A 132,790-nucleotide genomic window follows, 5' to 3' on the forward strand; every position below is an offset into this window, starting at 1 on the left:
TATATCTGTTCCTTCTCAATCTTAGTTTCCTTCCAGTTACTTCTTGCATCTTATTTTCTCTAAATCTGTTGACATGACACGATCTTAAAATGTTTAGTCTTCCTTATTGATGGAATGGATTACATGGGTGTAATACCCAGGACAGAGACGAGAAATATATGCAGATAAAGCTTCCTGTTTGGGTCTGGAAGGTCTGGAATTCCTTTCTCTCGCATAAGTGATGGACACGTGGTAATTTGAGGAGAATTGTAAGCATGATAGAAGTATGGGCTAGGAAGATGTCATGACATCTCTTTCTCTCTCTCTCTCTCTCTCTCTCTCTCTCTCTCTCAAGCAGACTTTAAAATTCATCAAATAATAATCAGCTAGTGGTATAAATGTTTACAAGAAACTATACATTACAAATAAATAGTTATCATTCTGAGTGTATTAAGCTTTTAGATTTTTTTAAAAAACCATTTAGTGATGATGTCTAATACCGTAGCTCTAAAGAACGGAATACTTGATATCCAGAGTGGCTTCCTCTGCTTTACAGACATTTGACATGACACAGCCATCGGATTTTATCCTCCGTCTCCAAACTATTGTGGCCACATGTTCACATTTCCCCCCAATCATTCCAGATTCATACAAAATGATTAACAACCCTTCTTCTGAAGGAAATTGCATTTTCTCTATGGAAAAAGGCAGTCAAGTTTAAACTCAGACAGTGAAAGCCTATTGTGGATCCCAACTCTCTGACTGGGAAGCTCAGTTCTACATGACTAATGTAAATCTGGATTCCAGTGGAAATCAACTGTCCCAGTTCTCAGTAAGCCTTTAGGCCTTGGTTCTAGACAAATTAACTGGAAGTGAACAGTGCAGTAACTACAGTCTAGGCGATCTATTTCAGTACTCACCACTAGGAAAGGACCTCTGTGCCTGCGTGATAGTGAGGCTCATGAGTATGTTTATATTCATATAAATATAAAAATATTCAAACATATGAACATGTTTACACTTGTGACTGCACATTTTTCGCCAACTAAAGAGCAGGCACGCTTGATAATTAAGGAACGTGCTTCTTGTGTGAAAGTTCTCATCATGCCTCTTCTGTCTTATGCTGTAACTTCCTGAGTACAATTGTCAAATCATATTTGGCACATGGATATTACTCATATCCCCACTTTGGGAAATTGAAAATATGTACATGCCATTGCAGACAACTATTAATTGGTCATGTTTGTTCTTCCTCTATCAAAAGAAGCAGTTAAGGATGCTATCATCTTTTTACTTGGAGTTTTTGCTATTTCAGACCCTGTAAAAATATTTGAAGCTGACAGTAGTCCTCCTTTTCATGAATTTTGCCAATTTCATGTTGTATCCCACATTATAGGCATTCCATATAACCTGCAGGGTCAATCTTTTGGTGAAAGAGTCAATGGACAACTTAAATGTTATTTAGAAATAAAGAAGCAGGAGAAAGGTAGTATAGCTACTCCTCATAATATTTATTTTCTATTTTATATACATGAAAATTTTTAAATTTAGGGAAGGGTGGCCTTACTGCCACAGAATATTATTAGTCCCCTTCAAGGAAATTTAGGATCAGGGCTCTTTGGAAAGGTGTTATGTCTGATCAATGGAATAGCTCAGATCCAATAATTCACTGGAGCCAAGCCTACATTTGTGTTTTCTTCAGAGGACTGAAAAGCCACTGTGGATGCCTTGAAGACTGACCTAAACTGTGGAAGATTGATGAAGAGGTTGCAAATCTTCTGCAGAAGTTTTAGATTAAGAGAAGAAAGTCGAAGAGCTACCAGGGCAACCTGGACCTGATTCTTAGGTCTACAGGGTCCCTATTCAAGTTGGCCTTTTTGCCAACCCCGACTCAAATCAGCAGGAGACACATAGGATGTCCCCCAGACTCTTGGGTCTGTGGGGGCCCCATTCATGCAGGATCCTCGAACCCTATCTATGGCCTGAATGGGTAATGGCCACAACACAGTGGAGCAGGGCATGGGATTCTAACTCTGGCCTGCAGTGATACTCCAGCCAAGACCCCGCAAAAATGCAGCAAGCAGGAGCCCATCCTTATGGTGTTAGGCTGTGGGGCACTATAAGAATCTCCTAGTAATGAGGATTCGTGGATCAGTCTTGCATTACAGTGATCTGAGTGGTACAGGGAGACCCACCATCAGGCCTGGGGCTGCCCATTCCAGGATCCAAAAAGAAAAAATGGACCCATCTGGTATCTTACAGTATCAGCCAGAAGGCCACTATTAGAGTTAGCAGTGGTATGGTATTGCATCTTATAGGAGAGAGAATGGTTCAGTGATGTGGGTTTCCCCTCTGTATACCATTGGTTAATAAAGAAGCTTCTTTGACCTGTGATAGGGTAGAATAGAGCTAAGTGGAAAAACTAAACTCAATACTGGGAGAAAAGAGACAGAGGAGAAAGACACCATGTAACCGAGGAGGAGACAGATGCTGGAAGCTTTTTAGTAAGCCATGACCTCGTAATGATGCACAAATTAATAAAGATGGATTAATTTAAGATGTAAGAGCTAGCTAGAAATACTCACAAGCTAATAGGCCAAGCAGTGATTTAATTTATACAGTTTCTGTGTAATTATTTCATGTCTGGGCAGCTGGGAATAAATGAACAGCCTCTGTCAACAGATCAGGTCTTATGGACAGAGGCAAATCTGAAGAGATGTGAGAGGAAGGGCGTGGGTTGAGATGGTGAGGGAGCTCAACCCCTTACCCGGGGCAACAACACACAGGAAAGGGAGCCCTGCACTTTTGTCTGAGCAGCACACCAGAGATGATCTTGTAGATGAGAGTACAGATGAGCCAACTCTGAGGACTGGATCACAGAAGACCTAGCCTCACCCCTCATGTGCAGCATAGCAACATGGGCTGGCAGGGGATGACCCTCCCCTGCCCGTCAACACTGAAGCAGGTGGGAGAGTTGGCCCTGTGGTCCTAAGAGAGGAAAGCCATCCCTGACACATACCAGCTGCACCACTCAGGAGAGCAAGCCCTGTGCCTCATCAGGGCAGCACAATCGATCCAACACTGTTGGAGCAAGTGTGGGAGAATGAGTGTTATAAGAATAAACCACCCCTTTCTCGTTCGTTTTGTTACCCTCTCCACAGAAATAAAATACATTCCAAGTTCTTATAAACTACTTATTTTACATTTCTACCCATTTGTGTAGATGTGTTTGAGTGTAAATGAGTGTGTGTTTGTGTGTGTGTGTGTTTGTGTGTGTGTGTGTGAGAGTGTGTGTTTGTGCATGTCTCCAAAGGCAAGAGTCATGCTTGCCCAGGAAAAGGAATTACATTAGTGTCACTCACCAGTGTGGGTGGTTGGGAATGAACTTGGGTGTTCTAGAAGACATCCAAGTGCTTTTAGCTCCTTAGTCCTCATTCTAGATCTTTTCAACTTGGTTCAGAGACTGTGACTGGAAAGCTATGTAGATGACAAAGAAACTTGTAACCGCCCAAACTGCCATGCAGATGGAGGGTTGGTTTGGTTAGAAATAGGTCAGTCATATCCTCCACTCCAAGCTTCAAGGAACATCTAAGAAAAAGGGTAGAGATTCTAAGGTCCAGAACATGAGAAGAGCTACCAAGGTCTTTTCAGCATATGATATAGTCACTGCACACAAAAACTCTCTGTACATGTGGCTATGTTCAAAAGCTACATGGAATTGGGCTTGTGGGTGTATTATCTTGGGAAAACAAGGGGCAAAACTACTGAACTATAGCACTCAGGGAGTATTTCCAATGAATGATTACTGAGTACAGAGGAGTTGTGTTCCTCAATTAATAAGTTGCTATCCAGGCTTCAGCCAAATTAAATTTGGTTGACCACAAAAAGATGCAAAAAAGGGGAGAATGTGCTGAGAAGTAATTGTTGAGGAATAGAAAGAATGGATTAAAACAGGTAATTGAAAATTTGAAAAACTAAACTTTATTATACAATTACATGAAACTGTTTAAAGATTAAAGGGTCAGTAAAAATTGAAAAATAAAACACTGCAAATGTTTATTTGAAGAACACCAATGAGTATAAAACAGAATTTATATAAATACAGGGATAGAACTAGTACAAAGATTAAAAATACTTACTGCTCTCCCAGAGTACTGGAGTTTGTTTCCTTGTATCATGTTCACAACTCCTTCTAGATCTAGGGCATCCTACACTATAGGAGAAAATGCAGGTATGATCCAGTGGCCATCCTACTTGGCATACCCTTCTAAAGAAGAAGCATGGCTCATCATGCTCCTGAGTATTCCCAGAAGTCAGAACACTGAATTCTGAAGTACCATGAGTAGATGGTAGCTGGCCTGCAAATGAGTCTGCACTCTTCATGTGTCTAATGTGCTTCTGTATAGAGACCCTGGTGGTACGAGTCCTCACTGACCAACCTGAGCTAATGTGCTAACCTGTCAGAGTGGAAAGGCTTCCAGTAGAAGCAGTTGTTCATGCACAATGGAGCAGATGGTGCTCCCTGAAAGTGTTTATAGAGTGGTATATCTCTCTACTCTTTCATGAGTCACAGGCATTACTGTCTTGTGGAGGGACACCCTGGTGTGTATACACACACACACACACACACCAAATAATTATTATCTGCGTGGAGAAATAACATATATATGTGTGTGTGTGTGTGTGTGTGTGTGTGTGTGTGTGTGTGTGTGTGTATTAGTGGCACAATTATTTCTATGGGTTCTTTAGCAGTAGGGGATTAAATGATTTTACTAACACCATTTTTAATAAGACAATAGCCACCTTAGCTTCAGGTCGTACATGTTTTGTAGAATTTAACTAAAGTCTCCAGAAAGCAATTTAAAGAGCAGAGCCAAATCCTTAGTAGTGATAAGCAGGTAAGAGTGTATCCAACTGACCTAAGTCAAAATTATAAATTTTGCTATTTCAGTTTGCTTACTGTGGAAGCTAAGCATTCATTTACATATTAATTATACACGAAGGAGAGAATGACATCATATCCCAAATGACCAAGAACTCTGGAAATTTTATCTGTGTTGGTTCAAGTGCTTAATGAATTGTAATTGTTTCTCTAGGAGAGGTTGGGTTTTTTAGACCTTTCCTCATGAAGGGACCATTAACAGCCTGTATTTATTATTTCCACTATGACGAAAAAGCAAACAAACAAAAACAAAAATAAATAAACTAAGAGAAATCAATAATCCAAGCAATCAATCAAGCAAGCAAAGAAACAACTGCTACAGTATGAAATAACTCAGGTCCGGGGCAGTTAAACCAGCTCACAGTGCAGGCCGCGGACTCCCAGCAGCCATTTCTTGGAATTAAGATATTGTAGTGGCCTATCTTGGCATATTTGTGGCAAAAAAAGGCCAAGAGTCAGAGAGCTTTGATCTCCATTCAGATTGCTTGGGAGGGTCTGGCTGCAGAAAACATTTATTCACCCTGCCCAGAGTAACTGAAATGTGGCCAGCAGAAAACCATCCATCTTCCCTTCTTCCCCCGTCACATCTCAATTTAAGAAAATAATGTTATGAATTTTAACTCGGCTTTCATGGTCTCTCTTTATATTAGTTCCCCTGCATATAAAGTTTAAAAGAAAACAGTTGATCTGAGTATTTTGTTTTTTTACATCTTAATATTTCAATGATTTACAAAATGCATTGTCTCAAAGGACTCATATCAATTTATCTGGCCTACAGATGGTAGAAACCAGCCAAGGTGCTCTGGAATAGACATCTGCGGTATCACCTGCTGAGTCGTATACCCGCCTCTGATTCACATTAAGATTTTAACAGAAACAAACAGTAACATTCACCAATACTTTCTTCAGATGGCTACGCTGGGGTGTTGAGATAATTCAGCCATTAAAACCTAGGCTCGAGTCTGTCAGCTGCCCTGGGAGTCTTGGGCCCTTGGCTGCTGTCACTCAGGCCTCTCGGGAACTCCGTCTGCCTGCTCAGGCCGCCCGAACGTCTGCGCCTCTACCCGCGCTACCTCTGAGCCCTCAGCGTAGGCCCGATGGCCCACATGAGCGGGGACCATCTCCACAACGACCCCAGATTGAAGCGGATTTCCAATAGAATGATTCTCATAAACACAAAGATAGACACAAAAAGGGAGAACGCCGGCATAAAGAGCGCAAGAAGGATAAGGAAAAGGACAGGGAAAACTCTAAGCACAACAGCAGTGAACATAAAGATTCTGAAAAGAAACATAAAGAGAAAGAGAAAACCAAACACAAAGATGGAAGTTCAGAAAAAACACAAAGTCAAACATAAAGACAGAGACAAGGAAAAACGAAAGAAGGAAAAGATTAGAGCAGCTGGGAATGCAAAAATAAAGGAGAAGGAAAATGGTTTCTCTAGTTCACCACGAATTAAAGATGAACCTGAAGATGATGGCTATTTTGCTCCTCCAAAAGAGGATATAAAACTCCTGAAGAGACCTCGAGACAAGGATGATGCTGATTATAAACCTAAGAAAATTAAGACAGAAGATATCAAGGAGAAGAAAAAAAATTAGAAGAAGAGGATGGCAAATTGAAAGTTATGAAGCTGAGTCCCAAAGCAGAAGTAGCTACATTCTTTGCAAAAATGCTTGATCATGAATATACTACTAAGGAAATATTCAGAAAAAAATTTCTTCAAAGATTGGAGAAAGGAAATGACTAATGACGAGAAAAATACGATTACCAACCTAAGCAAATGTGACTTCACACAGATGAGCCAATATTTTAAAGCCCAGTCTGAGGTTCGGAAGCAGACAAACAAGGAAGAAAAATTGAAAATCAAAGAAGAAAATGAAAAATTATTGAAAGAATATGGCTTTTGTGTTATGAATAATCATAAGAGAGTGGATTGCAAACTTCAAGTTAGAGCCTCCAGGACTTTTTCGTGGCCGAGGTAACCATCCCAAGATGGGCATGCTGAAGAGAAGGATCATGTCTGAGGACATCATTGTCAACTGTAGCAAAGATGCCAAGGCTCCTTCTCCTCCTCCAGGACATAAATGGAAAGAAGTCCGACATGATAACAAGGTTACTTGGCTGGTCTCCTGGACAGAGAATATTCAGGCTTCTATCAAATACATCATGCTGAATCCCAGTTCCCGAATCAAGGGCAGAAATATGAGACTGCTCAGCGGCTGAAGAAGTGTGTGGACAATATCCGAAATCAGTGTCGGGAAGACTGGAAGCCCAAAGAGATGAAAGTTCGGCAGAGAGCTGTAGCACTGTACTTCATTGAGAAGGTTTTTAAGAACTTACAACTATTTATGGAGAAAAAGCAGCCCGAGGATGGCCTTTTTGATCGACTTAATACTGGTATTCTAAATAAGCATCTTCAGGATCTCATGGAAGCTTTGACTGCTAAGGTTTTCCGTATGTACATTGCCTCTATCACGCTACAACAGCAGCTTAAAGAGCTCGCAGCCCCTGATGAGAACGCACCAGCAGATTCTTAAAACCTTGCCAATCGAGCTATTGCGATTCTTTGTACCACCAGAGGGCGCCAAGAAAGACCTTTGAGAAGTCAATGATGAACTTGCAGTCTAAAATTGCTGCCAATAAACCCCAGATAGCAGATGCTCGAAGGGACCTGAAAAGTGCTAAGGCTGATGCCAAAGTCATGAAGGATGCAAAGACCAAGAAGGTTGTAGAGTCAAAAAAGAAGGCTGTCCAGAGACAAGAAGGGCAGCTGATGACGCTGGAAGTTCAAGCCACAGATGGAAGGGAGAATAAACAAATTGCCTTGGGAACTTCAGAACTCAATTATATGGACCCTAGGAACAAAGTGGCTTGGTGTAACAAGAGGGGAGGGGGTCCCTATTGAGAAGATTTACAACAAAATCCAGAGGGAGAAGTTTGCTTGGGCTATTGATAAGACCAATGAGAACTACGAGTTATGACCAATCTTGCCAGGGGTTCTATGAAAAGGGACAGTGTGATTTGGGAAAGATGCATAAACTGAGCCTCACTAGACCACAGACCCGAGGGAGAGGCTGTAAGTCTTAACAAACCAACATCTTTGCAAAAAGATAGACCTGGATATTATAAGGAACAACGGAGCCAGTTGTCCTATGGACAACTTATTTAAAAATATTTCAGATTTCAAAATTCTAGCTGTTTGGTTTGTTTTGAATTTTATTTTCATTTTCAAGACAGCAAGTGAATGGGGATTTGTCAGCATCCTGCCAGGCAAATTCAGTTTTGCTGCAATGTTTGGACTCTCTCAGCTACTGTATGTGAAGCCTGATTATACTGGTGCGTTTTTATAGTTAGGGTTTTGCAATAACTTCTACATTTTAATAGAAACAAAATCCTAAGCTACCTCCTCTCCCCTATTTAAGGATTTTAAAATTAAGTAGAACAAATAAAAAACCCAGCACATTTATTGGAGTTGTCACTGTATCGTCATGGGAATCAGATTTCATTAAACTTGAAGCAGTTGTGACAGTGGCTGTGTTTTGGTTCAGGCACCTATTCACAGAAAAGCACAATGGGAAAATATTTCCTGACTTGAGTGCTCCTTTTTAAATGTGAATTTTTATTTCTTTTTTAATTATTTTAAAATATTTAAGCCTTCTTGATCTTAAAGATCGTGTAGCTTGGGGTGAGGAGAGATGAAGGGCAAGTGAGTCTGAGGATAATGAAATAATCAGTGACTTAAACCATTTCCCCGTCATTTTTGGTTTGGAGAATTCTTGATACCCTTTAAGAGATCCATCTTTTTCGTTGGAGATCCCAGACTTTCATTTGAAAGATTTTATTGTCTAAAAACTTCTACAGGTCAATAAATATAGAGGAAAATGAGCATTTGATTCAAGAAAAAAAATAACAAAAAGAAAAAAAAAACAAAAAAAAAAACAAAAAGAAAAGTAATAAAGATTTTAACACTTTTATTTTTTCTTTTGTAATTGTGTAAAAAAATGGGGGAAAAACATAAAAAGCAAAATTTTTAATGTGAAGACTTTTTTGCTACAATAATAAGTTTTAAAGGCATTGTTAGCTTAGTGTGTGAGCAGAGGCCATTCCCTCATTTTTCCTCAAGTATCTTCTATTTTTATCATGAATTCCTTTTTAATCAACTGTAGGTTATTGAAAACAAACTCCTATAACTTAATGGGGAAAAAAGCTAGGCTCACGAAATTTTAACTAAATTGCATCTCTGAACATGACCATCACAGATGTTCTTCATATGACAGTGACTGTTTTAACTAATCTTAGTCATGATGTGACTGACTGTCCTCACAGCTAAATAACCCCCACATTGGTGAGTTCAAAAATGTTCTCTTGAAATAGATGATCACATCTGGGCTTATTGACCATGTATAGCACATATGGAGGGATGGAGGAAGGCAGAAACTTCTCAGCTTCTCACCATGTGTCAGTCCACAGATGAATATCTGCTGAGAAAGTCTGTCTCCCAAGAGAGCCTGTTGCCAGGAGCCATGTGACTTCTTCAGGGAACAAGGCCTGAGAATGACATGAACAAGCTCTCCTTTTGGTAAGGCCTGGGAGAATTTAACCCATTTTTAGCAAGGGTGATGGATAGTTTGTTGTATATTTGGGGCATGACCCAGGAGCACCTGTGCTACCTGCTCACCTTGCTTTCCTTACGCAAACCATACTGCTGGCTGCCTCTAGATTCACTTTCTTAGAGCCCAATAGATGAGATGGCTGTTGCTTTTGGAAACACTTTCCCCTGATGACTCTCTGGATGAGACAGAGGGGACGCTGTTAAAAATGTACACTGGACCTGACACAGGTGCTGAAGACTTTGATGTTTCAGGTGTGACTATGAATTCAGGATTCTCAGGAACAGGATGTTGCCTGTCCAGTATACCTCTTGACTAGTTTGAAGAGTAACAATAGTTCAAGAAATAATAAATTTGCATAATTGTCCTGAAAGAATGATCCTAACCACAAGAGTCTAAGAGAAATGCAAATAAATAGATGATATCAGAAGTTAATGAGAACAGTCTAGGAATAGGGAATAATGAAGCAAAATTATAGAAACCCAAATGCCTTAATTTCGAATAACTATGCCCATAATGTAGGACTCAACACTGTAGGAAGCTGAGAAGACAGGGACTGGAGAACAAGAGATAAGCAATGTCAACTTAAAATTAAGTTTCTAAGATATGTAATCTACAGGATGATAGGGAAAGCCTGGTATATTCTCCAAAGGAGATACAGAAGTATAGAATATGGAACAAAGTGATTCAGCCTTGGCTGATGAGTTGATTGTGAGAGTTTGAATTTCACTACAGCTAAATATTAACTGCCAAAGCTAAACTTCTTTTTCACTTTTCATAACACTGTAACTGCGAAGACAGCCGACTGGGCACACTGTTCTACCTGTAGATGTGCCTCGTTAGAAAACGTCGTTTGTTACTTGCTTTACTGCTTATGCTTGTGATATTAAAGTTACAAATCAAGTAGGCAATGATTATCAGTGGGGAAGTTCAGGGATGGAAAGGATAGGAAGTAAGGGGACAAACTGGCAATTATTTTAATTATTATTAGAAACTTAAGGAAACAAATATGAGTGAAACTGTTCACAAAACTATTGAAACTATGAATATAGTTTCATGCTATCCATGAAATGACTCACGCTATTCAGGGCCACAGCCACTTGTTTGAAACAGGTGGTCAGAGTTTTCCTTCTTTCACCAAATTCACACATCCATCCCAGGTCATGGAACCCATTACGAGCAAGGCTCCTAGCAACCTATCTCTCTTGGGCAAATGATTTCCAAAAGGAGAGACTGCATAGCAGGGTTTAGTGTAAGAACTTGGTGTGATGTCTTCTTTCCAAAGTCTGCCCCCACCAGCCCTGTGAAGAGTCTCTGGTAGCTTTCTCCCATTGCACACCTTCCCTGCATAGCAGCAAAGTAGGTACCACTTGATAATGAGCTGTTTGTCTTCTGAGGTCAGACTCCGGTCTCTTTCCTGCTTTTTTTTTCTTCTGTGCTATGAAATCTAATATTAATGAAAATGTTAATTCCTGATTAAATATTTCTTCAAGCAATTTCTTCAACTTGGAGAAGCCGAGAGCAAAACAAGCAAGCAACAACGCAATACCAAGCCCTTGCTCCACTCTCAAAGAACAAGCCTGGGAACGCTTTTCAAATACCTCAGTTTTGCCCCAGAATTAGTCAGTGAAAAGATGTCTGATTTAAAATTTTCTTCCTCCATGACTGGGAATTGTGACAATTGTGACACACTCTTATAGAGTAAACCATTTGACCCTTGCATATGATTAATGTCATTTCCCTCCATCTTGACTCCCCTCCACTGTGTAAAATGTACACTGCTTAGTTCCAGCCACTGAGTCTTCCTTCTCATGGCCTCTCTGATCTACAGAGCAGGAGACTACCAGAGTCAGAGATATTTCACTGTGTCCTGTAATCCCATGAAGCTCAGTTAACCTGGAGATAGGACCCAAAATATTATTCTTCTGTCCACACTGGTTCAGGTTCCCAAACATGAGTCTTGAACATAACAATGGATATGTGATATAGCATTAAGAAAATCCTGCTTAGAAATGTAGCTGTTGAGGCTACAGTGAGGTGCAGTGCTTAAGAATCCTTATTGCTCTTACAAAGGACATGGATTTTATATCCTGAAACTACTTGGTGGCTCCTAATCATCTATAAACTAAATTCCAAATGATCTGGTTCCCTTTTCTGACTTCCACAGCAAACAATCATGATGATTATACAAACATGCAGACAAAACATTCTGACATACAAAATGAGATTCATTCATCTAAGGATTTTAAAATTTTTAACTGAATATTATTTATTTATTTGCTTGTTTATCGCTGTTCTACAAAGCTTTATGTTTAATTAGTCCCAGGCTTTGCAGGGACTCCAGAGCGGTTATAAAGCTGTCTAATGGCACCAAAAATGCCATACAACAAAATTAAGACTTATTATTTTTGTTATGCATGACAATCACCACAAAGGAAATCAAGTTATTATTTTCTGTAAATAGATTATCATTAACATCTCTGTACAAAAGTTAGCTCTATGACTTCATTGAAAGTTATTTTTTAGTCAAAATAAATATTATTTTAAAGAAATAAATGGCAATTTAACATGTTATCAAACATTTAATGGAGCCCTAAATATTTCATTTAGATATTTTAATAGTTGCTGTGGCAGGGAATTAAATTCTCTTTATTTGATAGCAGGTAAACTTATGTGTCTCTGAGGCTGAGTATTTGAAATGCACTCCATATACTGTAGATATTTCACTGCTCAGTTCCAGTTAATTTGCCCACAACGAAGGCCTAAATATTTATAGACAATTGGGTAGCATGATTTCCGCTCAAATACATATTCACATTAGTCACCCAGGACCAGGGTTTCCAAGTCTGAGAGTTGGGACCTGCGTTACCTCAGTTTAACCTTAACTTTTTCCCCAGAAAAATATGTAGTTTGCTCAAGAGGATGGGCTATTAATTTTCAAATCTGGAATGTTGTGGAAAATGTAAACTTTTTGCCACTATGTAGTTGAGACAGAGGTGAACTAAATTCCCTTTATAATCCCATGGTTTGTTATGCAAAATGTCTCTAACACAAAAGAACCAGCACAAAAGAACTCTAACACAAAAGACAGTGACTGGCCACTGTCACGGTTCAGCACTAAGAAAACCCACGGCAGGAAGACAAGCAGAAACCATGGAAGACCTTGATTAGTGGCTCCACTGTAGACTGGATCATGAACAGATAACTTTCTTATACAGGACCACCTGCCATGTGATAGTGGTGCCAAATATGTACTAGTCCCCAGCCACCAATCAAAAGAATCCCTCATAGACATGGGTGATCACAGGCTGTTCTGATCAATACAATATCTAAAGTGAAGTTCACTCTTCCAAGAGAACTTGGAATAAAATTGCAATAAAATTCATCAGTACACTATGACACCAAACATTCATTTTCTGAAGTCTAATTTTCCAATACAAACTGAGTTTGCAACAAAATACCTTGAAACCATAGAGATGACAATGTTAACAAATTCAGTACTCATTTGCACCACAGTGTCATTATCAGAGACTAGTCTACAGTACAGGTCTGCCTGTTGTCCTGTGACCGCCATATGTATGTTATGGGACATATATGCCTAAATTTACATTGACACTCTTTTGCTTCATCTCCCACTCTCTCTCCTTCCCTTCACCTCTCACAATATGAAAAGAAAGGCATGAATTGTTCCTATAGTTGGCTCACTGAAGGAGTTAGAGTCTCTTGATCATTTCCCCTCATACATGATCATTTGACTCTCTGCCAGGGACTATGCAACACAAAGGATATCAGTAGAAGTAAAGCAATGGGACTTTCTAACACAAATAAATCATAGGAATTAGACTGCATTCTTTTTAAATATTTATGTGTGTGTGTGTGTGTGTGTGTGTGTGTGTGTGTGTCTGTGTGCCACTCAACATGGCTGCTGGGAAAAGAACTCTGTTCATCCACGAGAACACAGAAGCTCTATACTGATGACACATCTCCACACTTATGTTCTTAGTAAGTTCCTCCTCTGTGGTATCTTCATACATGAAATTCTTAGACAAAGTGAAAATTATCATTTCCACCTGACTGCGAATAGGCATTTCTGCCATCTTAGCATTCGGGAGGCTGAAGCAAGGGGCATCTTCAAGGGAAGCCTTAGCTAAATAGCAAGTCAATAACAAAAATCTTCAAAATTTAATTTACTATTGGTATTGAAGATATTTATGGACCTACCCATCAAAATAAATGGAAATTGAGCAAGACAAAACATGACTAGAGATTAATTTCTAAGAGGTAGAATAAGGTAATAAATTAGAATAGTCAAAAGAGATAGCATAGAGGGATGATTAAGTTCCCAGACTAGACACATATATGTATGTGCACTTCTAACAAGCCACCATAGTGACATTCATCATCAGTTAGGCAACACACAGCCCTTGCAGATGGTGTCTGGTGGTCAAATATGTATGGAAATCATTAGGACATTGGGTGGTTTGAAAATCTATTCTGCTTAAAATCCTCTGTTTGTCCAAAGCACACACAGATGATTATCTATGTGTATAATATCCTAGTGTCTATACTGGATGCAAAGTTGAAACTTTGTCAGTCTTGTGAGAGAAATGTTTTGTGATACCAGCACACATACTGACAAATATTTTCTGAGGAGGCACAGATGTCACACTGCTAATTAGTTTCCCTCTCTCGTCCTGTGATATTTTTAATTTTTTTTGTAGAGCATGCCCCCAAAGTAATAGATTATAGAACATTATGTGACTGTTTACTACCCAAATTCCTTTTGATTTATAATTATAAATTCTTATAGAAACATAATCAGCATTGTTATTACCACCCCCAAACAGGGAGTACTAGTTTGTCTCAGATAACTCTCGAACACGTTGTGCTTTTTCTAATGCATACTAACAGGATAATAACAAAGGCACATCTTCCAGTTTTCAACAGTTCTTACTAAAATTTGAATGTGTAGTAATGTTATCCTCATTTTTTTTTTCAGAACACAGGTGTGAGAAATACTATGTGTAGATACTGAAAATGTGGTAAATATATACAGTGAAAAAATTTTTACATGGTTATAAGCATTTAAGTTATTGAATTTGAGGGCAGTTGGATGGGATTTGGAAAATATCATGGGTGAGTGAACCTGACACGGAAGGAAAAATGCTTAGGTTTTTTTTTCTTGTATGAAGATTCTAGCTACCACATTTCCATGCATATTTAACCATGTGTGTAGGAAAGACCATAAAGATGGGGGCAATTAGAGGGAAGAAGAGTTTGTTAGAACACATCACATAAAAGAGTGGCAGAGAGTTTAACAGTGGGTTAAAAGGTACAAGCAAAGAGAGCAGTTGTAATATTTGAAGAATAGGGTGTATGTGTATGTGGTAAAAAATCACAACATCCATGTTACAGAGAAAGCTAGTTTGAAACCATAGTTAAAAATATAGATGACTCAATGGATATTTCTCCATTGATGATCACTGCTGCCCCAGGTGCCATCAGTTATTAATGAGAAATTAGTGCCAAGGTTGGGACACTTTCCTTCTATTTCTGGCCCAGGAGTAACTAAGGTCTCCTTCAAACTGCAGGTTATTGTCAATATTCACTGTTGCCCACCACAAAGCTTTTACTAAAGGAAACATATGGTTTGTAAGCAGTACATGGAGAAATCAAGTTGTAACTTAGCTAAAATTTTTCTTTTTGATAAGTAGCTCCAAAGTAAAAGCCCTTGTTTTATTACCTGGTAGAAAAAACACTTAATTATTACCAGCAAACCACAACAATAACTGGCCAAGAAAAATATGTATTTTCAAACACTAGAATGAATAATAGAAGAATAAATCACCCCTCTCTATATAGATTTGTGAAGACCTCCAAGGAGAAAACACATATGCACAGTTCTTAAACTTCTCATTTTTACATAGTGTAAGAGCTGTCTGTTTCATGTATGTGTATGTGTGCTTGTTTGTCATGTGAATGCACATGACTCCTGGAGCAAGAAAAGAATCGTAAGTCGTGTGCACGATGTGCAAAATTACAGTGTAACTCACCAAATGTGGGCTGGAAGTAAAAGGGTATTTTGGAGGACACGTAAGTGTTTTTAGGTAATTTGTGATCTCTGTAGTCCTCTCACCAGGTACCTTCAACCTGGTCTACAAGCTGTGGGTGTGGAGGACATTGTGCAGAGGGCAGAACATAGTACTATGTTATATATAGTATTCCACAATGCCTAGAGGACGTTTATGAGGAATGGAAGGGGAGGGTGGTAGATGGGAAGCAGAGGGGTACCAGCAAAAGAGGAGGAAGAATAAACTGTGGTTGGTATGTACAATAAATGCAACATTTGTATTTCAATGAAAATATAAGCATAAATATGATAAATACTTGACTGATACCTCAGACTTATTTCTGACTAGCTCTTACAACTTAAACTAAGCCAATTCTATTTAATCTTATGTATTGCTAAGTGGCCCAAGGCTTTGTCTGTCCATGAGCTTGTCTTACTCCCTCTGAGTTTCCTAGTGACCCCACCAACTCTGCCCTTCTTCCCAGTGTCCTTAGTCTGGTTCTCCAGCCTATACTTCCTGCCTGGCTATCAGTCAATTAGCTTTCCATAAAATCAGTCTGAGTGACGGATCTTCACAGTGTACAAAAGTATTATTCCACATCAATATAATACATTATATAATATTAGATATGATATATACATTAACAACAATACTTTTTGGTATTTACACAATAACCACTTCTCAACCATTATCAAGCAACACTGGTATTTCCCCCCCCCCTACTTCTCTGGTATAGAATGTCTCATTTCATCACTAATTAGAAATTTTTTTTCAGTTTTCACACACACACACCCAAATCTGTCCAGCAGCTTACTCTAGCCTCTTCCCCACTTGCCTATGGAAAACTATTCAGTTACAAAAAAATCTTATTACAGAACATGGTTTGGTAGATAGAATCAACTAGAAAACAAGTGTGCTAGCACAGACTCAGAAAGGAAACTCTTCTCTCTCATTAAGTTTCCTTATTCCAAATCGTCACATGTAAGAAGACAACCTGGAGTAACCACAGAACCCACATCTTACTTTCCTAATAAAAACATAAAGGAAAGTAAATCTTTTGCACAGGAATGGGCCAAGAATAAAAATTCCCAAAATTTGAATGAGTTTCCCTCAAGATATTCATTTCTAAAAATTTTGGAATGATTTTCAGATAGTATTAAAATTTATTTCTGATATGAGAATCAAGTATATCAAAAGCGTCACAACATTAATATAATATAAAATGAAAACAGCCTTTTCATAGTTTTTCAATAAGACTTTTGATTACATTTGGTTCTTTTTAAAGATCGAAAACAATTATCTGAGTTCTTTTGTGTATCTGTGACACATCACAATTAGTAAAGCATCTTTGAAAGGGAAGTGTTGTATTGGGATTGGAGATGCAGCAGGTTGGAGTCTGTGGTGGAGGAGCAAAGCCATGGCAGCAGCAACAACTGGGAGCTCACATGAAAATCTACAATCAAGAAGCAGAGACAATACACTAGGAGAATACACTAGAAGTCTCAAAATGTAGCGAGAGTGGCAGATATTCACCAAGAGCCCATAGCTTTTAATTATCTTCACATAAATCTACCAATGAGAACAAAGTTTCAAAAAACCTACTGGGCCATTTTCAAGTGAACCTCTACTGCAATTGTTTTCAAAGCTACTGCACTAATCATAATTTGAAAAAAAAGGAAAAACAAAAAATGACAGGAATTATTGCACTTACTATAAGTTGTTTTCATTTTATATATACTAAATATTAGGAGTTAAATTACAAATTTACACATTTCATAATCTCTTTTGTTCCACCTTAAAAATTTGTATTTGTTAATTGTATCTCCACCTCTATGAATGTTATTTTTTACACATTTGTGTCTCTCTCTTACTCTGTTTGTGTGTGTGCACATGTATGTCTACATGTGTGTGTATGTGTGCGTGTGTTCATTAGGAAGTGTACATGTGATTGTTAGAAGACAGCTTCAGAATATGATACACTATTTCCACCACATAAGATCCAGGGAGGCAATGCAGATAATTATATTTACTGGGAAGAATCATGACCAGCTGATGTAAAACACAGAAATTCCGGAACACACTACCAAAGAGGACAAACACTTTTGAGTTTTATTCATTCTAAACCCTTTGACTATTTTCCCACATTTATTCTAAACATAAAGGTTTTCAAAAGTGAAAAAATTTGTTGAGTATAGTAGGAACTGTGGATGATAAAAGATTTTCCACATGGTTATACATGTAAAGTCTGTCTCCAGAGTGAATTCTTTAGAATGGCAGCAGGAACTCTAAAGGCTTTGAACAATACTTAAATGGATATATGGATTAGAATTCTTTCCATTGTAAACCTGTGCATGCGGGTTACAGAAACTGGATGTGCTGAAGACTTTCCCACATTACAGATATTGTGTGAGATCTTTATGCTTGTTAAAATGAAAACAACAACAACAACAACAACAACAAGAAACAGTTTATATACAATGTTTACATACGAAAGGTTTCTATCCAGTGAAATGGTTCTACTCTTATACCAAGTGAATCTCCTAACGACTTTCTGATAATGGTTACACGCATTAGGTTACTGACTACTGTGAAGAGTTTCAGGTCTGTTATGATCACAAGAGCAGCTGAAGGCTTTTCCACAGTTCTTACGTGCATAAGGCTTTAATTTCAAGTGAACTATTTTATGTCTGTTAAGATAAATAGAATGAACAGCTTCCACATCTTTTACACACACAGGGTTTTTCTCAATTTTGATTTTTTTTCATGCAAATCAGGACAAGTTGAAGTGTTCCAAGTTTTACTGTAATGTATACGTGCAAAAGCCTTCTCTCCAATTTGAACCCTTTCAAGGATGTTCAGCTGACTGGAGCGGGTAAATGATTTTCCACACTGCTTAAATGTATAAGACTTCTCTTTAGTGAATTCTTTTCATGAGTCTTACAGGAAGTGAAAATGGTGAAGGCTTTTCCACAAGAGCTATATGAATAAGGTTTCTTGGCAGTGTGACTCCTGCCATGTCTGTTATAACTACTGGGGTTGTTGAATGACTTTCCACAATGCTTACATACATAAGGCTTTTTCTCCAGTATGAATTATTTCATGGATGTTCAGGTGACTGCTCCAGAAAAAGGTTTTCCCACAATGCATGCATATATAAGTCTAAAGCTTCTCTGTAGTGTGGCTCCTTTCATGTCTGCTACGACTACTGGGGTGGTTAAAGGCTTTTCCACAATGCTTGCATGCATAAGGCTTTTTTCCAGTGTGAATTATTTCATGAATATTAAGAAGACTGAGACAAGAAAAGGCTTTTCCACAATGCGTGCATGTATATTGACTCTCAACCCCGTGCATTCTTTCATGAATTCTACAAGCATTGGAACTGGTGAATGCTTTCCCACAATGCTTACATGCATAAGGTTTCTCTCCAGTGTGAATTCTTTCATGAATGTTTCGATAAGTAGAACTGGTGAACTTTTTTCCACAATGCTTGCAGGCATAAGGTTTCTCTGCAGTGTGGCTCCTTTCGTGTCTGTTACGACTACTGGGGTTGTTGAAGGCTATTCCACAATGCTTACATGCATAAGGCTTTTCTCCAGTGTGAATTATTTCATGTGTATTCAGAAGACTGGGACAAGAAAAGGCTTTCCCACAATACTTGCATGTATAATGCCTCTCTGCCGTGTGCATTCTTTCATGAATACTACAAGTATTGGAATTGGTGAATGCTTTCCCACAATGCTTACATGCATAAGGTTTCTCTCCAGTGTGAATTCTTTCATGAATGTTTTGATAAGTAGAACTGGTGAACTTTTTTCCACAATGCTTGCAGGCATAAATTTTCTCTGCAGTGTGGCTCCTTTCATGTCTGTTACGACTACTGGGGTGGTTGAAAGCTTTTCCACAATGCTTACATGTATAAGGCTTTTTTCCAGTGTGAATTATCTCATGGGAATTCAGAAGACTGGGACAGGAAAAAGCTTTTCCACAATACTTGCATGTATAATGCCTCTCTGCCGTGTGTATTCTTTCATGAATACTACAAGCATTGGAATTGGTGAATGCTTTCCCACAATGCTTACATGCATAAGGTTTCTCTACTGTGTGCATTCTTTCATGAATGTTTCGATAAGTAGAACTGGTAAACTTTTTTCCACAATGATTGCAGGCATAAGGTTTCTCTGCAATGTGGCTCCTTTCGTGTCTGTTACGACTACTGGGGTGGTTAAAGGCTTTTCCACAATGCTTACAGGCATAAGATTTCTCTCCAGTGTGAATTCTTTCATGAATGTTTCGATAAGAAGAACTGGTGAAATTTTTTCCACAATGCTTGCAGGCATAAGGCTTTTGTCCAATGTAACTGCTTTCATGACTGTTAGGATGATTGAATTGGGTGAAGGCTTTTCCATAATGTATAGAAGCATATGGCTTCTCTCCTATGTGAGTTACTTTATGTTTCTCAAAACATGCTGCATATTTAAATGTTTTGCCACATTCCCTACAAATGTACCATTTCTTTTCAATATGACTTTTTTCATGGTTGGTAAGATCGCTAGAATCAATGAAAGATTCTTCACAGAGATTACATACGAATTGTTTCACTTCTTTTTGGGTTCCTTCATCATTCTGATCATATGTGCATCTCATTAAGACATCCTCATTGAGTTTATCTCCAGTATGAGTTCTCTCTTGAGGCTGATCAAAACAGAGACTCCTAAAGGCTTCATTACATTGTTGAATTTTACCGGGTTTCTCTTCAGGAGAAGTTTCAAGTACTTGAAGTGATTCAGAATAACTGTTATCTTTCCAATGTTTCTGAGGTGTAAAAGCTTTTGCCACAGCTCCCTTAAACAGTAGTAGTTTCCCTCTAGTATTTTCTCTGAGATACCCATGTGAGGATAAATGACCAATAATGTTTCTTACATAAAATGAAGTCTCATCAGCTTTTACTCTGGATGGCATGTCTTTATTGATCATACTCTCTAGATAAGATTGCTGGTTTTTATCACATTCAGTATAACATTCATATTCATGGTCTTTCTCAATCCCCTGAATTCTGCAAACAAAAAAAAATGAGAAAAGCAATACTGTAGCCAAGAGAAATATTGGAGTCTGGCCTGTGTGGAACACAACTATATTATCTCAGAGGGAATAGAATAATGGTATCAATGTCAAGGACATTATGTAGACATGGAAAGACCCTGCCATGTGTGAAGAAGTAGAGTATTGATTTTACTTCTCTAAGAATTATGAAGGAGCTGGATCACAGGCTTGGAACTTAAGAATAATTCTTAATCTTTAAGAAAACTAGATTTAATGACAGGGATTCATGACAAGAGTTGTGGGGTTTTTTTTGTCACAGCAAAAGAAAGCAGACAAAGCACAATACTGATGCTCAAAACCTCATAAGTATGAACAGAAAGCAAAACCTTTTGCATATAATGGGATGTTTTGTGTAATAATCCACTGGAAACACTTATTCTGCCCTCAGTCCCACTTGACATATTTGTAATATTAATAGATTAAAGACATGAAATACACAAATATTGAATATCACAATACAATGCTCCATTACAGGAATTTGTGTAGAATCATGTTTCACTTAGGTATATTTGGAGCGCTTGACAAATTCTCAATTGTCCTTTGAGTCCTAAATGTGTACTATAAATTATTTTCTACTGAATAAAAAATTACCCCATATTCCTGCTGAGATCTTTAGAGTCCTCTTCAATATTTCCCTCTAGTGCTTGTTCTAGAAAAAAATCCAGAGAATACATAATGACACATTCATGTTCAACATAAAAATTACTGCAATCTAATTCTTATGATATGGGTATGCATACTAAATTCACCACATTTTCACTTCAAGAATTCAATACCAACATGACACGCATAAGCATGACACAGTTCTTCACTGACTGCATAAGCCATGGGTATATGTAGTACTTTTTACCTAGGGAGATCAGGTTCAAATATGTTTCCTTCATCACATCTCTGTAGAGCTTCTTTTGATGAGAATCCAGCACCGCCCACTCTTCTGAGGTGAAGTTCACTGCCACATCCTCAAAGTTTACTGGCCCCTATGAGTACATATATTAATTAGAATGATTTATTTTCACTGAAAGACCAATAAGATATATAATCATCTTGTATATATATTTCTGAAGAAACCTCTAAATTATTATATAAATAGGATTTACTGAAGAATATCCATGGGATGCTATCTTGATTACTTGATGACCCACTATCTCATTTACTATTCTTTAGTTGTGTCACTCACTAGCAGCTTCACACTTCTGAATTTTATGAACTGGACACTTCAATTGTGATATGAAATAAACTGTTTGTGCCTTATGTCACTTTTCTCAGAATAATCTGTGACAGCCAGAGGAAAAGCCTGACATAAGGTATAGCAATGCGGAAATCCAAGCAGCAATAGAGGAAGGAAGAAGGTGGAGTCAAGATGATGCCATGAAGCTGCTGAAGGAGAAAAACACCAAAACTCTTCCAGTAAACCACACCTTCATGCTGACTCATAGATTAATAGAAATGGGTTAATTTAAGATGTAGAGTTAGTTAATAAGAAGGCTTATCTAATAGGTCAAAGAGTAGATAATCAATATTAATGCAGCTGTGGGCGCTAGTGATTAGGACCCAGTGGGTGGAGAGAAACTGGTCCAGGGCAATCAGAGGAATGGAGAATATCTGTAACTACATAATGGTGCCCAATGTTTGGAAACATACATCTACATAAAGCCTAAAAAAGCTTTAATAAAGGGTTTCTAGACCCACAAAAAGAGGAGTCGAATTGGAGCTTCCTGGTAGCTGTATTTTTTCCAGACAGCCTCTGTTTGCTGGTGGGTAGGAGAGACACTGCTCCTTTAAGACCTGCCATCTGCTGATCATGCTGTGTCTGGGATGATTCTGGCTCTTTCATGAGGTCCTGCTGTGGAGCATTCATGGGGTTTGTGAGCAATATGTAGCAATCAGTTTGCTGGAGCTGGGGTGACGAACATGGTTTGCAGAGCTAGTGATAATTGTACTCCACCATATTGAAAGGCTGAGAGAGGCAGAGTCAGCATCCAGGGACTCAGAAACCATACTGCTTACCATGTAAATAAACTAAACAAAGCAAAAATCTCCTTGTTAGAAAAGGATTTCAGATACATAATAGGACAGTTTTAGACATAAAACCCCTCTAACGGAGACATAGTGTGTTTCAAAAATGTGCACAGACTTTGGTGAGAGAGGACAAATATAGATAGGTATAAAAGGAAAGTTTTGAAAAATAAAGAATTTGAAGAGAAAGTAAAAATAATATAAAACAAATAAGTCACATAAAGATGGAAAATACACAGAGAACCTAGATTGTGCATATTATTGTGTTTTCTTTGAATTTTTCACTGCAGAGAGTCATTTGATTCTAGGGACTGATAAGCTAAACCAACAAATATATGTTAAAGGTATCTTGACTTCAAAATTTGAGTTTAAGGATATGTTACTTTGATAAAGATGTTCTGCTTTTGTTTTCACAGATGAAGAGCACCCGTAGATTCCTTCCAGGCCAATGTGGTTTGATAGAACAAGAACCACCAAAAAAGGTCTCCATGAACCCTAAAAATACTTCACCCAACAACAGCAGAAAGCACTTTGGAAAAACCAATGCACAAAAACTCGAAATGTTTGCTTATAATTGTTTGCTTTCATTTAAAGTGAGTTGATTAGAAGTGGTTAACAGTCACAGTCAATCTCCTTTTTTAAAAGAGGGTGGGATGGAATATGATATAGAAATGAATACTTTACATTGGTATGGACTTTGATTTCTCGGCAAAAATTTTAGGTCAATTTTGTTATATGTATATTTCTAGTCTTGTTTAAAGTATTAGATTTATATAGTTCATTTAAAAATGTAATGCATAATTAAAAATTACAGAGAGTCATTAACAATAGTCAAACTTGTAATCATGTAAGTTATGTTTCCTAGATATACAGAGATATTTTTTAGTTAGATAATCTTCAACACTTCAAAGTCCTAGAGAATATGGCATTTAAAAGGCTTTAAGAACTTAAGACTTTTTCAAAAGTAAGACATGTCTGCTCTGGCAGTACCAATTACTTGGAGAGGTTGATAGGCACTGAAGTAATTCATTACAGAATTTGCCTTCAATGAGAAAGGCACTAGCCATTTGAGCAAGAAAATGCTCTTCCCTGGACTGATTCACAGTATTCTGTATAAACTGGACATGCAGGACCCACAGCTGGCAAGGAGACTACCTCCCCCTGAACCCAGCTTCAGGCATTGCCTGAATTCCCAACAAGTCAGGATACCTTTCTCATCAAAGTTGTAGGTATCCTGAATACCTTCCCTTCACAGTTGTAGGTAGGTATTGCCAGACTTTCAGATAAGTCAGGGTACCTTTCTCTTCATAGCTGTAGATATTCAGCATACTGTCCCTAAACAGTCATAGGTATAGTCTGGCTTCCTGATAAGTCAGTATACTTTTCTCTCCAGAGCTGTAACACTTGCAGGTATAACCTGACTTCCCAACAGTCAGGATACATTTTCGTCCAGAGATGTAATACTTGCAACTAATACACAACTCTCACTGAACAATGAACCTAGCAACTTTTGGGTATCCTTCTTGGAACAATGAACTTTATAGGCTGTATCAATATCTTATTAACAAATTGCAACAATGGCCATCCAGATAGAAATTACACAGAGAAATAAAGAAACAGATGTTATGACTTAAAAAGATGTAGCAGATATCTATAAATACACAAACACAGAATTTACCTTCTTATAACCCTTCTACAAAACTGACTATGGAACTGACTATGGAACCGTTTCCAAAACTGACTATGTAATTGGCCATAAAGCAAGTCTCAACAGATATAAAAAATTGAAATAAACCACCAAGGATTAAAGCTGGATTTCAACAACACCAGAAAGCCTACAAACTCATGGAAACTCAGCAACTTTCAACTGAGTTACCACTTGATCAAGGAAGAAAAAAAGACAGAAAGAAGTTAAAGAATTCCTAGAATTCAATGAAAATAAATGGTCAACATAGCTAAATTATGGGACACAATGAAAGCTGTACTAAGAATAAAGTTCATAACACTAAGTTGCTTATGCAAAATTTGGAGAGATCTCATACTCATGACTTAACACATACAAAGCTGTAGGGCAAAAGGAAGCATAGAGTAGACGGCACAAAATAACCAAACTGAGAACTGAAATCAATAAAACACAAAGAGAACAATGCAAAGAACCAATGTATCAAGAAAATCAGCAAAATAGATAAACCCTTATCAAAAGTAAAGGCAGAGAGCAAATATTCAAAATAACAAAATCAGAAACAAAAAAAAAGATACATAATAACAGACTCTGAAGAATTCCATAGGATCATTAGGTCACATTCAACAACCTTTACTACATAAAATTGAAAAAAGGAATGGACAAGTTTCTTGATAGATACCACTTATCAAAGTTTAAACAATATCAGATAAAAAGTCTAAAGAGACCAATCCCTCCTAAAGAAATAGAAGTAGTCAATATCTTATTTTTGATTTTTTTATTGCTTTATAAATAATATCATTCAAAATTTCCACTTCCTCCCCTCCTACCATTTCCCTCCCACTCTCACACTCACTCTCCCCCCTTCCCTTCCAGTCTTAAGAGAGGGCAGGGTACCCTGCCCTGTGGGAAGTCCAAGGCCCTCCCCCCTCCATCCAGGCTTAGGAAGGTGTGCATCCAAATAGACTAGGATCCCAAAAAGCCAGTACATGCAGTAGAGACATATCCCAGTGTCATTATCATTGGCTTCTCAGTCGTTCCCAATTGTCAGCCATATTCAGAGTGTCCAGTTTGATCATATGTTCATTCAGTCCCAGTCCAGCTGGCTTTGGTGAACTCCCATTAGCTCAGGCACACTGTCTCAGTGGGTGGACCAACCCCTCGCAGTCCTGACTTCCTTGCTCATATTCTCCCTCCTTTTCTTCTTCAACTGGACCTTGGGAGCTCAGTCCAGTGCTGCAATGTGAGTCTCTGTCTCTATCTCGGTCTGTCACCAGACAAAGGTTCTATGGTGATATTCAAGATAGTCTGCCGAAAAAGGTACCGAGCCATGTGGCTAACATAGATAAGAATAATGGGGTAGTATAAGTTACAAGAGTTAGCAAGAAGCCTGAGCTAATGAGCCAATCAGTTTATCACTAACATAGACCTCTGTGTGATTTTTTTTGGGGACTTAATGGCTGAGGGAACTGGGCAGAACAAGGATTGAGCAGGACAAAAACCTCAATCAACACTCCTACAGCTGCTAAACACCTTTATTGAGGTGGTTGGATAAAAGAGTAACAAAAAAAGTTGCTCTCCTATATATAACTGACAAACAGGCTGAGAAAGAGATCTGAGAATCAGCACTCTTTACAACAACATCAAGTAATCATGGTATAACTCTAACCAAGCAAGTGAAAGACCTGTATGACAACAACTCCATGTCTTTATAGAAAGAAATCGCAGAAGATATCAGAAGATGGCAAGATCTCCCATGCTTTTGAATCAGTAGGATTAACAGAGTAAAAATGGCCACCTTACCAAAAGCAATCTATAGATTCAAAGTAACACCCATTAAAGTCCCAACACAATTCTTTACATACTTTGAAAGAAACATACGCAATTTCCTTTGAATATAAAACCAACAAAAAACTCCAGCACTATACAAATAATCCCATATAATAAAAAACTTCTTGAGACATTTTCCTTTATCCAAGTTAGCCTTCTCATCTTCTATGTAATTATTTTAACTATTATTAGCCAGAATGATCTCAAATGCTGTTAATATTTCCTTCAATTTGAGGAGACAAATCAGAAAGTAAAGGGGAAGTTGCGACCTGTATGGATCCTAGCAGATAAGAGATGCCAACACCATGGATGACTGCCAAGGACAGAAGCAGGTGTGGACTTGATGTAGTCTGAGTCAAGGAGTCAAGTGATGTGTGCTGTGAACAGTAGGACAGAAAAGTTGTGTCCCCTAAGCCCTTTGGAGACTAGACTGTCATAAGTGAAGGCCAGATGAAGGACACTGAGTTACAGATTGTGATTAACATTGATGAATTTGGAATTTGCTTTGAGCTAATGGTACCTGTTCTCTGCTTCTTTCCTTTTGAAATAAGAAGTGCATATCTTATACTTGATTTTATAGGAGCCCACAGAGGAGACATTTTGGATTTAAGAGACACTAAATATTTAAAGTGTATATTTTTTTTTAAGACCGTGGAGATTCCTAAATTTATACTCTGATTTATATTGTGATAATAATGTGAGATCATGGGGACAAATAGGAAAGGAAAAGTTATGCTATAATAGTGGTGAATCTGTATGTCAAGATCACAAGGAGTCAATTGTGCTGGCTAGGTTTTTGTCCCCTTGACACAAGCCACAGTCATCTGAGAAGAAGGAACACCAACTAGGAAACTGTTCCATCAGATTTGCCTGTATGCAATCTCTGGGGGTATTTTTTTGATTTGTAATTGATGTGTGAGGACCTAATCTGTTCTGGATACCACATTGATGCGGGAGAATTGTCTGTATTCTGTCAATCATATTTTAATAAAACGCTGATTGGCCAGGCAGGCAGTATAGGCGGGTCAACCAGACAGGAAGTAGAGGCGGGGCAATGAGAATAGAATAAGGCTACGGAGGAGGAAGGTCCCTCAGCTATTCCTGCGCAGACCACTGAAGAGGCAACATGTAAGCTGGCACACTGAGAAAGGTACTGAGCCCATGTGGCTAACATAGATGAGAATAATGGGTTAATATAAGTTATAAGAGTTAACAAGAAGCCTGACCTAATGAGCCAATCAGCTTTATAGCTTATAGAGATCTCTGTGTGATTGATTTTCCTTGGGGCTTGCTGGCTTGTTGGGGTACCGGGCGGGACAGAAACCCCAACAAGCCGGCCCCCACATGTTACACTACATATTATCATATGGGCCTGAGTTCAGTGAGAAATGAAGCTGAGCAAGTGTTGAAGAGCAACCCAGTAAGCAGTGTTCTTTTCTAATTCCTGTTTCAGTCCTAGTGTATATCTCAGCAATAAAAAGCAAATTAAAAATAGCTCTTCTGCAACAGTGAATAAATGGGACCTCCTGAAACTGAGAAGCTTCTGTAAAGCAAAGGACACTGTCATTAAGACAAAAAGGCATCCTACTGAATGGGAGAAGATCTTCACCAACCCTGCATCAGACAAAGGTCTGATCGCCAAAATATATAAAGAACTCACGAAACTAAACATTAAAATTCTAATTAACCCAATTAAAAAATGGAGTACTGAACTGAATAGAGAATTCTCAACTGAAAAAGTTCAAATGGCCAAAAGATCTTGTTCAACCTCCTCAGAGATCAGGGAAATGCGAATCAAAACAACTTTGAGATACCATCTTACACCTATCAGAATGGCTAAAATCAAAAACACCAATGATAGCCTATGCTGGAGAGGATGTGGGGTAACAGGAACACTCCTCCATTCCTGGTGGGGATGCAAACTTGTGCAACCACTTTGGAGATCAGTATGGCGTTTTCTCAGAAAATTGGGAATCAGTCTACCTCAGGATCCAGCAATACCACTCTTGGGAACATACTCAAGAGATGCCCAATCATACTACAAAAGCATTTGTTCAACTATGTTCACAGCAGCATTATTTGTAATAGCCAGAACCTGGAAACAACCTAGATGCCCCTCAATGGAAGAATGAATAAAGAAAGTATGGAACATATACACACTAGATTACTACTCAGAGGTAAAAAACCATGACATCTTGAATTTTGCATGGATGGAAATAGAAAACACTATCCTGAGTGAGATAACCCAGACCCAAAAAGATGAATATGGTACATACTCACTCATTAGTGGACTCTAGCCAAAAACAAAGGACATTAAGACTATAGTTTGCAAGCCTAGAGAAGTCAAATAACAAGGTGAACCAAAAGAGAAACATATAGATCCTCCTGGAAATTAGAAGGAAACAAGATTGCTGGGAAAAAGTTGGGAGCATGGAGGTGGGGTTAGGGGTGGGGGTGGTGGAAGGGGAGAGGGGAAGAGAGAAGGGACAAAGGAAAGACTGGAGAGAGCTAGGGGGAAGTGGGAGGGTGGAAATGGAGGAAGGGCGGATATAGGAGCAGGGAAGAAGATATCTACATTAAGGGAGCCATTTTAGGGTTGGCAGGAGACTTGGCTCTAGAGGGGATCCCAGGTGTTCATGGGGATGTCCCCAGCTAGGTCCTTGGGCAGCAGAGGAGAGGGTGCCTGAACTGGCCTTGTCCCACTATCACACTGATCTCGAATATCACCATAGAATCTTCGTCTAGCTACGGATGGAGACAGAGACAGAGACCCTCATCAGAGCAATGGACTGAGCTCCAAAGGTCCAGTTGAATAGCAGAAGGAGGGAGAAGATGAGCAAGGAAGTTTGGACCACGAGGGGTTGGTCCACCCACTGAGACAGTGTGAGCTCTAATGGAAGCTCACCAAATCCAGCTGGATCGGGACTGAATGAGCATGAGCATGCAATCAAACCAAACTCTCTGAATGTGGCTGACAATGGGGGATGACTGAGAAGCCATTGATAAAGGCACTGGAACTTGTTTCTACTGCATGTACTGGCTTATTGGGACCCTAGTCTCTATGGATGCAAGGCTTACTAGGCTTGGATGTAGGGTGAAGGGCCTTGGACTTCCCACAGGGCAGAGTTCCCTGCCTTCCCTTAAGGAGGGAGGGTGAGGGAGGAGGGTGAGTGGGAGAGCAGGAGGGGATTGATATGAGAGGAGGAAGTGTAAATTTTTGAAGGGAAAAAAATAAAAAAAAACAAAACAAAAAAATAAAATAAAACATACATACATTATACACACATACACATATGGTCTCTACGGTCTTGAGAATATAAAGAAACCAACATTACTGTTTAGGTTGTCTCACAAAAACATGTAACCTTCAGAGAAAGGAACATAAATAAAACCCATGTGACATTAAAAAAAAAATTAGAAAAAAAAATAGCTCTTCTGAGGTTAATGAGGTAACTCAGAAGTTTAGGGAACTGACGGCTTTTCCAGAGAGACCATGCTTGATTCCCAGCACCCCGGGTGGCAAACAACTGTCTGTAACTGCAACCCCAGGGGATGGGGATTTTATACACTCTTTTTTCCCTTCCTTCCTTCCTTCCTTCCTTCCTTCCTTCCTTCCTTCCTTCCTTCCTTCCTTCCTTTCCTTCTTTTTTTTTAAATATCCAACTAAAAGAATTTATTTCAGCCAGCTGAGACTACACTCAATTATTCAAGACCTAAATGTAGCCCCAAGCATTTAGATCAAATCCCACATCCTGTAATCTTACTCAACAGTGTAGGGGGAGCTTTTGTCCCAGCAGGCAGTTTAACAGTAGCCAAGATAAGCAGTAGCTGGAGGGGGAGGTCTTATACCCTCTTTTGGCCTTCAAAAGAGGTCAAAATGTATCCATGTACTATATGAAAATGGAACACAGATATACATGCAAATAAAGCATGCATGAAGAATGAATAATTCTAAAAACCAAGATAACAACAACAAACATCTATTATACATAGAGCCCTGAGAAAACATCATAAACATACATCAAATACTTCTGAGTATGAGGAAGTTTTTATGTAATGAACCACTGAAAAATCTCTTACATAGTTAAATGTTGCATCACATTTTGGTGACATTCAGAAATTACAGAGATGGGATATTCAAATTCTGAATGGTCATATCCAATTGTAATTTTATAAACATCCATGTTCGAATTAATTTATACTGAGATATATTTGAATAATATACTAGGTTCTCAGGTGTCTTATCATCCCCAATGTTTGATGGAAAGTCCTCTCTCTTGAGTATAAGTTACCCCAGATTTTCTCCTGAGACTCTGGTAGTCCTCTTCAATATTTTCTTCATGTGCTTTCTCTAGAAGTAAACCCAAAGAAATCATGACTTAGTCAACATTACAAAAATTTATTGCATTCTAAATTTTATGATGTGACCAGGCACATTAAATTCACTACATCTTCCTTTTCGATATTTCAAACCAGAAATCACTATACACGTAAGCAGGAAACAGTTGTCTGAATGAATAAGCTAAGGAATCATAGTGTGTTTTACCTATGGAGATCAGGTTCATAGTTTTCCTTCACAACATCTCTGTAGAGCTTCCTTTGACTAGAATCCAATAAAGTCCACTTGCCTGAGGTGAAGTTCACAGCCACATTCTCAAAAGTCACAGGATCCTAAAACAGTGCACATATTAGGATGGGTGGTTTTACCTGACAGGTTGACAGGTTGCAGAGCCATTTAGAACATGTGCTTTGCAAGACACTTCTAAGTGGTTATGCAGATAAAGGTTAACATGAGAAATTATAGGGATTACATGCGTTAATGTGAGAAAACCCATGCACAGTGTGTGGAGGCAGTCCCTGACTTGTATGCAGGATTATAATAGAGGAAGAAGGGAACTGACGAACATACAGCCACACATTCTTGATTGTGGTTATGATTTTGTAGACAGAACACTGGTCCTGCACTGTTAAGTCCCAAAGAAACACACAGAGGCTTATAGTAATTATAAACTGTTTGGTCTATTAACTCAGGCTTATTATTACCTAGCTCTTACAACTCAAATTAACCATAATTCTTGTCTATGCTAAGGCACGTGGTTTGGTATCTTCTCTCAGTGAGGTATTCTCATCTTACTTCCTCTGTGCCTGGATGGTGTTTGACTCTCTGCCTTACCTCTTCCCAGAATTCTCTTAGTCTGATGGCCCCACCTACACTTCCTGCCTGGCTACTGACCAATCAGCATTTTATTAAACAAAATTAGTGACAAATCTTTACAGTATACAAAAGGATTATCCCACAGCATGATTTGACCATCTGTTTCAGACTTGCTTTAAGGTTTCTATCACGATTTACTGAACCCTTCAACTATGAGAAGAAATAAACTTTCACTGCCTTAAGTAATTTTTGTCAGCTAGTTTATCACAGTCATAGAAAAAGCCTAATATAGGAACAGACACAAAGAAGACGAGCCATTGTTGAAAATAAGCCTGATCAGGTTCTCTAGGCATTTTAAACTTGTGTGTGTGTGTGTGTGTGTGTGTGTGTGTGTGTATGTGTGTGTGTGTGTTGGAAAAATAGCTTTTTCTTAAAGCAAAAAGAAAGAGTGAGCAAGAGCAAGATCAGCATAGTAGACAAAGCAAATCTGAGCAGATCATTTGGTAGATGCTGTCTAGACAAAAATGATGAAAGTAATGCTTACAGAAGACACACAGATCAGGAAGACTCAGAGCAGAACAAGGATTCAGTTTTGAAGCAAGATGGAGGCCTTTACTTTGCTCTTTTCTTCAGGAACATAGCTTCATTCTACCCTGGGACCAGGAACGTAAAGGAACTTAAGTTTTAAAACAATGAAGTCCTTCAGTAAGTGAAAAGAGTATAAGCAAGCTTAAAATTTTAAGACATGAGGTCATGAGAAAACAGCTGTAATTGGTATGAAATTAATTCTAATTAATTTCATAATAATTAATATTATATTATAATATTAATATAATTAATTGTTCCCGGGAGAATAGTGAGACAGAACAAGAGAAACAACCTGAGACTTTACTTGGGTTTTGCATGCAAACACCCCATGAGTAATTTTAAACAATCATCTGTACATAACCTTGGACCACATCTGCTATCAGGTTTCAGGTTTTAAAAAAATGGCAGTACGATAGCCCCTCAGACACCTTATTAATTCCTCATTATCTATTTAATTGCATTTTGAAACACATCTGGGAACAATGGAAAATGGCCTGAAAGTAAGGTGCCACTTTGGGGCACATGTACCATAAGTCAAACTGTGTTTTCAAAATTAGCAACTAAGGAAAGTGTTTTTTACCACTTTGCCTCTGAATAAGGCATATGATTAAAATCAGAGGCATGATGGGAAAGGGCATATGCTGGGAGCAAGGCTTTTCAAATGTCTCCCTTCCCGTCAAAATGCAGAACCCGCTGTACATTCTTTGACACCAAATCTATCTTTAAAAGTTTCAGGCAATAATTGGTGACCGAACCCTGTTCATATCCACAGTTTGGATATTTTAGGAAGATTATTGAAAAGAGTTTCTGTGGGAGCACATTCTGCTCCTTCAGCCAACAGCCTTTAGGATACCAGCCCACTTGGGCATGGTCTCTTATACTGTAAAAGCAGTGGTAAACATGAGCCCATTTTCCTGCTTCTGGCTCCTGCTTCCAGCTGCTAGACTCTGTTCCTGCTTGCACACAGGACTGTTGTCGAGGACAGTGATCTGTAAGTTTTCCTCTTAAATAAATAACCCTTTTATTATTCATAATTCTGTACTGGTGTGGGATTGTTTTGTGACTTACGTCATCATCCTGTGCCTAAATATTTGGTTTTAGAACGCCCTGGCTCTATTGTCTGTCGCCAGCTCGGAGTGCACCTGACTAGGCATGAGGCTTCCCTCAGCTGACCGTGGTCTGTGCATGGAGCCAGGATATAGATTTGGATATAGAATGTTCATAAAGCAGTGGTTTTTCTTGCTGCTGACCGACTGATCAGGGCCTACCGCGGTACACGCAGGTTGTGATTTCTATTAATAACTATTTTTTGATCTAAGCATCTTTCCATATTTCACACTAAAATCAGATTCATACCAGTCACGTGACTCCAAGTGCATCACTGGGCCCAGCTGGGTTGGTTTTGTAGGTGTCCCACAACACCTACTGGTAGGTAATGGTTATTGCACCTGACCCAGCTAATTAAACCACAGGTAAGATTTAACATCCTAAACATAGATCATAAGCTGCCAATTTAAAAGGGCAATATGTCAGACAACCTAATTGTCCAAGGTTTCAATAGCCTCTTTACTTACACCATGTGTGAGGCTTTTCAAGAGTTATAAAATGTCCCTTCTACATCATTATTTTTGATTCTGGGGATTAGTTTGTCCTCAATATTTTTTTTCTTAAAAATATGGTTTGACAATAGGACAAAGAATGAGGTGTTTTTAGAAATGGTAAAGTCTTTACAGACTGATACCAAACTTCTCAAGAAAGAGTTTGGAAATCTGAAGAAGGATACTTTAACTAACAAAACTCAGTCAACTGAGATACTTTTAGAAATGGTACAGACTGGTACCAAGCTTCTCAAACAAGAGGTCGGGAATCTGAAGGAGGATACAAACAATTAGCTAACAAAACTCAGTAAACTGAGGTACTTTTGGATATGGTACAGACTGATAGTAATTTATTTAAAGGAAGAATCAGCACTCTGGAGTGGAAAATGACCAATTTGGCACATAAAACCCAATCAAGGATACTTCCCACTTTCTCTTCTATAAGGTTCATTGTGCTGGCTTTATGGTGAAGACTTTGATCCATTATTTAGACTTGAGTTTTGTGCATGGTGATAGATATGGGTCAATTTTCATTCTTTTGCATGTTGATATCCAGTTATGCCAGCATCATTTGTTAAATAAGCATTCTTTATTCCATTTGATATTTTTTGCTTCTTTGTCAAAAATCAGGTGTTCGAAGGAGTGTGGATTAATATCTGGGTCTTCTATTCGGTTCCATTGGTCCTCATGTCTGTTCTTATGCCAATATCAGGCTGTTTTCAGAATTGTAGCTCTGTAGTAGAGTTTGAAGTCAGGGATTGTGATGCCGTCAGAAGTTCTTTTGTTTTACAGGATTCTTTTGACTATCTTGGGTTTTTGATTTTCCATATGAAGTTGAGTTCTGTTCTTTTGAAATCTGTGAAAATTTTTTGCTGGTATTTTGATGGGCATTGCATTGAATCTATAGATTGCTTTTGGTAAGACTGCTAATTTTTACTATGTTAATTCCGCCTACCCAAGAGCATGGGAGATCTTTAACTTTCTGGTGTCTTCTTCAATTTCTTTCTTTAAAGATTTAAAGTTCTTGTCATACTTCTTTGGTTAAAATTACTTTGAGATATTTTATGCTAGTTGTGGCTATTGTGAATGGTGTTGTTTCTCTGAATTTGTTTTGGGTCCTTTTATCATCTATGTACAGGAGGGTTACTGGTTTTTTTTTTTTTTTTTGAGTTAATCTTGTATGTTGCTATATTACTGAAAGTGTTTATAAGTCCTAGGAGATCACTTCCTAAATATAACCCCAGCAGCACAGACACTGAGAAAAACAATTAATAAATGGAACCTCCTGAAACTTAAAAGCTTCTGTAAAGCAAAGGATATGGTCAACAAGACAAAAGAACAGCCTACAGAATGGAAAAAGATCTTCACTAAGTCCACATCAGACAGAGGTCTAATATCCAAAATATACAAAGAATTGAAGAAATTGGTCATCAAAAGAACACATAATCCAATAAAAAAAAATGGAGTACAGACCTAAACAGAGAACTCTAGACAGAGGAATCTAAAATGGCTGAAAGACACTTAATGAATGTTCAACATCATTAGTCATCAGAGAAATGCAAATCAAAATAACTTTGAGATTCCACCTTAGACCTGTAAGAATGGCCAAGATCAAAAACACTGATGACAACTTAAGCTGGAGAGGTTGTGGTGAAAAGGGGACACTTCTGCATTGCTGGTATGAATACAAGCTGGTACAGCCCCTTTGGATATCAATGTGGCGATTTCTCAGAAAATTAGGAAACAACATTCATCAAGACCCAGTAATACCACTTTTGTATATATATCTAAGGGATGCTCAACCATGCCACAAGATTATGTGCTCAACTATGTTCATAGCAGCATTGTCTGTCATAGCCAGAACCTAGAAACAACCTAAATGCCCTGGACTGAAGAATGGATAAGGAAAATGTGGTACATTTACACAATGGAGTTCTACACAGCAGAAAAAATAACAACATCTTGAATTTTGCAGGAAAATGGATGGAGCTAGAAAATATTGTTTTGAGTGAGGTAATCCAGACACAGAAAGACAATTATCACATGTACTCACTCATAGGTGGTTTTTAGACATAAAGCAAAGAAAACCAGCCTACAAATCACAATCCCAGACAACTTAGACAACAATGAGGACAGTAAAAGAGACTTACATAGACTTAATCTACATGAGAAGTAGAAAAAGACAAGATCTTCTGAGTAAATTGAGAGCATGAGGACCTTGGGGGAGGGTTGAAGGGGGAAGTGGAGTCGCAGGAAGGGGAGCAGAGAAAAATGTAGAGCTCAATAAAAGCCATAAAAAAACCCAAACAAGGACAGTGTGTGCTGAAACATTATTTGAGAGAATTTACACCATTGAATGTATTGATCAAACACTGTCAAAGGGGTACGACAGATTGACTGATAAAATGTCTCTCCTGGAAGGTAATATACATGCTACAAAGATTATGTCCAAGATTGAGACATTATCTCTACTGGACAGACTTCATACCTTGGAATCCTCAATGAGGGCATTAAAGCAGAATACTGGACAGGAAATAGAGACATTACAAAAGGCATTGGTAAGCAGATTTGAAAGGATTGAGCAAATTATCGAATTTGATGACCAGGAACAAAAGGTGAAAAGGCACAATTTAAACTCGTTGACACATAAAAATCTCCGGGATAACTTCCCCACAGTTCTGCCTGCCTTTCCATTAATAACACCAGAAAAAGTACCTGGCCTAAAGTACCCTAAGGTTGTCAAAGAAAGTACATGGGAGCCCATACGTTTGACTAATATAAGGAAATTAAACCAGAAATTGTAGCTTAAAGAATACATTTGTCCTTTGATAGGGAAATGGTCAAAACGTGGGCTTTCAGTAGCAAAGCAATGCCTCAATATTGAACTCAGTTAATCTCAGCAGTCCTAGAAAGTGGACTGCAAATACTTTGAAAGGACTTTTTTAAAGAGGAGGCAAAAATTTTACAGCAACAAGAAAAAGCAAAAGGACTTGAGATTTCCCTAGATCAAATTCAAGGTGAAGGACTTTACTCTGATCCTCAGGATCAAGCTCTTTATGGTGACCACACCTTTTCACTACATAGCACAGCAGCTTTAAAGGCTTTGGACAGGATTCAGGGACCAAGAAATATATTTGAATTATATCTTAAGGTTAAACAGGGTCAGAGAGAACCTTTTAATGACTTTTTACAAAGACTAACTAGGGCTGTATAAATAGGGGTAACTGACCCAAAAGCTAAACATTTAATAATTGAATCTTCGCCTATGAGAATGTCAAAACAGAGTGCAAAAAGATCCTTGGGCCTTTAAAGATCAGATCAGCACCCATGGATGCATGGGTCTTGCATACAATAAATGTCAAGACACTTGACTATGGTATGGAAGCTTGGGTAGAAGAAACAATTTCCAGTGGTAAGAGAAGTCATCAAAATATCAAATGTTTTAATTGTGATAGAATGGAACATCTGAGAAAGGACTGTAGACAAGGGATTCCTAGGAATAATGTCTCCTCTGGGAATGGCAGAAATAGTAGGTGTGGCAAAGGCCGACATTGGACCAATTAATGTAGGTCAACGAAAGATAGACAAGGCAACCTGATAACATCGGGCAACGCAAGGAGGGGCCTCTCGCAGGCCCCCATGTCGAATGTGGTCCAATCATTCCCAGTTACTGTGGAAAATGTGTCTCACCAGGAATATTAAAAAATCCAATGCTTGCTATAAAAAGCAATACAGGTCTGAATGATGGATTAAATGTGGAGGATGAGTCAAAAACTTCAGTAGGAGAGAGGAATCATATATTATGGCAGACTTCTATAAATGACCAAAGACCAAAGCTAAGAGTATGTATAAATGGCATTTTTATTGCAAGCTTACTAGACATGGGTGCAGAGGAATCATTACTCCAGAATCTTGGCATCCAAATTGGCCTCTTCAAGAGGTAGATGTTCAGTTTCTGGGAATTAGAACCCTATCTTGGGTAAAATAAAGCACAAGATGGGTTAAATGCATAGGACCATATGGGCAAATAGGAAGACTAAGGCTATATATAGTCAATACTGCAGTGAATTTGTGGCCGTGACCTATTGCAGCAATGGAATACCCAGATTAGCATTCCAATAGCCCCCCAAACTTATGTTTCTGAGGAAAGTCTTAGAAGATATTACAGACAACAGACACAAGCCATTCAGGCCGTACAAGAACACAAAGCAATCGATAAACCTTCAGAGGTACCAACAGCCATATTTTTAAAATGGTTAGCTGAGAAACCAATATGGGTTAAGCAGTGGCCTGTAGTTGAGGAAAAGTTACAGGCTTTAGAACAGCTTGTACAAGAGCAACTAGATGCTGGACATATAGAAGAATCTACCAGCCCTTGGAATTCTCCTGTATTTGCTGTTGAAAAGAAATTTGGAAAATGAAGAATGGTGACAGATCTAAGGGCTATCAACAAGGCTATTCAACCTATGGACCCTCTACAGTCTGGAATTCCTCTGCCTTCTCTGTTACCAAAAGGATGGCCTCTCACAGTCATTGATTTACAGGATTGTTTCTTCACCATACCTTTACAAGAAACGGATAAGAGAAAAGTTTGCCTTCACAATGCCTACTTATAATAACTCTCAGCCTACTAGGAGATATCAATGGTTCGTCCTCCCACAGGAATGCTCAATATCCCCACCCTGTGCCAATACTTTGTCAGCCAGTCACTGGAAGTACTATATAAGCAATTTCCTAAGTCTATAATCTACCATTACATGGATGACATTTTGTGATCTGATTCTAATACAGATACTTTAGTAAAGGATGTTTGCTTAAATGGGGATTACAAATTGATCCTGAAAAGATTCAAAAAGGAGATTCTGTTAATTACCTATGTTACAGAATAGGTTTACAGAAAATTAGAACACAAAAGGCACAAATTAGGAGAGACTGGTTGCGTACTCTTAATGACTTTCAAAGATTATTAGGAGACATTTCCAGTCTACGAATGGCTGTTGGGATAACACCTGATCTAACAATTCATTTAAACAAAACCTTAGATGATGATAAAAACTTGAACAGTCCCAGAAAATTAACAGCTGAAGTGGAAAAGGAATTGATGATTGTTGAGAAGAAATTACAGGAGGCACATGTGGATAGGGTGAATCCAAATCTTAATTGTATTCTTGTCATATTTCCTTCCAGAATTTCTCCTACAGGAATTTTAATGCAGAGAGATGTTATTATCGTAGAATGGATTTTTTTAACCACATAAACCAAGAAAAAAAATTAAAAACTTGTGTAGAAAAGGTCTCTGAATTAATTATAAAAGGTAAACTGAGACTTTGACAATTAGCAGGTTCGGACCCAGAAGAGATTATAGTGCCTTTTACTGCTTTAGAAATAAAAAGGTTATTGGAAGACAATGAACCCTAACTAATGGCTTGTACTAATTTTTGCATGAAAGACCAGTTTAAATTTCTTCTACCCTAAAATGGTATCCATTACCGACAGTAAGGTAGGAATTAAGATTTTTTTCCCCCGAGACACAGTTTCTCTGTGTATAACTAACTCTGCTGGAACTCACTATGTAGATAAAGCTGGTTTTAAACCCAAAGATCTGCTTGTCTCTGTCTCCCAGAGCTGGGATTAAAGGACTTTGCTACTACTGCTCGGCAGGAATTAAGACATTAAAATTAAGGGCTATAAATAATCAGATATGATGGTGCATGTCTTTAATCCTAGCAGTAGGAGGTAGAGGCAGGTAGATCGAGGCCATACTGTATAGCATAATGATTAGCAGAACAGTAAAAGCTACACAGTGAGACACTGTCTCAAAAAGAGAAATATTTCCAGACAGACTCTCAAACCAGCTGAGCTGCCTGGAAGAGGTTCAGACCAGCACTGTTATGGGATCTGCTCGGATGCAACATAATTCAAACACCAAGTAAATGCAGAAAACTAGTATGTATTGTAATCAAGCTGCTGCTGATCCATCCGGGGTGCAGAACAGATTCGGGAGCAGAACTGTGACCCTGAAGCAGAATGTTGCGGAGCTTTGAAAGCATAAAACACACAAACATCTGTGCCAAGTTACAGTTCCATTTTCCACCAATCAGTATTCAGGGAACAGGAGCTTTCCTGGGGATATTTCTTCTCATTGGTTGTCTTATTCCTGTGGCTGGGCAGTTTGCCCAGCATTCATGCCTCAACTTGCCAACCAGGATCTGGGTCACCCAGGAAGGTCTTGGAAAGTTAAACTTCATTTGACCTTTATTCAAAATGGAAGTTCTATTCAAACTGACTTTAGTTTGGTTCCTTCTTACAAGCAGAGCAGCCTGGAAAAAGCAGAGACCAGCCAACCTGCTGGGTAAAGGGTCAGACCAGTTGATCTATCAGCAAAGAGCGGGGCCCAACCTGCTGAACTGCTCACAGGCTTGCAAGGCTCTCTGGCTGACCAGCATTCCTGAGCTGTCACCCATGCTACAGTTGGCTTTGGTGATACAGCTGTCTTTAATTCATTTCTGACCCTGTAAGTACATCCTCACTTATATTTCTGTAATTGCCCCAATGAAACTCACTGGTTCACCAAGCTGGACTTTGGTAGTAGTCATACTTTTGCCTATTGTTGGTTTCCTGTCTGGCTTGAAAAGATGATTGGTCACATCTCAAATAGAATGTCACTACAAAACAACTACATATAAAGTAACAGATTAATTCAAATTCAGTAATGCTCAGTGACTTCAATACCCAACTCACCAGTCAACTAATGAACTAGACAAGAAATAAACAGAAAAAATCTGTAATTAAATGACACAATGAAGTCAGTTGTGGTGGGGTATGCTCTAATCCCAGCACTCAGAAGCCAGATACGGGTAGATCTCCATGAATTTCACGTCACCGTAGCCTATATAGCAAGTTTGAGGCCAGTTGGAGCTACATAATTGGGACTGAGTCTCAAAAGGACAATAAACAAACAAGCAAACAGAACGAATGACACCATAAAACAGATTGACTAGCTAAACACACAAAGAATATTCTACTCAAAAAGAAGAGAATACACACACTTCTAAGCAAATAAAAGAAAGTCTTTATAAGAGGATACAAAGCAAGTTTCAACAAATAGAGGAAACCTAAAATGACGTCTTGTATTCTATCTCATCACAATGCAATAGGACTGAAAGCCAATAGTAACAGAAATTACAGAAAATCTACAAGTTCATAAATTAAATAACACCCTACTGAATGATGAATGTGTCAATGAAGAAATAAAGGAGATCAAGTATTTCCTTATATTAAATGAAAATGAAGGCATGATGTGAGAAAACAGATAAAATACAATGAAGACAGCACTAAGAGGTTCATTTAAAACTCATTTTCCTATCCTAAAAAAGTTATATAAGAGAGGTTGGATGGTGGTGGTGTACACCTTTAATCTCAGCACTGGGGAGGCAGAGGTCAGCCTGGTCTAGAGCTGAGTTGCAGGGCAGCCAGGTGTACGCAGAGAAACCATGTCATAGAAAAAAACCAACCAACAAAACAAACAAACCAAAGACAATAACAACAACAGCAAAATCACACAAGAGGGATTCCCTCCCTCCCCTCCAAGGACTTTCTGTAGAGGTCTCAGAGCATGGTCCACTGAAAACATCCTATTTGATACTGATATTTTCTGTACTGATCAGGAAAGTCTTCATAACACTAGCTTTGAAATACATACACACACACACACACACACACACACACACACACACGTGAACACAATAAACAAAATATACTTGGTAGTGTTCGCTTAATATGCAGAGACTCCCACCTTCTGTTTCCTCCCCAGCACCACATTAAACCAAGTGTGGTGACTCAGTTTTTGCAACCCCAAAACTTGGGAGATGAACCGAGGATCACACCTTCAAGGTCATCGACAGCTACTATGGAGCTCCAGGACAGAAAAACCGAAAAATAAAAAAAAAATAAAAAAAAAAAACTCACATAAGGTCCCTTCTGCTTTGAGAAGCAGCCTCGAGCAAAACCAATACAACACCAAAGAGATTACATAAAACGATAAAGCAGGTCGGAAACCACTGTGCCAGGGCAGACAGGCAGCAACGCTCACCATCTTCCCTGCACAGTCCGAACTCCGCGTCTCCAGCCCTGCAGGCTTCATCGTCTGCAGAGGCGGAGGTTCGTCGCGAATTTCCCACGACAGGCTGGGGACTGGGATGAAGCAGTTTCACAGCAGCCACAGGACAGGAGCGGACTCTCGACTGCCGGCTCCGCCTGTGCCAGACTCCACCCCGGAGTCTGCAGCACACCGCCAGGGTTCGTCGGTCGGCGGCGCCAGGCTGCACCAGCGACTCCAGGAGCCACCGCGCACTCACCATGTCCTGCTCCGGACGCAAGCAGAGGTCGTCTCGGAGGGGCCTGCCGACAGAATAGGTGACACCGACAGAAACCAGCTGTCACACACTTCACAAAAGCAACACGGGATTCAAAAATGGAGCCAGGGGCGGAAACCGCTGAACATTCTTGTTCCTCATTCGACATTTCCAGCAAGGAAGTAATAGCGTCCCTGATTGACGAAAACTGCTGGACCCGCCTTCTTATTCAAGAGTAGCAGGACCAACATCCTTTCGCAACGGGGGCGGGGGGGGGGAGGTGATAAAATGAAATTAACATCCGATCATAACCCAGGCTTTCCCCTTGGAATAAGCCTGACGGATAATTGCACTTAAGGGGAACACCGTTTGAGATTTTAGCGCACAGACTCGCTTCCCCGTGTACTCAGTGGGATCCTACTTTTATTCCACATAAAATAGTGCACAGATTGGCTCCGGACAGCCGATAGTCAGTGCCATTAAAGAAAACCCGTGACCATAATAGGAAGGGACCCGGGTCAGTGAAAGCAGAGTAAGAATGAGGGCCCAATGTGCCAATTAAAGAATTTGTCACGAATGCACTTCCTGACTGAGTAAAATAGAATTAACCGGAAGCGATGGTACACAAAGGATAGCCAGTGAGGCACAGGAACAGATCTTGAATTGGAGACAGACCTTACTTTGCCCAGGTCAAGAAGATAACCCACAGTATCAAGTGTAAATGTATTCTCAGTCCTCAGGACCGCACACTCTGCTGAACAGAAAGCCTTACAGAGGAACGTTTCCTAATGATGGAGGACAGATACCAAATAAGTTAACTCCGGGAGCTTCCTATGAAGCTCCTTCTACTGTGAAATCTCTCCTTCAGCACTTTAACATTCATAAGATGGGCAAAGGCGTCCTCAATCATATTAACGTTTTAACCAATGTAAACTATCAAATTCGCAAATTCTTCTCTAGGGCTCTATCCACTAAAGCGTGTCGTTAAACATGATTGGTTTGCATTGCAATGAGAATCTGAAAAAAATCTAAACAAACAAACAAAAAAACAGTAGTTAAATAGCATCATAAACCAAATGGACATAATAGACATCTTCCGAACAATCCACTCAAACGGAAAAGAATATATATTCTTCTCAGTCGCCCATGGGATGTTTTCATAAAATCAACTACATATTAAGACATAAGTCTCAACAAATACAAAGAAATTGTAGTAACAATCAACATCTGACCACAAAGGGTTAAATCTGGATATCTTCAGAAATAGAAACTACAGAAAGTAAATAATCTCATTGAAATTAACACAATACTGAGTGATAATAACAAGAAATAAAAAAATGAAAAACTAAAATTGCATGAAAGTAAAAATACTATACATATATAATATATATGTGTATGTATGTGTGTGTACACACACATACATACACATATGTTAGCGCTAGCAACTGAACTAAGATCCCATGGAACACAATGGACATAGTCCTAAGAAGAAAGTTTATAGAATTAAGTACCTACACCAAAACATTTGAGATATCTCAAATTAATAATTAATAATGGACCTGAAGGCCTAAGAAAAGCAAGCATAAGTAAGACCTGAAAGTGACAGGCTGGAAGGCATGATCAAAATCAAGGCTGAAATTGATGACATAGGAGCCACAACAATACCAAAAACAACACAAAGAACCAATAGAATTGGGGCTGGAGAGATGGCTCAGTGGTTAAGAGCATTGCCTGCTCTTCCCAAAGTCCTGAGTTCATTTCCCGGCAACCCCATGATGGCTCACAACCATCTGTAAAGAGGTCTGGTGCCCTCTTCTGGCCTGCAGACACACACACAGACAGAATATTGTATATATAATAAAATAAGTATTAAAAAAGAAGAATCAATAAAATGAGGATTTCGGTCTTTGAAATCATCAACAAGTTTGACAAGTTGAACTGTTTAGTTGTTTTTTGTTAAGTTTTGTTTTTGTTTTTTGGGTTTTTTCTAGACAGGGTCTCTCTTGTAGCACTGGTTGTTCTAAAACTCACTCTGTAGAACAAGCTGGCCTCAAACAAAGGGTGATCTGACTCTGCCTCCTACGTACTCGGATTACTGGTATGGGCCATGGCTGTCCAGATGAACTGCTTAGGGCTTTTTTCTTTTGTGTACTTGATACAACCTAGATCATCTGGGAAGGGAAAACCTGAAAAGATTTGTTTGTATGTAAATATATGTGTCATATTTTTATTAATGTTTAATATGGGAGTTCCCAGTCTGTGTGTGTAGGTGACATTAATAACATTAATCTCACAGCAAGCCAGTGAGAAGCATTCATTCATTTATTAGCTTTGCTTCAGGTTCGGCTTCCAGGTTCTGCTTTGAGTTCTTATTTTCCTTTATGCTGTCTTACTTTCCTTTAGGATGGACTATATAAGCTGTAATTGAATTAAACCCTTTTCTCCAAAAACAAAAATAACTATGAAAATGACAAATTTGGAACTCAAATCTTACCTCAGAGTTGAGGCTCATCAAGAGAATGCAAGATATAATAGAAAGAATCCTATCCATTGAAGACACAATAGAAGAAATTGATATGTAGGTCAAAGAAAATGTTAAATCTAAACTTTCTTGGCACAGAACATCCCTGGGACCACACGGAAAACCAGGATAATAAGAGAAAAAAACAAAATCAAAGGCACAGGAATAATTTTAAGACACTCAAAGAAGAATTTCTACCCTAAATAAAGATGCATTTTATCTGAATATTGTGAATTAAAACTGGATATTGTCAAAAACAGAAACAAGACAAAGCTTACAATTTGATTACACCTTGCCTTCTAGTCATTTTGAGTGAGATTTTTTTTTCTTTTTCTTTCAGGCATGCTGCCAAGCTCTTTAAGATATTCATGCAGGCACTTTCTTTTATGAATGTACCTCATTTTCAGTTGTCTATGGTATGTCACCATAACAGTTTTTGTTTCAGTGGTGGCCCAAGGAAGGTATCAGAAAACCTGAATTTGAGGCAATAGGCACTTGGACGACTCAACTCGGTTTCAAGAGCAGCAAACACTCTTGACTACAGAGTTGTCTCTCTAAACTCTAGACAAAACTTTGCTATCAATTCTTGTCTTATTCTTGACTATTCTTACTTGTGAAAGATGAACTGATGAATAGATCTCAGCAATGAACTGTTGCCTCATCCCTAATCCTTGAGTTTTCTTTTCCAGCCCTATACCAAGTTCCGGTGCACAAACCCATTTGCAGCTGTCTTCTACATTAAAGTCCTGTTTTACCCTTAATGACATGAGTTTAGAATGTACATAGCAAACTGAAGGCAATATTTTTGTGGAAAAGGCAGGTGAGGAGTACTGAGTAGCCCCGAATAGATTTGAACTGTCAGAAGACAGGCTTCCTTAAGTGTATAGGCAATAAGGGTTCATACCAGAACTTCCTTAAAGTGTTTTATTAGAAAATGCAGAGAAGACTGAGAACAGTTCATCACTGAGAAACCTTATTAATAAAATGGATAAATTGTTCAAAGTGAGCATAATCATAGGCTGCTACCAATGTTGCTTCTTTAGGCTTTGTGGTACAGAAGGAGGCAATGTCAAGTCCAAGTTTGTGTGGCTGTGTGTTCAGAGGGCAACAGGCTTCTTTGTTGGGACAACTAGAATCATCAGAAGAACAGAATGGTGAATGTACATTGGGCTTCTAGATTCCTGAGAAGGAGCACTGGAAAACTAGCTACTTTGGGGATATGCAGAGATCTCAACCAAAAGCTCCGCCAGTGTTATTTGGTCCAGGGGATGATAGAGTCTGGAACAGCAAGGGCCATCTGCAATTGCACCTGAAGTGTACACCCCACAGGCAGCCTCGAGGCCCATGTTCCCTACTCTTCTCCCTAAGGAAACTACTTTCTTACAATACTCAACACTCTTAGGTGAGTATTTGCCATAAAACTGCACCTATACAGATTTTAAAGATCTGGCAGGTTGAGGGTGCTGACTGAGTCCATACTGTGATATAAAGGGACTTCTCCACTATGGGCAACCAACTAGTGGATATCCTCCTGAAAAAAGTGACTCTCAATGCCCCTGTAGACATCAGTGCCAATATCTATTTAGTTACACTAACCTTACCCTCCTTTAAATTTTGAGACAGTGTTTCTCTGTGTGGTAATGGCTGTACTATAATTAGCTCTGTATTCTGGAGTGGTTTCAAAATCAGATATTTTCCAGTTTCTGTCTCCAAGTGCTGGGATTAAAGGTGTGGACAACAGTGTCCTGCTAGGGGTGACCCTTTTAAGGACCAAACACATTCTTTTCAAATTTTTGACGAACATGATCCAACTGTCAAATTTACAGATAAAGCTCATTACTATAGGAGCACTCTATACTCCAAGTGTTACATAATGATGTGCCATTGGACATAAACCTAAATATCAGTGAAATTAATAATATCACAAATGGGCATTGTAGCAATCTATATACAGTTTACAAGAACAATGAAGAGTACACATTCAGGACTGGAGAGATGGCTCAGAGGTTAAGAGCACTGGCTGCTCTTCCAGAGGTCCTGAGTTCAATTCCCAGCAACCACATGGTGGCTTACAACCATCTGTGATGAGATCTGGTGCCCTCTTCTGACCTGTAGGCATACATGAAAGCAGAATGTTGTATGCACAATAAATAAATAAAAAATAATTAATAAAAAGAGTACACATTCTTCCGAGAAGACAGTTCATCTTTCTTGAAAACTGAACATATACTAGGTTCCAATTAAGTGTTAACAAAGAAACCTAGAAATAATTTTCATCCTATTTGACCACAATGGAGTACAGGTGAGTATCTTTAGCAGTAGACAAGAGAATATGTACAGACTCAGGGAAACTAAGCACCACACTTCTGAATGACTCTTGAGAAAGAAAACATTCAAAGGTCATCTAGAAATCCAACAATCTGAATTTCAGTAAACAACATAGCATCATGTTGCTGGGCCCTATCATCTTCCTTGGGGGACTAGGCGAAAAGGCACAGTGTCAATGTCTCAGATGCTGGAAATTGGGTAGAATGCATGCAGCAGACTCATTTATTTAACAACTGGGAAAAACTTACATACTCTTCCAGCACAAAAGTGTTCTGATCCACTGACAGTCGTCATCACTTGGTCATCGTTCATTGACTAGGCACAATCAGTACCTCTGAAAATGCCAGGAAAACTCCTTTTGGCATGCTGGGCTTTAACTTCCTATACATACACCCATTTTATTTATTACTTGGGTGCTCCCAGGAACCCGAGTTCTTTCCTCATGCCTTGTGGACCTAGCCACAAAAAGGCTCAGCAAGTGGACTGTGCCTGTCTTAGGTTGACCTGCCAAACAAGCCCTTACTTGTCATTAACTACTATTCCTTGAAGAGCATTCATTATTGGAGAGAGTCCAGGTGTGGGGGACTTAATTACAAATAACCAGGCATGAATAACCTCCTGTGGAGGACAGCAAGAAGGATGGTTAAGAATTATAAAAACCTGAAAAGTCACTGTAGCTGTCTGCTGATGTTGAATCTACTGCATGAGACATTTAAAGAGATTAAAGATTAACATCCCACCAATTAAGGCATCTATGAGTATCCATGGGGAACCAATATTCCTTTTATATTATGCCAAAAAATGAGTAATCAAAGGCAATAACTTCAGCCCTTAATAAACCAGTGAGAGCAAGAATGAGGAATATATACATTATCCATCTTGGGTTATTCCCTCTTTAGTGGAAGTACGCTGATTCATGGCTGGGTGTACATCTCTTACTGGAACCCATATTGGCTTTGTGACAGTCGGAGGGAAAACACAACATTCCCTTCTCCCATGGCCTACTAGGGAGCTGGCATCTGCTTTTAGAGGGAGACAGGATCTCTTCATCTGAACAGGGGCATTGGTTGTGAACCTTCACAGGAATACATAGTGCTTGTTAGCTAGCCTGAGTTCCTTGCCATCAAAACTGAGAAAGTTCATATGGAAAAGGACCTCTGTTAAGGCCAGATGAGGATATCTCCTAGTCTCTGGTGAGAGTCCTGGAGAACAGCTTCTTAAGAGCTCTTTTGTTCCTCTCCACAATGGCTTATCCATGTGGATTGCAGGAGATGCCAGTGGAATGGGAAAACTTCCAAGAGTCCAGAAAGTCATTGAATTATTGAGAGGCACAGTCAGTGCCATTATGGACCTCAAGGTTATCAAAGAAAACTCTATCATCAGTAGTTAGGACAGCACCTATATTCTCCAGGATGTCTCTGCCCCAGAGGTTTCTAGGTACCACAGAAATGATAAGGTGAAGGGCTTCCTTTAGCCATCAAGGTCTCTCCAATGGATGGGATTGGTGGAAACTTTTGAATCTTGATGGTTTCCTACTCCACTTAAGGGAAGCACACGTCTAAATTTCCAATGGGGGAAGTGGAGTGCTTCCATTTGTTTATATGGTGACATCACATTCATGTTCACCAAGCCTGTGAGAGCTTGTTCAAAAAAATAGACAGATAACATTGGGTATCATGGAAAAATGAGCAATATTCAATTGATTTTTAGATTACCAGAGCCTCCTCTTACTTCTGCAACTGAGGAGTGCCCTGCCAGAGTTTAAAGGGACAGGTACTCCAGCAGATTGTGATGTGCAATCCTTTGCCCAATGAGATCTATTATTGCATCTGGTGCATCATGTGCTAGGTTTTGCCCTGGGACAATCATGCCATTGGTGGCCTGGTTTGCTGCATCCCCAGCAAGATCTATCTACTTGAAAAGCCTTGGGTGTGTTGTGGATACACTGCATGTCTGCAAGGAGGGCATCCAGGGAAGTGGTATGGACAGCCATGGGACCACTACTGGGGTCAAGATCTCTTGTGGCCAATAACCACTTGTGAAAGTCCTATTGCAGACCACTGAGACCGCATTATGGGCTGGACATTCCCAAACCATGACTGACTGATGGGATGAAAAAGGTTCCTCATCCAGTGAGCATATCAAGGGTCACTAGAACATTAAGAACTTGAGTTTTCTCTCGATCCCTGTAAGCTGATTTTAAGCTAAGAAACATGACCAGTCCCTGCACAGCATTGAGAACAGTATAGCACCCACAGTAAATCTGTAGTTGAACTGTCCATTGAGTGATGACCTGTCCATTAGTCATGGATTGGCCTTCAAGACTATTACCACCAGGTTTCTAACCTGGCCTTCAGAGCTCTTAACATATGTAGGCTGTGGGACTCTTCAGCATACTTCTGCAATCTTATTCAAAAGCCAGGTAAACTTTATATTGATTTTTTTCCCACATGTGTCAATGAGGAAGTAGAGTAGAGTGTAGACCTGGGCCCCACTAGGGAATTGTTATTCAAACAGTTGGCTTGAGGACAAGGCTGTAAAGCAGCTTTATCCATGTCTTTCTTGTCCTTAGGAATAATTCTATTACAAACTGACCAAGAGTTTAGCATTTGAGTCACAAAAGGTGAATTTATGCCATGTAAGAGTATTGCTTCCTGCTGGCATAACTGAATATCAACATATAGAAAAATGAAAATAGACCCATACCTATCTCCATGCACAAAACTCAAGTCCAAATGGATCAAAGACCTCAACATAAAGCCAGCCACACTAAACCTTATAGAAGAGAAAGTGGGAAGTACACTTGAATGCATTGGCACAGGGAACCACTTCCTAAGTAGAACACCAGCAGCACAGACACTGAGAGAAACAATTAATAAATGGGACTTTCTGAAACTTAAAAGCTTCTGTAAAGCAAAGGGCATATTCAACAAGACAAAACAACAGCATAAAGAATGGAAAAAGATCTTCACTAACCCCACATCAGATAGAGGTCTGACCTCCAAAATATACAAAGAACTCAAGAAATCGGATACCAAAAAATCGCATAATCCAAAAAAAATTGGAGTACAGACCTAAATAGAGAACTCTCAACAGAGGAATCTAAAATGTCTGAAAGACACTCAAGGAACTGTTCAACATCATTACTCATCAGAGAAATGCAAATCAAACAACTCTGAGAGTCCATCTTATACCTGCAAGGATGGCGAAGATCAGATACACTGATGACAACTTATGCTGGAGAACACTTCTGCATTGCTGGAGGGAATGCAAGCTGATACAACCTCTTTGGATATCAGTGTGGTGATTTCTCAGAAAATTAGGAAACAACCGTAATCAAGACCCAATAATAGCACTTTTGGGTATATATGCAAAGGATACCCAATCGTACCACAAGGATATTTGCTCAACTATGTTTGTCATGGCCCAAACCTGGAAACAACCTAAATGCCCCTCAATCAAAGAATAGATAAGAAAAATGTGATAAATTAACACAATGGAGTACTACACAGTAGAAAAAAATAACGACAGCTTGAATTTTGCAGGAAAATGGATGGAGCTAGAAAACATTATTTTGAGTGAGGTAACCCAGACACAAAAATACAATTATCACATATAGTCACTCATAGGTGGTTTTTAAACATAAAGCAAAGAAAGCCCGCCTAATACGATAATCCCAGAGAACTTACACAATAATGCAAACACTAAGAGAGACTTACATAGATCTAATCTACATGGGAAGTAGAAAAGTATAAAAAGAGAAGATCTCCTGAGTAAATTGGGGGCTTGGGGACCTTGGGGGAGGATTGAAGGGAGGAGGGGAGAGGCAGGGAGGGGAGCAGAAAAAAAGTAGAGCTCAGTAAATATCCATAAAAAAGTGTATTGCTTCCTTGAATCTCCTTAAATCTAACATATTGGCACAGGCATCCAATTAGTTCTTTTAGAGCCCCTATCATTTGGCAATTCCTGTTAGGTTACTGGATATATTAAAATTGAGTTTTGAGAAACTAAGGCTGTTCTTCCCTAAACGTGTAATTCAATATTAAGATTGGTTCTCCATTAAATTTCTCATTGTACACAAGTATATCAATGATTTTTTTATTAAGTTTTTCCAATACTTGTACCTTGGTACTCAAAACAAACAACTTTTTAAGAGATCAACCAAGATTTATCAAAACAACATCAAGGTTATCATAATGGTAGCCAGTAGTATGTTTATCCAAATTAAGTTGATTATCCCTTCATTTAGTTGTTTTATTTTAAAAACATACATTACATAATCATACAGAGAAATAACTTTCTCTACAGTAATTTTGCTTTCTATATTTTAACATGGGAAAATTTTCCCTCTTAACTAATTCCTACCTTTAAAATTTCCAATTTTCTCACCAAATCTGCTACTTATGATGATGAAGTGAGGCTTATTCTTCTCCACAGAGCAGTAATATCTTGACAGAACTTCGAGGCAGCTACCTCGCTTGGCAGCAGCCCAACAAGGAGCATCCTGGAAAGTCCACCAGGACAGAAGAAAGGATAATCTAACCGATAGTGTGATGGCTCCAGCAACATGTAACTCTGGCTTAAACCAGTGGTGCAAAGCCACAGGCAAATAGGCTTTTCATTAATTCATACCTCCAAAAGTTGGGCACCGGATGTCACATGAATAATAAAAACCCAGAGACAATATTGAGGTTCAAGCTGAAGATCAGAAAAGCAAAGCAATCAAGCCACTAAAGAGTTTTTTACCTCTATCAAGGCTCAGACCAAGGGGGTGAACATATTCTCAGCATGACTGTAGACTGCAATGCTCCCCTCCAAACCTCAGACTGAAATGAGCTCTTGTCTTCCCTGCCTCACATGCCTCTCTCCATCCAGTCATACCACTCCTGTCTCCACCTCCCTAGTGCTGGGATTAAAAGTGAGTCCCAAGAGCTGGGAGCACATTATGTGAGTTCTTTTTATCTTTTATACTAACTCAGTCTTGTTTAGTCCTTGGATTAAAGATGTGTGTCACTACTTTCCGGCCTCTAGCAGCATAGTTTTGTACCCTGATCTTCAGGCAAGCTTTATTTATTAAAACAGAAATAAAATATAACTACGACTATGAACATCTGACTTTTGACAGGGAGGTAAAAATTGTACAATGGATAAAAGAAAGCATGTTCAACAAATGGTGCTGTCATAACTAGATATCAACATGTGGAGGGATGCACGTAGATCCATATCATTACCCATAAACAAAATTAACATCCAAATGGATTAAAGACCCCAACATGAATTCAGTTATACTGAAAAGTATAGAAGAGACAGTCACAAGCAGCCTTGAATACATGAAAACAGGAGATTCCCATCCTAACTATTACAGTAGTAACACAGACACTGAGAACAACAATTAATAAATGAGACCTCTTGAAACTGAGAAGCTACAGTAAAGCAAAGGACATGGTGAATAAGACAAAAGGACAGTGAATAGAATGAGAAAATATCTTCACCAACACTGTATCTGATAAAGGGTTGATCCCCAAAATATGTAAGGAACTCAAGACATTAGACATCAAAATACCAAATAATCCAATTAAATATGGGATGCAGATTTAATCAGAAAATTCCCAACTGAAGAATTCCAAATGACCAATAGACACTTATGGAATTATTCAACATCCTGAGCCATCAGGGAGATGCAAATCAAAATAACTTTTATATATATATATATACACCATCTTACACTAAGATCATAAAAACTGATAACAGTTCATGCTGAAGAGGATGTGAAGTAAGAGGATCACTCCTCCAGTGCTGATGGGAGTGCAAACTTGTACAGCACTTTGGAAATCTGTATGTTGGTTTTTCAGAAAATTGGGAATCAATATACACCAAGACCCCACAATATAACCTTTGGGCATATATCCAAAGGATGTATATTTATACTACAAAGATGTTTGCTCACCTATGTTCATAACCCCAGAAAGATACCGTGTTATGTGGATGTTAAACATAAGGCAAAGGACAACCAGGTTACAATTTACAAGTCCAATGTATGCAGAAAAAATAACAGGGGCTTTACAAATGTTCCTTCTTATACACAATCTCTTATTTTGGTTTTTCTCAATTAAACTGGTATTTGATTTTTTTAAATGCTCCGACAATATTGTTGAATATTCTGTGATGTAGTATATGTCTGTGAATTCCTATGTATTTTTTTTGTATCATGAATAAAAGCAACTGAGTGAAAGAAATATTTATTTAACTTATTGTTTCAGGTCACTAACCATGATTGCTAGAAGCCATGGCAGGAAGTGTGGATTAACTGATGATTAGTTAATAATCTTATATAAGCCAGATCCACCTTTGTAGTGGTGGTGTTGACCATTCTGAACTAGGCCCTTCAAGATCAATTAAAATTATTACCCACAGACATAGCCACAGGCTCATCTGTGCAATATAGTTCTTAAATAAAAGCTCTTTCTTCAAAGGTAATATGACTTTGAATCAAGTTGACAACAAAAATGTATCAGTACATTATCAGAGCTAACAGATTGTGTTTTCTGAAGTCTAGAGGAAACATTGAATGCCTTTGACCTGCAATCAAAGAGATTTATGTGCCACCATTAGCCTATAGGGGTCATTCTTAAACCATAAAAGAGTTAAAAATTGACAAGGGATATTGACTGCTTCTCTCAGTGAGCAACTTTCTATGAAGTTTAGAATAAAGGTGGGCTTAAGTTTTATATTGAGTTCAAATGTTTCACCCTGAATTCAAAATGTGCAATGGTTTTAGTTAGTATGACTCACATTCAGCCTCACAGAGATGACAAAAAGAAAGTTTGTACTCTAAATTTGAGGAAATTAAATAACTATCATGGACAACTCAAATGAAGATTTATTCTGCCTAATATTGGTGGTTTGTTATTTTATGAATGTGTGGTTCTTTGGTTTAGGAACTGTCAAGTGGCATAACTTCATACACACACACACACATATACACACATGCCTACATATGAATAAATTTATAAGTGTGTATTATATATCATGATTATAATGTAGATAGTTTTTGTTTCCAAAAAGCCCACTCCTAAATAACCACACTTTTAAATTTTAAATTCTTGGCTTATAGCTTAGGTTTATTAGTAGCTAGCTCTTACAACCCATTTCTGCCACATCAGTGCAGCTAGGGCCAAGTCCGAGTGAAGGACGTCAGAATTAATGGAAAACGCACTTTGGGTAGAATCAGAAGCCTTTAATGTACACCACCAAGGGAGTTTTCTACCTAACCCAGACAGGTAGGCCGACAGGATGAAGACCTCATTGCCAGATGCTCGGGTTAGGGCCAAGAAAATGTATACTCAGGAAGCAGAATTGGTAAACAACTCTGAGAGCAGGGAACTTGCAAGTTTCTCAGAAACCAAGAAGAACAAGGGCAAGAAAGGTGATCTACAGGGGAGGTGAGTAGGAAGGCTAGGACTCCATTAGGCTGTAACACATTTCTATTAATTTATATATTGCCATTTGGCACGTGGGTTTACCTCTCCTTCAGCATGTCTTCCTCTTTCTGCATCTCCTGGTGACTCTCTGACTCCACATTTCTTCCCAGTGTCCTTAGTTTGGTTGTTATACCTATATTTCCTACCTGGCTACTGGCCAATCAGGTTTCTATTAAAGCTATCCGAATGAAAAATCATCACAGTGTACAGCATCTCTCATTTTTTTGTCTCATCAAAAAGGAAGGTTTTAACCTTAGCATAGTAAGATTATATACAAGAAAAAGTTATTAGGTAATAATTACATTTACAATGTCCAGTCCATTTGCATTTGACAAAATTAGAGAATGTATTTATTTATCTATCTTTGGAAGTTTAAATTTTTATATTTAATTTACCTTTGCCATAAGAAAAACTAATTCTAATTATTAATCTTTAACTCGATTATGATCCCAAAAGGGTGAAATTTGCCTAACAACAGGGACATCAGGCTACCTGGACAAGCATTCAAAGTTCTTCTGTAATGCTGGGGCAACCATCTTTGGCCTATAGGCTAGTGTATATGACAGAAATTTTTGTGAAGCAGGGCATTTTGAACGACTGTAATATTGTGACAAAGTTTGGCAGTTGTACCCTACTGTTTCAGTCTGGACAATATATTGCCAGCAATTGAGATTAAGGACAGTTTTCCCCCCAAAGCTTTTGGCATAAAGAAAGTAAACTCCATACTCCTCTCTCTCATCCTTTTTCTCTTTTATCTCTGTGTTCATTAGGAAGTGTACATGTGATTCTTAGAAGACAGCTTGTGGAATTGATACATTATTTCCACCACATACAATCCAGGGAAACAATACAGATAATCACATTTCCTGGAAAGAATCATGACTAGCTGATACATCTTATGTTCTTAGCACATTCTTCTTCCATTACTCACATTAGAAGTAATTTTACTAACACAGTATTACAGAGTTATTACTGGTATTTGTTCTACACACTGTACTTCTTCTCACTGTGAGATCACTATGGACTTCAGCAGAAATGTAAAACACAGAAATTCCAGAAAATACTACCCTCCCCCAAAAAATAAAACTTTAAAGTTTTATTCATTTGAAACATTTTGAATATTTTCCCGCATTTATTCTAAACATACAGGTTCTCAAAAGTGAAAAAGTAATCATAGTAGGAACTGTGATTGCTAAAAAATTTTCCACATGGTTATACATGTAAAATCTATGTTCAGAGTGACTTTTTTAGAACATCATGGCAACAGGAACTGCTGAAAACTTTGAACAATACTTAAATGGATATATGCTTTACAATTCTTTCCAGTGTAGATCTGTGCATGAGGGTTACAGAAACTGGATGTGCTGAAGACTTTCCCACATTACAGACACTGTGTGAGATTTTTATGTTTGTTAAAAATCACAACAACAAAGAAATAGTTTATATACAATGTTTACATACAAAAAGTTTCTATCCAGTGTGAATATTTTTACTCTTGGACCAAGTGAATCTAGTAAAGGCTTTCTGACAATGATTACACACATGAGCCTACTGACTAGTGTGAAGAGTTTCAGATCTGTTATGATCACAAGAGCACTGGAAGGCTTTTCCACAATTCTTATGTGCATAAGGCTTTACTATCAAGTGAACTCTTTTATGCTTATTAAAGTCTACAGAATGAACAGTTTCCACATCTTTTACACAAAAAGAGTTCCTCTCCAGTATGACTGTTTTTCGTGCAAATCAGGACAAACTGAAGTGTTAAAAGGTTTCCTGTAATGTTTACATGCAAAAGCCATCTCTCCAATTTGAACCCTTTCATGCATGTTCAGCTGACTGGAGTGGGTAAATGTTTTTCCACAATGTGTACATGCATAGCACTTCTCTTCAATATGATCTCTTTCATGAACCTTACATGAATAGAAATTTGTGAAGGGTTTTACACAATACTTACATGAATAGGCCTTCTCTAAAGTGTGACTTCATTCAAATATGTTATAACTACTGAGGTCACTGAAGGCTTTTCCAAGGTGTTTCCATGCTCAAGACTTTTCCCCAATGTGAATCTTTTCATGAATGTTCAGGTGATTGGAGCAGGTAAACACTTTTTAACACTGCTTACATGTAAACGAATTCTCCTTAATCTGAACTCTTATCATGAATCTTACAAGAACTGAAACTGGTATAGGTTTATTCATAATGCCTACAAGAAAAAGGTTTCTCTGCAGTGTGACTCCCTCCACGTCTATTACAACTACTGGGGTTGTTGAATGATTTTCCACAATGCTTACATAATAAGACTTTTGTCAGTGTGAATTATTTCATGGATGTTCAGATCCCTACACCAGAAACAGTATTTCCACAATGTTTGCATGCATAAGTCTTCTGTTTCTTTGTAGTCTGGCTCCTTTAATGTCTGTTACACCTACTGGGGTTGTTGAAGGCTTTTCCACAATGCTCAAGCATAAGGTTTCTCTGCCCTGTGCCTACTTTGATGTTTGTTACGACTATTGGGACTGTTGAAGGCTTTTCCACAATGCTTACACACATAAGGTTTCTCTCCAGTGTGAATCATTTCATGAATGTTTCGAGAAAAAGAACTGGTGAAGCTTTTTCCACAATGCTTACATGCATAAGGTTTCTCTGCAGTGTGGTTCTTCTCATGTCTGCTACAATTACTGGCGTGGTTGAAGGCTTTTCCACAAAGTTTACATGCATAAGGCATTTTTCCACTGTGAATTATTTCATGCCTTTTCAGAATCCTGAGACAGAAAAAGGCTTTTCCGCAATGCTTGCATGTATAATTCCTCTCTGCTGTGTGCATTCTTTCATGAAAACGACGAGCACTGGAAGTGCTGAATGTTTTCCCACAATACTTACAGGCATAAGTTTTCTCTCCAGTGTGGATTCTTTCATGAAGGTTTCGATAAGAAGAACTGGTGAAGTTTTTCCCGCAATGCTTGCATGTATAATTCCTGTCTGCCATATGCATTCTTTCATGAATACTACAAGAACCGGAACTGATGAAGGTTTTTCCACAATAGTTACAGGCATAAGGTTTCTCTCCAGTGTGAATTCTTTCATGAATGTTTCGATAAGAAGAACTGGTGAAGTTTTTTCCACAATACTTACATGCATAAGATTTCTCTGCAGTGTGGCTCCTCTCATGTCTGTTATGACTACTGCGGCTGTTGAAGGCTTTTCCACAATACTTACAGGCATAAGGTTTCTCTCCAGTGTGAATTCTTTCATGAATGCTTCGATAAGAAGAACTAGTGAAGCTTTTCCCACAATGCTTGCAGGCATAAGGTTTTTGTCCAATATAACTGCTTTCATGACTGTCATGATGACTGAATGGGGTGAAGGCTTTTCCATAATGTATAGAAGCATATGGCTTCTCTCCTATATGAGTTACTTTTTGTTTCTCAAAACATGCTGCATATTTAAATGTTTTGCCACACTGCCTACAAATGTACCTTTCCTCTTCAATATGACTTTTTTCATGGTTGGTAAGCTCACTGGAATCAATGAAGGATTCTTCACAGAGATTACATACGAATTGTTTCACTTCTTTTTGGGTTCCTTCATCATTCTGGTCATATGTGCATCTCATTAAGACATCCTCATTGAGTTTATCTCCAGTATGAGTTCTCTCTTGAGACTGATCTAAACACAGACCCCTACAGGTTTCTTTACATTGTTTTTTCCTGGGTTTCTCTTTAGGAGAAGTTTCAAGTACCTGAAGGAATTCAGAATAACTGATATCTTTCCAATGTTTTGGATGTTTAAATGCTTTTGCCACAGCTCCCTTATCCAGTGGTGGTTTCCCTCTAGCATTTTCTCTGAGATACCCATGTAAGGATAAATCACCAATGATATCTGTTGCAAGCAATGGAGTCTCATGATCTCTTACTCTGGAAGGCATATCTTTATTGATCATACTCTCTGAACTAGCTTGCTGGCTTTTATCACACTCATTATGACATTCATTTCCATGGTCTTTCTGAATCCTCTGAATTCTGCAGAAAATGAGAAAAGCAATACTTTAGACGAGAGAAATATTAAAGGCTAGCCTGTCCAGTACACAACTATAGAATCTCAGAGGAAATAAAATAATGGTATCAATTTCAAGACACTATGTATTTCATGGTAAGACCCTGCTATGTGTAAAGAAGTAGAGGACTAATGTTGCTTCTCTAAGAATTAAAAGGAGCTATATCACAGGCTTGGAGGTTTAGAACAATTCTCAATCTTTCTGCAAACAGATTCAATGACACAGATTCATGTGAAGAGTTCACAAATTCTGATCCACTTGATACATTAAAACATAACTCAGATACAAAGATATATAAAATAATTAAGAGGTACAAAATGAGTGAACAGGAAGGAAAAATGGTCATGGGGGATAGGGTCTGCTAGTTGATAAACGACTCAATCAGATTGGACTGGAAACAAGTTTGTGAAACCATTTTCACATTCTCAATTAAGCGGGGCTCACTATGTTGCATAGTGTGCCAATGGGCAGGATTTCAGGCTCTGTGTATGAAATGTATCTGCTAATTAGTTTCGATCTACTTGATACAAACTAGAATCCCTGTTTGGGAAGAATGAAATAGACAGCAGAAAATGGCTTTATCAGATTGACATTTAGACATGTCTCTGGTAGCTTTGTCTTGATCACTGTATAAGGTGGAGTGGCCCAGTTCACTATGGGTAGTATCCCTTAGAGGGCAGGTAGTTGACTAAGGGATGAAGATCACTCCAGTAAACAGGATTTCCCCATCAATTCTGATTCAGTGCCTGTTTCCAGATTCTGATCATACTTGAGTTCCTGCCCTGGCTTCGCTTTATGATGGTATTCTGACAAGGAAGTTTGAAACTGTCCTCTACCCCAGAATTCTTTTTTTTTTTGTCACAGCAAAAGTAAGCAAACAAAGCACTGTATCGATGCTCAAAGCCTCATAAGTATGAACAGAAAGTAAAACCTTTGGCACATGATGGGATGTTTTATGTAATAATCCAGTGAAAACCTTTTTTCAGCCTCATCATCACGTGACATATTTGCGATAATAATAGATAACACACATGAAATACTCTAATATAAATATCACAAGTCAATGCTCCATTATAGGGATTTGTGTAAGATCATGTTTCACTTAGTTATATTTGGAGCACTTGGCATGTTCTCAGTTGTCCCGAGTCCCAAATGTATAATATAAATTTTCTACTATTTATATTTCTACTACTATTTATTTTCTATTTATTTTCTACTGAATATAAATTACCCCATATTCCTGCTGAGATTTTTACAGTCCTCTTCAATATTTTCTTCTAGTGCTTTTTCTGCAACAAAATCCAGAGAATACATTATGACACATTCATATTCAACATAAAAATTATTGCAACCATATTCTTATAATATGCACACTAAATAACCACATTTTAATTTAAGAATTCAATATCAATATAACATGCATAAGCATGACATGTTGCATGCAGTGAGCTGCTTGTTAGTCCAGACTGCCCAGAACCAAAATTATCATACAGAAACTATATTAATTAAATCACTGCTTAGCCCATTAGCTTTCGATTCTGATCGGCTAATTCATACATCTTAATTTAACCCATTTCTATTAAAATGTATATCACCATGAGGTCATGGCCTACCAGCAAAGTTTTAGTACATCTATGTTCAGCAGCAGATCTATGGAGTTCCCCTGACTCCGCCCTCCTTTCTCACAGTATGCAGTCCAGTCCTCACTGCCTACCTAAGTTCTGCCCTGTCAATAGGCCAAGGAAGTTTCTTTACTTAGTAATGGTAATCACAGCACACAAAGGGGACCCCCACATCAAGTGCACAGTTGTTCAATGACCGAATAAGCAATGAGAGCATGTAATGCTTTTTACCTATGGAGATCAGGTTCAAAAATGTTTCCTTCATCACATCTCTGTATAGCTTCTTTTGACTAGAATCCAACACAGCCCACTCTTCTGAGGTGAAATTCACTGCCACATCCTCAAATTTTACTGGCTCCTATGAGTACATATATTAATTAGGAGGGTTAATTTACATTGACAGACTGACAGGATACATAATCATCTTGCATATGTTCCTGAAGAAACCTCTAAATTATTATATAAACAGGATTTAGTGAAGAATATCCATGGGATGCTATCTTTATTACTTGATGACCCACTATCTCATTTACTATTTATTAGTGTGTCCTTTATTAGCAACTTCATACTTCTGAATTTTAAGAACTGCAATGTTCAATTGTGATATGAAATAAACTGCTTCTGCCTTTAAGTAACTTTTCTCAAAAGGAATAGCAAGACAGGAAATCCAAGCAGAGATAGAGGAAGAAAGAAGGCAGAATCAGGGAGGTGCCATGAAGCTGCTGAAGGAGAAAGATGCCAAAACTTTTCCAGTAAACCACACCTTCATGGGAGACATAGATTAATAGAAATAGATTAATTTAAAATATAGAGTAAGCTAATAAGAAGACTGAGCTAATAGGCCAAGGAGTACATAATTAACATTAAGCCTCAGAGTGGTATTTCTTAAGCAGATGCAGGAGTTACTGAGTGGGACCTGGTGGGTGGAGAGAAACTGGTCAGGGGGACCAGAGGAATGGAGAATATTTATAACTACATAATGGTGCCCAATGTTTGTACACATAGATCTACATAAAGCCTAACAAAGCTTTAAAAAAGGGCTTCTAGACCCACAAATGCAGGAGTCAACTGGAGCTTCTTGGTAGCCACAATGTTTCAGAGAGCCTCTGCTTGTTGGTGGCTATCAGAAGCACTCCTCCTTTAATACAAGGCATCCTGGATCATGCTGGTGTCAGGAGTGGCTCTGGCTCTTTCGGGAGGTCCTCGTGTGGAGCATTTATGGGGTTTCTGAGAAGCTTGCAGCAAGTGCTTGCTGGAGCTGTGGTGGTGAACATGGTTTGCAGAGCTAATGGTAAATGTACCTCCACCATATTGAAAGGCCGAGAGCAGCAGAGTCAGCAACCAGGGCTTCAGCAACCATACTCCTTACCATAAAAGAAAACACAACAATACAAAACACTCCTGCGGTGGGAGCTCCTTCAGCCAACAGCCTTTAAGATACCAGCAGACATGGGTAGGGTCTCATACTAAAAATGCAGCTGTAAAGCCTGTGCTTGCTCTTCTCCTTCCAGATTTTGCTTCCAGCTGCTGGACTCTGTACCTGTTTTCCATTAATGCAGAGGACTGTGATCTAGAACAGTGATCTGTTAGGTCTCCCTTAAATAAATAACCCTTTATTATTCATAATTCTGAATAATGTGTGTGGGATTATTTTGTGACTTCCACCAACAAACAGTGCCGAACATGGAGAAAGTGCACCCACAGGAAAGCTGAGAGAACCTGGGAATAGAGTTAAGCATGGTTTCTTGGTAGCAGCAATTTCTTAGGTGGGCTCTGTTTGCAAGAGGCAAATGTGTCCCATTTAATAAAAGCCTCTTGATTCAGCTTTAGCTTGAAAACTGTGCAGCCCTTTTAAGAGGTCCTGCCAGGAAACACTTAAATTATGTTGAGAAAAAGCTGACCACATGCTTTGTGGTAGTGGCAGGGACCTTGAAATGCCATAGAGTAGTGGCAATAAACATGACTGATGCTGGTATCTCCTCCATGAGGCTGGAATCTCAGAAAGCTTAGTAATGGCCTGGATTCAGTCACCAAAGTGAAGACTTTCATCCTAGCCATATCACTTAGCAAATTAAAGACAAATGTGTTCAGAAAAAGAGAGATATACAGTGAAGATAGATTCAAAGACTAAGATAACCTCGAAACCATTTGCTGTGTGTTTAAAAATATATGTAGGCTTGGGAGAGAAAAGGAGAAAGTCCTTAAAATAAAATAAGAAGAAAAAGAGATTAACTGGGCAGTGATGGCGCAGGCCCCTAATGCCAGCACTTGGGAGGCAGAGGCAGGTAGATCTCTGTAAGTTTGTGGCCAGCCAGGTCTACAAGAGCAAGTTCCAGGACAGGCTCCAAAGCTACAGAGAAACCTTGTCTTGAGAAAACAAAACAAATAAACAAACAAACAAAAATACCCTATCCACTACTCAGAGACCATTTGTAATTATACAAAACAGCAATGTTGAAACTTAAACATCATTTTACTTTCACAGGATCCCATAGAAAAAATATTTCCCCATGACAGTAGGAAGCAATTCTAGAAAGCAACATCCCCTCTCACAACAAAGTTTGTCCTCATGGTTAAAGACACCATTTAGGGGTTGATTATTACTCGCATAGGTTTGGGGTTGGAGTGGAAATTATGTACGCCTAGAGATAATGGCAATAGGTAGCTTAGTGTATACTTACTCACACTAGTAATAGTAATAAAAGTGAGTAATAGAGTAAATACTTGTGAGCTTTTATTTAAATGCAATTTACACTGGTATAGTTTCTTGTATATTGATACAACTTCAAATTATATTTGTTAGTTCTGTTTACAATATTTGCACACTATGCAACATTATTTTGTCATATTGTAATTGTATGCATGTATGTTTTTACCTGTTTTGAGATTTTCTGTATATTGATACAATTTTAGGATATATTTATCATATTTCTTCGATTAAGATATTTCTATATCATTTACATCTGATGTCAATGTGGTCCCTTGCAGCACAGTTTAAATATTTTTAATATTCTGATATGAAGTCTTAACCTTTAAGTTACATAGTTAATAAGTATCATCAATCATTAGTCATATTTGTTATTCTTTTAGTCAGACTAAATAGGTTCTTAAGATACATAGAGATTCTATTCTGCATAGATAATTAACCTTCAACTACCTCAAAGTTCTGTAGAATATGTCATTTAAATAACTTAGGATTCTGTTGACATGAAGCATGATTGCTCCTAGCAGCACCAATCTATCCCCAAGAGAGTGCTGAGCACCAAAGACCCTCTACTTGGAATTTTGTCTCTTTCTTGGCTCAACTGGCCTTTGGGCAAGGAACTGCCCATCCCTCGACCACTGACAGTGCACAATGTCCAGACTGGACAAGTAGGATACAAGAAAAAAGACTGTCAAATCTTGCCAAGACAGGGTAAGACTGTTTTGATAATTTTCCTGCCCCTGGAAATGATCTGTCAGTTACTCTAGGCCTTAGTCAAAGTTGGTGGCTTCAACGTTGCAAATGAGACTTTGGGTGATTGCTAAAGGTAGCCAGTTGTCTCTGGCATCTACTGTACATTTTGGAAGCTGCCTGACTGCACTTCCTGCCTACTAGAGTAATGTAATCTCCCTACTAAAGCCTTTGATGAGGTTGAAGATTAGTAGTAGTTATCACCCTCTTATGACTACCCAAGCCATTTCCATTTAAGGAGTCTAAGTCTTAGGATACAATGTTTATTAAAACATTTAGCATACATTCCTTGCTTAATACTGTTTATGCTGGTTGTAATTCTAATTATACATGTTATCTCTTCCTAGTGTATATAGTTTTGTATTGGGTTTGGAACTCTCTTATTTAAACAAAAGGGAGAGGTTCTGTGTGAGCTCCTTCTGCTCCTTCAGCCAATAGCCTTTAAGATATCAGCCAACTTGGGCATGGTCTCTTATACTATAAATGCAGCTGTAAAGCCTGTGTTTGCCCTCTTGCTTCCAAATATAGCTGCTGGCTGCTAGACTCTGTTCCTGTTTCCTATTTGTGCAGAGAACTAGGATCTAGGACAGTGATCAGCAAGTCACCCCTAAATAAATAACCCTTTATTATTCATAATTCTGAACCATGGTGGAATTATTTGTGACTTCCACCAACACACTACTAGTCGGAAAAGGAATTCAGATACACAACAGGACAGACTCAGACATAAAGGACCTCCGAACAAGACATGGTGTGTGTTTAAAAAATTTGCACAGGCTTGGGAAAGAGAAGAAAAGAGTAGATGTTCCAACAACAGAAATGCTACAGTCTATATCACAGACATAGATCAAAGAGCATCATTGGGAATAAGAACTCTGTCAGTAACTAGAGTAAGGGTCACTCCTGTGGTATTATCATCATGAACATAGCTTCATCCTGTCCTATGAGAGAAATAAATAAACTTGAATATAAAAACTTTTAAAAATCTTGACTGAGACAGATTTTTAAATAAACCTAATTTAAGACTCAATTTGTCAATTAGCAGTCTGACATATTTAGTGGAAACTAGGAGGAAATATTTGATGAAACATAATGCTTGGCAGACTATTTTAAGGATATTAATTACTACAGGGAATCCGAAATAATAAGGCAAAGTTATTTTCTCAATATTTGCATTTTAGGAATTACAGGGACTAAAGGATCATCTCTGAGATGAGGGCCTTGTTCACCATAATGAAATTGTACCCTTGCATTAAGTTGTGTCGTGAGAGAAATAGGGATCTTAGACTCTTTATAGACTCAGAGCTGAGATGATTAACCAAAAACATAATGATCAATGGTTTATGTAACTTTCATAAAAAGAAGATTTAATTACACTATTATCTAGAAGAAATTAATGTCAACCTGGAAATTTGAATTAAATTAAATTTAATATGATCACTTAATTATCAGACAAAAAGTACTATGGAACCAATGAGGAAAAAAGCACATGTTAGCAATACAAATTTACTTAGGTAAAATGAAGACCATTTTAAAGACAAAGATAGTGTACCAGTTTTCCATGTTATAGTAGGTTGTTCAATAGCTCTTAGATCATATTTTGCCAGTATTTGCCATCCTAAATCTAAAGCCTATCCTTTAGAAAATATGACTTTAATCTAAGAAGAAAATCGTGGAAGCAAAGACATAGAGCTTAATCTGATTATTGGGCAGACATTGGGCAGGCTGAGTAGACACCACAAGCTTGGTATTTCAATGACTTCTTCCTTTTAGTTTAAATTGAACAAGAACAGAATTAGGAAAAACTTGTCAATAAAGAGGTTGGCATGCATAGATGGGCAATTAGTCTTAATTTTTAATGTGGTAAGTTGAAATTTATCATAGCAATGATAATTATTGTTATGCTAACACATAACAGCATCGTTAATTTTATTCAGTTGGAGACATCACATTTCTGTCTGACAGAATACGCCATCAGTTACACAAACAATAACTGTCTATGACAAATATGATCATTGTAGTTTTGTAGAAGGTAAATGGACAAGGACACAAGGGGAAAAGTGCCCTTACTGAGCAGGTGCTCAATTTCACAAAATAACTCTAAAATCCGCATATCAAATTCTAAAATGCCTCAAACACGTTAGGTCCTGGCAGTCAAAAATATAGGCAGAACAGGACTGGCCTCAAGAAAGTCACCCTTAGTTAAGAAGATACTGGCAACTGGTGGCTTAGGGAGTGGGGGCTGGAGGGGAAAAGAAAGTCATTTCTCTGCAGTAAGGCAGCCATGAGTATGTTGCCCATGCCCCAGTGGATGGCCACACACATTTGGACAGCATTAAATGAACTCAGTTACAAAAAAAGAAAAGAAGTAAGGAAGGAAGAAGGAAAACAAAATGAAGGAAGGAAGGAATAAAGGAAGGAAACCAAAGAAAAAGAAATTATGAGTCAGGTGTGCTGGGAGTGTAAGGACTAGATAAAATTAAAATAAGTTCATTGTACTTAATTCCCTATAATATACATGTAATTAAGAAGTTTTGTTGGACTTTTTAATGACAAAACACTAAAACAGAGGTATACATGGCTAGGATACAGGTAAACAGGTGAAAATTTATGATGCCTGCCTGACGATCTCATACTTGAAGGTAGAAGAGTGGAAAAACTGAATTCTTCCCCACCATTGCTGGGAGTTTAACCTGCTGTAATTAGGAAGAAAATCAGGGTGAGCTTGCCTCAAAAGTAGGAAAGACAAACACTACTTCACCCGTCATACATCTCTCCACATATAAGGAAAAGAGTCCACACACTATAGCAGATACATGCACTCATGGTCATTGCTGCTCTGGTCCCAGTAGCTAGAAGAAAATCAGCCTGGATGTTTGTCAGCTGCTGCTGCTGCTGATAATGGAGATGTGGCTCATGCACACATTAGATTCCCACTTAGCAATGAAGAATCTGAAATGAAATCTGCAGACAAATTGACTTAACGAGAAATGTAACTATAAAGAGCCAGTTTAATCAGGGGCACAACGTAAGGCAAGGTGGTTCAAGACTTTACTCCCGACAAGCCAGGGACATCTGCAGGAACAGACCTGAGCCAGTGAGCACCCCTAGATCAGGCCTGAGTCAGCTACCTCAGTCGGAGCAGCCCCAAGCAAGCAATCTCCTTAGGAGCAGGCCCAAACAACCTCCGGGAACACCAAATGATCTCTGGGTGACTGTGAAGGGTCTGGACACAAGAATGAAAATATAAAAATAGAAATATAGACACCAAAGATTAGAATATGGAAGCTTAGAATATAGGAAGAAAGACATACAAAGTTGTAAACCTAAGTAAACTACCAACTTCTTTCTCAGCAGATCAAGGATCAGTTATCCACAGTTAGCTATTTTCTGAGATGCTTGGGACACCTCCATCAGCTTAGGTCATTTCATTTTCCAACTAGCTGTTCTACTTACAAGGCCAGAGCTTCTCTCCCTGTAAACTAAGAGTAGTGTCCTGGTCATCCTTGATAAACTACAGATGTGAACTGAGCTAACTTTCAGGAGCAGAGATACATGATGTCTGGGTTAGGCACTGTCTCTGTTATGAAAAACTGGTGCCATCAAAGAGGAGGCACGGGACTCCGGTACACACTGCCTGGAGGTCCAGGAGAGACAGTGGACAAGAACAAACACTGTTAATTAATGAGCTCTGAAAATAGAGGTTGTAAAGTATGGCAGTCAGTATCTGAGTTTAACCTTGAGATAGTGTGAAAACCTTTCTGCTATCTTCTAAGTTCTCAGCCTAAAAACCAATTAATCCTAATTTATTAACCTTCTAATATTACTAGCAGTCCGTTTTCTGACTAATTGCCTTTGTTTGTTTGTTTGTTTTTTGGTTTTTTCCCCCAAGATGAGGTTTCTCTGTAACTATGGTGCCTGTCCTGGAACTAGCTCTTGCAGACCAGGCTGGGCTCGAACTCACAGAGATCCGCCTGCCTCTGCCTCTAGAATGCTGGGATTAAAGGCGTGTGTCACCACCACCTGACTTCTGACTAATCGCTAAAGACATCTGTTTTCTTGCATTTAGTTCCTTCTCTGTAATCTCAACTGAAACATATTTCATGATAGCTGCCTAGTTATCAATTGACATTAGAATTCACTCCCCTCTTTAGAGTCTCCCTTGACTAACTCACCGGTCAGGGCAAGGTTGTAAAAATCCCTTTGTCTAGACCTAATGTTTGGTGCCCTTAGTATAAAAGGTAGGTTCAGAAACTAGTCTATGTCACAGTGTCAGAAGCCCAAACTCTGTGGTCTCAGCTTCTTTGCCCCGTGGTACTTTATTTTTTAAAATTAAGTTTGCTCCTGGTTTTCCTGGAATCTGGTTTCTGGAATAAAGTTTGCTTTAGGTTTACTACACTTGGTGGTGTTCTCATCTTTGCACAACCCCACTGGACCCAACAACTGGAACCTGTAGTCCTGACTGCACCATGAGGATCAACCATCTGAGCTTGAAACCACTGACACCTGGAAGATTGATCACCAGATACACAGCTGCAACTACAACAGTCAGGGGAAACGATGGGAAGACAAGGTAAGAACACACTCCACAATACAAACAAAAAAATAGTGGCTATAAAACAGCAAGACCTGAACACCGAAATATAGATGAAGAAGGAGAAAATGACCTAAAAAATAACTTTAGGAGAATGTTTGAGGTCCTTGAAGAGAAAATGAAAAATCCCCTCAAAAAAAATGGAAGAGACAAACAAATAACAGGGATAGAAGTCCAACTCAAAAGCACAATTTTTTCAATAAAATCATAAAAGGAAACTTTGCCAACCTAAAGAAAGATATGCATAGGAAGACACAAGAAACTTATAGAACACCAAACAGAGTGGATAAAAAAAGAAAAGTCCCCACCCCATATAATATTCAAAACAATAAAGAGACAGAATAAAGACTTTACTCCCAGAATGCCTGAGGCAGAGGAGGGTGAGTTCTGAGTTTAAGGCTAGCCTGGTCAACACAATGAGTTCCAGGACTACAGTGTGAAACCCTGTCCCCCCCCCCAAAAAAAAACAAGAAAACAAGGAAAAAAATAATGAATTAAAAATAAAATGAAAGTCAACATAGCTACACACATAAAATTAATAAATATACTATAAATATAATCCACACTCAAGTTAACTTTCAAATAAAAAACATTTTTTTCACTTAGAAAACACACTTATCTTTCCTTCAGATGAACATTCTAAAGATTCCTGACTGGATAGAAATTACGTTCTCTGCAAAAATCAACTCTCTGAGGTTAACAGAACGAGAGGAAATATTGGTATTTTTCTCAGGTACTGCAACACTGTAAATGACTTGTTTACAGAACTGACACTCCCAACCCCTTCTGTTTAAAACAGCCTATAGCAAACAAAGAAGCAGCAACAGAAAAGCAATACCAATTTGACTACACTCTCCGCCACTGTCAAAGGCATTTGCACATACTGCAAATTTTGAAAATTCTATTTTGGGCCTCACTGCAAACAAGTAAAATGTGAAGCAAATTTAAATTTCTCATTTTCTTCTTCAGACCTGTAAACTTGAAAAGCTGCAGTCAGGAGAAAAGAAAAAAATCTCCTATAATATTGTTTTAAAAAGGCAGGGAGGAAGTGGGGAGGGAAATGAAAAAACCATAGAGAATTTCTGTAGGAGACAGCCATAAGCTCCCAAAAGAGGAACAGGCGGTCTCCCTTTCTTCCTCCTGGGGGTCAATTTTTTGAGGCTTCCCGGTTCCCCCTCGGGACCACCAGAGAGCTCGGAACTCCCATTAAACCTGGATATTTCTTAATTCGGCTGGTTTTGATTTGGCTTGACTGGGAATGTTTGTGTCAGCAGGGAGATCGTGTTAGGAAATATTCCTAACACTAAATATGAACAGATCACCCAAAAGAAGTTCTTCACTTCCAACCATTATCACCTGCCAGAGTAGGGCTCTGCCATTGATAAGTTTAATGGAGTCTCAAAAGTTTACCCTGAAGCAATACCTGGTTGCAGGAAGGACCATAATCTAAAATAACCTGAGCACCACCCAAGAACAGACCATCCCAAGGAAATGCCTAACATTCCAACCACTGTTGGAACAATTTCCTGATAGAACTGGATACTCCTCTTTGTGGAACCTTCTCTAACATCAGGGGACATGGGGGACACAATCTGGGATGATCAGGTGGGGGAGGGGAGGGAAGAAGAGAAGAAAGAACTCCAAGGTGATGGAGAGAAAATCTAAGTCAGCACAAACAGAAGCACAAGAGAAGGGAAATGGCACAGCCCACCCACGTCCCTACACAGAATCCCCCGGACTCTGAATTACCAACCCACCAGCCATGCAAAATCTGTGTAGCACAGGTTCGCTGGCAAGACCTCACCCAAGAGTTCTGGAGAAAACATGGGGTGAGCAGTTACTGGAGAGAATTAAGACTGAGGGTGAGGAGATACATCCTTTATTCATTGATTCTAGCACTGTAAAGACAGAAAGAATAAAAATCCTGCATCCTTCTCTCTTCAAAAGGCAAAAGGAAAGAATGACAGAAAGCTGTACAAATTTGTCTTCTTACACCACACCTACCATAATTAATGGGTTGAATCAACTTCAAACAACTGAAATATGGTTACTTATAAAATAGTCGCACAATATCTTTGAAGATTATGCCCTGTGGTTGAGTTTTCTGAAATTACTATGGGATTTAGCTTGCTTCTGGTTGCTGTGATAAATGTCATACTCAAAAGTAACACAGTCTAAGAAATGGTTCATTTGGCTTACACTTCATGTCACATTCCAGCACTAGAAAAGCCAAGGCAGGAAGATAAGCAGAAACTATGGAAGAGCTGAGTAGAGGTCTCCTGTTGACGGGATCATGATTAGATGACTTTCTTATTTAGTCCAGGACAATCTGCACAGGGATGGTGCTGCCCACTGTGTACCAGTCCCCCCATCAATCAAAAGAGCCCCTCACGGATATAGCCATAGGTTCCCCTCATCAATACAGCCCTAAAATGAAGCATCTCCAAGATGATGCAAGATTGTCAGGTTGGCAATAAAAATCTACCAGTACACTCTGACACCAAACCCATTCACTTCCTGAAGCCTACGTTTCAAATACAGAGTTTGCAACCATTTACTTTGACACCCTAAAGACAACTAGTTATAAAAACAGTTTATACAGCTAACAAGTCCACTACTCATTTCCACCAGGCTTTCATTGTCAGAAAATGAACTAAAGTACAGGTCTCCTGTGAGTGACAATCGGTTGTCCTGTGATGTCCACATACATGCTATGGGACACATGTGCATAAATTACATTGATATGCATTCTCGTCCTCTCGCCCTCCTCCTCCCTTTCCTCCACCTTCCACAACAAGAAAGCAAAGAAGTGAATTGTCCCTACAGTTGGCTATAAGAGCCAGAGTCTCTTGGTCGTTTCGTCTCACACAGGCTGCCTTTACTGTGGACCATGCAGCACAAAGGGTAACAATAGGACTAGAGCAATGGAGCAGGGTGGGGGTGGTGCACGCCTTTAATCCCAGCACTCGGGAGGCAGAGGCAGGCGGATCTCGGTGAATTTGATGCCAGTCAGGTCTGTAAGAGCTAGTTCCTGGCCAGGCTCTAAAACTACAACGAAACCTTGTTTTGAAAAACCAAGAATGAACGAGAAAAATGGGACTTTCTAACAGAAAGACGCCATAGGAATTAGGCTGCCATTCTTTTTAAATAGTAATATTGATAATATTAATATATTATTATTATTAGTGTTATTATTATCCTGTGTGTGTGTGATTCTCTGGAGGTGGAGTTACATGGCTGAGAGATACCAACATGGGTGGTGGGAAATGAACTTGGTTATCGGTAAGAACATAATAAGAGCTCTTAATTGCTGAACTAGTTTTCCAGCTCCACACTCATGTTCTTGGCAAGTTCATCCTTCTGCGGTGTCCTCATGAACTTACTTCCCAAGACACAAAGTTCTTAGACATCCTGAGAATTATCATCGCACCATGACTGTGAATAGACATTGCTGCTATAGTTGCAATCTAAAGGCTGAAGCACAGGGCATCTTCAAGAACAAGAATAAAAAAACTCCTACAATATCATCAGAAAAAAAGAAACATGCAAAATCTACGCCCGATATGGTGATAAGGAGTTAGACACAGCTTTATGGCAAACTACATTCACAAGGGGAGGCACGGGGATCAATTCTGAGGCAAACTAGATGAGGGAGGGGAGTAAAGGAGAAAGAAAAGAACTCCAGTGTAATACCTGAAAACCTAAATCGGCCCAAACACAGGCACAAGAGGAGAACGAAACTATGAAAAACACACGACCCTACACAGTACAGTCTCAACTCAGCATCACCAATCCTCAATGCTGCAAAATCTTTTTGGATGCATGTCCGGCAAGGATGCATCCAAGTTGTCTGGCGATTGAGGGGAAGCAGCTTCCCCAGGACAGAAAAGCGGGACACTCAGACCTCAAGGCTACCTGTGGGCTGCACAATTCAAGAGCATTGGCATAGGCATTGCTGGGACATATTACCGCCTTCCACTGGACTGTAAAACACCACAGGGAAATCTCGCTGTTGGAGCCACAACGAAGCTACTGTCCCAAACTCGCCAGGCAGGATTCCAGGAGCCCAATGTGCACTCACCATTTCGTACTTCTGATCGGTCTCAGTTTCCTCCCCAGAGGCCTGCAGTCAGCAAAACACGTGGCCGCCCAAAATGAGTCCTCACAAGGATTCCCTCTGCTAGGCCATTCTTTGAAAAGGGTTTCCGGGAAGCACACTATCCAAGCTACTCATTGGACAGTTCGTTCCATGTAGTGAAGCTGTCCCTGATTGGCGAGCTCTACTCATTCTGCCTCTTCAGCCTAAAGTATCGAAAACGTTTAGGAATTACCAGTTTCAAACCTTTGGTACCAGCACGCATGGGGGAGGCAGAGTTCTGTGAATTTAAAGCCATTCGGGTATACATGGTGAGACCACGACTCAACGCCTAACGATCATTCCAGACATGGTGGCAGGCATTTTTATATCCAGAAATCCTAAAGCCTAAGCAAGAAATTCACTAAAGTAGAGACGCACCTAGTCCAGAGCGCTAGTTCTAGGGCAGCTAATGCTAACGAAGAAAGCTACTCTCAAAAGCAAAACCAAAAACGAACCAATGAGCAAAATCAATCAAATAAAATAAGAAAACAACAGAGAATACATTTTTAAAAAAATAAACACCTTAAAATACTTCGTTCTGGGATAAACCTATTCCATTTCGGGATTTCTTGGCATGGCAAAAACCTAGTATCTAGGGTTCACTCACTCACTTCCTAGCACACCTGTTGTTCGTCACCTGCATTTTCCTTCAAGTTAGATCCTGAAATTTGATCTATAGACTCGAATCTCTTGCCCCTAAAGAAAAAAACTGGACTTCAGTGTAGGAATTGGGTCCACGGAGAATAGGTAAAGAAACCACATATAGGATTGATAGGAAATCTCAAAATTTAAGTATGAAGCAAAAGACCAGGACTGCCTTACAACCTATGTTTCAATGCATCCATTTCCTACTAATACAACTAAAAGACACCAACAAGGAAATGCAATTGCTCAGAGATAGATAAACTACACATGCCTGCCATGAGTACCCCACTAAGGATTCAGAGTTATGAAAAGCAACCAATGAACTTCAGAGAATTTTTTTGTTGATTTTTTTGTTTTTGTTTGTCCTAGGTCATGAAAAAAGCCTTCACACATTACATTAAATACTCCAATTTATTAGTGCCACTATGACTGCTAAGAGAGAACCCACAATGGACATTTTTTAAATGATGATACAAAGACACCGAATACTTTAACTAGGGACTTTGTCATACCTGCTATTGCTTCCAGGATCATAAAACAATTACTTCCACACCATAGAATTCACTAGAGTAAAAATGTCAGTAAAATTCACACTAACTTTATTTATTTCATTTTCATGATAATGGGTGTTTTTTGGCATATATGTCAATGTGCCCCATGTGTGCCTGTCACCATGGGAGGCCAGAAGATGATTTTTTTATCCTCTGGAGCTGGACTCACAGACTGTTTAGAGCTACCTTACAGATGCTAGAAACCAGCCAAGGTCCTCTGGAATAGACGTCTGTGTTATCATCTGCTGAATCATACATCCAACTCCTATTCACATTAAGATTTTAAGAGAAATAAACTGTAATTTCACCAATACTTTCTTCAGATAGCTACCCTGGGGTGTTGAGATAATTCAGTCATTACAAGCTAGGCTCAAACTAAATTGCAACTCTGAACATGACCATCACAAATGTTCTTCTTATGACAGTGACTGTGTTAACTAATCTTAGTAATGATGGGTCTGACTGTTCTCATAGCTAAACAACCCCTATAAGGGCAAGTTCCAAAATGTTCCCTTGAAGAAGATGATCACTTCTGGGCTTAGTGACCATGTATAGCACATATGGAGGGATGGAGGAAGGCAGAAACTTCTCAGCTTCTCACCAGGTGTCAGTCCACAGATGAATATCTGCTGAGAAAGCCTGTCTCCCAAGAGAGCCTGTTGCCAGGAGCCATGTGATTTCTTCAGGGGACAAGGCCTGAGAATGACATGAACAAGTTCTCCTTTTGGTAAGTCCTGGGAGAATTTAACCCATTTTTGGCAAGGGTGATGGATAGTTTGCTGTATATTTGGGGCATGACCCAGGAGCATCTGTGCTACCTGCTCACCTTGCTTTCCTTACACAAACCATACTGCTGGCTACCTCTAGATTCACTTTCTTAGAGCCCAATAGATGAGATGGCTGCTGCTTTTGGAAACACTTTCCCCTGATGACTCTATGGATGAGACAGAGGGGACGCTGTTAAAAATGTACACTAGACCTGACACAGGTGCTGAAGTCTTTGATGTTTCAGGTGTGACTATGAATTCAGGATTCTCAGGAACAGGATGTTGCCTGTCCAGTGAACCCTGTGACTAGTTTGAAAGAGTCACAATCCTTCAAGACATTACAAATTTGCCTAATCGTCCTGAAAAGAAGAATCCTAAGGAAAGAATCTAAGAGAAATGTAATAAAATAGATGATATTGTGCCTCCTTCAGCAAATACTACCGACGTGCACCACCACAACCGGCTACTCTTTTTTTTCCTTCCTTCCTTTCTTTTTTCTTCCTTCCTTTCTTTCTTTCTTTCTTTTTTTTTTTTTTTTGAGAACTTTATCCTTTAGCCTGTATATGTTACAGAATGGCACCCAACGTGGATAATTGTATCCACATAAAGCCCGAGACAGCTTGGGAAGTAATTCTAGAGCAAAATAACAGCATTATGTATGGTTTCTTCAAAGCAGCAATTTCTCGGTTCTGCACTACTTGATAGAGACAAGCAAGTACTCTCATCTAAGAGAGGCTTCCTGACTCAGCTTTTGATGCAAAACCCTGCAGCTCTTTTAAGAAGTCCTGCCATGAAACACTTAAATGGTGTTAATGCTTTTTGGTTTTCAGCCGTAGCAGGAAAAAAGCTTCGCTGTTTTAAAATGCCGACTTTCTGGGCCGTCCTCCCAGGGCAAACTCTGACTCTTTTAGGCAGGCAGCCAGAAGCACTTACGTGGTCTGTGAACAGAATACTGCAGCTTGCTTGCTGTCAGGGACCTTGAAATGCCATAGAGTTAGAGTTGTGGCAATAAACAAGGCTCCAGATGTACCTCTGCCATAATCCTGGAAAGCTAAGGAATGGGCGGGATCCAGCTGTCAAAGACATGACTTTAATCCTCTCCATAAAGACTCAAGTGCTCAGAAAAAGAGAGATACCCAGTAAAGAGAGATTCAAAGACGAAGAAAACCTCTAAATGGTTTACAGTGTGTTAAAAATATATGCAGGATAAAAGTTAAAGTTCGTAAAGTAAAAAGAAAGAAAGAGAGTAGTTGGGTGTGGTGGTACACACCTTTAATCACAATCCCTGGGAGAAAGAGGTAGATTGACCTCTGTGACTTCAAGGGATGGAGGTAGATTGACTTCTGTGACTTCAAGGTGTGGTAGCACACACCTTTAATCCCAACACTGGGGAGACAGAGACAGATGGATCTCTGTGAGTTCAAGGCCAGTTTCGTCTACAGAGTTATTCTAGGACAAAGATATACAGAGAACCTGTCTCAGAAAGTCAAAAAATAAAAATAAAAGAAATAGAGGTTAAAATAAAGCCACGTAAAGATGGAAAAAACACAGATAATCTTGATACTGTATGCTATTATGCTCTCTTTAAATTGTTTGAATGCTGAGGAAGGAGCAACAGCTGCTAAAAGATATTTGCTTATACATGCGGCAGAATTAATCCAAGATAGGTATTTTGAAAATACCTTGACTTCAAAATTGAAATCAAAAGGTATGTTACTTTGGAGAAAAGATTTTGCTTTTGTTTCCACAGAAAATGAGAAGCTCTGGATTTATTCAGAGTTAAGAAAAATCAGCTTTGATCACGGAATATCACCTGAGAAATCTTCGGCAGGAATAGATGGCCCAGATGTCTGAGTTCTTCATCTAGAACTGGTTCAAGACTGCTGCCTGAGATGATCAAGACTCACAGGATACTTCAGTCAGGACTTAATCATAACTTTAAATTTTCATTAGGTCCCCATAAGATTATCAGCGCCCCCAATCACCTGGAAATAGCCTAGAAAACTACACCCACATTCCCAAAAAAATGGACTACGGATATTTCCTTTTGTTTAAAAAAAAAAAAGAAGGGGAAGTGGTGCGGGATAGTCTGTATTCTGTCAATCATGTTTTAAATAAATGCTGATTGGCCAGGCGGGAAGTATAGGCGGGAAAACTAGACTGGAAGTAGAGGTGGAGCAAGAGGAACAGGAATATTCTGGGAAGCAGGAAGCTTCCTCCGCATTCCTGCCCAGATCACAGAGAAGCAAGATGTAACCTGCCCTGCTGGAAAAGGTACTGAGCCAAGTGGCCAACATAGATAAGAATAATGGGATGATATTAGCTACAAGAGCAAATAAGAAGACTGAGCTAATGAGCCAATCAGTTTTATAATTTATGGAGTCCTCTGTGTAATTTTCTTTGCGGCTTGCTGGCTGTGTGGTACTGGGTGGGACAGAAACTCCAACAAGCTAGCCCCTCAGTGCTACAATATCAAGAGTTAATGAGAACAGTCTATGAATGGTAAAAATGAAGCAAAATCACAGAAACTCAAATGCTCTCATTTCTAATAACTGTGTCAATAATGTAGGACTCAACACTGTAGGAAGCTGAGAAGACAGGGACTGGAGAACAAGACATAAGCAATGCCAACTATGAAAATATGTTTCTAAGTTATGTAATCTACAGGATGATAGGGAAAACCCTGGTATATCCTCCAAAAAGAATTACAGAAGAATAGAAAATAGAACAAAATGAATCAGCCTTGACTGATGAGTTGATTGTGAGAGTTTAGATTTCACTACAGCTAAATAGTAACCGTCAAATTTAAATTTTGTTTTCCCTTTGCATAGCACTGTAACTGCAAAGACAGCTGACTGGGCACACTGTTCTACCTATAGATGTGCCTAGTTAAAAAACTTCCTTTGTTGTTGCTTTTCTGCTTATGCTTGTGATATTAAAGTTACAAATCAAACAGGTAATGATTACCAGTGGGGACGTTGGGGCACAAAAAGAGAAGGAAGTAAGGGAACAAACTGGCAATTATTTTAATTATTATTAGAAAGCTAAGGAAACAAATATGAGTGTAAAACTGTTCATGCAAACTATTGAAACTATGAATAAAAATGGCTCACGGCATCTGGGACCACAGCTACTTGTTTGTAGCAGGTGGTCGCAGTTTTCTTTCTATCACTGACTTCACACATCTATCCCAGGTCATGGGACCCATTAGGAGCAAGGTTCCTAGCAGCCTGAGTCTCTTTGGCAAATGACTTCCAAAAGGAGAGATTGCATAGCAGGGTTTCCTATAAGAAGTTGGTGCAATGTCCTCATTGCAAAGTCCGCCCCCATCAGCCCTATAAAGGATCTCTGGTAGCTTTCTTCCCTTGCAAACCTCCCTGCATAGCAGCAAAGTAGGTACCACTTAATGAGCTGTTTGTCTTCTGAGGTCAGACTCCGGTCTCCTTCCTGCTTTTTGTCTTCTGTACCCTGAAATGTAGTACTAGGGAAAATTCTATTTTTGCCTCCAAAGAAGTTCTACCTGTAAAAGTATTCATTCCTGATTAAGAATTCCTTCATACAATTACTTCTACTTGGAGAAGAATAGAGAAAAACAAGCAAACAACAATGCATTCCCAAGCCTTTGATTGACTTCACAGAGCTCTCAAAGAGGAAGCCTTCGAAATATTTCCAAATATCCCATTTCTGCCTCAGAATTGGTCAATGAAAAGATGTTTGATTTAAAACTCTCTTCGTCCATGACTGGGAATAGTCACACACTCTCAGAGAGCAAACCATTCGATCCTCTCACATGAACAGTTTTAAAGGACAGAACATACACAGAGTGATCAAATTTGTTGGGCAATCCAGTCTAACACCCAAGCATATGTTTGCTTAGGCCAGGCATGGCTTAGGGTTCAAACTAGGAATAATATAAAATTACAAAGACAATGACAGGAAAACTCTAAAGCAGCAAAGACATAGCTCTTATGGAGTCTACCAACAGATTACAGTACCCGGGGACATTTACAGGTGTGGTAGACCACAGAAGTGAATCCATTCTACCTTAGCTGAAGGTCAGAAAGTTCAGAATTCTTCTAGCTCCTTCAAGGTTATACAACCGAATGTTCAGACCTAAGGTGTGGCTACAAAATGTTTTGCTTAGACAAAAAGGATATTTTGTTCTAGGCTGTGGTTACTTGATGTTCAGAGATGTGAGGAGGTAAATACATATATTTGTTCTTTGTATTACAGTAAAGAAGTCTTTTACCTTCCCTTAACCTCTTTTGGATTGGGCTACATAAGATTTATGAAAAATAAGTTGAGGAAGATCACAGTATTCACTGAATGTCTTCCTTATTCTACCTGTTGTCTCTTGATTATCTCTGTATTATTTCTCACCCTCCCACGAAGTATGGACAATACGTTGGGAGGAACACTGAGAGACACCATAGTCTTGACTCAGTGTCACCAACCTGGAAGCACTGCAAATTCTGAGGTGGCACAGGTTCCAGGAGTCTTTTCACCACAGTCAGAAAGTGGCCTGGGACCCAGTAATTTCCATGGTACAGAACAGGTATGGAGAACTCGTGAACAGATCTGGGAAGTGTGAAACCAAAATTGGAATCTAGGGCACAGCCCTCTGCACATGGCCTGAGGGACATCCAGGCAGCAGCCCCACAACATCTGCAATGTCACAAACAGAACACACAGTTCCAGAAGTCCTGAGTACACTCACCCTTTCCTGCTCCTGAATGACCAAGGTGTCCTCCCTGTGAGCCTAAGATCAGCAGGAAACAATGTGGTACAGGTCGAATACTACACACCTCAGTATCTACACAGGACTCAACTCAATGGCAATGGTGAGGCTTTCTGAATATCCAAGCTGATCAGTGGGCATTTAATGACAGGAAGTAACAGTACCTCTGAATGATGAGATGCTAGGTCTGGATATTCCACATTCAAGATACTTAGGACAAAACCAACAAGGATGGAATGAGGTAAACCTGTTTGAATCATTTTCATTTTAGGCTTCAACCTATTCATTTCCTTTTTTGGTTTGTTTGCTTCATTTTTTAAAATCAACTTCTCTCTATCATGTAGCACAGACTTTGATGAATGAAGCACAGGTGAGCTATAGATCTCAGTCTCTCAGCTTCCACTGCCTTTTTTATGTTCATCCGCTGTGAAATATTCCTGTACACTGTGCAAATTATGCTCTGATTGTTTTGATAAAGAAGCTGACTGACTAATGACCAGGCAGGATAAACCTAAGCAGAAAACCCAAAAATAAGAAGCAAAGAAGTGCAGAGTTAGAGGAGATGACAGCCAGCATCCAAGTAAGTTGGACATGTAGAAAACGAGGTCAAAAACCATGAGCCACACGGCAAAACATAGAACCATGGGTTAATTTAAATGTAAAAGTTACCTAGTAATAAGTCTGAGCTATTAACTTAGGATTTATAATTCATATAAGCTTCAGAGTGGTTATTTTGGAATGGGCAGCCCAAACAAGAAACTTCTTTCTCCATCCATCCATAGAACCTCCTGCAGTTTTAATTTTTCTTGCTCAATTTCCCTCACAAGCTTAAGGGGCTGAAAGGTTTATGCTCAATCATTGTGAATAATAATTTCCTTACTGATGGTGGGCATAATCACCGCCTAAAAGGGAGCACAAGATTGCCTATTTTATCAGTTTCAAGGGGAGATTTTGAATTTTCAGTCTTAGTAGTTGGCTTGAATTCCTGCATTGCAAATAGCCAAATTTTACAGATTTAAAAATATGCTTATATAAAAGTAGCCTATTATGTGAATCAATTTTCTATGAGAAGACAGAGGCTATCAGAAATGTCATGGCCCCTGTTAACTAATGGAGAGACAGAGCTTTCATAAGTGGGGTTGTGATGATCTGTTGCAGTATAAATACAAGACAAAAACAGCTAGAGACCGTATATTAGGAATGTGTGAACAAAGGAAGAATGTGGAGAAACTATCTGGTGATGGAACAAATGAAAAGGGAGTTTTAGGTTTTAAACATTGAATACCAATAGCATTGGAAGGAAAATAAAACCAGAACATGCAAAATAATGTAATTCCTCACATATTTATATAAATGACTCTAAATGAATCAATATAAAATAAATCTTTACATTATACTTGGGGTGCTTTTGATTGCCCTACCCAGTATATTAATTCACCTTACACAGGAGTTCATTGGAAGGCAAATTGATGAACATTCCTGACTCCATTGTGAAGGCAGGAGACATTATTAAAAATTAAGTTTCAATTTATTGTAAGAGCTGAGTTGCTCTATTTCCAGGAAACTGACCTTCCAGAACTCATGGCCTTGACTTGTTTGTGAAAATATCCTTTCTATCTATAACTCTCCCTGAAACTTCCTAAAACCTCCCTGATCACATGGTGACCATGTGAATTTTTTTGATGTTTTCCCTTCCTTCCTTCCTTCCTTCCTTCCTTCCTTCCTTCCTTCCTTTCCTTTCTCTTTATTTTCCTTCCTTATTCCTTCTTTTCTTCCTTCCTTCCTTTCTCTTTCTTTTCCTTCCTTCATTCCTTCTTTCTTTCCTTCCTTCCTTCCTTCCTTCCTTCCTTCCTTTCTTTCTTTCTTTCTTTCTTTCTTTCTTTCTTTTTTTCGAGACAGGGTTTCTCTGTAGCTTTGGGTCTGTTCTGGAACTAGCTCTTGTAGACCAGGCTGGCCTCGAACTCACAGAGATCTGCCTGCCTCTGCCTCCCAGGTGCTGATATTAAAGACGTTTGCCACCACCGCCTGGCAAGGTTTTTCTGTATTTCTTTATTACCCTATTGCCTATCTTCTGTAAACCTATTTTAATACTGCTCATAATTTTAGCCCTTAAAAGCGGCCCAAGAAAAGCATGTGGGTTTGCTTTCTCTATTCCAAGAAAGGAGGCAGTCACTGGCTCCAAAAATTCACCACAATAAAAAAAAAATCAATCTTGCTTCAAATTTGGCTCAAATTGTGGTAATGCTCTCATTCTCACTGGTGAGGAGTACAAAGTCTGGCTAAGGCCTGAGTTATCATTCTCCTCTTTCCAATTCTAGGTTACCTTGTTTTGTTTTATACTGGTCATTTGGATCATTAGTTTCCTCCTGGTATTATTTAATGTTTTATCAATCATCTTTTACCAAAATTATTTACAAACACCATTATTGTAATTATTGTTAGTGATATTACAAGTATTGTCATTTCTTGTTCTTATTACACCTGCTGCTGTCAAGGCCAATTTAGATTCTACTCCTTGAGTCATTGGGTATTTAGGAGATTAGTCTCTATCTCCTTTAGAATTATAGCAGTGATTTGTCTAATGAAATATGTCAGGGTCTATATTGACCATGTTATTCCTTGTGGGAAGATTAATGGCATTTCCCCTTCATCTTGACTTCACTCCACCGTGCAAAATGTACATTGCTTAGTTCCAACCACTGATTCTTCCTTCTCATGGCTTCTCTGGTCTACAGAACAGGAGACTACCAGAGTCAGAGATAGTTCACTGTGTCCTGTAATCCCGTGGAGCTCAGTTAACCCGGAGATAGGACTCAAAATATTATTCCTCTGTTCACACTGGTTCTGGTTCCCAAACATGAGTCTTGAACATTACAATGGATATGTGATACAGTATTGAGGAAATCCTGCTTTAAAATGTAGCTGTTGAGGTTACAGTGAGGGTGCAGTGCTTAAGAGTCCTTATTGTCGAGGAGGAGGGGAAATTTTTAATAAATAAATTAAAAAAAAGAAAAAGAAAAAAAGAGAAAAAAGGAGTCCTTATTGCTCTTACAAAGGACATGGATTTTATATCCCAAAACAACTTGGTTGTTCTTAATCATCTATAAATTCAGTTCCAAGTGATCTGGTTCCCTTTTCTCACTTCCACAGCAAACAATCATGATGGTTATACAAACGTGCAGAGAAACATTCTGACATACAAAATAAGATTCATTCATCTAAAGCATTTTAAATTTTTTAGCTGAATTTTATTATTTATTTATTGTTGTTCTACAAAGCTTTATGTTTAATTAGTCCCAGGCTTTGCAGGGACTCCATGGCTGTTATAAAGCTGCCTAATGGATTGAAAAGTTCAGGTGGAGGTCCTCAGGCTGACTGTTACAAAGACAACGCCACAGCCTCTTGGACGGCAAGGACAACTCCACGTCATGTTTGAGTGTGAAACACTTAAGGACATAGTCATCCAGAGATGGCCTGGGCATGCCAGTCTGCTTGGGTCTGGTGCTGTCACTCTAGGGAAGTAGGTGAGGTTTTTGCCCATCTTCTTGATGAGCTTCACCTCCTCATCCAGGAGTTGGTTTTCCAAGATGTCACAGAAATGAGAATCTTTGCAGGCAGAAGCAAGGGAATGAAGATAAAATAGAGTTTAGCAAAGTTTCTTCTCCTGGGCCAAGGCAGGTTTCATGGCTCACTCACCGTAAGCGGCCTTTAGAGACCATGAGTGGAAATGTCTCTAAAACAAAAGAAGCTCCACTGGCCATTTAGTATTCCCTTCTACACCTAAGGAAAGTTCACCATTAAATGATTTAAAAATAATATAAAATTTAGTGCAGTCAGAGTAATTATTTTTTAGCTGTGATGTGTATTTCCTTTTAAACATTTGTATTTCTAGCCAGTTGATATTTGATAAAGATTTAAGTCTATATTTATTTAAGAGTGCGAAGCCATGTCTGATAAAAGCCCTAAAGGACATCCTTTTAGACCTTACTTCTATCATGCTTACAGATTTCCTCAGTCACATGAGCATATCTTGGTCATGGTTTATACCAGAGTAAGCAATTGCTGGCCTGCAGGGCTCCAACATAGCAATTAATTTGCATGTTTTCTTAGTTCTCTTGCTTGTTATTACATTCATGTAATCCCTTCCTTCAATAAAAGACTGAAAATTTTAAGATTATGTCAACAAAATCAGAGAAAATATGAGACAAGAAATACTTGGAGAGAACTAAGACTGTGGGAGAGGAGATATAACTTTTTTTTTTTTTTATTTTCGACAGGGTTTCTCTGTAGTTTTCGGGTGTCTGTCCTGGAACTAGATCTTGTAGACTAAACTGGCAAAGAACTCAGAGACAGCTGCCTGCCTCTGCCTCCCGAGTACTGGGATTAAAGGCGTGCACCACCACCGCCCGGCAAAAGATATAACCTTCATTCACTGATTATATTGCAGCAAAGAAAGAAGGTAACTAAATCTACATCATCCTCTCTTCAAGATACAAGAGGAAACAAAATGAAACAAGGCCATACAAATCTAAATTCTTATACCAAAGCTACCATTTTGGATTATATCAACATCAAACAGTTGGAATTTAATCACTTATAAAATCTCCCACAATATCTTTGAAGATTAGCACCAATGATATAGTTTTCTGAAGTTAGTATGTGTTTTATTTTGCTTTTAGTTGCTGTGATAAAAGCAACGACCAAAAGCAACATAGTGAAGAAAGGTTAATTTGGCTTACACATCCATGTCACAGTCCAACACTGAGAAAATCCACGGCAGGAAGATGAGCAGAAACCGTGGAAGACCTTGATTAGTGGCTCCACTGTAGACTGGATCATGAACAGATAACTTTCTTATATAGCACGGGAGCACCTGCCATGTGATAGTGGTGCCAAATATGTACTAGTCCCCAGCCACCAATCTAAAGAATCCCTCATAGACACGGATGGTCACAGGCTGTACTGACCAATACAATTTCTAAGTTGAAGTTCACTCTTCCAAGGGAGCTTAGAATAAATTTGTAATAAAATTCATCAGTACACTATGGCACCATTCATTTTCCAAAGTCCATCTAATTTTCAAATACAAACTGAGTTTGTAACAATACTTTGAAACCATACAGATAACATTGTTAACAAATTCAGTACTTATTTGATCCACAGTGTCATTATCAGAGACTAGTCTACCGTACAGGTCTGCCTGTTGTCCTGTGACCGTCATATGTATGCTATGCTACACACACGCCTAAATTTAATTGACACTCTTTCTCTTCATCATCCACCCTCTCTCTGTCCCTTTACCTCTCACAATATTAAAGGAAAGGCATAAATTATCCCCAGAGTTCGCTCACTGAAGGAGTTAAGAGTCTCTTGATCATTTCCTGTCACACATGATCGCTTGCTTTTCTTCCAGGGATTATGCAACACAAAGGACATCAGTAGAAGTAAAGCAATCTGACTTTATAACATAAAGAAACCACAGGAATTAGACTGCATTCTTTTTAAATATTTATAACGGTGTGTCTGTGTGTGTGTGTGTATGTGTGTGTGTGTGTGTGTGTGTGTGTGTGTGCGCGCGAGCGCGCGCATCTGTGTGCCATTCAACATGGCTGCTGGGAAAAGAACTCTGTTCATCCACGAGAACACAGAAGCTCTATACTGCTGACACATCTCCACACTTGTGTTCTTAGTAAGTTCCTCCTCTGTGGTATCTTCATACATGAAATTCTTAGACAAAGTGAAAATTATCATTTCCACCTGACTGCAAATAGACATTTCTGCCATCTTAGCATTCAGGAGGCTGAAGCAAGGGGCATCTTCAAGGGAAGCCTTAGCTAAATAGCAAGTCAATAACAAAAATCTTCAAAATTTAATTTACTGTTGGTATTGAACATATTTACAGACCTAGCCGTCAAAATAAATGGAAATTGAGCAGGACAAACTCTGGCTAGAGATTAATTTTCAAGAGGTGGAATAAGGTAATAAATTAGAATAGTCAAAAGAGATGGCATAGAGGGATGATTAAGTTCCCAGACTAGATACATATATGTGTGTGCACTTCCAACAAGCCACCATGGCGAGATTCATCATCAGTTAGGCAACACACAGCCCCTGCAGCTGGTGTCCGGTGGTCAAATATGTATGGAAACCATTAGGACATTGGGTGGTTTGAAAATCTATTGCACTTAAAATCATCTGTTTGTTCAAAGTACACATAGGTGATTATCTACGTGTATAATATCCCAGTTTCTGTACTGGACGCAGAGTTGAAACTTTGTCGGTCTTGTGAGAGAACTAGCTGTCTTGTGATACCAGCACACACACTGACAACGGTTTCTGGAGGAGACACAGAGCTCACAGTGCTAATTAGTTTCCCCTCTCTTGTCCTGTGATATTTTTAATTTCTTCATAGAGAATGCCCAAAAGTAACAGATTATAGACCATTATGTGACTGTGTACTCCCCATAGGTTATCACATTTGATTTTTAAATTCTTTTTTTCTCTTTCCAAAGCTTTTTGAAGGCATAATTAGTAAATTAAAATTATATATCTGAATATATGTATTTTTATAGAAAATTTTTTTATTTTGCCATTCAAAAATTTATACTTCCTCCCCTCCTCCCATTCTCCTCCCGTCCCTCAAGAGAACACAGGGTACTCTGCCCTGTGGGAAGTCCAAGGCCCTCCCTCCTCCAAGAATCCTATACAATAAAGATACTTCTGGAGGCAATACCACCCCTGACTTCGAACTCCATTACAGAGTTACAATAATTGGCATAAAAACAAGTATTGGCATAAAAACAAAGACGCTGACCAATGGTATTGAATCAAAGACCCAGATATTAATCCAGAAACATATGAACACCTGATTTTTGACAAAGGAGCCAAAATGAAACAATGGAAGAAAGCATCTTCAACAAATGGTGCTGGCATAACTGTATGTCAACATGTAGAAGAATGAAAATAGATCCATATCTATCACCATGCACAAAACTCAAAGTCCAAATGGATTAAAGACCTCAATATAAATCCGACCATACTGAACCTGATAGAAGAGAAATTGGGAAGTAGACTGCAACACATGGGCACAGGAGACCACTTCCTAGGTAGAACCCCAGTAGCAGAGACAATAATAGCAACAATGAATAAATGGGACCTCCTGAAACTGAGAAGCTTCTGTGAAGCAAACAACACTATCATTAAGACAAAAAGACAACCTACTGAATGGGAAAAGATCTTCACCAACCCTGCATCAGACAAAGGTCTGATCTCCTAAATATATAAAGAACTCAAGAAACTAGACATTAAAATTCTAAAAAATCCCAATTTAAAAACGGGGTACTGAACTGAACAGAGAATTCTCAACAGAAGATCAAATGGCCAAAAGACACTTAAGGTCATGTTCAACTTCCTTAGCGATCAAAGAAATGCAAATCAAAACAACTTTGAGATACCATCTTACACCTTTCAGAATGGCTAAAATCAAAAACACCAATGATAGCCTATGCTGGAGAGGATGTGGAGTAACAGAAACACTCCTCCATTGCTGGTGGGAATGCAAATTTGGGCAACCACTTTGGAAACCAGTGTCGCAGTTTCTCAGGAAATTGGGAATCAACCTACCTCAGGATCCAGCAATACTATTCTTGGGAATATACCCAAGAGATACCCTATCATACTACAAACTAGAGCGTTTGTTCAACTATGTTCATCGCAGTGTTATTTGTAATAGCCAGAACCTGGAAACAACCTAGATGTCCCTCAATGGAAGAATGAATAAAGAAAGTGTGGAATATGTACACATTAGAGTACTACTCAGGAGTAAAAAACAATGACATCTTGAATTTTGCATGCAAATGGAAGGAAATAGAAAACACTATCCTGAATGAGATAACCCAGACCCAAAAAGATGAATATGGTACGTACTCACTCATTAGTGGACTCTAGCCATAAAAGAAGGACATTAAGCCTATAGTTCACAAACCTAAAGAAGTCAAATAACAAGGTGAACCCAAAGAAAAGCATATATAGTTCTTCCTGGAAATTGGAAAGAAATAAGATCACCGGGCAAAAGTTGGAAACATTGGAGTGGGGGTAGGGGTGGGGGTGGAGTTTTGGGAAGGGGAAAGGGGAAGAGAGAGAAGGGAGAAGGGAAAGACTGGGGAGAGCTTGGGGGAGTGGGAGGGTGGAGATGGAGGAAGGGCAGATATAGGAGCAGGGAAGAAGATATCTACATTAAAGGGTCCATTTTAGGGTTGGCAAGAGACTTAGCTCTAGAGGGGATCCCAGATGTTCATGGGGATGTTCCCAGCTAGGTCGTTAGGCAGAAGAGGAGAGGGTGCCTGAACTGGCCTTGCCCCACTATCACACTGATGATTAACTCAAATATCACCATAGAATCCCAAAGTCTAGTTAAAGAGCAGAAGGAGAAAGATGATTTATAAATTCTTATAGAAACAAAATCAGCATTGTTATTGCCCCCCAACAGGGAGTATTAGTTTGTCCCAGATGATTCCCAAACATGTTGTGCTTTTTCTAATGCTTCCTAATAGAATAATAACAAAGGTACGTCTTCCAGTTTTCAACAGTTCTTAGTGAAATGTAAATGTGTAGTAATGCTATTCTCAACTATTTTAGAACACAGCTGTGAGAAATACTATGTGTAGATACTGAAAATGTGGTAAATATATACAGTGTAAAACTGTTACATGGTTATAAGCATTGAAGTTATTGAATTTAAGGGCAGTTGGATGGATTTTTGAAAATATCATGAGTGAGTGAACCTGACACAGAAAGAAAAATGCTTAGGTTTTTTTTCTTGTATGCAGATTCTAGCTACCACATTTCCATGTATAGTTAACCATGTGTGTAGGAAAGACCATAAAGATGGGACAATTAGAGGGAAGAGGAGTTTGTTAGAACACATCACATAAAATAGTGGCAGAGAGTATAACACTGGGTTAAAAGGTACAAGCAAAGAGGGCAGTTGTAATATTTGAAGAATAGGGTGTATGTGTATGTGGTAAAAAAAAAAATCACAAAATCCATGTCATAGAGAAAACTAGTTTGAAACCATAGTTAAAATATAGATAACTCAGTGGATATTTCTCCATTAATAATCACTGCTGCCCCAAGTGCCATTGGTTACTAATGAGAAATTAGTGGTAATATTGGGACACTTTCCTACTATTTCCTGGCCCAGGAGTAACTAAAGTCTCCCTCAAATTGCAGGTTATTGCCAATATTCATTGTTGTCCATCACAAAGCTTTTGGTAAAGGAATCATATGGCTTGTAAACAGTACATTGAGAAATCAAATTGTAACTTAGCTAAAATTCTTTTTTTAATAACTAGCTCCAAAGTAAAAGCCCTTACTTTGCTACCTGGCTACCTAATAGAAAAAAATCTCAATTATTACCAGCAGTAAATCCAGTAAACCATAATAACAACCGGTCAGGAGAAATATGTATTTTCAAACACTAGAATGAATATTAGAAGAATAAATCATTCCATCTCAATAGATCTGTGTAGACCTCCAAAGAGAAAACACATATGCAATGTTTTTAAACTACTTAGGTTTACATAGTGTGAGTGTAAGACTTGCGTGTTTTTGTGTATGGCATGTGTGTGTTTGCCATGTGTATATGTACATGACTCCTGGGGCAAGAAAAGATTCATAAGTCACAATGTTCAAAATTACAGTGCAACTCACCATATAAAGTGGTTGGATGTAAACTTGGGTATTTTGGAGGACATCTGAGTGTTTTTAACTACATTGTGATATCTGGAGTCTTCTTTCCAGGTACTTTCAACCCGGTCTACAAGCTGCGGCTGTGGAGGACATTGCGCATAGGGCAGGACATAGTACAATGTTATATATAGTATTCCACAATGCCTAGAGGATGTTTATGAGGAATGGAAGGGTAGATGGGAAGCAGAGGGGTACCAGCAAAGGTGGAGGAAGAATAAACTGTGGTTGGTATGTACAATAAATGCAAAATTTTGATTTTAATGAAAATATAAGCATAAAAATGATAAATACTTGACTCACTTATAACTAGCTAGCTCTTAGAACTTAAACTAAGCCAATTCTATTATCTTATGCCTTGCCCAGTGGCTCATGGCTTTACCTGTCCATCAGCATGTCTTACTCCCTCTGAGTTGCCTGGTGACTCACAGATTCTGCCCTTTTTCCCAATGTCCTTAGTCTGGTTCTCCAGCCTATATTTCCTGACTGGCTACCAATCAATCAGCTTCCCATTAAATCAATCTGAGTGACAAATCCTCACATTGTACAAAAGTATTATTCCACAGCATTATAATACATTATATGTAATATTAGATATGCTATATACATTAACAACAATACTTTTTGGTATTTACCCAATATCCACTTCTTAACCATTATCAAACAACACTGGTATTTTCCCCCCTATTACTCTGGTATAGCATGTCTTATTTCATCACTAATTAGAAATTACCTTTTTCAGTTTTCACACTCCCCCCTTCAATCCTATCCAGCTATTCTCTTTAGCCTCTTCTGGACTTACCAATACTATTCATCTACAAAATAGAATACTATTCATCTACAAAAAAATCTTATATTAGAACATGTTTTGGTCGATAGAATCAACTAGAAAACAAGTGTGCTAACACAGACTCAGAATAAAAAATCATTCTTCTTTTCTCTCATTGAGTTTCCTAACTCCAAATCGTCACATGTAAGACGACAATCTGGAGTAATCACAGAACACACATCTTGCCTTCCTAATAAAAACATAATGGAAAGTAAATCTTTAGCACAGGAATGGGCCAATAATAAAATTCTCAAAAATTGAATGAGTCCTTCAAGCAGTTCATTTCTAAAAATGTTGAAAGGATTCACAGAAAGTATTTAATTTATTTCTGATATAAGATTCAAGTAGACCAAAACAGTCAGTTAAAACAAAAACAGCTTTTTCATAGTTTTGCAATAAAAACTTCTTTTGATTACATTTGGTTCTCTTTAAAGAGTGGGTAATTATCTGAGTTTTTTTTTTTCTGTATCTGTGACACATCACAATTAGTAAAGCATCTCTGAAAGGGAAGTATTGTATTGGGATTGGAGATGCAGAGGGTTGGAGTGGGTGGTGGAGGAGCAAAGCCATGGCGGCAGCAACAACTGGGAGCTCACATGAAAATCTACAATCAAGAAGCAGAGAGAATACACTGGGAGAATATACTAGAAGTCTCAGAACTTACTTAGAATCACAGATATTTACCAACAGCCCAAAGCTCTTAATCATCCTCACACATATTTACCAATGAGAACAGTTTGAAAAAGCCTAAGGGCCATTTTCAAGTGAACCACTACTGCAATTCATTTGAAAGCCATTGCACTAGCCAGAATTAAAGAAGGAATAGAAAAAGAATGACAGGGATTTTTGGACCTATAGTAAATATTAGGAGTTAAATTACAGATTTATACATTTCATAATCTCGTTTGTTCCACGTTAAAATTTTGTATTTGTTAATTGTATTTCCACCTCTATGAATATGTTATTTACCCATTTTCATCTCTCTCTCTCTCTCTCTCTCTGTGTGTGTGCATGTGCGCAAGTGTGTATGTGTGTGCGTGCGTGTGCTCATTAGGAAGTGTACATATGATCGTTAGAAGACAGATTCAGAAAATGATACACTATTTCCACCACATACGATTCAGGGAGGGAATGCACAAAATCACATTTACTGGGAAGAATCATTACTAGCAGATATAAAACACAGACATTCTGGAACATACTACCAAAACAGACATTTTTAAGTTTTAATCATTCTAAACACTTTGAATATTTTCTCACATTTATTTTAAACATAAAGGTTCTCGCAAGTAAAAAGTTATTGAGTATAGTAGGAACTGTGGATGCTAAAAGATTTTCCACATGGTCATATATGTAAAGTCTGTCTCCAGAGTGAATTCTTTAGAACATCACAGCAACAGGAACTGCTGAGGCTTTGAACAATACTTAAATGGATATATGCTTTAGAATTCTTTCCAGTGTACATCTGTGCATGAGGGTTACAGAATCTGGATGTGCTGAAGACTTTCCCACATTACAGACACTGTGTGAGATCTTAATGCTTGTTAAAATCACAAGAACAAAGAAATAGTTTATATTCAATGTTTACATACAAAAGGTTTCTATCTAGTGTGAATGTTTTCACTCTTGGACCAAGTGAATCTAGTAAAGGCTTTCTGACAATGGTTACAGGCATTAGGCTACTGACTAGTGTGAAGAGGTTCATGTCTGTTATGATCACAAGAGCAGCTGAAGGCTTTTCCACAGTTCTTATGTGCATACGGCTTTACTTTAAAGTGAACTATTTTATACCTGTTAAGATTAAGAGAATGAACAGTTTCCCCATCTTTTACACACGAAGGGTTTTTCCTCTAGTGTGATTTTTTCCCATGCAAATCAGGACAAGTTAAAATGTTGAAAGGTTTCCTGTAATGCTTACATGGAAAAGCCATCTCTCCAATTTGAACACTTTCAAGGATGTTCAGCTGACTGGAGCGGGTAAATGCTTTTCCACAATGCGAACATGCACAGCACTTCTCTTCAGTATGATCTCTTTCATGAACCTTTCATGAATAGAAATTGGTGAAGGGTTTTACATAATGCTTACATGAATCAGGTTTCTCTAAAGTGTGTAACTTCATTCATAATTGTTTTGATTACTGAGGTCACTGAAGACTTTTCCAAGATGTTTACATGCTCAAGACTTTTCTCCTGTGTCAATCTTTTCATGAATGTTCAAGTAAACTTTTTCACAATGATCAAATGTATAATTAATTTAATGTGAACTTTTTCTTTTTCTTTGTTTTTGGTTTTTTGAGACAGAGTTTCTTTGTAGCTTTGGAGCCTGTCCTAGAGCAGGCTGGCCTCGAACTTACAGAGATCCGCCTGCCTCTGGCCTTAAACTCATAGAGATCTGCCTGCCTCTGTCTCCCAAGTGCTGGGATTAAAGGCGTGAGCCACCACTGCCCGGTAATTTAATGTGAACTCTCTCATTGAGTCTTTCAGGAACTGAAATTGGTGAAGCCTTTTCTACAATGCCTAAATGAATAAGGTGTCTCTGCCGTGTGATTCCTTCCACATCTGTTACGACTACTGAGGTTGTTAAATGATTTTCCACAATGCTTACTTACATAAGGGTTTTTCCAATGTGAACAATTTTATAGATATTCACATGACTATGCCAGAAAAATGTTTTTTCACAATGCTTGCATGTACAAGTCTTCTGCTTCTCTCTAGTGTGGCTCCTTTCATGTCTGTTACACCTACTGGAATTGTTGAAGGTTTTCAACAATATCATGCATAAGGTTTCTATGCACTATCTTGCAGTGTGGTTCCTTTCATGTCTGTTCCGATTACTGGGGTGCTTGAAGGCTTTTCCACAATGCTTACATGCATAAGGCTTTTTTCCAGTGTGAGTTATTTCATGGATATTCAGATGCCTGGGATAGAAAAAGGCTTTTCCACAATGCTTGCATTTGTAATTCCTCTCTGCCGTGTGCACTCTTTCATGAATGCTACAAGCACTGGAATTGGTGAAGGCTTTTCCACAATGCTTACATGCATAAGTTTTTTCTCTAGTGTGAATTCTTTCATGAATGTTTTGATAAGAAGAACAAAGTTTTTTTCACAATGCTTACATGCATAAGGTTTCTCTGCAGTGTGGCTGCTTTCATGTCTGTTACAACTACTGGGGTGGTTGAAGGCTTTTCCACAATGCCTACATGCATAAGGCTTTTTTCCAGTGTGAATTATATCATGGATATTCAGATTACTGGAACAAAAAAAGGTTTCTCCACAATGCTTACATATATAATGTTTCTCGGCAGTGTTGCTCCTCTCATGTCTGTTATGACTACTGCGGTTGTTGAAAGTTTTTTCACAGTGCTAACAGGCATAAGGTTTCTCTCCAGTGTGAATTCTTTCATGAATGTTTCGATGTGAAGAACTGGTGAAGTTCTTTCCACAATGCTTGCAGGCATAAGGCTTTTGTGCAATGTAACTGCTTTCATGACTGTCATGACGACTGAATGGGGTGAAGGCTTTTCCAAAATGTATAGAAGCATATGGCTTCTCTCCTTTGCAAGTTACTTTTTGTTTCTCAAAACATGCTGCATATTTAATTGCTTTGCTACGTTGTTTACAAATGTACCTTTTCTCTCCAATATGACTTTTTTCATGGTTGGTAAGCTCAGTGGAATCAACGAAGGATTCTTCACAGAGATTACATACAAATTGTTTCACTTCTTTATGGGTTCGTTTACCATTCTGGTCTTGTGTGTATCTCATTAAGACATCATCTTTGGGTTTATCTACAGTATGAGTTCTCTCCTGAGGCTGATCAAAATAGAGACTCCTACAGGCTTCCTTACATTGTTGAATTTTACAGGGTTTTTCTTTAGGAGAAATTTCAAGTACCTGAAGAGATTCAGAATAACTGATATCTTTCAAATGTTTCTGATCTATAAAAGCTTCTGTCACAGCTCCCTTATACAGGAGTGGTTTCCCTCTAGCTTTTTCTCTGAGATACCCATGTAAGGATAAATGACCAATAATGTTTCTTACATGCAATGGAGTCTCATGAGTTCTTACTCTGGAAGGCGTGTCTTTATTGATTAAAATCTCAGGAATAGGTTGCTGGTTTTTATCGCACTCAGTATGACATTCATATCCACGATCTTTCTCAATCCTCTGAATTCTGCAAAATAAGTAAGTAAGTAAGTAAATAAATAAATAAATATATAAATAAGAAAAGCAATAATGAAACCCAGAAGAAATATTGGAGGCTGGCTTGTGTAGAACACAACAATACTATCTCAGAGGGAATAGACAAATGGTATCAATGTCAACGACAATATGCATTGCATGGAAAGACCCTGCCATGTGTGAAAGTAGAGAACTGACATTATTTCTCAAAGAATTAAAAGGCTTGGAGGTTAAGAACAATTCTCAATTTTTAAGCAAACCAGATTTAATGACAAGGATTTATGTGAAGACTTCACAAATTCTGATACACTTGATATGAAGGATTTCTTGCATTTTCTGCCTTACACAAATGTTTTTGTCAAAGGCATTGTAGAAAAACATAATTCAGACACAAAGAGATATAAAATAATTAAGAGTTATAAAAGAAGGGAACAGGAAGGAAAAAGTCCTGGTGTTTGTAGACAAAATAACAGGTACATGAAGTGGTGAAACACTGTGGCATGTCAGCATTCTAAATATACAGCCAGTGTGGGTTAGTTAGTTATCAACTATACACACCTATGGTCATAGGAGAATAGGGTCCCTTAATTGAAAAACGACTTAATCAGATTGGCCTGGATACAACATCTGTATGAGCATTTTCACATTCCTGATTAAGGAGGTTAACTATGTTTGCTAGTGTGCCCATGGACGGGAGATCAGGCTCTGTGTATGAAATGTATGTGCTAGTTAGTTTTGATGTACTTGACACAAACTAGAACCCACATTTGGGAAGAAGGAACTAGACAGCAGAAAATGGCTTTATCAGATTGACATTTAGACATGTCTCTGGTAGCTTTGTCTTGATCACTGTATGAGGTGGAATGGCCTAGTTCACTATGGGTGGTATCCCCCTAGAGATGTGGGTCAAGGTTGAGTAAGGCAGGTAGCTGATTTAGGGATGAAGAACACTCCAGTAAACAGAATTTCTCCTTCACTTCTGCTTCAGTGCCTGCTTCCCGATTCCTGTCATGCTGCAGTTCCTGACTTGAATTCCCTTTGTGATGGGACTGTGACAAGGAAGTATAAAATTGTCCTCTACCACAGAGTTGGTTTTTCCTTTTTTCTTTTTCTTTTTTTAATCACAGCAAAAGAAAGCAAACAAAGCACACTACTGATGCCCAAAGTCTCATAAGTATGAACAGAAAGTAAAACCTTTTCATATAACGGAATGTTTTGTGTAATTATCCATTGGAAACCCCTTTCTGGGCTCAGTCTCATGTGACATATTTGTGATAGTAATACATTACACACATGAAATACACAAATATTGAATGTCACAGTTCAATGCTCCATTAAAGGAATTTGTGTAGACTCATTTTTCACTTAGGTATATTTGGAGCATTTGGCAGGTTCTCAGTTGTCCCTTGAATCTCAAATGTATAATATAAATTCTTTTCTACTGAATATAAATTACCCCATATTCCTGTTGAGATCGTTAGAGTCCTCTTCAATATATTCTTCTAGTGCTTTTTCTAGAATAAAACCCAGAGAATACATTATAACACATTCATATTCAACAGAAAAATTATTGCAACCTAGTTCTTATGATATGGGTACACACACTAAATTCACCACATTTTCACTTCAGGAAGTCAGTACCAACATAACACACATAAGCAGGATATGTTGAATTGATCAAGCCACTAGTGTGTCCCGGCCACCCAGAACCAAAATAATTACACAGAAACTGTATTAATTAAATCACTGCTTGGCCCACTGGCTCTAGTTTCTTATTGGCTAACTCTTACATCTTAATTAAACACATTTCTATTAATCTGTATTTCACAATGAGGTCGTGGCCTACCACCAAAGTTTTAGCACATCTATCTCTGGCAGAGGATCCATGGCGTCCCCCTGACTCTACCCCTTTTCTCCCAGCATTCAGTTCTGTCCTCACTGTCTATCTATGGAATGCCCTATCAACAGACCAAGGGCCTTTATTTATTAATGGTACTCACAGCACACAGGGGACTCCCACATCAAGGACACAGTTGTTCAATGACCGAATAAGCAATGGGAGCATGTAATACTTTTTACCTATGGAGATCAGGTTCTAAAATGTTTCCTTCATCACATCTCTGTAGAGCTTCTTTTGACTAGACTCCAACACAGCCCACTCTTCTGAGGTGAAGTTCACTGCCACATCCTCAAAGTTTACTGGCTCCTATGAGTACACATATTTAGTAGGATGGTTAATTTTCACTGACAGCACAACAGGATACATAATTATCTTGTATATATGTTTCTTACAAAACTTCTAAATTATTATACAAATTGATTTACTGAAGAATATCCATGGGATGTTATCTTGATTACTTGATGACCACTGTCTCATTTACTATTTATTAGTGTGTCATTTACTGGCAGCTTCACACTTCTTAATTTTAAAAATGAGACTCTTCAATTGTGATATGAAATAAACTGTTTGTGCCTTAAGTCACTTTTCTCAGAATCATCTGTGACAGCCGGAGGAAAAGCCTGATATAAGGTATAGCAAGGTGGAAATCCAAGCAGAGATAGAGGATGGAAGAGGTGGAGTCAAGATGATGCCATGAAGCTGCTGAAGGAGAAAGATGCCAAAACTTTCCCAGTAACCCACACCTTCATGGCGACCCATAGATTAATAGAAATGGGTTAACTGAACATGTAGCGTTAGCTATTAAGAAGGCTGAGCTAATAGGCCAAAGAGCACGTAATTAATATTAAGCCTCAGAGTGGTTACTTCATAAGCAGCTGTGGGCGCTAGTGAGCAGGAAGCAGCGTGTGGAGAGAAACTGGTCCAGGGCAACCAGAGCAATGGAGAAGATCTGTAACTACATAATGGTGCCCAATGTTTGGAAACATACATCTACATAACGCCTAAGAATGAGTTAAAAAAGGGCTCCTGGACCCACAAAAACAGGAATCAATTGGAGCTCTTTGGTAGCCATATTTTTTCAGACAGTGTCTGTTTGCTGGTGGCTAAGAGAGACACTGCTGCTTTAATACATGGCATCCTGGATCATGCTGGTGTCAGGAATGGCTCTGACTCTTTCGAGAGGTCCGGGTGTGGAGCACTTATGGGGTCTGTGAACTGCATGCAACAAGCTGCTTGCTGGAGCTTCGGTGGTGAACACGGTTTGCAGAGCTAGTGGCAAATGTGCCTCCACCATATTGAAAGGCTGAGAGAGGCGAAGTCAGAATCCACGGCTTCAGCAACCATATTCCTTACCATGTAAAAAAACAAAACCAAACAAAACAAAACACTCCTTCTCTGAAAAGGATTTCAGAGACACAACAGAACAAACTCAGACATAACAGACATCTAAACGAGACACAGTGTGTTTCAAACATGTGCACAGCCTTCAGTGAGAGAGCACAAAAAGAGTATAGACAGGTATAAAAAGAAACAGTTTTAAAAAATAAAACAAAGGCTTTAAAGAGTCAGTAAAAATAGTATAAAAGAAACAATTCAATTAAATTGGAAAATACACAAAGACTCTGACCGTGCATATCATTGGGTTTTTTTTGAATTTTTTTTTCTGCAGAGACATTTGATTCTAGGGACTGATAAACAAAACCATGATACATATGTTTAAGTTATCTTGACTTCAAAATTTGAGCTTAAGGATATGTTACTTTGGGTTTTTTTTTTTTGAAATTAGCACAATTATTTTTTCTAAGGCAAAACTGGAGATGATATAAAAATTCCAATTATTGACATACTGCAACCTTACTATATACAGAACACTTTCTGCTCCATATTCTTCCAGATATCCCCACCTCAATCTGAGCCTTTCCAGTCAGAGCTTGTGTCTCTGATTTAACATAGCTACTGTTTTCCTCAGGAATCAGTTCCCATGTTTCCATTAGTTTTTCAGCACAGGATTATTATTGTCTTAATTGGGAACTAGGTGAAAGAAACTCGGCTCATATCCAATCATCCATTTTCAGCACCAAGTGCATTCCTAGCAGTTTTTGTTTGGCCGACCCCGCCCTCCAGGGACAGCACCGCAGAAAGTGTGCAAGACAATGGAATTCAGTCAAGTATTAGAAACATAGCGCCAGAAGGAGATGAAAGGCTTCCAGCCACATTTGATCACCTCCACACTAGACAGGAAGTGGGTTTCCAACAGTAATGTACAAAGTAAACACATATACCAAAACAACCTAGTGCCCCAAGGCATATATTCCACCAACATTGAAGAAAAAGCTATCGAAGCCTTCACGGTTGCCTACAATCTTTATTGAAGTTATACAAAAAGAATCCCCAAAAGTAAAAAAATACATGATGTACAAAACCGCTTTCCCTTGGGAGAAAGGCTCTGTTCCCTTACGATGCAGTGCCTGCAACTGTAGCTGCAGACACCACTGTCCCCTCTGCTGTTGCTGGGCTTTTAGCCTGATTCTCAGCCTCAGCCTCCATGTTTTCTGAAACTTCGGGTCCACTGGGGACAGCATCCCCACTGCCTCCGTTCAGCTCTGGCTCCTGCTTGGCTTTCTTTGCATTATCTTTCCAGGGGCTCTCTTCTTCTGGTTTCCTCTTCTTTCTGACAAGATGGGAGATATCAGTCACACAATTTGACGAGGAAGCACCATCTGTTGGTTTTCTAATGGCAATCATGGAGACTGAGGCGCCTGCTCCACTAACAGTGAAACCGGAAGAGGAGCTCTCGACCAGAGTAGCTTTCAAGGCCAGTTCAGCTACGTTCCCACTGCGCTGAGACTCCTTTGCATCTCCTACCTTTTCTCTAATTTCACGTAGCAGTTCTTTCAGCTCCTCAGTTTCTTTCTCATATTCAGTAAATGATCCTTCAGCCTCCTTCATCTGCTCATTTAGCACGGCCATTCTCTTCTCAATGACTTCAACAGATTTGCCATACTGTGCCACTGCCTCATCGTACTGAGAGTTGTAACCGTTGGCCAAAGCCAACTGGTAGTGAGTCTCTGCAAGGAAATGGTCATGGGCTTCCAAATATTGTTCTTGGAGGCTTAAGCAAGCCTTGAACTCCTCCACAGCTTGGATATCATTCTCAGATTCAACACTAACATCTCCAAGTCTAAGATGGGCTTGTGCAGCATAAAGCTGGGCTTCTTTTGTTTCTTGCCTTTTAAAAATGATCTTTGCTAAATCCAGCATATCCCAGGCAAGGGCAAGGTTCCCAATCTCCTCCTCTTCGTTTTCTTGAAGAGACTTGTTTTCAAAAACTGATTCATTTGTGTTTCCTTCAGCCTTGTCATTTTGTCTTCTTCCTCAGAGCCTTCAGTTTCTTCACCCTCTTGCATCTGTTCGACTCTCTGTTGTGTCTCTTCATTAGCAGCTATCTTAAATTTTTCTTCAGGTGCTTTCTCTGTGGCCTTCTGGGCAACCTTGGTCTCAACCTCATCTCTAGCTGCCTCAGACTCTTCCACAGGTAGCATAGCTTCCTCCTGCTCAGAACCAGCTCTGCCTTGACCTCCTCTGCACCGGAACCATCTTTAGTCTCTGTCAGTCTTTCTGCAGAAGTCTGTGATTCACTAGGAGTCTGAATTCTTACAGCTGATGGTCCATTAACTGAACCATTGTTCAAAAGAACTGTAATCTCCCGCCCTGGCTTCTCAGAGACATCTGACCCAGCCTCTGCAGCCACCACTGGTGACACTTCATCTTGCCCTGACAGTTGCTTAGGAACAGCCTTTCCGAGTTCACTCTCAGAGGAAGCTACCTGATCCTTTGGTTCCTCCCCATCCATGTCACCGACTTGACTGCGGCATCTACTGTTTCAGCTTCTCCCTCCATGGCAGTGCCCTGCTTTTCTGGAGCCCATTAGGCTGAGCTTCTAAAGTTTCTTTTGCCTTTTTTTTACGCTCATTATTTCCCCTCCCTCCTTCTCCTGAGGCACTATTTCTCTACATTCTTTATTTTGAACATACGCTCCAGAAATTGATTTTCCTTCCTCAGCACACAATGATACCTGTTCTGTCTTCCCAGAAGTGACCTCAGCTTCATTCTGTCCTGGTATTGTTGCTTCTTCTGCCTCTACAGAGGATTCAGTTAACTGCTTTGAAGTCGATTCAACTTGTCCCTCTAGCTTCTCTGCCGGCTCACTTACATTCATATCTTCTCTTCCACCCTTCTCCACTTGACTTTACTCTTCTGTATCAGTTTCAGGCGTTAATAGAGACTTGCCTTCTGCTTTTTTTGGCTTCTTTTTCTCCCATATATTGGAAAGGATATTCACTTTTTTTTGTGACATATGATAGTTTCAGTAATATAACAGGATCTAAAATCAACATTCAATAATCAATAATATTTATCTACTCCAATCAATAATAGGACTAAACAGAAAAATCAGGTACAAAATCCCATTAAGAGGAACGTGAAAAGAATAACTTAGAAATAAATGGGAAAAACAGGGTAAAAGACAGTGACAATGAAACCTAAAATGGTAAAAAAAAAATTAATACTCATTTCCATGAATAATACTGTACAAAAAGATATTCCATTTGATAGAGTGTCTTGGCTATACTCACAGTATTCCTATGAGATTACAGTCTGCCTTGTTCAACCATTCAAGAAGAGAAATGTCTGCTGAAACACCCTGTCTCCCTTTGGCAAATAATTTCAGGAAGGACCAACTACAAACCAATACATAGCCCAGTAAGCTGCATAAACTTCCTCATTCCCAAGCCCCTTCAAGGGTCATATAAAGGGTCCCAGGCAGCTTGTTCCTGTTGCACAGCTGAAAAATTCACTGACACCTGCTGTCTGTGTTAATGTGTGGTCTGTTGAAGTCAGACACCGCATTCTTTCCAGCATGTTGTGTACTCATTCTGTAACCTGAAATCTGACATTGGAAATAGTACGTTTTTTTCTTCAAGGAAGCTCATCCGTGCAATCCCTTCTACTTAGAGAAGCAGCCTAAGGTAAACCAAACAACAAGCCAGTTCCAAGGCCATGATTCCCTTCACAGGGATCAACCTGGACAAGTCTGAAACAGCTTTCAAAAAAAAAAAAATCCAAATTTAAAGTTCTCTTTCTCTGTGACTAAAAATTTTACGCAGTCTTATAGAGGGAACAATTGAGTCCTATATCATCATGATCTCAACAACACACAGACACACAGACACACAGACACACACACACACTTAATGAGGAGTTTAGAATTGGGGTATGAAGCCTAAACAAGTCATTTGTTTATCTTATCCAAGTGTGGCTTGGTGTTCATGGGCCATATTAAGAAAAATATAAAATCACAAAGGTGATGACCAGAAAAATCTAAAGCAGCACATCAGCACACATCAGCACATGTCTAAAGCAGCACATGTCAGCAAGACATGACTCCACCCAGGTTACTTCGCACCACAGATTGGATTCAGTGCCACCAACCTGACTGGGCTGCAAGTTCTGGAGATGTACAGGCTCCAGGTGCCTTTCCCTAGCAAGAAGAATGTGATGTGAGACAAAGTAGTTTGCCTGTAATAGAAAGGCAGGAGATCTTGGGCTAGCTGCCTGCTTTGCATGCAGTTCCAGTGCTGTAGGAAGGATGGATCTAGTGCAGGACACAAGTCAAAGCACACACTGCACATCATCACGGGATCATCAAGGCCGCAATGACACAGCCTCAACACTGTAATAAATGAGCAACCCTCATCATGAGGAGACCAGGGAAACTTCACCATTCCTCGTATATCAAGGTAGCCTCCTAAGGGCCAAAAGTCAGTAGAAGGGAATGGCATAGAGGACCAAAATCACAAGCCTCAGAAGGTAAATACAATTCAAAGACGGTGGCAATAGTGAGGCTTCCTGAAGGAAGAACCCAAGAATAAGAATATACAATTGTAGATTCCAGAAATAAGAATGTAGAAATAAAGAAATATAAAGAAATATGAAGTTGTAAGCCTAAAAGAATGAAAGCAGACTATCAGCAGTTTTTTCAGCAGCTAGAGGATTAACTCTTAACAGTGGGTTACTCCACTTTACAACCCCTTAACTCTCTTTGCAAGCCTGAAGTGGTCCCCTGCAAACTTAGGGTTGCTCTGAAAACTGAGGATCAACTTTTAGATAACCCTCTTGGCCACCCATGACCAGAAATTGGTGTGAGCTGAACTAAGTTTTAAAGGATGGGATATACATGACCTTTGACTTTTTGGTCTTATACTGTCCCCTACCCTTCCCTGCTATGCAAAACTGGCATACCTTGGTAAACACTATTAATAAATGCCAGGGAAAAACAATGGACTAAACACAAACACTATTTTAACTGAGCAATGGAAATTGCAAAGAAGGGCAATTTAAATCTGAATTTTACCTTGAGATTGTAAAAAGTTATTGCCTATTCTTGCTATAGAAGGAGAAGTTCGAAAAATAGCCTTTGCCACTGCCTTACCAATGCATCTCTGACTGTGGTCGCAGCTAGTTGATAAGTTTTTGGCACCCCATGGAGATTTATTTTTTAAATTTCTTATTGTTTCCTAGGATAAAGTTTGCTTCCAGTTCACCAGACTATGGTGGACTGTCCCCATCTTTGCAGGACCCTGTGAACCCAACGCTGAATATTCATGCAACTCAGTGGACATTTGATGAAGGGAAGTAACAACATTCCTGGTTGATAAAAGAGACATAAGGACTGGATATTGTGACTCAGGATGTTAAGGCCAAATTCAGTAAGTGGATAGAAGGAATCCCTAGGTCTGTCTAAACATAGAAATGAAATGGAGGGCCTGTTTTGTAAACACGAGAGTTTGTCTTCAGAGTTTATCTTGGGACATCAATTGAGAAAATGATTCCATTAGATTGGCTTGTAGGTAATTTTAAAGGGAAGCTACCTTGATTAATGAGTTACATGGGAGGGCCTAGCTTACTGTGATTGTTGCCTTTGCTGGGTAAGTGAGCCTGAGTTGAATTAAAAAGGTAGCAAGCAAGCCAGTAAGTACTGCTCCTTCATGGTTTCTGCTTAAAGGTACCTGTGCAGCTTAAGCTTCTGGCCTGGCTTCTCTTGATAGACATTGACATAAAGTGTAAGCCAAAATAAACTCTTTCCTGCCCAAGTTGCTTTTGGTCATGATATTTATCACAGGCCTAGACAATAAACTAAAGGAGAAATTGGTACCCGATCCATGGGGTATTGCTGTTACAGACCTGACCATACTGTTTTTGGTAGGGCCATGATAGTGGCCCTTTCAACTTTCAACTGGAAAACTTTCAACTGGAAAAGCCAGAGAGTGCTCAAAGTTGAACGATCGGTTTTGGCAGACTGGAAAGTAAGAATGGCAAGAGCAATGGAAAAAGGAAAGCTTGGTCTTGTCAAGTTTCTGAAGGACGTCTGAGAGTGACCTGGCTGCAACTTATGTCATACCCTTGATCACCATGGCTGATGTGGATGGCGAAGGAGTGTCCCCTTCCACCCTCACAGCTCCAAGTGAATCAATCCCTCTTGCAGCTGTGTGTTTTGTAAAGGAGGAGAACCTGCCCTGAGTAGAGGAACGGCAGCTGTGATTCCACTCTAGAACAGTCAAGCAAACTCTCAAAGGGGCGCTTAAGAGTACCCTGGAGACTCGATCGGAGTGGGTCATGCAATAGTTTATATTAAGAATCTATGCTTTCTGGTCAGCTGGAGCTGAAGAATCAGCTATAATAACAAGTATTGAGGCTACATCTTCAGAGATTTCGGTCAGCACAAATACCACAGGGGCCCAAGGCTGCACTTCAAACTGGAAGCAAACCATGGCAATGTGTAAGATTCTGTCAGGTGGTATTGACATTAGCAGCATGAGAAGCACAGGAATGAAGGGGTCATGGAGAGAAGCTGAGACAGGGTTTAGTGAAAGGCCAGGCTCTCCTGTCACTGCAGAAGGTGACAGTGGAAACACCAAGAACGAAGGGTTTATTGAGAACAGATGAGATTGTGCACCAAATGTCAAGGCTGGAGCTCCTGGTGAGAAATCAGAAAGTGAAGGGGAAGCTGCGACCTGTGTGGATCCTAGCAGATGAGAGATGCCAACACCATGGATGACTGCCAAGGACAGAAGCTGTTGCGGATTTGAGGTACTCTGAGTCTAGGAGTCAAGTGATGTGTGTTGTTGATAGCGAACAGAAAAGTTGTGTTCTCTAAGCCCTTTGGAGACTAGACTATCATGACCAGATGAAGGACACTGAGCTACAGAATGTGATTAACACTGTTGAATTTGGAGTTTCCTTTGAGCTAATGGTATCTGTGCTCCGCTTCTTTCCTTTTGAAATAAGAAGTGCCTATCGTGTAGTTGACTTTACAGGAGCCCACAGAGGAGACATTTTGGATTTAAGAGACACTAAATATTTAAAGTGTATAAATTTTTTTAAGACTGTGGGATTCCTACAGTTATGCTCTGATTTATATTGTGATAATAACATGAGATCATGGGGACAAACAGGAAAGGAAAAGTTATGGTATAATAGTGGTGAATCTGAATGTCAAGATCACAAAGAGTCAATTGTGCTGTCAGGGTTTTGTCCACTTGACACAAGCCACAGTCATCTGAGAAGAGGGAGCCTCAATTGGGAAACTGGTTCCATCAGATTTGCCTGTTGGCAATCTAGGGGTAATTTCTTAATTAATAATTGATGTCTGAGGACCCAGTCTGCTGTGGGCACCACCCACTATTATCATATGGGACTGAGTTCTATAAGAAATGAAGCTGAGGATGTGTTGAGGAACAACCCAGTAAGCAGTGTTCTTCTATAAATGCCTGATTCTGTCCTAGAGTTTATCTCAGCAATAAAAAGAAATTAAAAATAGCTCATCTGAGGCTAATGAGGTAACTCAGAAGTTTAGAGGACTGAGGCTTTTCCAGAGAGACCATGATTGATTCCCAGCACCACATGGTGGCTCACAACTGTCTGTAACTGCAACCCCAGGGGATGGGGATCTTATACCCTCTTTTTCTTTTTCTTTCTTTCTTTCTTTTTAAAAATATCCAACTAAAAGGATTTATTTTAGCAATCTGAGACTGCACTCAGATATTTGGGACCTAAGTGGTGTAGGAGGTTCTTCTGTTTGTGTGCTGCTTTCATTGGCTGAATAAATAGACTGCCTTGGCCTTTTGACAGGGCAGTCCTTAGGTAGGCGGAGTAGACAAAACAGAATGCTGGGAAGAAGGGAAGTGTGGCAGACACCATGAATCTCTTGCCTGAGATGGACGTAGGTTAGAAGATGCCGGTAAGCACAGTCACGTGGTGATTCACAGATTTAATAAAAATGGGTTAATCAAGACATAAGAGTGGGCCAAAAAGAGGCTAAATATAATGGGCCAGGCAGTAATTTAATTAATGCCGCCATGGAGCCAGTCAACAGGTCAGACATGCTGAATCTTTCCTGGTAAGCCATGACATCATGGTGAAATAAAGATTATTAGAAATGGGTTAAATCAAGATGTAAGAATTAGCCAATAAGAGGCTAGAGCTAATGGCCAGGCAGTGATTTAAATGAAAACAGTTTCAGTGTGATATTTTGGGTGTAAACTAGCCGGGTGGCCAGGACCAAAAGCAGACCTTCTACTACACATGTACTACATAAATGTGGAACACAGACATACATGCAAACAAAACACGCATAAAAAATGAATAAATCTAAAAACTAAGATAACAACAACAAATATCCCTTACATATAAAGCCTTTAGAAAACATCATAAAAAATACATCAAATACTTCTGAGTATGAGGAAGTTTTTATGTAACGAATCACTGAAAAGTCTCTTACATCGTTAAATGATGCAGCATATTCTGGTGACATTCAGAAATTACAGAGATGGGATATTAAAATTCTGAATGATCATATACAATTGCAGTTTTATAAACATCTATGCTAGAATTAATTTATACGGAGATATATTTGGATAATATACTAGGTTCTCAGGTGTCTTATCATCCCCAAATGTTTGATGTAAATTCCTCTCTTATGAGTATAAGTTACCCCAGATTTCTCCTGAGACTCTGGTAGTCCTCTTCAATATTTTCTCCATGTGTTTTTTCTAGAAGTAAACCCAAAGAAATCATGACTTAGTCAATATTATAAAAATTTATTACATTCTAAATTTTATGATGTGACCATAAATTCACTCCATGTTCCCTTTTGATATTCCAAACCAGAAAACACTATACACATGAGCAGGAAACAGTTGCCTCAATGAATAAGTTAAGGAATCATATTATGTTTTACCTATGAAGATCAGGTTCATAGTTTTCCTTCACAACATCTCTGTAGAGCTTCCTTTGGCTAGAATCCAATAAAGTCCACTCGCCTGAGGTGAAGTTCACAGCCACATCCTCAAAGGTTACAGGGTCCTAAAACAGTGCACATATTAGGATGGGTGGGTTTTACCTGACAGGTTGACAGGATGCAGAACCATCTAGAACATGTGCTTCGCAAGACACTTCTAAGTGGTTATGCAGATAAAGGTTAACATGAGGAATTATAGGGATTACATGAGTTAATGTGAGAAAAACCACTCACGGTGCATGGAAGCAGTCTCTGACTGGTATGCAGGATTATAATAGAGGAAGAATGAACTGAACATCTGGCCACTCATTCTTGATTGTGGTTATGTTCAGAAGTTTCTATATCTTGGTCCTGCAGTGTTAAGTCCCAAAGAAACACACAGAGGCTTATATTAAATATAAACTGTATGGTCTATTAACTCAGGCTTATTTTTACCTAGCTCTTACAACTCAAATTAACCATAATTCTTGTCTATGTTAAGCCATGTGACTTGGTACCTTCTCTCAGTGAGGCATTCTCATCTTACTTCCTCTGTGCCTGGATGGTGACTGGCTTTCTGCCTTACCTCCTCCCAGAATTCTCTTAGTCTGGTGGCCCCAACTACACTTCCTGCCTGGATACTGGCCAATCAGCATTTTATTAAACCAAATGAGTGACAAATCTTTACAGTATACAAAAGCATTATCCCACAAGATGATTTGACCATCTGTTTCACACTCTTGCTTTAAGATTTCTATCATGATTTACTGAAACCTTCAACCATGATAAGAAATAAACTTTTTCTGCCTTAAGTCATTTTTGTCAGCTAGTTTATCACAGATATAGGAAAAGCCTAATACAAGAAGAGACATAAAGAAGTCGGGCCATTGTTGAAAAAGCAAATCTGAGTGGATCATTTTGGTAGATGCTAAATATACAAAAATGTGAAAGAAATGCTTACAGAAGAGGCACAGATCAGGAAGGCTCAGAGTAGAAAAAGGATTTAGTTTTGAACTAAGATGGGGGCCATGACTTTGCTATTTTGTTCAAGAACTTAGTTTCATTCTGCCTTGGGACCAGGAACGTAAAGGAACTTATGTTTAAAAACAATGAAGTACTTCAGTAAGTGAAAAGAGTATGAGCAAGTTTAAAATTTTAAGACATGCGGTGATGAGAAAGCAGCTATAATTCATATGAAATTAATTCTAGGCCCTGGAAGAATGGTGAGACAGAACAAGAGAAACAACCTGAGACATTACTTGGGTTTTGCACCCAAAACCCTGTGAGTATTCTTTGAACAACCATCTGTACGTAACCTTGGACCACATCTGCTATTAGGTTTCATGTTTTTTTAAAAAAAAATGGCAATGTGTTAGCCCCTCAGACATCTTATTAATCCCTTTTATCTATTCAATTGCACTGACACACATCTGGTAACAGTGGAAAATGGCCTGAAAATTATAATGTGCCATTTCGGGACTCATGTACCTTAGTCAGACTGTGTTTTCAAAATTAGCATCTCGGGGAAGTCTTTTTACCACTTTGCCTCTGAAAAAGGCATATGATTAAAATCAGATGCATGATGGGAATGGGCATATGCAATGAGCAAGGCTTTCCCAATGTCCCCCTTTCAGTCAAAATGTAGAACCCTCTGTGCATGCTTAGACACCAAATCTCCCCTTCAAAGCCCCAAGCAATAATTAGTGATCCAACCCTGTTCACACCCACAGTTTGGATATTTTAGGAAGGTTATTGAAGAGAGGGAGCGAGAAAGACCTTGAACTAAAATTACCAAAAACAGGAGCAGCAGAGCAGGTCATTTTCAATGGGCTGTGCTCTGATATTGTAGGATTGAACTTGCCGACATATCTGCTGATCCTATACTTGCAACTCATGCACTTTCTGACCCTCTCTAATGTTCCTTTCCCTTCTCTCACTGTATACATTGGCTATGATTCTGTGAGCTAACACTTCTCAATAGGGAGCAATGCCTTGTTATGTGAAAAACTGATGAGCATGGAAAAAACTCTCAGTTGTTTGTTAAGTTTTAAGCTTTGCTACCAATAACCCTATATTACAGGTGGTTAAGCCACGCACTGAGACACCTTGATACCTATGATCTCGATTGGTGTGGGAGAATTGTCTGTATTCTGTCAATCATATTTTAATAAAACACTGATTGGCCAGGCAGGCAATATAGGCGGGAAAGCCAGACAGGAAGTAGAGGTGGAGCAAAGAGACTGGGAGTATTCTGGAAAGCAGGAAGCTCCCTCCGCAGTTCTGCACAGACCACCAGAGAGGAAAGATGTGAGCTGCCACGCTGGAAAAGGTACTGAGCCTTGTGCTAACGTAGATAAGGATAATGGGGTAACATAAGTTATAAGAGCTAATAAGTAGCCTGACCTAAAGGGCCAATCAGCTTTAGAACTTATAGAGATCTCTGTGTGATTGATTTTCTCTGGGACTTGCCAGCTGTGGGATACCAGGCGGGAACAGATACCCCAACAAGCTGGCCTTCATCACTACACTTGATAGTCATAAGACTAAAGCAAGGGGATCATTAGATTGAGGCTAGCCTGGGCTACAATATTTTCTATCAAAATGAACTATCGAAAAAAAGTGGAAAAGAAAGACTCCAAAAAAAATAAAACAAGAAGACTATCTTTTTTTCTTATTTTTCCAAGAACTTTGGGTGCATCATTAATTTACCAATTTGTAAGGTATCATTTTTTTTATGTTAGCTACCAATACTATAAACCTAAAACTGTCTTCATTCTGTCTCATAGACTTGTTTACACCGTGATTTTTCATTAATTTGGGGGACTTAAAATTTTCCTTCTTGATTTATTTATTGATCTAATTACAATTTTGTAGAACGTTGCTCAGTTTCCATGAGTCTGTACTTTCTGTAGGAGTCTGTACTTTCTGTAGTTCTACTGCTAATAATAACCACCTTATTCCACTTGACAAATAGTCTACCATTTCTCTATATTTGTAGAGATCTCTTCTTGTCCGAATGTAGTTGAGTCTGGAGGAGGATCCCCGGGGTTCCTGAGAAGACTGTGTATTCTTCAGTGCTTGGCTGGACTGCTCCAGAACATGTCTCCTAGGTCCACTGACTTGTTAGTTTTTCATTCAGATGAATCAATCAATTGATAATTGTAGGTTACTGAAGTCATATATTATCTGTAATTTTAGATACAGTAGTGTGTCTTTTACAAAATTGGGTACCAGTGTTTGTTGTGCATGTTAATACTGCAATTTCCTCTTAGGAGTGTTCCTATGAGTATGAAATGACACTATGTATCTCTTTTGACTAGTTTTGGTTTGAAGTTGATTTTTATCAGATACACAATAGCTATACCGTCTTGGTTCATTTGCATGGAAGACCAGTTTAAATTCCTTTTACCCTAAGATGGCATCCATTATTGACAGTAAGGTAGGAATTAAGATTCCCCCCCACCCCACCGAGATATATTTTTTTATTGTAGCCTTAACTGTGCTGGAACTCACTATGTAGATGAGGCTGGCCTCAAACCCAAAGGTCTGCTTGTCTCTGCCTCCCAAGAGCCGGGATTAAAGATGTGTGCTACTACTGCCTGGCAGGAATTAAGACAATAACATTAAGGGTTATTAATAATCAGATATAATGGTGCATGACTTTAACCCTAGCAATTAGGAGGTAGAGGCAGGTAGATCGAGACCATACTGGTTAACATAGTGATTAGCAGAATGGTGAAAGCTACACGGTGAGACACTGTCCCAAAAAGAGATATTTCCAGACAAAAGCTCTCAAACCAGCTGAGCTGCCTGGAAGAGGTTCAGACCAGCACTGTTATGGGATCTGCTCGGATGCAACATAATTCAAACACCAAGTAAATGCAGAAAACTAGTATGTATTGTAATCAAGCTGGTGCTGATCCATCCGGGGTGCAGAACAGATACGGGAGCAGAACTGTGACCCTGAAGCAGAATGTTACGGAGCTTTGAAAGCATAAAACACACAAACATCTGTGCCAAATTACAGTTCCATTTTCCACCAATCAGTATTCAGGGAACAGGAGCTTTCCTGGGGATATTTCTTCTCATTGGTTGTCTTATTCCTGTGGCTGGGCAGTTTGCCCAGCATTCATGCCTCAACTTGCCAACCAGGATCTGGGTCACCCAGGAAGGTCTTGGAAAGTTAAACTTCATTTGACCTTTATTCAAAATGGAAGTTCTATTCAAACTGACTTTAGTTTGGTTCCTTCTTACAAGCAGAGCAGCCTGGAAAAAGCAGAGACCAGCCAACCTGCTGGGTAAAGGGTCAGACCAGTTGATCTATCAGCAAAGAGCCGGGCCCAACCTGCTGAACTGCCCACAGGCTTGCAAGGCTCTCTGGCTGACCAGCATTCCTGAGCTGTCACCCATGCTACAGTTGGCTTTGGTGATACAGCTGTCTTTAATTCATTTCTGACCCTGTAAGTACATCCTCACTTATATTTCTGTAATTGCCCCAATGAAACTCACTGGTTCACCAAGCTGGCCTTTGGTAGTAGCCATACTTTTGCCTATTGTTGGTTTCCTGTCTGGTTTGAAAAGATGATTGGTCACATCTCAAATAGAATGTCATCACAAAACAACTACATATAAAGTAACAGATTAATTCAAATTCAGTAATGCTCAGTGACTTCAATACCCAACTCACCAGTCAACTAATGAACTAGACAAGAAATAAACAGAAAAAATCTGTAATTAAATGACACAATGAAGTCAGCCGTGGTAGGGTATGCCTTTAATCCCAGCACTCAGAAGTCAGATGTGGGTAGATCTCCATGAATTTCGGATCACCCTGGCCTACATAGCAAGTTTGAGGTCAGCTGGAGCTACACAATTAAGACTGAGTCTCAAAAGGACAAGAAACAAACAAGCAAACAGAATAAATGACACCATAAAACAGATTGACCAGCTAAATACACAAAGGATATTCCACTCAAACACAAGAGAATACACACTTCTAAGCATCTAATAGAAAGTCTTTATATGAGGATACAAAGCAAGTTTCAACAAATAGAGAAAACCTAAAACGATGTCTTGTATTCTATCTCATCGCAATGCAATAGGACTGAAAGCACGTGTTGCGTTTGCAGAGGATCTTAGCTGGGTTCTCAGGACCAACATAGAGGATCAGAAACACCTATAATTCCATTTCCAGAGGGGTCTAATACTTTCGAAATTCTGACCTCTGTGCACCTGGCAAACATAATGCATATTCTTTCTTGACGGCAAAACACTCACTCATGTAAGTAAAGCAAACTACATGTAAAAAATAAATGAGAAAGTAGAATCAACAAAATTACAGGTTGGTATTTGAAAAGATAAACATGATTGACAGCCCATAGCCAAATTAAACAGGAGAGAAAAAAGCCTAATTAATAGAATTAGAGATGAAAAAGACATCACAATCGACAGCCCAAAATTTACGATAACATATTTGAACATTTTATACTCCAAGTCTGGGTATGGTGGCATCCACCTTTAATCCTAGCACTTGGGAGGCAGAGGCCTTGGACTAACCAAGGTCAGACTCTTGTACATAGCAAGTTCCAGGCCAGCAAAACCTACATAGGAAAACACTGTCTCAAAAAAAATTTTCAATAACCTTAGTAGAATGCATTCAGTGTTCGCCACAAGAGGGTTATGCTAAGCAATCAATGACACAGCTGCTGCTCAGGAAACTCAAAAGGGCTTAGAATCTGCCTGCCTCAATTTCAGGGAGAAAAAAGGTCTACTTTTAAAATTATGCAGCAGGGCTGAGAATGTGGCTCACTTGGTAGTGTTTGCTTAATATGCAGAGACATCCTCCTTCTGTTTCCTCCCCAGCACCACATTAAACCAAGTGTGGTGACTCATTCCTAGCAACCCCAAAACTTGGGAGATGAACCTAGGATCACACCTTCAAGGTCATCGACAGCTCCTATGGAGCTCCAGGACAGAAAAACCGAAAAATAAAAAATAAAATAAAAATAAACTCACAGTACAGGCCCCTTCTGTTTGGAAAAGCAGCCTCGAGCAAAACCAATACAACACCAAAGAGATTACATAAAACGATAAAGCAGGTCGGAAACCAGTGTGCCAGGGCAGACAGGCAGCAACGCTCACCACCCGCGCCCCTTCTCTGCACAGTCTGAACTCCGCGTCTCCAGCCGTGTAGGCTGCATCGTCTGCGGAAGCGGAGGTTCATCGCGAATTCCCCACGACAGGCTGGGGACTGGGATGAAGCAGTTTCACAGCAGCCACAGACAGGAGCGGACTCTCAACTGCCGGCACTGGCTCCGCCTGTGCCAGACTCCACCCCAGAGTCTGCAGCACAGCGCCAGGGATCGTCCAGTCGGCGGCGCCAGGCTGCACCAACGACTCCAGGAGCCACCGCGCACTCACCATGTGACACTCACTGCGACCTCCGGACGCAGGCCGAGGTCGTCTAGGAGGGGCCTGCCGACAGAATAGGTGACACCGACGGAAGCCAGCTGTCACACACCTCACAAAAGCTACCCGGGATTCAAAAGTGGAGCCAGGGGCGGAAACCACGGGACATTCTTGTTCCTCATTCGTCATTTCCAGCAAGGAAGTAACAGCGTCCCTGATTGGCGAATGCTGCTGGTCCCGCCTTCTTATTCAAGAGTAGCAGGACCAACATCCTTTCCCATCACGGGGGGGGGGGGGGATTAAAATAAAATCAACATCCGATTATAACCCAGGCTTTCCCCTTGCAATAAGCCTGAGGAATAATTGCACTTAAGGGGAACACTGTTTGAGATTTTAGCGCACAGACTCGCTTCCCCGTGTACTCAGTGGGATCCTACTTTTATTTCACATAAAATAGTGCACAGATTGGCTCCGAACAGTCTAGAATCAGTGCTCTTAAAGAAAACCCGGGACCATAGAAGGAAGGGTCCTGGGTCAGTGAAAGCAGAGTAAGAACGAGGGCCCAGTGTGCCAACTAAAGAATTTGTCACGAATGCACTTCTTGGCTGAGTAAAATAGAATTACCCGGATGAAATGGTCCACAAAGGATAGCCGGTGGGGCTCGGGAACAGATCTTGAACTGGAGACAGAGACCTTACTTTGCCCAGGTCAAGAAGATAACCCACAGTATCAAGTGTAAACATATTCTCAGACCTCAGGACCGCACACTCTGCTGTTCAGGAAGCCTCACAGAGGAACGTTTCCTAGTCATGAGAGAGAGATACCAAATAAATTAACCCCGGGAGCATCCTATGAAGCTTCTTCTACCGTGAAATCTCTCCTTCAGCACTTTAACATTCTTAAGATGGGCAAGGGCTTCCTCAATCATATTAACGTTTTAACCAACGTAAACTATCAAATTCGCAAATACTTCTCTAGGGCTCTATCTACTACAGCGAGTCATTAAACATGATTGGTTTGCATTGCGATGAGAATCTGGAAAAAATCTAAACAAAAGAACAACAAAAGCATAGTAGTGAAATAACACCAAAACCAATGGACATAATAGACATCTTCCGAACAATCCACTCAAACTGAAAAGAATATATATTCTTCTCAGTCGCCCATGGGATGTTTTTATAACATCAACCACATATTAAGACATAAGTCTCAACATATATAAAGAAATTGTAGTAACAATCAACATTCTATCTGACCACAAAGGGTTAAATCTGGATATCTTCAGAAATAGAAATAACAGAAAGTAAATAAACTCATTGAAATTAAGCAACACACTACTGAGTGATAATAACAAGAAATAAAAAACTGAAAAACTAAAGTTGCATGAAAATAAAAATACTATACATATAATATATACACATACATACATATATGTTAGCGCTAACAACTGAACTAAAAACCCATGGAACACAATGGACATAGTCCTAAGAAGAAAGTTTATAGAATTAAGTACCTACAACAAAACATTTGAGATATCTCAAATTAATAATTAATAGTGGACCTGAAGGCCTAAGAAAAACAAGGAAAAGTAACACCTGAAAGTGACAGGCTGGAAGGCAAGATCAAAATCAAGGCTGAAATTGATGACATAGGAGCCACAACAACTCCAAGAACAGCACAAAGAATCAATAAAATGATGATTTCTGTCTTTGAAATCATCAACAAGGCTGACAAATTGAACTGCTTAGGTTTTTTCATTTGTTTGTTTTTGCTTCTTTGTGTTTTTTCAAGACCAGGTCTCTCTGTATAGCACTAGTAGCTCTAAAACTCTCTCTGTAGAACAAGCTGGTCTCAAACAAACTGTGATCTGCCTCTGCTTCTCAAGTCCTGGGATTATTGGTTTGGGCCACGGCTGTCCAGCTGAACTGCTTAGGTTTTTTTTTTTCTTTTGTCTACTTTATACAATCTAGAGTCATCTGGGAAGGGGAAATCTCAATTGAGAAAATTCTTTCAAAAGATTTGTTTGTATGTACATATATGTGTCATATTTGTGATTAATGATTAATGTGGGAGTTCCCAGTCCATTGTAGCGAGTGCCATCTGTGTGTGTAGGTAGTCATGGGTGGTATAGTAAAGGTAAATAAGCATTAATATGACAGCAAGTCAGTAAGAAGCATTCAGTTTCGGCTTCCAGGTTTCACTTTGAGTTCTCACTTTTCTTTATGATGGACGATATAAGCTGTAAACTGAAATAAACCCTTTTCTCCCAAATATAAATATGAAAATGACAAATTTGGAACTCAAATCTTACATCAGAGATGAGGCTCATCAACATAATGAAAGATATAAAGAAAGAATCTCATCCATTGAAGACACAATAGAAGAAATGGATATGTAGGTCAAAGAAAACGTTAAATCTAAACTCTCTTGCCACAGAACATCCCTGGGACCATAAGGAAAACTAGGATAATAAGAAAAAATCAAGGTCAAAGTCACAGGAATAATTTTAATACACTCAATGAAGAAAAATTACTACCCTAAAGAACAGATGCATTTTATCTGAATATTGTGAATTAAAACTAGATATTGTCAAAAACAGAAACAAGAGAAAGCTTACAGTTTGGGTATACCTTATCTTCTACTCATTTTGAGTGAGATTTTCTTCTTCTTGTTTCAGTCATGTTGCCAAGTTACGAGTATGAGCTCTCTAATATATTCATGTAGGCACTTTCTGTTATGAATGTACCTCAGTTTCAGTTGTCTATGGTATGTCCCCATAGCAGTTTTTTTTCCAGTGTTGGCTCAAGGCAAGTGTCAGACACCCTGAATTTGAGGCAATAGGCCCTTGGGAGACACGACTCTATTTCAAGAGCAGCAAATACTCTTGACTACAAAGTAGTCTTTCTGAACTCTACACAAATTTTGCTATCAATTCTTTTCTTATTTTTGGCTATTCTGGCTTGTGAAAGATGAACAGTTAAAGAGATCTGAGCAATGAACTGTTGCCTCGTTCCTAATCCTTGCGTTTTCTTTTCAAGTCCTTCACCAATTCCTGTGCACAAATCCATTTGCAGCTGTCTCCTGCCTCAAAGTCCTGTTTTTCCTTTTATGGCACGAGTTTAGAATGTAGAGAGCGAAATGAAGGCAATGACACGCATAAGCAGGACACAGTTGTTCACTGACTGAATAAGAAATGGGAGTATGTAGTACTTTTTACCTATGGAGATCAGGTTCAAAAATGTTTCCTTCATCACATCTCTATAGAGCTTCTTTTGACTAGAATCCAACACAGCCCACTCTTCTGAGGTTAAGTTCAGTGCCATATCCTCAAAGTTTATTGGCTTCTAAGAGTATATATTAATTAGGATGTTTAAATTCACTGACAGACCGACAGGATACATAATCACATTGCATATATGTTTCTGAAGAAACTTCTAAATTATTATATAAATAGGATTTACTGGAGAATATCCATGGGATGCTATCTTGATTATTTGATGACCCACTGTCTCATTTACTATTTATTAGTGTGTCCTTTATTAGCAGCTTCACATGTCTGAATTTTATGAACTGGACTCTTCAATTGTGATATGAAATGAACTGCTTCTGCCTTAAGTCATTTTTCTCATAATAATCTGTGATAACCAGAGGAAAAGCCTGATATAAGGTTTAGGAAGATGGGAAATCCAAGGAGAGCTAGGGGAAGAAAGAAAGCAGAGTCAGGGAGATGCCATGAAGACGCTCAAGGAGAAAGACTCAAAATTTTTCTGGTAAGTCACAACCTTGTGGTGATACATAGATTGATAAAAATGGGTTAATTAAAGATGTAGAGTTAGTTGATAAGAATGCTAAGCTAATAGGCCAAAGAGTACAAAATTAATATTAATCCTCAGAGTGGTTACAACATATATCTTCATAAAGACTAAGAGAGCTTCAAAAAAGGGCTTCTAGACCCACAAAAACAGGAGTCAAATTGGAGCTTCCTGGTAGCCACATTTTTTTCAGAGAGCCTCTGTTTGCTGGTGGCTAAAGAGAACTGCTCTTTTAGGACACAGTGTCCTGCTGATCATGCTAGTGTCAGGAATGGCTCTGGCTCTTTCAGGAGGTCCTGGTGTGGAGCACTTACTGTCATTTCTGAGCAACATCAGCAATTGTTTTTGCTGGAGCTGGGGTGGTAAACATGGTTTGCAGAGCTAGAGAAAAATATACATCTCCACTATATTGAAAGGCTGAGAGAGGCAGAGTCATCCTGACATCCAGGATCTCAGCAAGCATACTACTTACCATATAAAAAAACGAAACAAAATATTCCTTGTCAGAAAAGAATTTCAGATACACAATAGGACAGATTCAGATGCAAAAGACCTCTAAAAGAGACACAGTGTGTTTCAAAAATGTGCACAGGCTTCGGTGAAAGATGAAAAAAGAGTATAGACAGGTATAAAAAGAAGCAGTTAAAAAATAACTAAATAGCCATAGGTATACCCTGACTTCCTGATAAGTCAGTATACTTTTCTCTCCGGAGCTGTAACATTTGCAGCATAATCTGACTTTTAAACAGTCAGGGTACTTTTTTCTCCAGAGATGTAATACTTGCAGGTAACATGTAACTCTCTCTGAACAATGAACCTAGTAACTTATGGGTATCCTTCTGGGAACAATGAATGATCTTTAGGGGACTGTAACTATATCTTGTTCACAAATTGCAACAAGGGTCATCCAGATAGAAACTAAAGAGTGAAATAAATGAACAGATGTTATGACTCAAAAAGATGTGGCAGATATCTATAAAATATTACAAAAACACAGAATTTGCCTTCTTATCTTTCTTCTCCAAAACAGGCTATGCAGCTGACTATGGAACCTTCTCCAAAACTGACTTCATGTACTTGGCCAAAAGCAAGTCTCAACAAATATTAAGAAATGAAATAACCCCTGTATCTTAAGGAACCACTAAGGATTAAATCTGGATTTCAACAACATCAGAAATCCTATGAACATATGGAAATTGAGCAGCTCTATACTGAGTTATCAATTGGGCAAGGAAGAAAAAACAAAAAAGAAAGGATTCCTAGAATTCAATGACCATAAATGGTCAACATACCTAAATAATGGGACACAATGAAAGCAGTACTAAGAAGAAAGTTCATAACACTAAGATCCTTATTCAGAAGTTGGAGATATCTCATACTCAAGACTTAACACATACTAGATTAAACAGCACAAAGCTCTAGAACAAAAAGACACATCTACTCACAAAACAAGTAGATAGCTGGAAATGACCAAACTAAGGACTGAAATCAATAAAATATAAACAAACAAACAAACAAAAAACCAATACAACGAAACAATGAAACAATGAAAAAGTTGATTCATCAAGGAAATCAGCAAAACAGATAAATCCTTATCCAAAATAAATAAGGCAGGGAGCAAATATTAAAATTAACAAAATTAGGAACAGAAAGAGGTACATAACAACAGTCGCTGAAGAAATCCTTAGGTCATACTTCAATGTACTACACAAAATTGGACAAAGAAATGGACAAGTTTCTTTTTTTATTTTTCCATTCTAAAATTTACACTTCCTCCCCTAGACAAGTTTCTTGATAGATACCACTTATCAAAGTTAAGATCAGATAAAATAATCTAAATAGACCAATAACCCCTAAAGAAATAGAAGTAGTTATTAAAAGTCTCTCAAGCTAAAAAATTTCAGGAACAGGTGGTTTTAAGGTAAAATTCTATCAGTATTTCAAAGAAGAGTTAATACCAATACTCTGAGTGGATAGAAATTACATTCTCTGCAAAAATTAACTCTCTGAGGTTAAAAGAAAGAGATGAAATATTAGTGTTTTTCTCAGGTACTGCAACACTGTAAAATAGTTGTTTACAGAATTGACACTCCCAATACCTTCTGTTTAAAACAACCTACAGCAAAACAAGAAGCAGCAACTAAAATGCAATGTCACTGAGACTCAGGCATCTTATTAACTTTATCGAAAGTCTAGTCCTAATCTGGCAGGTGATAATGGCTGGAAGTAAAGAACTTCCTTTGGGTGATCTTCCTATACTTAGCTTATTATGGTTGGCTCCCAAACTACCCACCTAGATAATGGGAATTGAGAACAACAACAAAAAAAGAAAAAAAAAACCTGGCAACTGACTAGTTTTCTAGAGACCAAATGAATAATAAAACACTACAGCAGATACATGCACTCATGGTCATTGCAGCTCTGGAGCCAATAGTTAAGAAATAATCAGCTTGGATGTCCATCAGCTGATGTCTGGGATGGGTGGTACATGTCCTCATTTGATTCCCACTCAGGAATGAAGAAAACTGAAAGGAAGTTTGCAGGCGAATGGATATTACCGGAAATGTAATTATACAGAGCCAGTTCATGCAAGGCTACAATATGAGACATGGCAGGGCAAGAGTTTAATCCCAGAATGCAAGGGGCAGAGGAGAGTGATCTCTGAGCTCAGGGCTTGCCTGATCAACACAACAAGTTCCAGGGCTACACAAAGAAATGCTCTCACCAAAAAGAAATAACACAAAAAAAGAAGAAGAAAAGAAATAGTGGTATCTTAACTATAAATTAAAATAAAATGAAAATTAAACTAATTATGCACAAAAGACTAATAAATATATTATAATTATTTCCTTACTCAAGTCAACGCTTAAATAAAAAATATTTTTTAAAATCAGGTAGAAAGCACACTTGTTCTCTGAGATGAATATTCCAAAGTTTCCCAAGTAGACAGAAATTACAGTATCTACCAAACCAAACATCTAGAGGCTAATGGAAAGAGAAGAAATATTAATGCTTTTCCCAAGGGCTGCAACACTCTAAGTTACTTGTTACAGGACTGACACTCCCAATCCCTTCTATCTAAATCAGCCTACATCCAATCAAGCAGCAGCAACAAAAATACCATGCCACTACCATGAAACTCTAAAGTCCCGCCGACCTTTCCACATTCTGCAGCTTTCCAAAATTCTAAGTTAAGGCTTAAAAAAAATGCTGTAGACAAATAAAACATGAAGCAAATTTAAATTTCTCTGTCTTTAGACTGATAATTTTGAAAAACTGCAGTCAGAAGAACAAGAAAAAAAAAACTCCTACAATATCATCAGAAAAAAAAAAAAACATGCAAAATCTATGCCCGATATGGTGATATAGAGTTAGACACAACTTTATGGCAAACCACATTCACAAGGGGAGGCACGGGGATCAATTCTGAGGCAGACTAGATGAGGGAGGGAAATGAAGGAGAGAGGAAAGAACTCCAGTGTAATAACCCAAAAAACCTAAGTCAGCCCAAACCCAGGCACAAGAGGAGAACGAAACCATGAAAAACGCATGACCCTACACAGTACAGCCTGGACTCAACATTACCAATCCACCAGTGCTGCAAAATCTGTTTGGATGCATGTCCAGCATGGATGCACCCAAGATGGCTGGCGATTTGAGGGGAAGCAGCTTCACCAGGACAGAAAAGCAGGAGACTAGGGCCTCAAGGCTGCCTGTGGGCTACACAATTCAAGAGCATTGGCATAGGCATTGCTGGGACAGATTACTGCCTTCCACTGGACAGCATAGCACCAGGGGGAAATCTCACTGTTGGAGCCACAAGGAAGCTCCTGTCCCAAACTCGCCAGGCAGGATTCCAGGAGCCCAATGTGCACTCACCATTTCGTACTTCTGATGGGTCTCAGTTTCCTCCCCAGAGGCCTGTAGTAAACAGAACACAGGGTTGCCCAAAATGAGTCCTCACAAGGATACCCTCTGCTAGGCCACACTTTGAAAAGATTTTCTGAGAAGTACACCATCACTATCCAAGCTACTCATTGGACAGTTCGTTCCATGTAGTGAAGCTGTCCCTGATAGGCGAGCTCTACTCACTCTGCCCCCTTCAGCCTAAGGTATCTAAAAAGTTTAGGAAATAGCAGTTTCAAACATTTGATGTTGCTTGAGGAAGGCAGAGTTCAATGAATTTAAAGCCATTGCGCAATACAATGAGACCATGACTCAAAGCCAAACAAACATTCCAGACATGGTGGCAGACATTTTTAAATCAAGAAATCCTGAAGCCTAAGCAAGAAATTCACTTAAGGAGAGACTCACCTAGTCCAGAGCGCTAGTTCTAGGGCAGCGAATGCTAACCAAGAAAGCTACTCTCAAAAACAAAAACAAAAACCAACCAATGAACAAAACCAATCAAGCAAAATATGAAAACAGCAACAGAGAATAAATTTTTTTAAAGTAATTTTATTAAATTATAAAAGTTTCCATTTCCGCCCCACCTCCCAACACCCTCCCACTCCCCCCACTCCCTCTCTCCTCCCTCTTTGTCCCTAAGGGCAGACAGGGTTTCCTGCCCTGTGGGAAGTTCAAGCTCCTCCCCCTCCCTCCAGGTCCAGGAAGGTGAGAATCCAAACAGACTGGATCCCCAAAATCCAGTGTATGCAGAGGAAACAAGTCCCAGTGTCATTGTCAATGGCTTTTCAGAAAGACTCCGGGCTAGCCACATTCAGAGAATCCGGCCACATTCAGAGAATCTGGTTGGATCACGTGCTCGTTCAGTCCCAGTCCAACTGGCATTGATAAGCTCTCATTAGATCCGTCCCCTTGTATCAGTGGGTGATAGCATCCCTCGCAGTTCTTATTTCTTTTTTCATTTTCTTCGTCCTTCTGCTCCTCATTTGGACCTTGGGGGGCTCAGTCCGGTGCTCCAATGTGGGTCTCCGTCTGTATCGTCATCCATCTCCAGATGAAGGATCTATGGTGATAAGCAAAATATTCATCAGTATGGTTATGGGCCAAGGCCAGTTCAGGCACCCTCTCCTCTGTCCAGAGAACAATCTGGGGATCTCTCCTTGGACCTGGGATCCCATATATAATCAAGTCTCCTGTAATCCCAAAAATGACTCCCTTAGTTGAACTATATTCTTCCCTGATCCCATATTCATCCTTCCTCCCTCCCCCACATCCCGGTCCACCGAGCTTTGCCCATTCCTTCCCTACTCCCTTCTTTCTAACCGTCTCCCCTTCCAACAACCCTCCCACCCCGCCCCCCCATGCACCCGAGGTTACCTGGGACTCTTGTCTATTTCCTACCTCCTGGTGGATAGCTAAATAATCTTCATCAGGTTCATCTTCTTATTTAGCTTCTCTAGGATCATGAATAACAGGCTCAAAGACCTTTAATTATGGTTAGAATCCACTTATGAGTGAATACATACCGTGTTCCTCTTTTTGGGTTTGGCTTACCTCACTCAGTAAAGCGTTTTCTATTTCCATCCATTTGCATGCAAAATTCAAGATGTCATTGTTTTTTACCGCTGAGTAAAACTCTAATGTGTATATGTTCCACACCTTTTTTAACCATTCTTCTATTGAGGGGCACCTAGGCTGCTTCCAGGTTCTGGCTATTACAAATAGTGCTGCTATGAACATAGTTGAACAAATGCTTTTGCAGTATGTTAGGGAATCTCTAGGGTATTCCCAAGAGTGGAATTGCTGGGTCCTGAGGGAGGTTGACTCCCAGTTTCCTGAGAAACCGCCACACTGATTTCCAAAGTTGCTGCACAAGTTTGCATTCCCACCAACAATGGATGAGTGTTCCCCTCATTCCACATCCTCTCCAGCATAGGCTATCAGTGCGGTTTTTGAGTTTGGCTATTCTGACAGGTGTAAGATGGTATCTCAAAGTGGTTTTGATTTGCATTTCCCTGATCGCTAAGGAGGTTGAGCATGACCTTAAGTGCCTTTTGGCCATTCGAAATTCATCTGTTGTGAATTCTATGTTCAGATCAGTACCCCATTTTTTAATTGGGTTAATTAGAGTTTTAGTGTCTAGTTTCTTGAGTTCTTTGTATATTTTGGAGATCAGACCTTTGTCTGATGAGGGGTTTGTGAATTAAGAGGTTCAAGTCCTTCTATTGTAGGGTCGTTGGGATCTGGTGATTTCATGTTGTTTTTTAGATTGTTGGAGGAGTTCTTGCCTTGGCGTCTGCCCATCTTTTCCTTCAACTGCTCCATATTGGATCTTCTGGTACCAGGTCAGGTTCCTTTGTTGAGCAGGGACTTCACTGACAGAATGTCTACCTTTCTTCAGGCAGTCTATTGAAACACAGGCACTCCCTCGTGCCAGGTTGCACTCACAGCCCCGTCCCAGCACGCAAGGGAGCAGCTGTGGGGAGATATTGTGGCCCCAGGGGGAGGGGAGAAAGAGAGGGAGGCGTACCTGGATGAGGGCTGGGATGGGATTTGGGAGAGTTCAGCAGGGAATAGCCACCACTGCAGGGCAACCAGAAAGTCGAGGGGGGTGGGGAAAGTCTGAATTCCTCCTAGCCAAAGTCCTCGGGCCAGGAGCAACTCACCCCTCCTCCAATGGATGTCTGCTAGAAGATCACTGTCTCTTGCTGGCCAGGAATGTGGCTGAGGTGATTTAGGGCCTGCCTGTCAGGCAGGCTCTCAGAGCACAGGAACTGCCCCTGCCCGGCTGAGCCCACAGCCCAGGCTCCCAGAGAATAAATTTTTAAAAAAGCAATAAACACCTTAAAATACTTCGTTCTGGGATAAACCTATTCCATTTGGGGATTTCTTGGCATGGCGAGAACCTAGGATCTAGGGTTCACTCACTCACTTCTTCGTATATCTGTCACCTGCATTTTCCTTCAAGTTAGATCCCGAAAATTGTTCTATAGACTTGAATCTCTTGCCCCTAAAGAAAAAAACTGGACTTAAATGTAGGAGTAAGGTCCACGGAGATTAGGTGCAGAAACCACATATAGGATTGATAGGAAATCTCAAAATTTAGAGGTGAAGCAAAAGATCAGGACTGCCTCACAACCTATGTTTCAATGCATCCATTTTCTATTAATACAATTAAAAGACACCAACAAGAAGTTGCAATTGCATAGTGATAGATAAACTAGACACGCCTGCCATGAGTAGCCCCACTAAGGATTCAGAGTTATGAAAAGCAACTAATGAATTTCAGAGAATTTTTTGTTGATTTTTTGTTTTTGTTTTGTCCAAGGTCATGAAGAAAGCCTTCACTCATTGCATTAAATACTCCAATTTATTAGTGCCACTATGACTGCTAAGAAAGAACCCACAATGGACATTTTTAAAATAATGATGCAAAGATACTGAATGCTTTAACTAGGGACTTTGTCATACCTGCTATTTGCTAGGTCATAAAACGATTCTTTCAACACCATGGCATTCAATAGAGTAATAATGTCAGTCAAATACACACTAACTTCTATTTATTTCATTTTTATGATAATGAGTGTTTTTCTCGCATATACATCAGTGTGCCCATGTGTGCCAGTCACCATGGGAGGCCAGAAGATGATTTTTTATCCCCTGGAACTGGACTCACAGACCCTTTAGAGCTGGCCTACAGGTCCTAGAAACCAGCCAAGGTCCTCTGGAATAGACATCTGTGGTGTCATCTGCTGAGTCATATATCCACCATCTATTCAAATTAAGACTTTAACAGAAATAAGCAGTAACATTCACCAACACTTTCTTCAGAAGGCTACCCTGGGGTGTTGAGACAATTCAGCCATTAAAAAGCTAGACTCAGAACTTAATTGCATCTCTGAGCGTGACCATCACAGATATTCTTCATATGACAGTGACTGTTTTAACTAGTATTAGTCATGATGTGACTGACTGTCCTCACAGCTAAACAACCCCCCACATTGGTGAGTTCAAAAATGTTCCCTTGAAAAGGAAGATCACGTCTGGGCTTAGTGACCATGTATAGCGCATATAGAAGGATGGAGGAAGGCAGAAACTTCTCAGCTTCTCACCATGTGTCAGTCCACAGATGAATATCTGCTGAGAAAGCCTGTCTCCCAAGAGAGCCTTCTGCCAGGAGCCATATGACTTCTTCGGGGAACAAGGCCTGAGAATAATATGAACAAGTTCTCCTTTTGGTAAGGCCTGGGAGAATTTAACCCATTTTTGGCAATGGTGATTGTAGGTACCCAGGTCTTTTTCCCTTTCTCGTGGTGATTTGCAGGGCTGTTTGACCTCTGGCTCCCTGGCTCTCCTGCACTAGCACCGGACTGAGGGTATAGCTTAGAAAGAACTTGGCTCTCTTTTGTTATGGTAGTTCCACCTGTGAGCAAGATTCCAGCCGCGGGCCCTATATGCCTGCCACGCCTGCCTCCCCCAGCTGATTCTGGCCTTAGGCGCCGGGCACCTGTCATCTTCTCCCACTGCTCCTGATGGGAGGGGGCCTTGCCCTTTTGCCCCCTTTGCCCACTAATATAAATACCCGACTTGAGTTTAATAAAGTTGCCATTTGCTCTTTGGTGAATGAGCAGGTCTCTTTGTGTCTGTGTATTTAAACCCTTAGGACAGTCATCCATTCTCATGGACTTGAGTCAGGAAAGCGCACACCTGTTTCGAGGTCTGGGTATTCACAGAAAAGTGCAGAGGCTAACAGGTGATGGATAGTTTGCTAGATATTTGGGGCATGACCCCAGGAGCATCTGTGTTACCTGTTCACCTTGCTTTCCTTACACAAATCATATTGCTGGTTGCCTCTAGATTCACTTTTTTAGAGCCCAATAGATGAGATGGCTGTTGCATTAGCAAAAACTTCCCCCTGAAGACTCTCTTCTGGATCAGCCAAAGGGGATGTTGTTAAAAATGTACAGTGAACCTGATTCATCCTCTAAAGTCTCTGATGTTTCAGGTGTGACTATGAAATCAGGATTCTCAGGGACAGAGTGTTGCCTGCACAGTGCATTTTGTGACTAATTTGAAATAGTCACAATATTTCAGGATATTACAAATTTGCATAATTGTCCTGGAAAGAATGATCCTAACTATGAGAGACTAAGAAAAATGCAAATATATAGATGAATCTAGAGTTAATGAGACAGTCTAGGAACAGGGAATAATGATGAAAATCATAGAAACCCACAGTGCCCCCAATTTCTAATAACTGTGCCAATAATGTAGGACTCAATATTTTTGGAAGCTTAGAAAACTGGAACTTGAGAACAAGAGATAAGCAATGCCAACTTAAAATTAAGTTTCTAAGTTATGTAATCTACAGGATGATAGGAAAAAACCTGGTGTATCCTCCATAGGAGAACAGTAGTAAAGAAGTGAAGTGATTCAGCCTTGGCTGATGAGTTGATTGTGAGAGTTCAGATTTCACTACAGCTAAATATTAACTGCCAAAGCTAAATTTCTTTTTCGCTTTGCATAACACTAACTGCAAAGACAGCCAACTGGGCACACTGTTCTACCTATAGATGTGCCTAGTTAGAAAACGTCCTTTGTTGCTTCCTTAATGCTTATGCTCGTGATATTAAAGTTACAAATCAAGTATGTAATGATTACCAATGGGGAACTTGGGGGACAAAAAGAGAAGGAAGTAAGGGAACAAACTGGCAATTATCTTAATTATTATTAGAAACTTAAGGAAACAAATATGAGTGTAAAACTGTTCATGCAAACTATTGAAACTATGAATAAAAATGGCTCACGCCATCCGGGATCACAGCTACTTGTTTGCAACAGGTGGTCACAGTTTTCTTTGTTTCACGAAATCACACATTCATTTATGGTCATGGGACCCATTAGGAACATGGCTCCTTGCAGCTTGTCTCTCTTTGGCAAATGACTTCCAAAAGGAAAGACTGCATACATAGCAGGGTTTCCTATAAGAAGCTGATGCAATGCCCTCATTGCAAATTCTGCCCCCATCAGCCCTATGAAGGATCTCAGCTGGCTTTCTCCCATTGCACACCTTCCCTGCATAGCAGCAAAGTAGGTGCCACTTGATAATGAGCTCTTTGTCTTCTGAGGTCAGACTCCGGTCTCCTTCTTGCTTTTTGTCTTCTGTGCTATGAAATCTAATATTAATGAAAATGTTATTTTTGCCTCCAAAGAAGATTATCCTGTAAAATGATTAATTCCTGATTAAATAGTTCTTCATGCAATTTCTTCTACTTGGAGAACCTAGAGCAAAACAAGCAAACAACAATGCAATACCAAGCCCTTCACTCACTTCACAGAGCTCCCAAAGGGCAAGCCTGGGGATGCTTTTCAAATACCCCAAATTTGCCTCAGAATTGGTAGTGAAAAATGTATGATTTAAAACTCTCTTCCTCCGTGAATGGGAATTGTGACAATTGTGACACGCTCTTACAGAGTAAACCATTTGATCCTCACATGATCATTTTTAAAGGATAGAACATACACAGAGTGATCAAATTTGCTTAAGCGATCCAGCCTAACACCAAAGCATTTGTTTGCCTTAGGGTTCAAAACTGAGGAAAATATAAAGTCATAAAGGTGCTGACAGGAAAACTCTAAAGCATCACAGACATAACTCTTATGGAGTCTACCAACAGAGCACACACTCACCGACATTCACACATGTGGGAGCCCACAGAAGTAAATCCATTCCACTTTAGCTGAAGGTCAGAGAGTTCAGAGCTCTTCCAGCTCCTTCAAGGTTATACAAGAGAAAGTTTTGACCTAAGGTGAGGCTACAGGATGTTTGGCCTAGACAAAAGGATATTTCGTTCTAGGGTGTGGTTACTTGATGTTCAGAGATGTTAGGAGGTAATTACCCTTATTTGTTCTCTGTGCCTTGGTAAAGAAGTCTTTCACCTTCCCCCGCTTTTGGATTGGGCTATATAAGAGCTATGAGAAATAAATTTGGACAAATCACAGTATTCACTGGGTGCCTTCCTGATTCTACCTGCTGTCTCTTGTTTATCTTTTTCTTACACCTTACCCTCCCTCAAAGTCCTGACGAACACGTGAACAAGAGGAGTGGAACACTGAGAGACATCACAGTCTAGAGCAAGTGTCACCAACCTGGAAGAACAACTTCTGAGGTGGCACAGGTTCCAGGAGCCTTTTCACCACAGTCAGAAAGTGGCCTGGGACCCAGTAGTTTCCCCTGGTACAGAACAGGTGTATAGACACAGCTCTGGGAATTATGAAACCAAAATTGGAGTCTAGGACACACCCTTCTACACATGGCCTGAGGGACATCCAGGCAGCAACCCCTCCCAGCCAGACAGTGAGAAGAGCCTGGCACTGTGTGAGAATTCCTACCCAGGCAGGGGGTTGGGGGCAGTGGCAGACAGTGGGCCAAGCGGAGAGAGAAACTGGCGCCTGTAGGAACTCTCCCGGGCAGGTGGGAAATTGCCATACCAAAAGTAAAACAAGTCCTTCAGCTAAATCACCAGGCTGCAGCAGAGATAACAGAAACTAGCAGGAAGCTTAGCTGGTTAGCCAAAACAGTCCTTGCAATTTGCACCTCAAGGAGCAAGGGGAGACAGGGCCCAACATACACTCATGCTTTCCTGCTTCCAAAGGATCAAGGTTTCCTCCCTGTAAGCCTAAGATCATCAAGAAACAATGCAGTAGAGGTCCAATACCTCACACCTCAGCATCTACACAGGACTCAATCTCAATGGCAGCTCAGTGGGTATTTAATAAAGGGAAGTAACAGTATCTCTGTATGATGAAAGAGAAGCAAGGTCTGGATATTCTGGATTCAAGATCCTTAAGAGGAAGCCAACAAGGATGTAATGAGGTAAACATGCTTGAATCTTTTTCAGTTTAGGCTTCAACCTGCCCATTTCCTTTTTTAGTTTGTATGTTTCTTTTTTTTTAACTATACAATGAATTTTTTTATTGACCTCTACATTTTTCTTTGGTTCCTTCTCTGCCTCTCCCCTCCCCTTGAACCTCTCTCAAGGTCCACATGCTCCCAATTTACTCAGGAGATCTTCTCGTTTTTTTACTTCCCACGTAGACTACATCTAAGTACATCTCTCTTAGGGTCCTTAGTGTTGTGTAGGTTCTCTGGGATTGTGATTTCTGAGCTGGTTTTCTTTGCTTTATGTTTAAAAATCACTTATGAGTGAGTACATGTGTTAATTGTCTTATTGTATCTGGGTTACCTCTCTCAAAATGATGTTTTCTAGCCCCATCCATTTTCCTGCCAAAATCAAGAAGTCATTATTTTTTCTGCTGTGTACTAGTACTCTTTGTGTAAATGTATCACATTTTCCTTATCCTTTCTCCAGTCGCAGGACATTCAGGTTATTTTCAGTTTCTGGCTATAACACAATGCTGCTATGAATATAGTTGAGCACATGTCTTTTTGGCATGATTGAGCATCCTTTGGATTATATGCCCAAAAGTGTTATTACTGGGGCTTGAGAAATGTTGTGTCCTAATTTTCTGAGAAATCGCCACACTGACATCCAAAGGGGCTGTACCAGCTTGCATTCCCACCAGCAATGCAGGAGTGTTCTTGTTACCCCACAACCTCTCCAGCATAAGTTGTCGTCAGCGTTTTTAATCTTGGATGTTATTACAGGTGTAAGATGGAATCTCATAGTTGTTTTGATTTGCATTTCTCTGATTACTAAGGATGTTGAACATTTCCTTAAGTGTCTTTCAGCCATTTTAGATTCCTCTGGTGAGAGTTATCTGTTTAGCTCTGCACTCCAATTTTTTTATTGGATTATTTGCTCTTTTGATGACCAATTTCTTGAGTTCTTTGTATATTTTGGACATGAGTCCTCTGTCTGATGTGGGGTTAGTGAAGATATTTACCCATTCTGTAGGCTGTGGTTTTGTCTGGTTGATCATGTCCTTTGCTTTACAGAAGAATTTCAGTTTCAAGAGGTTCCATTTATTAATTGTTTCTCTAAGTGTCTGTGCTGCTGGGGTTATATTAAGACGTGGTCTCCCATGCCAAGGCATTCAAGTGTACATCCCACTTTCTCTTCTATAAGGTTCAGTGTGGCTGGATTTAGGTTGGGGTCTTTGATCCATTTGAACCTGAGTTTTGTGCATAGTGATAGATATAGGTCTATTTTCATTCTTCTACATGTTGATATCTAGTTATGCCAGAACCATTTTTTAAAATATGCTTTCTTTTTTCCATTTGATATATTTTGCTTCTTTGTCAAAGATCACGTGTTCGAAGTTGTGTGGATTAATATCTGAGTCCTCGATTCGGTTCCATTGATCCTCCTGTCTGTTTTTATGCTAGTATGTCTCATTTTTTAAAGTAAGCTTCTCTCTATTATGTAGCACTGACTTTGATGAATGCAGCTTGACTAGACTAAAGATCTTAGTCTTTCAGGTGCCACTGACATTTATATGTTCATCTGATGTGGAATATTCCTGTACACTGTGCAAATTTTGCTCTGATTGGTTTAATAAAGAAGCTGACTGACCAGTGGTCAGACAGGATAAGGCTGAGCAGAAAAACCAAACTTAAGAAGTAAAGAAGGGCAGAGTCAGAGGAGATGACAGCCAGTTGCCAAGCAAGTTTGACATCTAGAAAACAAGGTAAGAGGCCATGAGCCACATGGCAGAACATAGAACCATGGTTTAATTTAAATGTAAGATTTAATGTTAATTTAAATGTACTTATTCCTAGTAATAAGTCCAAGCTATTGACTGAGGATTTATAATTCATATAAGTCTCAGAGTGGTTTGCTTTGGATTGGGCAGTCTGGAGAGGAAATATCGTCCTACATTCATCCCTAGAACCTCTGTAACATGAGAGCTGGCTTGTTGGGGTATCTGTCCCTCCCGGTACCCCACAACCAGCAAGCCCCAAAGAAAATCACACAGAGGAATCCATAAGATTATAAACTAATTGGCTCATTAGCTCAGTCTACTGATTAACTCTTATAACTTATGTTAGCCCATTATTTTTATCTATGTTAGTCACACGGTTCAGTACTTTTCTCAGCAGGGCAGCTTACATCTTGCCTCTCTGGTGGTCTGGGCAGAACTGGGAGGAATCAGCTTCCTCCTCCCCAGAATTCTTCTGTTCTCATTGCATCACCTCTACTTCCTGTCTGGTTTACCTGCCTATACTTCCTGCCTGGCCAATCAGCATTTATTTAAAACATGATTGACAGATTACAGACAATTCTCCTGCACTACTTCCCCTCTTTTTTTGTAAATAAGGGAAAATATCCATAGTTTATTTTTTGGGAATGTGGGCATAGTTTTTCAGGTTACTTCCTGCTGGTTGGGGGCGCTGATAATCTTATGGGGACCTAAAGAAAACTTACAGTTATAATCAAGTCCTGACTGGAGTATCCTGTGAGTCTTGATCATCTCAGGCAGCAGTCTTGAATCTTTTTCTAGATGTAGAACTCAGATATCCAGGCCATCTGCTCTGACTGGAGATTTCTTAGGTGGTCTTCCTTGATCAAACTGGATTTTTCTTAACTCAGAATGAATCCACAGTCTCTCATTTTCTGTGAAAACAAAACCAAAATCTCTTCTCCAATGTGACATACCTTTTAACTTCAATTTTGAAGTCAAGGTATTTTTAAAATACCTATCTTGAATTAATTCAGCAGCATTAATAAGCAAATAACTTTTAGCAACTGTTGCTCCTTCCTTAGCATTCAAACAATTCAAAGAGAGAATAACAACATACAGTATCAAAATTCTCTGTGTATTTTCCATCTTTGTGCAGCTTTATTTTAACCTCTATCTCTTTTATTTTTACTTTTACTTTTTGACACAGGTTCTCTGTATATCTTTGTCCTAGAATAACTCTGTAGACCAGGCTGGCCTTGAATTCACAGAGATTCTTCTGTCTCTGCCTCCCCAGTGCTGGGATTAAAGATGTGTACAGCAACACCTCGAACTCACAGAGATCTGTCTGTCTCTGCCTCTCAGGCACTGGGATTAAAGGCATGTGCTACAACACTTTAAACTCACAGAGGTCAATCTACCTCTGCCCATTGAAGTCACAAAGGTCAATATACCTCTGCCTCCCAAGTGTTTGGATTAAAGGTATACACTACCAAACCCAACTACTCTCTTTCTTTTTTTTACTTTAAGAACTTTAACTTTTATCCTGCATATATTTTAACACACTGTGAACCATTTAAAGTTCTTTTTTCCTTTGAATCTCTCTTTACTGAATATCTCTCTTTTCTGACTCCATGAGTCTTTAAGGAGAAGATTAAAGCCGTGGCTTTGATGCCTGGATCCAGCCCAGTCCTTAGCTCTCCAGCCTCATGGCAGAGGTACCAGCTGTAGCCATTTTTAATGCCACAACACTGGTGCTTCAAGGTCCTTGCCAGCAAGCAAGCTACAGCATTCGGCTCACAGACCACACTCAGTCAGACTTCCTTCCTGAAAGAGTCAGAGAGTTTACCCTGGCATAACAGCCCAGAAAGCAGGCATTTTTAAAATGGCACAATTTTTTTCTATGACTGAAAACCGAAAAGCATGCATTCAGCTTTTCATCAACATCATTTAAGGGGTTAAGGACAGGACCTCTTAAAAGAGCTGCAAGGTTTTGCAGCTAAAGCTGAGTCAGGAGACCTCTCTTAGATGAGAGAGCTTACTTGTTTCAGGCAAGCAGAACAGACCTAAGAAATTGTTGCTAACAAGAAAATATGTTGGAGGTTGGAGAGATGGCTCAGTGGTTAAGAGCATTGCCTGCTCTTCCAAAGGTCCTGACTTCAATTTCCAGCAACCACATGATGGCTCACAACCATCTGAAATGAAATCTGATGCCCTCTTCTGGTCTACAGGCAGACACACAGACAGAATATTGTATATATAATAAATAAATATTTTTTCAAAAAAAGAATTTATGTTCGTTTAAAAAAGAAGAAAACATGCTTTACTCTATTCTCTCCCATGTTTTCTCAGGCTTTCTGGATGCAGTTATCCACATTGGGCACCATTTGTAGTGATGGGGCAAGCAGGCCTGCTTTTTGCCCCACCCAGCTTCCACACGGCTAGCTTTACACCCGAAATAAGAGCACACAAATTATATTCATTTAAACACTGCTTGTCCCATTAGCTCTAGCCTCTTACTGGCTAACTCTCACATCTTGATTAACCCATTTCTATTAATGTATGTAGCACCACGAAGTGGTGGCTTACTGGGAAGATTCTAACCTACATCCATCTTGTGCCGGAGGTTCATGGCATCTGCCTGACTCTGCTTCTTTCGTCCAGCATCCTGTTCTGTCTGCTCTGACTGGCTAAGCTGCTGTCCTATCAAAAGCCAAGGCGGTTTCTTTACTAACCAATGAAAGTAACACGTAGACAGATGACCCTCCTACATAATTTCTTCTTTTTCTGTTTCAACAATAAAGAAAGGCTTTAAACTTAACATAGTAAAAGTACATATAACAAACAGTTATTAAGCAAGAATTACAGTTACAATATTTATATCTAGTTATCTTTTATCATAACTAAGGAAAACAATAACTATTTATTCTTCAACTCCGTCAAAGACTCCAGAAAGATATATTACCAAAGTAAACAAGAAATAAACAACTCTCAAAACTCTAGAAATGACAGAGACATCTCGCTGTCTGGACAGTCACCCAAAGTTTTTTTTTTTTGTACCATTGGGGTATCCATCTTCAGCCTTCAGGCCCATAGTATCCAACATACATTTCCATGAAGCAGGAAATTTCAAAGGCAGTTCAGTCACTATCTGCTGTGTCCTGCAGAATGTCTCAAAGACTCTTTCACAAATCAGGAACCCTGAAAG

At 39.3% G+C, this 132,790-nt stretch overlaps 2 protein-coding genes, 1 long non-coding RNA gene and 2 pseudogenes across 12 annotated transcripts; 1 reads left to right on the forward strand and 4 right to left on the reverse strand.

Moving 5' to 3' along the window:
• The first annotated feature begins 6,027 nt into the window (after positions 1 to 6,027).
• On the forward strand, positions 6,028 to 7,924 carry LOC125404130 (DNA topoisomerase 1 pseudogene; annotated as a pseudogene).
• Positions 7,925 to 17,691: 9,767 nt separating this feature from the next.
• On the reverse strand, positions 17,692 to 23,482 carry LOC125404127 (uncharacterized). The gene is made up of 4 exons (XM_085690779.2): positions 22,395 to 23,482; positions 21,556 to 21,682; positions 21,297 to 21,354; positions 17,692 to 20,658 (listed from the first exon to the last, which is right to left on the reverse strand). Exons 1-4 carry the CDS (start codon positions 22,506 to 22,508, stop codon positions 18,765 to 18,767), a joined length of 2,193 nt encoding a protein of 730 aa, XP_085546905.2. The 5' UTR covers positions 22,509 to 23,482; the 3' UTR covers positions 17,692 to 18,764.
• A 6,714-nt stretch (positions 23,483 to 30,196) lies between these two features.
• Positions 30,197 to 42,109, reverse strand: LOC148121820 (uncharacterized). The gene is made up of 3 exons (XR_015738111.1): positions 41,931 to 42,109; positions 30,779 to 30,903; positions 30,197 to 30,583 (listed from the first exon to the last, which is right to left on the reverse strand). It is a non-coding gene; the product is annotated as an uncharacterized LOC148121820 (long non-coding RNA).
• Positions 42,110 to 53,998: 11,889 nt separating this feature from the next.
• Positions 53,999 to 112,401, reverse strand: LOC125404129 (uncharacterized). 10 transcript variants are annotated; one of them, XM_087907204.1, is made up of 9 exons: positions 112,235 to 112,401; positions 105,776 to 105,900; positions 105,530 to 105,587; positions 95,658 to 95,784; positions 95,035 to 95,092; positions 93,438 to 93,570; positions 60,165 to 60,291; positions 59,543 to 59,600; positions 53,999 to 58,276 (listed from the first exon to the last, which is right to left on the reverse strand). In XM_087907204.1, exons 5-9 carry the CDS (start codon positions 95,037 to 95,039, stop codon positions 56,716 to 56,718), a joined length of 1,884 nt encoding a protein of 627 aa, XP_087763330.1. In that variant the 5' UTR covers positions 95,040 to 95,092; positions 95,658 to 95,784; positions 105,530 to 105,587; positions 105,776 to 105,900; positions 112,235 to 112,401; the 3' UTR covers positions 53,999 to 56,715. The 10 variants fall into 10 exon arrangements, with proteins under 10 accessions (XP_087763330.1, XP_087763331.1, XP_087763332.1 ...); XM_087907205.1 differs by lacking the exon at positions 112,235 to 112,401 and adding an exon at positions 111,830 to 112,116; XM_087907206.1 differs by lacking the exon at positions 112,235 to 112,401 and adding an exon at positions 106,070 to 106,187.
• LOC148121821 (nuclear autoantigenic sperm protein pseudogene) lies at positions 97,933 to 98,739 on the reverse strand (annotated as a pseudogene).
• Positions 112,402 to 132,790: the final 20,389 nt, after the last annotated feature.

This window comes from Myodes glareolus, chromosome 6 (assembly GCF_982192425.1).
Source record: "Myodes glareolus chromosome 6, mMyoGla1.1, whole genome shotgun sequence".
Lineage (NCBI taxonomy): Eukaryota > Metazoa > Chordata > Mammalia > Rodentia > Cricetidae > Myodes > Myodes glareolus.

Coding starts and splice junctions, on each gene's coding strand:
- LOC125404127 (XM_085690779.2), bottom strand. CDS start 22,508: ATGATCAGCAGATGGCAGGTCTTAAAGGAGCAGTGTCTCTCCTACCCA. Junction 21,683..22,394: donor CCAATTCGACTCCTCTTTTT/GTGGGTCTAGAA, acceptor ATGTACTCATAG/GGGCCAGTAAACTTTGAGGA. Junction 20,659..21,296: donor GATCTCAGCAGGAATATGGG/GTAATTTTTTAT, acceptor TTTTGTTTGCAG/AATTCAGGGGATTGAGAAAG.
- LOC125404129 (XM_087907208.1), bottom strand. Junction 60,292..93,437: donor CTCATGAGACTCCATTGCAT/GTAAGAAACATT, acceptor ATGTACTCATAG/GAGCCAGTAAAATTTGAGGA. Junction 58,277..59,542: donor AATCTCAGCAGGAATATGGG/GTAATTTATATT, acceptor CATTTTCTGCAG/AATTCAGAGGATTCAGAAAG.